At 35.1% G+C, this 144,179-nt stretch overlaps 8 protein-coding genes and 1 long non-coding RNA gene across 20 annotated transcripts; 3 read left to right on the top strand and 6 right to left on the bottom strand.

Annotated features, from left to right (window-relative positions):
* The first annotated feature begins 12,618 nt into the window (after positions 1-12,618).
* On the top strand, positions 12,619-15,127 carry LOC101900901 (integrator complex subunit 9). Its single transcript, XM_005181724.4, has 6 exons — positions 12,619-12,744; positions 12,825-13,668; positions 13,727-14,040; positions 14,157-14,259; positions 14,321-14,520; positions 14,585-15,127. Exons 1-6 carry the CDS (start codon positions 12,736-12,738, stop codon positions 15,083-15,085), a joined length of 1,971 nt encoding a protein of 656 aa, XP_005181781.1. The 5' UTR covers positions 12,619-12,735; the 3' UTR covers positions 15,086-15,127.
* Positions 15,118-19,211, bottom strand: LOC101888525 (isoleucine--tRNA ligase, mitochondrial). Its single transcript, XM_005181739.4, has 13 exons — positions 18,701-19,211; positions 18,514-18,633; positions 18,289-18,448; positions 18,018-18,225; positions 17,644-17,954; positions 17,413-17,582; positions 17,116-17,358; positions 16,733-16,899; positions 16,372-16,674; positions 16,195-16,311; positions 15,915-16,137; positions 15,625-15,859; positions 15,118-15,562 (listed from the first exon to the last, which is right to left on the bottom strand). The coding sequence occupies exons 1-13, from the start codon at positions 18,860-18,862 to the stop codon at positions 15,138-15,140; spliced, it is 2,844 nt and encodes a 947-aa protein (XP_005181796.1). The 5' UTR covers positions 18,863-19,211; the 3' UTR covers positions 15,118-15,137.
* Positions 19,212-21,368: 2,157 nt separating this feature from the next.
* Positions 21,369-23,725, bottom strand: LOC101888701 (ATP synthase subunit beta, mitochondrial). The gene is made up of 7 exons (XM_005181740.4): positions 23,574-23,725; positions 23,407-23,514; positions 23,116-23,348; positions 22,787-23,056; positions 22,186-22,639; positions 21,839-22,125; positions 21,369-21,721 (listed from the first exon to the last, which is right to left on the bottom strand). Exons 1-7 carry the CDS (start codon positions 23,608-23,610, stop codon positions 21,440-21,442), a joined length of 1,671 nt encoding a protein of 556 aa, XP_005181797.2. The 5' UTR covers positions 23,611-23,725; the 3' UTR covers positions 21,369-21,439.
* Positions 23,726-30,295: 6,570 nt separating this feature from the next.
* On the top strand, positions 30,296-50,364 carry LOC101888882 (uncharacterized). 9 transcript variants are annotated; one of them, XM_059131835.1, is made up of 6 exons: positions 30,297-30,691; positions 30,829-31,685; positions 31,752-32,040; positions 48,840-48,955; positions 49,362-49,433; positions 49,511-49,588. In XM_059131835.1, the coding sequence occupies exons 1-5, from the start codon at positions 30,650-30,652 to the stop codon at positions 49,426-49,428; spliced, it is 1,371 nt and encodes a 456-aa protein (XP_058987818.1). In that variant the 5' UTR covers positions 30,297-30,649; the 3' UTR covers positions 49,429-49,433; positions 49,511-49,588. The 9 variants fall into 9 exon arrangements, with proteins under 9 accessions (XP_019891695.1, XP_058987818.1, XP_058987817.1 ...); XM_059131834.1 differs by having other exon boundaries at positions 49,362-49,453; XM_011293464.3 differs by lacking the exon at positions 49,362-49,433 and adding an exon at positions 49,649-50,364 and having other exon boundaries at positions 30,298-30,604.
* On the bottom strand, positions 37,094-44,765 carry LOC131806930 (uncharacterized). The gene is made up of 3 exons (XR_009344231.1): positions 44,440-44,765; positions 40,719-40,990; positions 37,094-39,840 (listed from the first exon to the last, which is right to left on the bottom strand). It is a non-coding gene; the product is annotated as an uncharacterized LOC131806930 (long non-coding RNA).
* On the bottom strand, positions 50,271-59,951 carry LOC101901081 (H(+)/Cl(-) exchange transporter 5). 3 transcript variants are annotated; one of them, XM_059131831.1, is made up of 13 exons: positions 59,873-59,951; positions 59,267-59,379; positions 55,326-55,644; positions 53,485-53,508; positions 53,080-53,423; positions 52,389-53,021; positions 52,098-52,315; positions 51,808-52,022; positions 51,491-51,741; positions 51,329-51,429; positions 51,095-51,258; positions 50,812-51,025; positions 50,271-50,743 (listed from the first exon to the last, which is right to left on the bottom strand). In XM_059131831.1, exons 2-13 carry the CDS (start codon positions 59,351-59,353, stop codon positions 50,653-50,655), a joined length of 2,661 nt encoding a protein of 886 aa, XP_058987814.1. In that variant the 5' UTR covers positions 59,354-59,379; positions 59,873-59,951; the 3' UTR covers positions 50,271-50,652. The 3 variants fall into 3 exon arrangements, with proteins under 3 accessions (XP_058987814.1, XP_005181782.1, XP_058987815.1); XM_005181725.4 differs by having other exon boundaries at positions 59,803-59,949; XM_059131832.1 differs by lacking the exon at positions 53,485-53,508 and having other exon boundaries at positions 59,803-59,949.
* A 1,067-nt stretch (positions 59,952-61,018) lies between these two features.
* LOC101901523 (threonine aspartase 1) lies at positions 61,019-63,511 on the top strand. Its single transcript, XM_005181728.4, has 3 exons — positions 61,019-61,177; positions 61,299-62,275; positions 62,351-63,511. The coding sequence occupies exons 1-3, from the start codon at positions 61,150-61,152 to the stop codon at positions 62,432-62,434; spliced, it is 1,089 nt and encodes a 362-aa protein (XP_005181785.1). The 5' UTR covers positions 61,019-61,149; the 3' UTR covers positions 62,435-63,511.
* Positions 63,512-64,541: 1,030 nt separating this feature from the next.
* On the bottom strand, positions 64,542-74,892 carry LOC101901688 (girdin). Its single transcript, XM_005181729.4, has 12 exons — positions 74,417-74,892; positions 71,188-71,604; positions 70,816-71,126; positions 70,669-70,750; positions 70,421-70,617; positions 70,077-70,362; positions 68,131-69,867; positions 67,808-68,046; positions 66,596-66,671; positions 66,362-66,528; positions 66,174-66,278; positions 64,542-65,084 (listed from the first exon to the last, which is right to left on the bottom strand). Exons 1-12 carry the CDS (start codon positions 74,483-74,485, stop codon positions 64,643-64,645), a joined length of 4,128 nt encoding a protein of 1,375 aa, XP_005181786.1. The 5' UTR covers positions 74,486-74,892; the 3' UTR covers positions 64,542-64,642.
* An 11,664-nt stretch (positions 74,893-86,556) lies between these two features.
* On the bottom strand, positions 86,557-130,589 carry LOC101887451 (ras guanine nucleotide exchange factor P). 2 transcript variants are annotated; one of them, XM_005181732.4, is made up of 9 exons: positions 130,446-130,589; positions 119,649-119,846; positions 119,425-119,579; positions 114,580-114,895; positions 109,675-110,719; positions 93,750-94,055; positions 93,486-93,675; positions 93,176-93,412; positions 86,557-87,109 (listed from the first exon to the last, which is right to left on the bottom strand). In XM_005181732.4, the coding sequence occupies exons 3-9, from the start codon at positions 119,456-119,458 to the stop codon at positions 87,060-87,062; spliced, it is 2,178 nt and encodes a 725-aa protein (XP_005181789.1). In that variant the 5' UTR covers positions 119,459-119,579; positions 119,649-119,846; positions 130,446-130,589; the 3' UTR covers positions 86,557-87,059. The 2 variants fall into 2 exon arrangements, with proteins under 2 accessions (XP_005181789.1, XP_058987891.1); XM_059131908.1 differs by lacking the exon at positions 130,446-130,589 and adding an exon at positions 119,979-120,028.
* Between the last annotated feature and the right edge of the window lie 13,590 nt (positions 130,590-144,179).

Genomic DNA, 144,179 nt, shown 5'->3' with positions numbered 1-144,179 from the left:
CAGAAAAGTAACATAGGGTAAACAAATATGGGTTTGCCATATGTGTTAAACAATTTATTTTTGTTTTTTGGATTTTCATGGCAAACAGGATGGGAGGGCTAACCATGCATCTACAGCTAAGCATGGCATTATCAAATTATGAAGGAAATAGACTCCTCTTTTCGATATTTTGCTTTGGACTATAGATATCCTTCTTCATATATCTCTTTCCTTCTTGTACTTCTTTCTATCATTTATGCACGCATTATAATTAAGTAGACTGGTAGTTGGCATAATTTCTTGATGAATTTAGGCAAGATCCCACCCCAACGACGATCAATAAGGCTGGTGAACTATGCGTGCCAGGCCATATGATTCATCTGAAAATATCTACAGGAAAATTGTAATCGATTTAACCCATGCATGCTACAGTTATTTTGGCGCCCAACGTGGGGCCCGAGTGATGAGTATATTTTAGATTTGTAGACACCAAACGACTTGATATAGTTTATATCATAGTTTTATCACTCAGGTCCTTTCTTCTTTTAATCTTTTCATTTCCCTTCTTCCTTTTTCATACGTCTAGTTAACAAACTTTCTTTGGAATTTATAAATTTGATATGCAGTTGTGCTTAAGTTTATAACCAGAAGTTCTGTTGACTTGTTCTCTTTATATTCTTTGTAGAAGGTTCTTTCTGGTATTAGGTTTGAATGAATGCAGATTTTGGAGGTTGGTCTAATTCTGACTTCAATTCTAAGGCCTTATAAGAAGCTTCTACTTCTATCAAATTTTTGCGACTTGGAATTTAAAAACGTTAAAGATTATGTTTTTAACCATCGAAAATGAAAGTCTATAGTCCTTTCTATTTCTATATCTTTCTTGCCTCTTTCTCTTTTCTGCTATTTCCTCAAATTTTGATTATTTATTTTTTTATTCATTGCCCTATGTAATTTCTGATCTCCTGAACAAATTAAACTTGTAAAAAAATAATTATTTTCCTATTTAGTACTTTTCATTTTGCTTAATAATTTAATTATTAAATTTAGGATATTTCTTCATTTGTTACCATTCACTTGTTGTCCTTTTGATTTTGAGATTTTTTGTTAATAATGCCTCTTGAAAGGAGTTCTGATGATATGGCTTCTGGTGGTCCAGTCGTAGTGGATAATTGTCTAATATGTAAAATATGCAGTTCTGCAATTCAGAGTCCCTCAGTTTTGTCTGAAACCATATGCAGACATTCGTTTCATAAGATATGCATTAACAGTTACATAAAAACTCATTCGGATTGCCCGGTTTGTGGTGTTAAAATTATTAAGGATATTAAATCGTCCAATTCTTCAGCTTCTCAGAAATCAACTTCCACAATTACAACAAGATCATCATCTAAAGCCAGGAATTTTGATGCAAGCAGGACAGAAGAAATTCCTCAACAGGATATAGCTTCTACCTCGAATCCTTCAGCGGGAACATCAACCTCTCAGGCAAATTTAAATTTAGATGCCGTCAGAGAAATGGTAGCTTCACTCATGAGTAGTCAACAGGCAACAATAATTGAAAGTATTTCAAGTCAGATTTCTTCTTTAGTAGAAAAAAGTGTTGAAGCGAGTCTGGCTCGTTTAAATATCAACTCTGTCCCTCAAATTTATAATGCTTCCTCTCCTGTGGAGATTAGGAATAATCAAGGCATACAAAATGTTTGTGAGGTTGAACAGAGAACCTTGGAGCAACTTTTGGGATTGCCTTCCAACAATGTTAACAATGTTATCAATGGTGGATTTGGCCAAGCTAATAACGAGGTAAATTTGAATAGGTCTCGTTTAAGCTTTCCTACCTCTAGTCGTGATTTGTCCTCAAGACCTGATAAAGTTAGCCAGATTATCACTAACTGGAAAATCAAGTTTAATGGCAGTTCTACTAGTTTACCCGTCGATAACTTTATTTATCGTGTTGAAGCCCTTACAAAGCAGACGCTCAACGGCGATTTTGATATTTTATGTCGTAGTGCCAGTTCGTTGTTTGAAGGAAAGGCAAGTGACTGGTATTGGAGGTTTCATCGCACGGTACCAGTTGTCATTTGGAGAGATCTTTGTAAAGCTTTACGCCAGCAATACCGAGATTCTAGAACAGATATCGACTTTAGAGAATTGATTAGAGATAGAAAGCAAAAGCCAAACGAACCATTTGACACCTTTTATGATTCGGTTATTGATTTAGTCGATAGGTTAGATAAACCGTTAGATGATAAAACCCTGGTAGAAATCTTGCGCCGTAATTTGCAACCAGATATACAGCACGAGATTTTGAATATGTCCATAAATTCTGTTGGTCAGCTTCGGGAAATTTGTCGTAGACGGGAATTTTTCATGCAAGATATCAGTCGAAAACAAGGTTTTGGTGGCAATAGACAAAATAAGTTTGCAAGCAGAGTTACTGAATTAGATTACAATGATGGTACAGATCCAGAGTTGCTGGAATTCGAAGAATTATCTGAAGTTTCATTGGTATGTTGGAACTGTAGAAAATCTGGCCACAGATACCAGGAGTGCTTAGCTGATCGAACAATATTTTGTTATGGTTGTGGTACGCCACAAGTATATAAGCCCAACTGTAGAAAATGCAACAATTCAAAAAACTTGCGTATTCCTGCACTGAAAAGTGCACACAAACCGACAACATGTCAGCAGTCCTCGCAGACGATGTGAAAAATATTCTTTATTCCACTTTTTGTCCAGATACCATTAAAAATCAATCATTTCAGGAAGTGATACACAAAGAACCTTTGAGTGTGTCAAACCAAGACCCAAATCATGTTACAATTTTATCTCGGAGTTCTTCTTCTTCTCAGATAGGTCCTAGACCGATTATTCCTTTTCATGTCAGGTTAAGTAATTATAATAAAATCAGAGAACGTATCTTCAATGAAGACCCTAAAATTACTCGGTCCAATGCGAGAATGCGAAATTTTTGGAAAAATGTTAAATTATTCAGGAAGAATTTTAATATCTCTATATTAGAGCGGCCAGGAGATGTTAGACCATATGCCGAGGTTCGTCTATTAGGCCAGAGTATGATGGGGTTGTTAGATACTGGAGCCTCTGTGACCTGTTTGGGTTCTCAAGCTGCTATCGACTTTCTGTCCTCTCAAACACCATACAAAAAATTAAATACCAAGGTTAATACGGCTGATGGTAAGCCTCAAAACATAGTTGGAGTTTTCACAACCGAAATAGTTTTTAGAGAGAAAAGTCTGCCTATGACGATTTATATTGTTCCTAGCTTATCTCAGAATTTAATATTGGGTATAGATTTTTGGAGGTTATACAATCTTCTTCCATTGTCCTTAATAAATAATGTTTCGAGCCTTGGAATGTCCTTTAACATCGATAATCTCTTAGATCAGAAAAATCTGACATTAGAACAAAAATTTCAACTACAAAGCGTCATAGATATATTTCCATCATTTGCGAAAGAGGGCCTGGGAAAAACCAACCTAATATGCCACACAATAAATACAGGTGACGCAACACCAATCAAACAAAGGCATTTCCCTGTCTCTCCGGCAATTGAGAAATTAATCTATGAAGAGCTTGATAGAATGCTAGCTATGGGGGTTATAGAAGAATCATCCAGTGCGTGGTCTTCTCCCATTGTTCTACATAGGAAACCAGGGAAGAATCGCCTATGCTTAGATAGCAGAAAACTTAATTCCGTAACAGAAGGGGACGCTTATCCGCTTCCTCACATCGAAGGAATTTTGAGCCGTCTGCCTAAGGCAGAGTACATATCGAGCATTGACCTTAAAGACGCTTTTTGGCAGATACCTCTTGATGATTCGTCGAAAGGTAAGACTGCCTTCACGGTTCCTGGGAGACCACTCTACCATTTTAAGGTTATGCCATTCGGCTTATGCAACGCCCCTCAAACGATGTGTAGGTTGATGGATAGAGTAGTACCAGCGTCTCTCAGAACTGAAGTGTTGGTCTACCTGGACGATCTTCTGGTGGTATCTCCTAACTTTGAGAGGCATATCGAAGTGCTCAGGGAATTGGCTAAGTGCCTTCGACAGGCAGGGTTAACGATTAACGTGGGAAAAAGTAAATTTTGTATGAGCGAAGTTCGGTATTTGGGTCATGTAATCGGTAATGGCACCATTCGAACGGATCCTGACAAAATTTCGGCTATCATGGAATTTCCTAAGCCCAGATCTGTCAAACAGGTGCGTCGATTTCTGGGAATGTCAGGTTGGTACCGAAAGTTCATTAGGAACTATGCTGCGATTTCGAGTCCCTTAACCGACTTGTTAAAAACTAATAGAAGGTTTATTTGGACCAATGAAGCCCAGTTATCCTTTGAAAAATTAAAGTCCATTCTTTGCACAGCCCCTGTTTTGCACAGTCCTGACTTCTCACAGCCGTTCTTCATACACTGTGATGCAAGCAAATCAGGAATAGGAGGAGTTTTGGTGCAAAAGAATGCGGAGGGTGATGAGTTTCCAATCGCATTTATGTCGAAGAAACTAAACCAAGCCCAACGCAACTATAGTGTCACCGAACAAGAGTGCTTGGCAGCAATGCTATGCATTAAAAAATTTAGGGCTTATGTCGAGGGACATGAGTTTACGGTGATAACAGACCACGCTTCTCTTAAATGGCTCATGTCCCAAACCGACTTAAGTTCACGGCTGGCAAGGTGGGCTTTAAAACTTCAGGGATACAGGTTCAAAATAGAGCATAGAAAGGGGTCTCAAAACATAGTTCCTGATGCGCTCTCGCGTACCAACACTGATGATTTGTCGGGGATCTGCTGTTTATCTGGCATTGATAATGAACGTGGAGTATTCGTGGATTTAGCGTCCAGTCATTTTTCTTCGGACGAATACAAGGATCTTTTGAAGAAGGTTGAGAGAAATTTAGATTCGACTCCAGATTTAAAGATTATAGATGGTTATCTCTATAGAAGAACAGAGCATTCTGTAGGAGAACAGGTTACTGACGATATGTCATGGAAGTTATGGATCCCTAAAGCAATGGTACCAGAACTTCTTCAAAAACATCACGATGATCCATTGTCTTCTCACAGTGGTATTAACAAAACATTAGAACGACTTCGTAGATATTATTACTGGCCAAATCTAGTTTGCGATGTTAAAAATTACATTAACTCGTGTGAAGTATGTAAAAGTACCAAACATCCAAACGTTATCATGAGACCACCTATTGGCGATACAGGTATAACACAGAGATTTTTCCAGCGTCTGTATGTGGACTTTATTGGACCCTACCCGAGGTCCAGGTCAGGAAATATAGGGATTTTTATAGTTTTAGATCATTTTTCTAAATTTTCATTTCTCCGACCAGTAAAAAAATTCACGGCTGATGTTGTAATCAAATACATGGAAGAAGAGTTATTCCACATTTTCGGGGTACCAGAATGTGTCATCTCAGATAATGGGACACAATTTAAAGCAAAAAAGTTTAACGATCTCTTGAATTCCTACAAAATTAGACATATTTATACTGCAGTGCACTCGCCACAGGCGAATGCATCTGAAAGAGTTAACAGATCGGTCATTTCAGCAATCAAGGCTTATGTAAAACCAGACCAAAAAGATTGGGACGAAAAGCTAAGTCACATAGCTTGCGCTTTACGTTCAACTGTCCATAGTGCAATAGGAACTTCTCCTTACTTTATGGCGTTTGGCCAACATATGGTCACAAACGGTTCCACTTACCAAATATTGAGGAACTTGAACCTTTTAGAAGATAGATCAATCAATTTCAATAGATCAGACACATTCGACATCGTTAGGTCAAAAGCGGTAAGGGTAATGCAAAAACAACAACAACGTAATGAAAAACATTATAATCTAAGATCACGACAAGTCTCCTATGAGGTTGGCCAAGAGATATATAGGCGAAACTTCAGTCAAAGTAATTTTGAGAAAGGGTATAATGCGAAACTAGCGCCAACATTTATTAAAAGCAGAGTTCGTCGGAAGCTTGGTAATAGCTATTATGAACTGGAGGACCTTCAAGGTAAATTACTTGGTACATATCATGCGAAAGATTTGAGACAGTAGTGAAAATCTACATGCGGGATCATCCTTGTTGTCCATTTTAATCCCACAAGTCTGATTTTAGCGGGGGGTATTTGTAGTGGCGCATATAGATTTTCAGTTGAAAAATATTAATGTTTTCTTTGGCACCCTCACAACTAGGGATTGGACAGCTCTGGTGAAGCATTGCAGTGTAACGCAATGTTAATTAACATTTAGTTACATATCACTACACATAATTACTAGATCGTACTTTTCGATCCACCTGATCGCCTCTTCAACCGTTTGATCTCGTTGTTGTGAGATTCTAGTCTATAGTTTTTTTTTTGTTTTGTTTGTTTGCTTTGTTACGTTTCTATTGGTTCATTACATTGATGTAATGCCATTTTTCCCTTAATGCATTCCATTAAATCTATAATGCTGTTCGCGATCGCATGTTGATCTTACTTAGCTGAACCGACTTCGAGATGTGTTATAGCTCAGTGGAAGAGCTTCTGCCTATGGACCGGGAGAACCAGGTTCAAATCCCAGCCCCGACATTATTATTATTTTTTTTTGTCTTTTTAATTTTTTTTATTTTCTTAATGGTAATTAAATTCATTTTGAAACATAAAATTTAATTTCAACAAATTATAGCAGATTGAAGTTCACCTTCACTTCTGAATGCTATAATTTGCCATAAGGGGAAATGCTATAATTTTTTTTTGATGATAGTGGTGAAACTTTCTTTAACCTTTTTTTTTTTTGGTATGTTCTTATTTCATACATTTGTACATGCACAACACCTCAACTGAGTGCTTTTACCATGTCTTTGTGCTAGAAAAGTCGCCATAATTGTTTTTGGAAATTTAAGATAGTATTGGTTATTCAGCCGTTTTTGATTGGTTTTAGCCGAGGATACAAAAGGGGGTAACTGAGGAGACATTTTGATCATTTTATCTTAACCTCGAAGCTGTTCACCTGCAAAGTTATTTGAAAGTTTGAAAAGAAAAGTTTATTTTTTTGCATTTTTGCAAGTCATAACCAAAAATTTTTAATCAAAAAAAAAAAAAACTTTGAAGTTTTCCTAATTGTTTGTAAAACAGCCAGCCAGTTTTCAAGCGTGGTTGTAATTGTTGGTGAAATAATTTTCTTTTGCCTGTTTCCACGATTGTTGGAATAACTTCTTGCCGGAGCAAGGAACTCTAAAAAAAACTTGCAATACTGAAACTTAACTGGTGGCCCAGATACATCTTTTTATTGGATTCTTTGGAGTTCCTGTTTTTTTTACTTGGCAGCAGTACCATATATGCTCCATGTCGTTGTTTTCACTTGGTAAGATCTTCTATAGGAGATGTCTCTCTTTTGCCATAGTTTTAATTTTGTCATTCCTCTTTGGTTTAAGGATTCCCCCTCATTTCCCTGCCTTGATACACCGATGCCGTCCACAAGCTGTTATGTCTGCCAAACTTCTTCAACAACTTTCAGTGTTTAGTGGTTTCGTAGGCTTTAAAGCGATCGGTAGTTTTTTTGGAAATCTTATAATTATTAATATTTGAGTGCGGGTATACCAAGTGAAGAAAAAAAAACCAAAAATTTAAATATTACGCCATATTGGTAGTTTATCCCGTCAAAATTATTATTAATACCCATATATTTTTTATTGGTTGCATTAGTTTTCTAAAAAAAAAGAAAGAAAAAATGTAAAAAAATCAGAAACATTCGGCATTGAAACGAAAGTGAGTGTTTGTGTGGTTAACCAAATTGAAGGCCAGAGAACAAAATAAGAAAAGTACAGATCAAAGTGAAGATCATTCACTGTTAAAAGTTCATATGATAAGTGTTTTGTTTGAGAAGAGAGAACAGATCCAACGACTGTTAAATTGGTTAATTTGCGGGAGTTTGCTGTTGTAAATATCAACCAACCCATTCTGGAAGGCCTTTCAACGTGGGAGCTCCGACATATTCAAAGTAAGTTAACTCTCTTTAACTTCCATCAAACCACCATCAACCAACCAATCGATCTATTGTACAGAGAGTAAGCGGGTGAACCGTTATTGCTCTCACGTTCCACAAAATATTTGCATTGATATTTTTAAATTTGCAAATATTTTGCTGATATTATAAAATGATCATAAAACTTTTTAAATGGCTTTAAAATTACTTGTTTTGCAATTAAAATATTTCTAAAGGATACGGATGTTGATGGTTGTTTGAATTTTACTCGCTATGCAAAAAAATGTACAAGTGTTGGATGTGTTAATGTTAAGTATTGGGTTAACAGGCAGCTCGCTGTTGCGAACAATTGGCGCTGTTAACTATGTTGTTGAGAGAACATAGTTTGAAAAGCACTGCTTTAATGTATTCTTTGCTAATGATTTTCTTTCTTATTTTAAATTAATTTTATTTTGTTTTGCTTTCAATAACAAATCCAACATTGTATATTTATTGAAACCCATTTGCTTTAAATATGAATTTATTTTTGGGGAATGATCTTTAAATAATTTAACTTGAAATGAAAATATAAAAAAATCTCCGATTGCAATAATTTGTGCTTGTGTTGATGATGGCTGTAAAAGGTCAATGTACTTAACAGCTGTTCACATGAAGGAAACAGAAACACACAAACATATACAGAACTGAATAAAGATTCTTTTTTTTTCAATTTAACATCTAACGTTCAAGCCCGAATTTTGTTTCTGAATTTTGAAATTCTACTTTTTTTTGAAAAATTTAAAAATTTTAACTTATGTTTTTCAATAATATAATTTTATAGATATACATTTAGTATAATTTGATACGTAATTATTTAGCTATTTTTAGTTTTTTTTTCTGATTTTTTTGTGGAAATTATTAGTAATTGGTCAAGTATTTGATATCGGTGATAAATATGATAGTTTCAAAAATATTGAATTTTAAAATCTTTATAAATTTAGGATTTTCAATATTTATCCGAATTGTTTCTTTTTGAGTAGTTATAATGAGTTTTATTTTCAATAAATTTTTGGTATTGTTAACCATGTGCTAAACGAATGTTCTATGTTTAATTTGAAACAGGGGTCAGAAAAGTAACATAGGGTAAACAAATATGGGTTTGCCATATGTGTTAAACAATTTATTTTTGTTTTTTGGATTTTCATGGCAAACAGGATGGGAGGGCTAACCATGCATCTACAGCTAAGCATGGCATTATCAAATTATGAAGGAAATAGACTCCTCTTTTCGATATTTTGCTTTGGACTATAGATATCCTTCTTCATATATCTCTTTCCTTCTTGTACTTCTTTCTATCATTTATGCACGCATTATAATTAAGTAGACTGGTAGTTGGCATAATTTCTTGATGAATTTAGGCAAGATCCCACCCCAACGACGATCAATAAGGCTGGTGAACTATGCGTGCCAGGCCATATGATTCATCTGAAAATATCTACAGGAAAATTGTAATCGATTTAACCCATGCATGCTACAAACCGTCACACGCTGCCAGAATGTTGCTTTGCGGTATTTTGGCCCATTCCCGGCGAAGCGCTTGCTTGAGGTGATCGACACTTTGGTATTTTTTTTGTGCCAACCTTGTTTTCCAAAAAAACCTCCAGACACAATAGTCCAACGGATTGGTATCCGGAGATTTTGGTGGTCATTGTGCACTGGAAATGAAGAAACCTCATTTTGTATCCATTCTTGGGTGGCGCATACGGAGTGTGATGGTGCTGAGTCCTGTTGAAATGTCCAAGGTCTGCGGCCAAAATGTTTAGGTGCTCAAGGCTTTAATACACCCTTCAGAATAATTACCAAATGGAATATTGCGATATGTTCAGCTCACGAGCCATTTTTCGGCCACTGCGACGCGGGTTTCGATCAAGTCGCTTCTTTACTTTTCCAATCATTCCTGCTGATGTTTTCTTCCGTCCACTTCCTTCACTAGTATCACGGTAACGAGCGATGGTACGAGACACAAAAGATTTATTCACATTAAAATGCTGGAGTGCTTTAACGATAGCCACCTGTGGTTTTCCAGCCAAATATAAAAAATCACACTATCACGCTTGAATTCCATCACGAATAACTTTTTATACCCTCAGCCATATGGCTACAGAGGGTATATACAATTTGATACGTTTAAACGTGCCTAGTCGAAATAACGGTTTTAGACCCTAGGTCACTTTGGGCCAAATCCGTTTACAGAACATTTGGGGTCGATCTTGTGATGTCCATCCGTCTGTCTGTCTGACTGGTGCGCACGATAACTCTCGAAGGGAGTATCCGATTTGGTCCAAACTGGGTACATCGTAATATTTTTGTCAAATTTAGATCGATTTCGGAGATGGGCATTATCGGTCCACTCCTTCTGGTACCTCCCCCACAAAAGGTCGAAATGTTCAAAAAATATAGTTTTTACACAGAAAGAGAAAGGATAATCCGATTTTGCTCCAACTTTACATATCCTAATATTTGCGTCAGTGCTAGGTCTGGTGTGAAAATGGACAATATCGGTCCACTCCATCAAGTACCTCCCCCACAAATGGTCAAAATTTTGAATAATTACAACTCTCATAAAATGTGATATAAGAGTCCGATAGTCTTCAAATTTCACAAAGTCTGGTGTGAAAATGAAATGTATCGGTCCACTCCTTCTGGTACCTCCCCCACAATAGGTCGAAATTTAAAAAAAAAAAAAAATTTGCACAAAAAGAGAAACGATAATCCGATTTTGCTCCAACTTTGCATATCCTAATATTTGCGTCAGTTCTAGGTCAGGTGTGAAAATGGACAATATCGGCCCACTCCATCAAGTACCTCCCCCACAAATGGTCAAAATTTTGAATAATTACAACTCTCATAAAATGTAATGTAAGAATCCGAACGTCTTCAAATTTCACACATTTCAATATTTTTATAAACCCAAGATCTGGTGATAACATGGAATGTATCGGTCCACTCCTTCTGGTACCTCCCCCACAAAGTGTCAAAATTTTGAATACCCACAAAGCACATAAAACGCCAAATTAATATCCGATTCCATTTAAACTCTCGATATTTCTATCAACACAAGATCTGTTATAAAGGTGGTATAGATCGAATCGAAGATCGAAGATTTTGAAAAACAAAACGCTCAAATAAAGCGAAATAAACATCCAACTCTCTTCAAATTTCAAATATTTTTGCTAACACAAGATCTGTTGTGAAGTTGATATATATCTGCCAACCCCTTCTGGGGTCACAATTTTCAATAATTTTATCTGTCATAACTTTCGAAACAATTTAGCAATTCTTTACTACTTGCTATGCTCAAACATTTCTCCCAATAAGAAGCCTGATATGAATATGAAATTTATCGGAATTTACGATTTCGCATAAAATTGTACATAAATATCCTTTCTTGTAATGTTGCCCAATATTTCGCTCAATATTTTTTATTTGTATCAGATGAAGAATAAAAGTGGAATATTTCGGTAGATTCTATCTTGTACATCACGCACATTTTAACATTTTCTAAAAAATATTACATATCTTATGTAGGTGAAGGAGTTAGTCGATATAATCCATACCAGGAACGTCGGAATATTTATATCATATTTTTGGGTCCGATACTAAATAGACAATATTGGTCCATTATTTCGGAACCTGCTCCATAGAGGGTCAAACGTTTGAATAATTGTAACACTAGTCAAATTATATTAAAATAATCGAACACAGGCTGAGGGTATATATCTGTCGGCAATACCGACTGATACTTTTTAACTTGTTTACTTGTTTTTCTGGAAAATTCTCACCAACATGCCTATCGTACGCTTGTAAACAATATAACGAGCTGTCACTGGAATAATTTTAACAGCTGTTGGACGAGTGGTTTGGAAATGACAGCAGTCTGAAGTTGGTTGCAGTTTTTTCATCTCACCCTGTATATCTTTATCCGATTTCAAGTTAATCGTGCAACAAATGGGCTATACAAGCCCGAATTGAAAAGGCACAAATGTCTCGGCAAATTTTGTAGAAAGCGATTCAGAGGAGGATATTCCTCTCATATATTATTTTCTTTGGAGTTTTGCCTTGTTAAGGCGAAGATCATATGTTTTATGATTTATGTGTTTGTTTTCTCTTTCGAGACGAGCTTAATGATCTAAAATTTGCAGTGAAAAGGAAAGCCAGATAGACACTATCACACACTCACCACTATGCGACGCGTTTCGCCGTTGGTTAAGCGGCTCATCAGGCATATTTGCCGCTTAACCTGATGAGCCGCTTAACCAACGGCGAAACGAGTCGCATAGTGGTGAGTGTGTGATAGTGTCTATCTGGCTTTCCTTTTCACTGCAAATTTCAGATCATTAAGCTCGTCTCGAAAGAGAAAACAAACACATAAATCATTTTCTTTGGACTTTATAACTTTAATCACAGTTCGTATGATGTACTTCTCACAAATTCCCCATAGAAACTTTTATTTGTTATGTGAAGCTCTACAAAATATGCAAAGTGGTGATGGGTATCATAAAGTCGGCCCCGCCCGACTTAGACTTTCTTTACTGGTTTTGTGATATGGATGGTATGTACATAGTTACGAGAGCAAACAACATTCTTTAAATGCCGGTTGAAACACGACACAAAAAACAAATTCGACAAGCGATTAAACGAAAGACTTGCATCTAGTTCCGATATTTCCATTCGTAAATACATTCCTTTGAACTAGTTCGTTACCGGCACATAAACAAACAAAATGCGACTGGTAAGACCGAAATCTTCGAGATCTTGTTAATGCTCATAATTTTATAAATTTCAATAAAATCGTGTGGGTATTGATTGTAGTATTGCCTCAGCAATGACCTGGCCAAACCCTGCTATGTCATTACTTTTAAAGGATTGCGGATAATGTTGGATTGTGGACTGACCGAACAAACGGTGTTGAACTTCCTTCCCCTACCGTTTGTTCAAAGTGTGAAACTCTCAAATTTGCCCAACTTCATTCCAAGTCGAGAACACGACCCCCAAATGGATGGCGAGTTAAAGGAATGCTGTGGCCGTGTGTTTGTGGACTCGTCTCCGGAGTTCACTCTGCCCATGGATAAGATGATGGACTTCAGTGAGATTGACGTTATACTGATATCCAACTATTTGAACATGTTAGCCCTGCCATACATCACCGAGAACACAGGATTCAAGGGCAAGGTATATGCCACCGAGCCCACATTACAAATAGGCAGATTCTTCTTAGAGGAGCTAGTAGAATATATAGAGGTTGCTCCAAAAGCTAGCACAGCCCAATTGTGGAAGGATATGTTACACATTTTACCTACACCGCTGTGCGAAGCTTTTCGGCCGAAGAAGTGGCGGACAATTTTCAGCTTGAAAGACGTACACAATAGCCTTTCAAGGGTCACCATTATGGGATACGATGAGAAATTGGACATACTTGGCGCTTTTATTGCAACACCTGTAAGTTCGGGATACTGTTTGGGTTCCAGCAATTGGGTACTTAGTACGGCACATGAGAAAATTTGTTATGTCAGCGGTTCTTCAACGCTGACAACTCATCCACGACCAATAAATCAGTCCGCACTTAAACATGCCGATGTTCTAATAATGACAGGCCTCACTCAGGCGCCCACTGTAAACCCAGATACAAAACTGGGTGAACTTTGTATGAATGTGGGTAAGTACAGTAGCCTATCACAAATCGTTCTCCATGACTAAACTGAAGTTGCTTTAAGCATTAACGATTCGCAACAATGGCTCGGCCCTAATACCCTGCTACCCGTCTGGTGTTGTGTACGATTTATTTGAATGTTTGACGCAGAATTTGGAAAACGCTGGACTTAATAATGTTCCGATGTTCTTTATTTCCCCTGTGGCGGATAGTTCCCTGGCATATTCCAATATCTTAGCCGAATGGCTGAGTTCTGCCAAACAAAATAAAGTGTATCTTCCAGATGATCCATTTCCACATGCCTTTTATTTGCGCAATTCAAAACTCAAACATTACAAACATGTCTTTTCCGACGGATTTAGCAAAGATTTTCGACAGGTAATTACTCCACCAATACCCATTGATTTTCTTACCATCTGGGAAGGGGGGAATTTTTAAAATTACTTCAAGATATATTCCCTTTTGCATGCAATTCTTTATATTTTTCCCTACAGCCCTGTGTCGTGTTTTGTGGACATCCAAGTCTTCGGTTTGGCGATGCTGTCCACTTCATAGAGATGTGGGGTAATAATCCAAATAACTCAATCATATTCACTGGTAAGATTATGCCTCCCATCAAGCAGAAACAAAATGTATTAAAATTATTATTATTTTGCAGAGCCTGATTTCCCCTATTTGCAAGTTTTAGCACCGTTTCAGCCATTGGCTATGAAAGCCTTTTATTGTCCCATAGACACATCGCTTAACTATCAACAGGCAAACAAATTAATCAAGGAATTAAAGCCCAGTGTTTTGGTCATACCCGAAGCCTATACAAAACCACATCCAAGTGCACCTAATTTGTTTATCGAACAACCCGTGAGAAAGCATTTTACTTTGCTAACTATTAGCTGTTATTATTATTGTTGCTTTTTCTTATCAGGACAAGAAAATTATAACTTTTAAATGTGGTGATATTCTTCGATTGCCGCTGAAGAGAAAACTTGATCGAGTGTATCTCACCTCTGAAATGGCTCAGAAAATTGTCCCCAGAGATGTAGGTAACGGTGTTACAATTTCAACGATCACTGGAATACTTCAGGTTAAGGATAAAGTACATAACATAAAGCCATGCGCAGATACTGTCAGTGAAATGCCCAGTGGTAGTAAAAAACAGCCACCTCCCACCAGAGAAGATGTGTTGAAAAATGTTAAATATGAATATGGAAGCCCAGATGTGGACTCGCTTGTAAAGCGTCTCAGCCAAGATGGTATTACCAATATAAAAATGGAACGTCAGGGCAATGTTCTGACGCTACACTTGGTAAATGAGGATACTATTATAAAATTCGAAGACAACGAAACGCATATCGTGTGCGGGGGCAAACAATCTTTACGCTTAAAGCTAAGGGATTCGTTGTTAAAATGTCTTCAGTCGTTTTAGATAGAAAACGGCAAAACATATTAATAAACATGTTTAATTATAGTACAGGACTTTATTTTTGGTTTTTCAAAACTTTACTACATCGTTGGCAAATATCATTTTCCGACGGCACAGCAAAACGTCGACAACGAGGACATAGAAATGATTCATCTATTTCTCGAATTTCAACATCAAAATCCTTTTGTAAATCATCCGACATAAGCAATTTCACGGACTGTACTTGAAGAACTTCGCACAGCTCGTTATCCGAGTCATCCGGATTAATAACATCGGGATATAGGCTTTGCATGCGCTTAAATATACTGTCATTGCCACATTTAACAGTTACCGTTAAAAACCAAGAAGGCTTAGACGGATCAGCATTTTGATTTATTAGTCGTTTGATTTCGAGTGCTGTGTCCACAACCTCTTCCACAGAAGAATTCTTCCATTTATCCTCACACGAAATCGATTGTTCATAAAAATGAGAATTTGCATCTAAAATTAAGAAAAAATTAATTTCTATTCACAGCGAACTTAATTTTTATTATTCTGCTCACCATAATAACTCCAACTCTCTTCAACTAAAAATGAGGCTATGGGCCACAAGGTCTTGTTTAAGATCAAGTAACATTTCTCCAAAGTAAAGGCAACAGCTTCTATATCTTGTTGGGATCCACAATATAAACGGTCTTTAATTAAGTGTACATACACAGCAGATATTTGATTGGACACAAAATTTTGAATATGTGCAACGGCTCTGTTATATTCATGTGAATCGTATAAGTTAATTGCCTGCAAAGTCTCAAAATAAATCCACTTTTATCAGCTGATAATTATTTGTACTCACCTCTTTATCGAAATCTACTATTTTACTCAATAAGTATTGGTTCAAGTACTTAAGTCCTTTAACGTCTCCAATAGTTTTATTTTGATCTCCTCTGGAATTTATCACACCATTCAGGTAACGCAATGTCAAGCGGATTTTAGATAAACTTTCGGCAGCCTGCTGTAACAGTTTATCACTTACTGTTATGGCCATGTGCTGGGTACCATGGGACGCTACCCACCACCTGCGAACAGAAGACATAGGTTAAAGATGTGCTAAAAAAACGCATAAGATGTTATACCTTAATGCGTCAATCCCATACTTTTTTGTTATATCTTTGGGTGAAATAACATTGCCTAAAGACTTGGACATTTTAAGACCTTTTTCATCAACGGTAAAGCCATGTACGAATATAGATCTTACATAAGGAAACTTTAATACAACATATTAATATCACATAATACAAACATCCACATACTTGTACGGAGCACATTCTCGAGCGGCGACGCTAGTCAGCAATGACGATTGGAACCAGCCCGTAAATTGGTCATAGCCTTCTAGATATAAGTCTGCAACTTGCTGATCCTTCAATACCTGGGACCAGGTACTGCCCGAATCGAACCATATATCAAAAATATCTAAGCCTTTAACGACATCCTTGATGCTAACATTGAAACCGTTGAGCAAAGATTTAGGTAATAGTTCTTCAACAGTTTTGGACCACCAAAAATCAATATTGGTTTCATTCGACACCATCTTACAAATGTGTTCCAATATATCTCTAGAAAAATTAGGACAATTATTTGCATTTAAATTTGCTGACATATATATTGTTTTACCTGTTGCATATCACATTTCCGGTATTTTTGTCATAAAAAACTGGTATGGGAACGCCCCACGCTCGTTGTCGTGATATACACCAGTAGGGGCGTTTCATAACTTGTTTTGTTAATGTTGTTTTACTGGACTCAGCATTAACTCGTGGGTATATTTTCACATTTGCTATCTGAACGAAATTGGGGTAGGTTTGCAAAATGTTATTTTCAAAGACATTTTCAAAAATAAATTGAGATATCATAAATAAACGCCAATAACAGTGTACCCTATTTTAATAGAAAAACTGTCCGAGTTCGCCAAACTGAATGTTTAAATTTACAGTTTTTTGTTTTAAATATGTGATCTTTGAAAAATTAAATAAAATTTTGCTATCACTTATATTTACCTCCTGAGCTGCTTTCTCCTTAAGAAGCGATGTGTTTATAAACCATTGTTCGCTGGCCCTTAATATGACCGGTTCTTTGGTTCGCCAATCCAGAGGATAACTATGTGTTATTTTATTCGCATATACAATTTCTTCCTCTAAATGATTCATAACAAGGTCGTTTCCTTCTTTCAGCACACTTTTGCCTTCTAAAAAGCTTGGAGCATTCTTATTATAGCGCCCCTCCTCGTCAACCAAGGATTTCTATAAAAAGCTTGAAGTACTTTATATTGTATTGGTTGTCTTAAATTCACTTACGACAGCAACTTTTTTATCCAAGCATATTAAGAAATCATCCGGACCATGTGCTGGGGCTGTGTGCACCAATCCCGTACCTTTAGAATCCTGGACATGGTTCGCATGGAAAAATGGGAATGCTTTTTCGGGATAGAGTGGATGTCTATAGGAACAATCAGTTAAATCAATGCCTAGTAAAGTTAACGCTTCATTTATTCATGTTTCTACAGCACTTAATCATTCTTGACTTACCGTCAAAACTTCCTTTTATTTCGCATTCAATTTTCGAGGTTCTCACAAAATCCTCCACCAAATTTGACGCTATTATGTAGAGATCCTTTTTCGATTTCGTTTCCACCAAAGAGTATTTCAAATTGGAATTAAAACAAATTGCCTGATTGCTAGGCAAAGTCCATGGTGTTGTCGTCCAAATCAGCGCAAACAACTTTTGAGATGTGTCCAACTGTACAGTTGGCGGTAATTTATCCAATGAGAAGCGCACATATACCGACGGACTGGTAAAGTTATTGTCGTATTCTAACTCTGCCTCAGCTAGTGCTGTTCTAATAATAATCGAAATAATTAAATGCAACACTGACAACACTTCCTCGAAGAACAGAACCTACTTAGAAGACGGTGACCAATACACAGGCTTCAAATCACGATATACTAATCCATTTTCATATAGTTTAAGGAATAATTGCAGCTGGTTGCATATGAAATCTGGATTAAACGTATAATACGAGCCATCACTCTCTTGCCAATTTGACAATACGCCCCAAGAACGAAACTCTTCTTTTTGACGTCTGATCGCATCAGTGGCAAATTCGCGTGCTAACCGAAGATATAGAGTTTGAAAATAAAATGTCGATAACGTTCAAAGTAACACGGCCTTACACTTCTTCCTCACTACAATAGGATCATCTGTTCCCGTCTTTTTGCCGGTCGATGCTAATGCCTTTAGTTCAATCGGCAATCCATGGCAATCCCAACCAGGCTTATAATGTACCTTGCGTCCCTTCATCATTTGGTGTCTTATCGTTATATCCTTCAAGATCTGCAATAATTCAGTCATTACTATAACCAACTAAGATCTATCAATATTTCAATCGCAATCAGAACCTTGTTGACGGCATGTCCCATATGTAAATCACCATTGGCATATGGCGGACCGTCATGTAGTATATATTGCGGTTCCCGGTTATGTTCGTATTGGTAATTATATGCGTTAGCGAATGTAGTCTGCAAAATGAAAAAAACATGCAAATTTAATTCAACAATTCTTAGAATCGTAATCACATATGAATACCTCAACTAGAGTACGTTCTAGCTCGGTCCTTTTGTTTGGCGATAAACGTGACGGAAAGCGGGTTTTCGGCAAATTGATTGTGTTTGTGTACTTGACTGTATCTTTTGTTGCATGTTTAATTGAATAGAGTCGTGTAGTTGGATTACAAAGTATTCTTAACATTATGTTCTGTTATATTTTTTATATTATTAAATTGAGCTTTCTTTATGTAATCGAGCCAGCAAGTTGTTTGTTGCAGACAGTTCGAATGCGAAGAAACCTAGAAAGACGAAACGAATATGAAAGCCAAGAGGAATACCCGATAAAAAAAACAAACAGAAAGCAAAATCCCGCGGTAGTATGTTGTTTACGAATGAGACATGTGGAATACGCAATCAGACTGAACACATTCTTTAAATGAGCTGCGGGACTAGCTTATCATAACGTGATTTGATTTTGTGAGTTGTGTCGTTCCGGAACGAACTAGTTCAATGTTACTGCGAAATCAACAACACGAAATCCAATCAAATGTAAAATGAGTCAATTATAGAGCATGAAATTATTTCCGATGTCATATTAACGAGTGGTCTGTTTCAGAACTACAAGAGAGTAAAAGTGTTTACTACGATAACCGGTTTTTCCTAATATCGAAAAAAATACAAGATTAGTTGTACAATCTCTCTCTGTTCCAGAAACTGCAAGAATATACTAATTTTTCTATTTTTTCGATATCATAAAGGGAAAATTGGCTATTGTAGTAAAAAGTTTTACATTCTTGTAGTTCTGGACAGACCAAAAGTTCTATCGTTTGTGGCCGAAGCATACAACTTGGCTGCTCTCCAAGTTGTACCAACAACTCATGGTAGTCGCATCGACACAGCTGCTGGTACAATGAACTGTCAAATCAATTTTGAAATTAAAAATTTTGAATGAAAAATTAATGTTAGAAGAATACAGGCATTAGCATCGACACAGCTGCTGAAACAATGAGCTGTCAAACCAAATTTGAAATTAAAATTTTTGAATGGAAAATTATTCAAATTTGCAAAAATTTAAAAAAAAAATGCATATCATAACAACCCCTGATTCACGTCGGATAGGAAAAGATATACAAATCTACTTATTTTTAAAGAAACATACATAAAGTATTCTACATTTTGCAATTTTAGGAAACATGAAATATACTACTATACATGGTACAATGAAGAGAAGGTAGGTCAACTTTGAAAAAAATGCAAGTATAGAGGTCTACCTGTTTGGCTTGTAATGTCAGAATTGCTATCAAAAAAATAAAAAAGCAAACAACTTGTTGCATTGATTTTAAATAAATAATTTAAAACCGCGAAAACTGAATAAAAGGTCAACATTTCTTTTCAAAATCATGTTCTATATATCTCTTATGGTTTATTTCGCGACAAAAACTGTAGATTTTGTCGATGCATACGTTGCAATAAGCATTTTAAAAACACCCGAATTTGAATATTTTGTGAACAATTTTTCTATTATTGAAAAGAAGACACACACATAAGCAAATGAAGTTGACATATTAAGCCAGAAAAATATAAAAATTGAAATCATACCTTGAATTCATTGTACCATGCTACTATATTATGTGTCGCTGTTCCTTAACCGAGAAAAAACTTTCCGCACTATTACCGTCGACAGTGAATTTTTCTATTATTAGGCAAAAATATGTTCACATTGCCTTGCATTGAAATGTTGGAACAAAATAATGTATACCTATTCTATATCAAAAACTGAAATTAAATAACAAAACGTCATATCGAATTCGACACTATTATTAAGAGTCAAATTATCTTGGGCTGTAATAATTATACCATGGATTGTATCGTGTGTTGCTTGCATTATGTACTACGGCTTAAGACAGAAAATGGGCCATGCAGCTCCACGTCTTCGTATAGCCCCATATAACGGTACCCCCCGATATTCGGTATTTTGATGATTTTAGCGACGTTATTTACCGGAATTGTTTCAATTTTGGTATTCGAAGTTTGTAATGAATACTACAGCCTATGACAGAAAATTGTCTGTGCAGGTCCACGTCTTCGTATAGCCCCCATATAACGGAACCCCCGATATTCAGTATTTTGATGATTTTAGCGACATTGTTTACCGGAATTGTTTCAAATTTCGCATTTGAAGTTCGTAATGTATACTACAGCCCATCACCGAAAATTGTTTGTGCAGGCCCACGTTTTATAACCCCCATGGTACCTCCCTATATTTGATATTTTGATGTTTTAGCTACATTATAAACATATTTTTTTCAAGTTTCGCATTTGAATATTGTAATAGCTTGTGACAAAAGTTGCCTATGCAGGTCCACGTCGTCGTATAGACCCTAATATACGGCTACATTCGGTATTTTTAAGATTTTAACTGAATTTTTAACGGATTTTATTTTTTTTTTTTGGAAATTGTTAAATTTGTACCAAATGGTGGAGGGTATTCAAAGTTCGGCCCGGCCGAACATATAGCTTTTTTACTTGTTATATTTTTTAAAATATGCGTTAAACACTGAAATGACTGCTTAGCAACATGGACTGGGTCAGCCAGAAAAAAATATGAATCGATTTCCCATCCATTTTTTGTGCCTCAAAAATAGTCAGATACTGGATAATTTCTTTAAATGCAAATGTATTAATGTTATTTATTAACAAAGACGACAGTCTTGTAAAACTATTGTATTGTTGATTGCAAAAAAAATTAAGTAAAACAAAAATTATTATAAATTAAGTTTCATTTCATTTTTAAAACTATGTCTTTAGCTTTGGCGATTGCTTCATCAATATCTCCCACCATGTAGAAAGCCACTTCGGGTATATCGTCCATGTCACCGTTCAAGAGACGCTTAAAGCCTTCAATAGTCTTGGTTAAAGGTACCATTTTGCCCGCGTGCCCCGTGAATACTTCAGCAACTTGAAATGGCTGCGATAGAAAACGCTGTATTTTCCTTGCCCTCGCCACAGTTAGTTTATCATCTTCGGAGAGTTCGTCCATTCCCAATATAGCTATAATATCCTATATGCGAAATATTGATAAGAATAATTCATTTAAAGGTCTCTAACCTTATCATGTGGCCAAACAAGAAGCATTGGCAAAGCAAATTATTTGGCGGACACAACTGTTTTTATTTACCTGCAGCGATTTATAACTCTGCAGTGTTTTTTGAACGGATCGTGCTACAGTATAATGTTCATCTCCCACTATCATGGGATCCATTATGCGCGAGGATGAATCCAACGGATCAACTGCGGGGTAGATACCCAACTCAGCAATTGGTCTTGACAAAACTGTTGTGGCATCTAGATGCGAAAATGTAGTTTGCGGTGCTGGATCGGTCAAATCATCAGCAGGTACATATACGGCCTGCACCGATGTAATGGAGCCATTTTTGGTGCTTGTAATGCGCTCTTGCATAGTTCCTACAGATTATAAGACATATTTGCATTATTTTATAAAGATAATTTGGCTCGTTTACCTACCCATGTCGGTGCCCAATGTCGGTTGATAACCAACTGCAGACGGAATCCGTCCTAGTAAAGCTGACACTTCTGATCCAGCTTGAGTGAATCGAAATATATTATCAATGAAAAGCAGTACGTCTTGACCTTCCATATCACGAAAATATTCTGCTATTGTGAGGCCGGTTAATACAACCCGGGATCGTGCACCTGGTGGTTCATTCATTTGTCCATACACTAATGTTACCTTGGAGGTATCATCGTCCAAAGAAATAACTTTTGACTCAATCATTTCCATATAAAGATCGTTCCCCTCTCGTGTGCGTTCTCCAGCGCCTACAAATACCGAATAGCCTCCATGGGCTTTTGCAATGTTATTAATTAATTCCATGATCAACACTGTTTTTCCCACTCCAGCTCCACCAAATAAGCCAATTTTTCCACCTTTTACATATGGAGCCAATAAATCGATTACCTATAAATGAGCAACTACATCGTGAATGTATGAACGGATAGTCTTTGAAGGAAAAACTCTTAGTTATGGGACATTTGTATGCAACAAAAAATGTTTATGAACAATTATTTAGATATTTTATTTAATAGATGTTTATGGATACATTACCTTTATTCCGGTTTGAAGTAAAACAGGGTTAACTGACAAATCTGTCATTTCCGGGGCTTCAGCATGAATAAAAGAATAAAATTCCGATTTAATAGGGCCTCTTTCGTCAATGGGATCTCCGGTAACGTTCAGAATACGGCCCAATGTAGCTCGGCCGACAGGGACACGAATTGGATGTCCAGTATCAACTACCTTTTGTCCACGTCGTAAACCCTCAGTGCTGTCCATGGCCACAGAACGTACGATATTGTTGCTTAAATGATGAAATACCTTAAGGATTTTAAAAAATTGAATACACTTCATTGCATCATATGAAAGAGATTATTAACCTCCAACACTAAACGATTTCCATCTTTATAATCGGAAACCTCCATTGCATTCAGGATCTCGGGTATTTCATCTTCAAAAAACACATCAACAACAGGACCAATAACCGCATGTATCTGACCTACTCTTGGCTGAGGCGATCCGTCTTTGCACGATGTTGAGACCTTTGATTTAGCTGCATCTTCGTGTTGATCTTCTGTACATGGATCAAAATCGTCTGGAGGACATTCGCAATCTATGAATTCAGAAATGCAAAAAAATAATTAAATATATTATCATATTTGTTTCGTTACCATCATCCTTCTTTCCCTTCATAAGTTTCTCGAAATTGCGATAACTTCTCCCAAGTGTTGGAAACGAATTCGGTTCGCTGGCCTGCATTGGAAAATGTCCCCATGATCCTATTTCAAATTTTAAGTTTTTAAAGTATCCACGCATTTTGTTGTTAATAATATCTTACTAGGGGAAACCATTAACAATCTTTTCATAAAATGCATTTTTTTTTAATTAATGCTTATATGTATTTATAATATTGACTTCTTTTTGTTTAATGTTTAAAATTCATGGCTTTCTAAGTCAGTATTCAATATTATTGAAATTTGCAAACTGAGTATAACAAATTACAGTGATAAATAAATAATAAATTAAAATTTATGGTAAGAAGGTATCCGAAAGAAAGAAGGAATTCTTCCGGCAAAGCTGAAAAGCTTAATTAGTGTTTTTTATTTATTAATTATTGGCATGGAGTTTCCTACCAAATAGTATCTGATGTTCAAAAAAGCTAATGCGGCTAAAATGTCGTCATCAAAATGTCTTATTGTATGGAATCCGTTTCACGACATTCAGAGTCTGGCTAGGGCGCCCAATAACTATCTAAGGGTGGATTTCAAATATTGACTTTTTTTCTTCTGAAAATTTAATTTTCGTGAAATCAGTTTTCTTGAAATTTGGAAATTACATTCAGTTTCGCAGGAAAATTTGAACAGGAAATTAAAAATACATAAAAACAGGGATATCGTTACATGGAGGCTATAGAAAACACTGGACCTATTTAGAAACTTTTTGCAAGGAGAATTGATTCTAATGTGAACCCAAAAAATTGAATTTGGTTAGAAATTATGGCAAAATCTTTTAAATATGGAAAACCCGTTACATGGGTGCTACAGTATCATTAATATCAATCAATTTCAATAGTCATCGAACATCACTAAATCGAAGGTAGTTTAACTTGAAAGAAATTAGGAAAAAACGAACTCTGTAATAGTGTTCCACTGTACATTGTATATTTTACAATTTTTCAAACATTTCTTAAATTAGGGAGAACCATAGTACAATAAGGAGGTAGAACAGCTTCGTCAAACTACAGAAATACAGCCCTGAGGCTATGCCTGATATGCAACAAGTTGGTTTCATTTTTTTTCAATTTTTTTTTCCTCATCTTTAAAATGAGTTATAAAGCGAAAAATGAATGAAATGCCCGAATTTTCGCTCAAAAATATCCAAACTGTTCAATCTTTCAATTTCATGGCTTAATTGGTTAATAGCTTTAATGCGCGAGCCGCAATCTACGTGTCTTCCAATCATTGGTTTTGAAAATATTTCGTTTTCATTTTTCAAAACAATAAATACATACACAAAATTGGCATAAGTCGGGCACACTTAGAAATAATTGTAATCAGCTGGTAGCTCTACCTTACATTTTTATACCCTCCACCTTGGTAAGGAGGGTATATTAACTTTGTCATTCCGTTTGTAACATCCTTAAATATTCGTCGTAGACCCCATAAAGTATATATATTCATAATCAGCATAAAATTCTAAGTCGATTTAACGATGTCCGTCTGTCTGTCTGTCCGTCTGTCTGTCTGTCTATCCGTCTGTCTGTCTGTTGAAATCACGATACAGCCCAGAGTATTTCACGTAGAGCGCCAAAATTTTGCAGAGCAATTCGCATTGTGTCTGTGATGGTTGGTATTTAAAATGAGATATATCGGTTCACGTTCTGGTATAGTCCCCATATAACGGTACCTCCCGATATTCGGTATTTTGATGATTTATGACACATTTTTTCACGGATTTGCTTGAAAATTGGTATTTGTAGGTCATAACGGGTCCCTGTGCGTGTGGCAAAACATTGCATGTATAGGTCCACGTTTGGTATAGCCCCCATATAACGGTATCTCCCGATATTCGGTATTTTGATGGTTTTTGCCAAATTTTTTCACTGATTTGTCTAAAAATTTGTATTTGTGGATTATAATGGGTCCTACTTCGTGTGGCGAAACATTGTAATTATAGGTCTACGTTTTGGTGTAGCCCCCATATAACGGTATCTCCCGATATTAGGTATTTAAATGGTTTTTCTTCTAATGTTTCTTTAGGTGGAGGGTATAAAAAGTTTGGCCCGGCCGAACTTAATGTTTTTTTACTTGTTATTGTACCATTTGGTACAAGGTAGGGCACTACTAGCAATCCATTTTATTTTTTTATACCCTCCACCAAAAAAGGTATGGAGGGTATATTAAGTTCGTCATTCCGTTTGTAACTCATCGAAATAATCATTTTAGACCCAACAAAGTATATATATTCTTGATCAGCGTAAAATTCTAAGACGATTTAGCCCTGTCCGTCCGTCTGTCCGTCTGTTGTAATCACGCTACAGTCTAAACGAATTAAGATAGGAAGCTAAAACTTTGCACAGATCTCTCTTTTGTCCTGCCTGCAGGTCAAGTTCGAAGATGGGCTATATCGGTCCACGATATCGTATAGCCCCCATATAACGGTACCCCCGATATTCGGTATTTTGATGATGTTACCCACATTTTTCAATGGAATTGTCTGAAAATCCACACAAGTAGTTCCTTGTGGGTACTTTATACCTCGGCAGATAATTATCTATATAGGTCCACAATATCGTATAGCCTCCATATAACGGTAACCCCCGGTATTCGGTATTTTGATGATTTTAGCCATATTTTTCAATGGAATTGTATGAAAATCCACACAAGGAGTATCTTGTGGGTACTTTATACCTCGGCAGAGAATTATCTATATAGGTCCACAATATCGTCCAGCCCCCATATAACGGTACCCCCCGATATTCGGTATTTTGATGATTTTACCCACATTATTCAACGGAATTGTCTGAAAATCCACATAAGGAGTTCCTTGTGGGTACTTTATACCTAGGCAGAGAATTATCTATATAGGTCCACAATATCGTATAGCCCCCATGTAACGGTACCCCCGATATTCGGTATTTTGATGATTTTACCCACATTCTTCAACGGAATTGACTGAAAATCCACACAAGGAGTTCCTTGTGGGTACTTTATACCTCGGCAGAGAGCTCCCATGTAACGGTACCCCCACGGTATTCGGTATTTTGATGATTTTTGCCACATTTTTCAATGGAATTGTCTGAAATTCCACAAAAGGAGTCCCTTGTGGGCATTTTACCTCCTCAAACAGAATTGTCTATATAGGTCCACAATATCGTATAGCCCCCATATAACGGTACCCCCCGATATTCGGTATTTTGATGATTTTACCCACATTTTTCAACGGAATTGTCTGAAAATCCACACAAGGAGTTCCTTGTGGGTACTTTATACCTCGGCAGAGAATCATCTATATAGGTCTACAATATCGTATAGCCCCCATATAACGGTACTCCCCTATATTCGGTATTTTGATGATTTTAGCCACTTTTTCCAATGGAATTATCTGAAAATCCATACAAGGAGTTCCTTGTGAGTACTTTACACGCAGACATATATTTGTCTTTATAGGACCACAATATCGTATATTCCCCCATATATCGGCACCTTCCTATATTAGATATTTTAAAGATTTTTAAAGAATTTTTATTGGATTTAATTTTTTTGAAAATTTTCTAATTCGTTCCAAATGAGGGTATTCAAAGTTCGGCCCGGCCGAACTTACTGCTTTTTTACTTGTTTTTTTTTATTTTCTTGACTTAACATGTCAACCCATAGTATACTGGAATTGTCCAGTATACCATGAGAGAGAGTAAGGTAGTTTTATTCCCGTTTGCAAGGAAAATGCGAAAGGTTAACAGATGGTATTGCTGCTGAAGCTTGCAACTAACCAGCTGATTTGTCAAAACAAACCAATTTGTCCCCCATTCATAGAATTAAGAGAAAGGAAACACCACCAATCTTACAAGTTTTATAAATAAAAAGTAAACTAGCACTAAAATAAAAAAATGAGCAATAAAAGAAAGATAGATTTGATGTGCTCCCTGGAATCCTTTGACGTGTTGCTAATGGCGTTTGTCTAAAAATGTTAGAAATAGTCTTTAATTTTTTTATTACATATTAATATTTAAGTTTTTCACATTTTATTAAAGTTTTTCTCCAAAAACAATTAGTCTTGCTTATTCCAAAAAAATCAAATTGAAGGCACAAAAAGAAATAAAAAAACAATAGAAAACATCTTATTGAATGTCGATGAATGAGAAGAGTTGCAAGTGATTGCAAGAAGAAATTTGCCAAGCAAGAATTTGCAAACTCTCACTGAAAGAACTGTCAAAATTCTCTCTCCAACCGCTCTCTTTTGCAGAACTTTCGGGTTAACAGACTACTTTCAGTAACAATTGTTTCAATATTTAGGGTAAACAGACACACCTATTATTATAGGTAACAGCAAGTCCCAGCTGTAGTGTTGATATAAAAAAGAAGTTAAAGTTGACAACATTAGCATTAATCGGTAGGCTTTAGCGACTACTTTGATTTCGTCACTAACTTACTGATAAATTTCGATAATTACCGAAATTATAAGCATTTTCATTTTACCGACTTTTGTCGTTAACACAAAAAATGAGTTAGAGAATTCCACTACTGATTTACTAGAGTCAAACTCGATATGACGTTTTGTGATTTAATTCCATTTCTTGATATACCCTTTTTGATATAAAATTTCACTGCAGGACAATGTGAACATATTTTTGCCTAATAATAGAAAAAATCGCCGTGGTACTTAACAAAATGCCAAAGGCGATGGTTCGGAAGCTTTTTTTGCGGTTAAGGAACAGCGAGACCATGTTAGATAATTCATTCGTACATGTTTCCTAAAATTGCAAAATGTACATGGTATAATTATTACAGGTAACAGCAAGTCCCAGCTGATTGGATTCTATAGTAATACTAGTTCCAAACTCGATATGACATTTTGTGATTTAATTCCATTTCTTGATATACAATAGGTATACCCTTTTTTATATAAAATTTCACTGCAGGGCAATGTGAACATATTTTTGCCTATAATAGAAAAAATCGCCGTTGTACTTAACACAACGCCAGAGGCGATGGTTCGAAAACTTTTTTGCGGTTAAGGAACAGCGACACCTCGTTAGATAATATATTCGTATATTTCATGTTTCCTAAAATTGCAAAATGTAGAATACGTTATGTATGTATGCTGTTTTCAACTTGAAAGGGATATTGCCATTTCTACGATTATCTAGCGATTGCTTGAAGTGTTGAGAGATTAGGACCAACAGCTAACAACTATACATTAAGGGGAATGATGTGAAAGCATTAAAGTTAAATATTTAATAATCCAAAATAATTCAATTTAATAATCCAAATTCCAAAAATTATATTTTTGAAATTTAAATAATTTATTGAAAATTAATTATTTTGTTTACATTTTTGGACATATAACTCTGGCGCTTGTATTACGTACAAAAACAAATTTTTATGTAGTTGTTTTTACGATTGTTGTACAATAACACTGTACCTGTTACCTGTATTATTCTACCATGATGTCAACCTTAGTTGTGTATGTGTGTTTATACTTTAAAATTATATGAAAATTGTTTAGAAAATTCAAATTTTCAAATTCAGTTGTAATCAAAATGCTTATTACAACGTATGTATGGATAAAACATGCACTTTTTGTTGCGATGGGAAGGTGGGAATACATAAAGCGCTTATCTGGCAGGCTTAAGTCATCGGTTGGCTTCTAAAACTGCTTTGTTCAAAGACATAGAAGTATAAAGATAGGACAAGACAGAGTCAAAATATGGCAACTCTGTGAAAATATCTCTGTTGTTATGATACCATAACAACACATGATTTAAACCGCTAAGGCAATAGGCAAATTTTTGGAAAGGTCTATGGAATAGAATTTTGAAACCACATTTTTGGAATTTTCAAACTTTTATTTGTCATTCATTTCTGTAATTGAGGATTTTCAATTAACTTGTCTCTGTCATGAGCTGTTACACTATGTATTGTAGACACAAACCATTTGCTCAAAATGCATTTTGTCTAGTCTTTACCATTTTAGGTATTTGCTTTGTTCTTCTACGAAGAAGCCAGCCAAATATGCGCTTTATGTGGCGTTTCCACTGCACTTGATTCGCTCTCTTTTCGTTGTTTGGCCCTTAACTATGAAAAAACTATCTAATTCTTCACACAAAATTTCCTGAGCGAACACTCATATTTGTACGTTGTTCAAATCAAATCACTCTCAGAACAACGAAAAAATATGTCCCATCCCTAACAAATGAAAGCATTTATCGAAAAAATAAATTATGACATTTAAAAATTAAAAATAGGAAAATTTAATGAAATTTTAAAATTTTTTGGGAAGACTGAAAATTATGTATGAAAACTACAATGTTGAATGGCGTATGTACATTCAAACGAAAGTAAATTTTGTTTTCTCTCTCATTCGAAGTACGCATTTGGTCCACGAGATGAAATTTCCACAGAAAACTGCAAACAAAAGAGGCAATATTTTCAAAATGTTTCTATTGGCAGAAAAAATGTTGGACAAGTGTCTCTCCAGTAGAATTTAAAAATGGAAAAACACAAAAATATGTTCAAAATTTCAAGATTTACACAAAAAGTTGAAAACGTGAATGAAAATTATAAAATTATTGATATAATACATATTTGGGAGAAAAACAATCATTTCTTTTATTCATATTAGTGAGAATTTAATGTATTTTAGTATAAATTCCCATTAAAATCAAGAAACAAAATTTTTGAAAAAAGGAATTATTTTACTATGAATTACGAATCGTGCCGTATGAACGGGTTAATTCGTGTACCTAATTCTGAGAGCGAACAACGTTGTTCGGTTTCCAATGGAAACATGCTATAACTCTTATGTGCAACAACACCTGCTGTTACCTGTATTATTCTACCATCGGTATTACCCAAACACGCCAGGGCCTGGATTCTTGTTCTATGAAAATATGAAATGAAAAATATTTCCTTTATAACATTTTTCATTTCTTTTCTTTTTAAAAGTTTTCATTTCACATTTTCATAGAACAAGAATTGAGGCCCAGGTCCATAATTTCAAATTTACCAAATAATTTAATTGTTAAAAATTGATACTCTATTAAATTCACCCAATTGCTATATTCTCCAATTACGAACATAAAAACATTTCCTCTATTCGAATGGAAAAGTTAGTTATTTCAATGTTGAAAATGTTTAACTTTGAAATTTGGTACGGTCGACATGTTTCGGTGAAATTCATATAAATACTTGTCTGATGAAGAATGTCGAACGAGTACGTCGAATTTTAAGTAAAGCTGTAAATGATGTTTTATGGAGGTGTTTTTATTGTTTTTTTTTTTTTAATTTGTAATACCCTGTCATATACTTGACTGGAATATGAATTACAACCCTTAAAATTTGTATCCTTGGCAACAACATATTTGTTATGGTCAGTTCAAGTCAATACCTCAAGGATATCCAATTCAAATATTAAAACTCTACACAATGGAAGAATTATCGGAATACTCGTCACCAGTAATTGAATTCAGAGCCACACATGGCGAGGAGAAACATATGAAGCAAGTCGACAAGAACACCGGGACAGACACCCTGCCTTCGAAAATTGATACGTCTACCGAAATCAATCCGACATCTAGCAAAGCAACACAAACCTACTCGAACAAAGAATTCCAAAAAAATATAGATGAACGAAAACTGGCAATTTGGTTGCGTCAAATCCTCCCAAGTGTAGAAAAGGAACTACTTAAAGGTTGTACGCCAGACTTCGATTCAAATGCTCCTGCCGCAGTTGCTATTCCCGAAATACAACTATATCAAAAGCTGCAATTGGACACGACAGAAAATTCTCAAGGAATCGGCATTTGGTTGGCTGTACATACCAACAATGCTCCCATTTTAGTTATTAGCTCCGTATCGCCACACGACGACGACTGGTGCGAACATGTGGACAAACACATCTTTGTGTATGCTCCAGTACGCGAACATGGCAGTAACTTTATTACCTGGAGGGAAGCAAAGCGAATTTCTATTAAAGCATGCCTGAGCAGTCTGTGCACCAATCCTTTCAATAAATCTATATTCGCTGGTTCGACAATGGATGGTGGCATTTTCATTTGGAACTGTCACCAAAGCGTCAAATCGCTGGACATAACAGAACTGTCCAATGCAACGGCATTGCATGGCTATGCCAATGCAATGGATTGGTCTAGCGAACAAACTCTGCTGACAGCCCACAGCAGTGGTACCGTTGTGCAGTGGCGTTTGGGCGCCGACTTGACATCGGAGGCCGAGTAAGTATATTCATGGAAATTGTTATAGAGTTTTCAAATAATAACATAATAACGACGATGTTTCAGGTATCTGATCAAAGCTTCGCCCGGAGCCACCAGAGAAATATCCATTTCGTGTTTGTTGGCTCGGAGTGCAAATGATTTTATTGTCGGTTGCAACGATGGATCCGTGTATCACTGCTGGATCTCTAGTTCTGCGGCTGTGAGAAAGTTTTATGTGGATATTGTTCCACTGAAGAAACATCTTTTTAAGGTGTCATCTTTGTTAAAAACGCGATTCAATGGACACGGAATTGTAATAAGCTGTGATCTAAGTGGCGAGGTGTATTTTCATGATTTAGGAAACTCCAGAGATGTAAGTACGATATTGTTTAATTATGAAGTTACTCCACATCCTTTGTTCTTTGTCTAGTTGTAACAAAACAATTGGGACTGCATTGTGGCACGTGTGTATTTTATCCCACTTTATTTGAATAGATGTACGGAAGTTTATGGTGATAGAGAATATAAATCTGCGGCTCAGGCAATAATTGTAGTCAAAATATCTTATTATGTCTAGCTCTTGCCAAATTTTATATAGTTCCCCGCAAAAACTTCCATTAGCAGATAATGGGGTTCCTAATCAATTTTTGGTAATCGTAATTACAAATCAACGTACCAATAAATTATTTTCACAATGGCATGTCGTACGAAGTAATATTAATTTTTTGGCCACCAAAATACGAGAAATAGATGGATACAAGTGAAAAAGCAGTTTCATTTCCCTCCACCATTTGGAAAGAATTCGAATAATTTTTCGTTAAAAAATGCCGCTAAAACTATCAAAATACCGATTATTTGGTAAAAAAAATTTACACTGGGCCATACCGTAGATTGAACCAAGTAATATAGAAAATTGTGGAGATTCTAAAAATACTTTTATATCCTCGAAACAGAAATTTTAGGCCCAACAAAGAGGAAAATGTTTGCATGTTTCATTGTTTGTTAGTAATTTATGGAATCAAAAACCGCTGCAGATTTCCAAGTATAAACAAAGTAACATAGGCTATATAAATTTTTGAAATTCCACTTGAAAATCGAGAATCGAAGGTAACTCCCAAAAATTTAGATTTTATATACACATATCTATTGATAGATTACAGATACAGTCTCCAAATTTGAAATGCGTAACGGAATTTGGAACAAAACTAAATTTGCCAAATTATATTGAAATCGGTTCAGATTTGGATATAGCTCCCATATATATTTTTGGGTCGATTTTACATATTTGATGCACCCAATTAATGTTTTACCACCCACGAACGGGTTTTTCAATTCGATTATAATATCAAACTTGGAAGACATGTAGATTGCGGTTCGCGCATTAAAACTGCTTATCAGTTTAGCCATGAAATTTAAAGATTTAACAGTTGGATCATATTTTTGAGAGAAAATCCAGGCATTTCATTCATTTTTCGTGCTCAGACTATAAAACAATGAGTCTGACAGGAAGCGGGCATAGCCTCAGGGTCGTATTTTTGTAGTTTTACGAAGTTGTTCTACCTCCTTATTGTACCATGGTAAGGACCTTTAAACATTTGTTGTAAAAAATCAGCGGACAAGTTGAAGATTTTTTTCTTTTTTCAATTTGTTTTTCTTTTTTTGTCGATTATTTTTTCCATCTGCTTATCATATTGAATTCAATAGTTTTTTTTTTGTGAACCAAATAAGGGATTATTTTCACCATCTAAAAGTTATGTTAGTTACTAGGCTTATAACTCAAGAACGGCTTGACGGATTTTAACAATTCATAAAATTTCGGAATGGTATTTTGGCAAAACATCGCCTGAAAATATGCCAATAAAAATTTGAATGAAAAAATCTTTTTGGCGTAAATTTTTTTCCAATTCGACATACTATATTGAAGTTTACATTATTTAATATTGAAATTAGTGCGCAATACGATGTTAAATGGATCTTTCATGTCTAAAATTGGCATCTAGCTTTCAATTCCGGGACCTACAAACAAAAAAGTTTAAATCATACGATGGTTATATAAATATGAAATCGGTTTGTATTCTTATCCGTGAGTTATGATCTATATCATGACCTGCAAAAGCGATTTAAGGTATCTTGTTTGGGAAGAATTTCTGAAAGGATAGAATCCTTTCCTTACAAAAAGACCAATTCGCTCTACTATTTTGCACCCTAGATATATTTGGTATTTTACTGATTGTACTCCCAAAGAATTTTGCATTTTGAGCTCTCATTGGACGGATTATTGTCACATGAAAGAAGTAGGTCCACGCTTTGAAATGAGCCCCATTAGGCTTTTTCGGTCATTTTTGTTTATTTAAATGTGTTCGCATCTTCCAGCTGAACTACGATGTAGGCCCTGGAGTTGAAAGGTAGATGTCAGTTAACTTCCTATTTCGCACTTATTTCATTTTTTTGGTGAAAAATGATATATAGTGAAAAATTATTCTTTATTTTGTTCACAAAAAATCCATTGAAATCATGTATTGTTTTGAAAAATAAATAATAAAAAATAATGTTTTGAATAATAAAGTATTTAAAAAATGTTCAAATTCTGATGAAATTCATATTACAGCTTTACAAATGCTTCTGTTATGGAATGAAAGCAATCATATTAGAAACTCGATGTTGTGAAAAATTCACGGCGTTCCTTAAGTGTTTCACGATTTTTTTTTAGATTTTTTTTATACATGGAAGCTACAAGACTAGCTTTTTAAATTTAATCATTCTACCCTACCTAGTAATTACTGTAGCAAGCTTGGTAAGCCGTTTACTTATGCCACAAAAAAAAATCATGCAGTTTTTATAATATACAGGGTGAGATAAAAAAAACTGCAACAAAGTCAAACGCCATAATTTTTATTTATTTTTTTTAATTTTATTGAATGAAAGCAAAAAATGTCGGAAATAGTATCAAATTTTAAAATAAGTATAGATTTGTTTGAATTGGTCACCTTTGGTATGAATTACGGCCAATGAAACCGTCACACGTTGCCCGAATGTTGCTCTGCGGTATTTTGGCACGGCGAAGCGCTTGCTTGAGGTGATCGATAACAACTCTTTAGCTCTTTTGAGTCTATTTTCGTTCTGTTGCGGTGTAAGTTCTTGCACTTTTTGGAATTTCAATGGCTTTACCCCCACCTTATTTTTCAATATTTGTCGAATGGAATATTGCGATATGTTGAGCTCACGAGCCATTTTTCGGCCACTGCGACGTGGGTCTCGATCAAGTCGCTTCTTTACTTTTCGAACCATTTTTGCTGATGTTGCTGTTTTCTTCCGTCCACTTCTTTGACGTCGGGCTACGCTGCCAATATCACAGTAACGAGCGATGTTACGAGACACAAAAGACTTATTCACATCTAGATTCTGGAGTGCTCTAACGATAGCCACTTGTGGTTTTTCAGCCAAATATAAAGAAATCACACTATCATGCTTGAATTCCATCGCGAATAACTTTTTTTTTGTGGAAAATTCTCACTAAAATGCTTTTGTACGCTTGTAAACAATATAATGACACTGGAATAATTTTAACAGCACAATGACAGCAGTCTGAAGTTGGTTGCAGTTTATTCATCTCACCCTGTATATAGCAGCCATGACCGCACTTATAAGCCTTGTGTTTCGAATCATTGTCTTGATAAAAATAATAATCTTTGCCAAGGCCGAGCTTTTCCTTACAGAGTGGCAAACTTTCTTTCAAAATGTTAAGGTACATAGTCTGATCCATAATAATCTCAATAAAATGCAATACACCAGGTCAAGAGACTGAAAATTAACCATACACCATTACTAACCCACCACCGTGCTTCACTGCAGGTTCCATATTTTTTTTTTTTTTTTTGGCAAGGAGCGCTTCATTTGCCTTTCTCTATACATAAGGTCTGACATCAGAACCAAAAAGGTTGAATTTGCTCTCGTCGCATTCTTTTTATATGTGCGCCTTGGCAAATCGCAATCTTGCTTATTGATTTCGCTTGCTGATTACAGGTTTATGCCTAGCTTCTTCTTCCATTGTAATTCGACTATGCAGTATATTTCTTATTGTTCAAGGGCAACATAAATTTCCCAAATCCTTTTCAGCAATTTTTGCGAGCTTCGGTGCACTCAAAAATGGATACTTTTTGATCTGCCGTAACATAGACTGCTCATCACTCAAGGTAAATATTTAATTATTTACCGTTTTTGATTTATTTTCTACACATGCATCTGTTTTGAACCTTTTTATGATATCTCAGATATCTCACCTAGGTTAGGTTAGGTTAAAGGATGTGTGGTTGTGTAAAAACAACCACTCCACTCGGAGACCTATTGGCCCATTGTGATCATCCTAATTTAGAAAAATGAAAGTGAAAAAGTTAGGAGGTTAGAGTAGAATAGATAGGAAATAAAAGAGTTAGTGGATTTGCATCCACGGTGTAGTCAGCGTGTCGTCCTTAGCCATTTTAGTCTTCTGGCTATCTGAAGAATAACTACTGGCTCTGTTTCGGAGAGGCATGACAAATCGGGCAGAATTTGCTTACCTAGAAGCCTATGTCTTACTCCGATCAGGATAGGACAGTGACAGAGTAAGTGTTCCACCGTTTCTGTTTCTTCCTCATCTTGGCAAATCCTGCAGTATTCAGTGTCGTCACCCCTCCATTTTGAAGTCATGGCCTTTATGTTGCAATGACCTGTAATAAGACCCACCACAAGCTTCAGGTCCAACTTCGTCATGGATGTGAGTGACCGTGATCTCTTTTCTGAGTTCACTGGCCAAATCTTTTTGGAGATGTTACATCCCCTTCCAGATATCCAGTTCTGTTGAAATCTCCCAAGATAGTGATTATGAAGTACTTGAAAGAAGTGGCATAAAGGTGGCTTCACTGAGGTCTCAATCTCTAGATCTACTGACTCAGATCCGCATCTGACCAATTCATCGGCAGATTCATTGCCAGATATGTTGCAGTGTCCAGGAACCCAACAGAGCTTGACAAACGACTTTACCTTTTCCAGGGCAATCTTGCACTCCAGAACAGCCATAGATTTGATTATAAAAGAATTTAGAGCTTTTAGGGCCGCTTGACTATCGACATATATAGTCACCGGTCCATCCCGTTCATTGATTCTGTTTTCCAACAGCTCTATGGCCATTCTGACAGCAAAAATCTCTGCCTGAAAAACACTACAATCGCTGTTTAGTCTGAAAGACCGTCGGATACTGTTGCGAGTGGTCCACTTAGAAGAACCTTCTGTCCTCTCTGTAAAATTGTTATTTACAAATGTCAGCTGTCATAGAACAGTTGGTGTTCGTATGGCGTATCTACACCGCCCGTACTAAATATTACTTGCTCCCATGTAAGGTGTCGTCCCTGAATGACGACGGGAGAGAGAGTTTTACGCCATATCTCAAATTTCCCAAATAACGTCAATGATGGCGGAAGAAAGAGAAATTATATTGTATTAATACCAATATTAAATGCATTATTGGAATTATGTTGCAGTTGGAATATGCGCATATAAAAGCAAAGTCAGCACGAAGAAGCTTTCTTTTTATTTTGTGAACGGTTTCAGTGCGAGCGTAATTTTATGCGTGTTTCCAAAACAATTGTAACAGAATAAAAAAAAATAAAACAAGCAAACTATTCATAAAGAGTTAAATAAAGTTTAAAGGCATGATAGCCAGCGAACACTTCCAAATAAAAAGGATTGTGAAAAGTTCAAGAGCAATACGAAAAATTGGACTGACGTTCGTAGCTGCTTAAAGAAAACCTTAGTATCTGAACGCTGATAATTTCTTAAAGATACGCTCGGCAGCTAGCGATTGTCAGCTGCATCCTGTGGTCACCAAACACCCTGTGTATGCCAATTGTGCCAGTGCCTAAGATCAGCTGCTGAAAAGTGGACTCTATCCGAAATATATTTCAACACTGCAAAATTCATCATATGGTCGTGATTTTATGTCAGTTTTCTCGCTGAGAAAGGAAAACTAATATACCAGTGGCCCAGGAAGAGTTCAGTATAACAGCAAGGTAACAAAGTGTTATAAAACGATAAACATCCTTATACTTTGGAAACTATAGCCGGCCGTTAGGCGCAGAAGAAAACAACCCAAGTTTGACTTTATTAATTTTTATTTTTTTTGATACTTTTATTATATTTTTTTTTGATACTTATTCGAGGAAACAATTTACGTAAATCTTAGTCTAAGTTTTTTTATTTACATTTTTGTGTTATTATAGTATTTTTGTTGTGATTGTTTTTTCTTTATTTTTTTATTTATTGTAAGGGACTATATATCAAGGGCAGGGGTCTTATAAACCGTTTTTTTTTGTCGTGAGACGTAGATGGTCTCGGAAATATTATATACTTAATTGAGCTCGATTAGGTAGGCGTCTTAACATAGTCGGTAACTTTCTGGCGAAATTTCAAGCCAGTGAAAAATACCCAATCCCCTTAGTATAGGTCCTGATAGGGAATAAATTTAATTTTTGACAATATAAGAAAGCAAATCTAATAATAAGGTCCTTTCGACTTTGTAATTTCGATATTCAGCTTCCTAATTTTAATGTCCGAATAAAAATGTGAATCGTATTATAAGAATTAAAATGAATATTGTTTGAGAAAAAATTATTGGAAGGATTATGGTCGAGTGGGGTGGTGAATAGAGTAAGGGAGTCAATGGGGTCCACATAATGAAAAATAGGGTTTCGTGGACCATGGTAGGGTGGGCCGAGTGGGGGTTCCGAACAGCAAGGGACCTTAAAATCCTCAAGGAATGTTCTCTGTGTGTTTTGTTTTAGAGTAAATATTTGTATTCGTTCACCCATGAAATAAATGATGTTGGACCCGAAGTTCGTTTGGCGGTTGAGAACCTACCTGAGAGTCTTGAGCAGCCGGAAGGCCAAACCGATACTGTAAGAGCGGTCATAACAGAATGGCGCCCAATTTAGAAATAAATACCTAGATTGCCATATTGGTAATTCAAGGAAAAGTAATGTTTATTGTGTGTAATACCCAAACACAAAGCAATAGATCAGCCTAGATTCAATAGTTTCGAAATCTAGTCCTCAGCTAAAGTATCTAACTGGTATTGCAACCAGACCTATGGATTAGATAGGTTCTGATTAAATGTGCAATATTAGTATTAGAATAATATTGGCTAGATTTATAGGAAAGGGTCTTAGTGCAATCTCTAGTTGTGTTTTTGTAACTATGAATGTTGTAATCGACCTGTGATGTTTTGTACTGTTTTTTTTTTTATAATTTTGAATAGATCCAAGATAAGATTTTGCTGGCTATAAGAAATCGGCATCCCAGGTGAATAATTCCCGTGAGATAAGTGTCGATGGCCACAACCCATATGATCTTTACTTTCAATAAAAAGAGGGAAGCAATGCAATGGCAGCTAGTCTTAGAAGATTTATTTGTTCATATACATATATTATAAGTTTATAAGGACATTCTGAGGATTTTTAAACGCTCATTTTTATTGGCTTTAAGCAGTAAAATAATGTGATTTAATTCGTCTGAGGAAAAGATTGGCGATAATAACAATTAGATTTTTTTTAGCCAATGTGCTCCCATTTCATCTACCTTACAAACACTACCATAAACCTTCCATAAAAAAAAAATATATATATATTAAAAATAATAAGTGAAAGAATATAGAAAATTACAATTTTTGATGATAAACTTGTAATTTTATTGACTGGTAAATACCAAATAATTTAAATTAAACTCGATCAAGAATCAAAAAAAAAAAAAAAAAAAAAAAAAGAGAAATTAAAGACTTTAAGTCTAAGATAAGATAGTAAAAGTATCAAAGTGCATTTTAACAACTAGTTTTATCTATATAGAAAACGTAGTTTAGGGAATGTATACCAGGTCAAAGACAGCGAATAAAAGAAACTGGCCGTTACATTTTGATGCTAATTCCGATCAAGGTCAAATCGAACCTAAAAAGAAAAAGATGAATGAATTAGAAACTGGAAACATGGAAAATACAGGGCAATTTAGGGACTTATCTTCCACCATTATAAATCGTCCTGGTCATGGGAACATAGATAATAACCCTCAAACTGCACCAACTGGGATAGAAAATGAGGGTGACAATTTTCTTACACCGGGGACTAGAAGAGTTCAGTCTAGAGATGTGAACCTGGAAGAAAGAGTCAAAGACATTGTAAGCAATGAGGTGAAAGATTTAAGGAAAACAATAGACATTTTGGTCAAGACAGTTCAAAATATGACGTCAAATACCACTAATGTAACTCCAAGGACAGTAAATTTTGATGGACATGTTGGGAATGGGAACATTCCCCAGAGTGATCTTCCGGCTGTTTCGAATGCCATGGCTAGTAGGGAGCGAATACAATCGGGAACTTCATCTTCAACTGGGTATTACTTCCCACCTGTACCGATGAAAGACCATTTGCGCATCCGAGTCGACAAGTTTGGCATCAACTTTGATGGAAACCCGCTAAAATTAACGGTGGAAGAATTCATATTCCGCCTAGAATGTCTCAAAGAACAGTATGACATTCCATGGGACGAAATTCTACGGGATTTTAGGTTGCTTGTATCTGGACCTGCTCTTGAGTGGTTCTGGCAATTGCAGAAGATGAGGAAATTCACTCAATGGGTTCGTCTAAAGGACGCTTTATTGTCCCAGTATCGGGCTACTAAATCGCCTTTTGAGGCCATGAAAGATTTGGTAGAGAGAAAACAAATGGCGAACGAACCTATTGATACCTACTTTCATGCTATGGGACAGCTCCGATCTCGATTACCGCTTCCGATCACTGATGAAGACATGATCAAAATTATTAAAAGTAATGTTAGGGAAAACATAAAAATGGTTATATACCCGATGAGCATTTCCACAGTGGAATTATTACGAGTGGAATGCAAAGATGCTGAAAAGAATTTTCCCAAAAGAGATACAAATGGCACCGATTCCGCGACAGATTAGGCAAGTCAATGAAGTCACATATGATGATTATGAATATGAGGAACCGAATCCTCAAATAGAGGTACCTGATACTGTCTCTGCTATTCGGATGGCACAACAGCACAACAAGGTGTATGTTTGCTGGAATTGTCAGGAATCAGGGCACACATTCGTGGATTGTCCATCCACAGCAAGGTCGTTGTTTTGCTATCGATGTGGTAAGCAAAACACGATAACTCCCAAATGTCCAAATTGTCAAAAGGGAAACTACCGGAGGGGCGTGGAAACTACGGGGGAGACACGTCCGGCAGGAAACCCCGAGAAGTGAATGAGACTCAGGACGAATCGCTGAAACAATCTGACATAAAAGAAGGGCATACATTTAAGGGAAGTGAATCGTGGGCAAAACAGAGACATTATGTTCCACTAGAAGTGAGACAAACAAATTATGAGTTAGTTAGACGGAGAATATTTGGCCAAGATGTTGGAAAGAAAAATATTCCTAAACGCATACTTAAAATAAGGCAGAAGGCCATAGAGAAAAGAAGAGTTAAAAGAGCTGTGGTTGAAACCATAACCCGTGCCGAAACGAGTTTCAAAGACCCCAGACCTTTTGCTAAAATTTATATAAAGGGGAAAGTCCTCGAAGGATTGTTAGATACCGGAGCGTCCATAAGCCTCCTGGGGAAAGGGTGTAGGGAACTACTGGAGGAACTTTCAATCGAAATGAAACCAGTTTTTACCAATATTAGGACTGCGAGTGGCAGGAGACATCGTATAATTGGTAAAATTGAAATAAATGTTGAATTCGATGGTAGCATTAACAACATGGAGTTATATTTATGCCCCGATCTAGATCTAAATCTATACTTAGGTATTGATTTCTGGCATAAATTTAATCTTGCTCCAGGAATCATACCAGTTGAAGAAATAAATATTGAAAAGGTTTTTGAAGAATATAGAGAAACGAGAACGGAACATCGACTAAAACCACATCAGCTTACAGAACAACAAAAACTTAAATTGAATCAGGCAATTGAAGAATTTGATACGTTTGAGAAAATGGGATTGGGTAGAACCAAGCTTGAAAAGCAAGTTATCAAGCTGGTAGAGGGAGCAGTACCATTTAAAGATAGGCATTACCCAATGTCCCCTGCAGTGCAGCAAATCACATATGAGGAAATAGATAAAATGCTGAAACTAAATGTAATCGAAGAGAGTGAAAGCCCGTGGTGTAACCGAACCACGGTGGTAAGAAAACGCGGGAAAAATAGGTTTTGCCTCGACGCGAGAAAGTTGAACAAATTAACTGAAAAAGACGCGTATCCCCTACAAAATATAGATGGCATACTTAGCCGCATTGATGAGACGTACTATATTAGTAGCGTGGATCTCAAATTTGCATTCTGGCAAATAGAGTTAGAGGAGGAGAGTAAGAAATATACCGCGTTTACTGTTCCCGGGCGACCTTTATACCAATTTCGGGTAATGCCCTTTGGGCTATGCAACGCTGCCCAACGTCTGTGTCGCCTGATGGATAAGGTCGTACCAAACCGATTAAAGGAAAATGTGTTCATTTATTTGGACGATTTGCTACTAATCTCGAGCGATTTTGAGCAACACATGGAATTATTGAAAGAAGTTGCACAGTGTCTCAAAGCAGCAAATTTAACTATTGGTCTTAAAAAGTCTCAATTTTGTTTCAGGGAATTGAAGTATCTGGGTTATATAATTGGGGATGGTATGTTAAAAACAGATCCGGATAAAGTGGAAGCCATTATGAAAATAGCAGTACCGAAAAATATAAGAGAAGTTAGAAGTTTTTTAGGCACTGCAGGGTGGTATCGCCGCTTTATAAAGGATTTCGCCACGATATCTGCCCCTTTAACTGACACCCTTAAGAAATCTAAGAAATTCATCATGACTGAAGAAGCAATAAAGGCATTTGAAAGCCTTAAAAGGTCATTGACACGGGCCCCGGTGTTACGTCATGCTGATTTCCGAAAACGATTCTTCATACAGTGTGATGCTTCGGAATACGGTATCGGAGCGGTACTATTTCAACTTAATGATCAGGAAGACGAACACCCTATTGCTTTTTATTCACAAAAGCTAAATTCCAGCCAAAAAAACTACAGTGTTACGGAGAAAGAATGCCTGGCGGCTGTTATGGCTATAAAGAAGTTCCGTCCATATGTAGAATTAATGGACTTTACTGTCATAACAGATCATGCCAGTCTCCAATGGCTAATGAACTTAAAGGATTTAAGTGGTCGTCTCGCCCGTTGGTCGTTACAGTTGCAGGCATACCGTTTCGACATCGTACACCGAAAAGGAAAAGATAATTTAGTGGCAGATACTTTATCCAGACTTCCCTGGATAGAAGAGATCGACATAGAGCAGATATTTGAAGTTAATACCAATGAATTCGACAGTGAAGAATACAGGGATCTGAAAAATGTTATTGAAAATAATCAGAATAGACTTCCAGACTTAAAAGTCGAAGATAACCTAGTGCTGAAGCGGCTAAGACAGGAGAATTGTGAGTTTTTGGGCGAATACGAGTGGAGGATATGGGTTCCAGAACATTTGACTCATCATCTGATCCAAAAGGCCCATGATTCTCCAACATCCGCTCATGGTGGTACACGCAAGACATTGAGCCGTTTAAGGCAACAATTTTATTGGCCTAATATGACGTCGCAGGTTCGTCAATATGTCGGGAAATGCATAACATGCAAAGAAACCAAAAGTGTCAATTATAATACAAAGACTACGTTAGGAAACGAAGTCAAAACAGAAAGACCCTTTCAGAAAATTTATATTGACTTTTTGGGCAAATACCCACGTTCCAAGTGTGGAAACGCATATATTTTTATCGTTGTGGATCATTTTTCTAAATTTGTGTGTTTGAAGGCTATGAGAGAGGCCACCGCCAGTAACGTAATCCGATTTTTAGTGGAGGAAATTTTTAGAAAATTTGGGGTACCTGAGACTGTCCACAGTGACAACGGGGCCCAATTTAACTCTAAACAATTCAAAGACATGATAAAAGTTTACCAAATTAATCACCTTCAAACTGCCCCATATTCACCACAGTCGAACGCCTCAGAACGGGTTAATCAATCCGTTCTGGCGGCCATTAGAGCTTATCTAGAAAATGATCATAGAGACTGGGATCTCTATCTGTCGGAAATCGAGTGCGCTCTCCGAACCTCGGTACATGCCGCGACGGGCGTATCACCATTTTTTGCCCTATTCGGGTACCATATGTACACTAAAGGTTCGGACTACAAGTTAGCAACAAAGTTAAAATCCCTCACTGAACATGAAATTCTTCATTTGGACAGGAACGACCGACTTATGCTTATAAGAGATAAAATAAAGCAAAATATGCACAAAGCCTATGAAGCCAGTGCCCAAAGGTATAATCCAAGAGCTAGACTAACCAAGTTCGCCCCAGGTCAGGAGGTTTATCGCCGCAATTACTTGCTAAGCGACTTCCAAAAGAATTTTAATGCAAAATTTGCTAGAAAGTTTAGGAAATGTAGGATAGTGAAACCTGTTGGGAATAATATGTATGAGCTCGAAGACCTTCAAGGTAAATCTTTAGGCGTGGCTCATGCTAAGGACATTAAAATGTGATGACATGACTGTGATATGCCTTTTTAAAAATGGGGGGAGGCTGTAATAGCTTTATACTTATGTGCAATATAGGATAAGTAGATGTCTTGTGAACGTCCTATATACGTATAAGAAAGTTAATAAAAACAAAATACTTAAAGCGAATAAAAACATGAAACTTACCCCCTGAACGATTTGAATCGGTTCTATCAAACAAAAAAACAGCCATTGCCATTATCCAAAACCAGGGGATGAACTCGTGGAAATCTGAGGAAAGTAAGCAAAAAGTAAACGTTCTTAGAAATAACTTAAAAGGGGCCAACACTTCCCTAATAATGCCCGGCTTTCAGGGTGTGGGAATTCCCCACGTTGAGTCGATTGGGGAAATATATATAAAAATCTTAACTGGACGCTCCGCACACCGTCTATCCCTTCGCCAGCTCGGCATAACCGGAGTTTTGTTGCGGGTGGTCCACTTAGAAAAACCTTCTGTCCTCTCTGTAAAATTGTTATTTATGTGGCGTTTCCACTGCACTTGATTCGCTCTCTATTCGTTGTTTGACCCTTAACTATGAAAAAACTACCTAATTCTTCACACAAAATTTCCTGAGCGAACACTCATATTTGTACGTTGTTCAATTCAAATCACTCTCAGAACAACGAAAAAATATGTCCCATCCCTAACAAATGAGAGCATTTATCGAAAAAATAAATTATGACATTTAAAATTAAAAATAGAAAAATTTAATGAAAATTTAAAAATTTTTGGGAAGACTGAAAATTATGTATGAAAACTACAATGTTGAATGGCGTATGTACATTCAAACGAAAGTAAATTTTGTTTTCTCTCTCATTCGAAGTACGCATTTGGTCCACGAGATGAAATTTCCACAGAAAACTGCAAACAAAAGAGGCAATATTTTCAAAATGTTTCTATTGGCAGAAAAAATGTTTGACAAGTGTCTCTCCAGTAGAATTTAAAAATGGAAAAACACAAAAATAAGTTCAAAATGTCAAGATTTACACAAAAAGTTGAAAACGTAAATGAAAATTATAAAATTATTGATATAATACATATTTGGGAGAAAAACAATCATTTCTTTTATTCATATTAGTGAGAATTTAATGTATTTTAGTATAAATTCCCATTAAAATCAAGAAACAAAATTTTTGAGAAAAGGAATTATTTTACTATGAATTACGAATCGTGCCGTATGAACGGGTTAATTCGTGTACCTAATTCTGAGAGCGAACAACGTTGTTCGGTTTCCAATGGAAACATGCTATTACAAATGTCAGCTGTCATAGAACAGTTGGTGTTCGTATGGCGTATCTACACCGCCCGTACTAAATATTACTTGCTCCCATGTAAGGTGTCGTCCCTGAATGACGACGGGAGAGAGTGAGTTTTACGCCATATCTCAAATTTCCCAAATAACGTCAATGATGGCGGAAGAAAGAGAAATTATATTGTATTAATACCAATATTAAATGCATTATTGGAATTATGTTGCAGTTGGAATATGCGCATATAAAAGCAAAGTCAGCACGAAGAAGCTTTCTTTTTATTTTGTGAACGGTTTCAGTGCGAGCGTAATTTTATGCGTGTTTCCAAAACAATTGTAACAGAATAAAAAAAAATAAAACAAGCAAACTATTCATAAAGAGTTAAATAAAGTTTAAAGGCATGATAGCCAGCGAACACTTCCAAATAAAAAGGATTGTGAAAAGTTCAAGAGCAATACGAAAAATTGGACTGACGTTCGTAGCTGCTTAAAGAAAACCTTAGTATCTGAACGCTGATAATTTCTTAAAGATACGCTCGGCAGCTAGCGATTGTCAGCTGCATCCTGTGGTCACCAAACACCCTGTGTATGCCAACTGTGCCAGTGCCTAAGATCAGCTGCTGAAAAGTGGACTCTATCCGAAATATATTTCAACACTGCAAAATTCATCATATGGTCGTGATTTTATGTCAGTTTTCTCGCTGAGAAAGGAAAACTAATATACCAGTGGCCCAGGAAGAGTTCAGTATAACAGCAAGGTAACAAAGTGTTATAAAACGATAAACATCCTTATACTTTGGAAACTATAGCCGGCCGTTAGGCGCAGAAGAAAACAACCCAAGTTTGCCTTTATTAATTTTTATTTTTTTTGATACTTTTATTATATTTTTTTTTGATACTTATTCGAGGAAACAATTTACGTAAATCTTAGTCTAAGTTTTTTTATTTACATTTTTGTGTTATTATAGTATTTTTGTTGTGATTGTTTTTTCTTTATTTTTTTATTTATTGTAAGGGACTATATATCAAGGGCAGGGGTCTTATAAACCGTTTTTTTTTTGTCGTGAGACGTAGATGGTCTCGGAAATATTATATACTTAATTGAGCTCGATTAGGTAGGCGTCTTAACATAGTCGGTAACTTTCTGGCGAAATTTCAAGCCAGTGAAAAATACCCAATCCCCTTAGTATAGGTCCTGATAGGGAATAAATTTAATTTTTGACAATATAAGAAAGCAAATCTAATAAGAAGGTCCTTTCGACTTTGTAATTTCGATATTCAGCTTCCTAATTTTAATGTCCGAATAAAAATGTGAATCGTATTATAAGAATTAAAATGAATATTGTTTGAGAAAAAATTATTGGAAGGATTATGGTCGAGTGGGGTGGTGAATAGAGTAAGGGAGTCAATGGGGTCCACATAATGAAAAATAGGGTTTCGTGGACCATGGTAGGGTGGGCCGAGTGGGGGTTCCGAACAGCAAGGGACCTTAAAATCCTCAAGGAATGTTCTCTGTGTGTTTTGTTTTAGAGTAAATATTTGTATTCGTTCACCCATGAAATAAATGATGTTGGACCCGAAGTTCGTTTGGCGGTTGAGAACCTACCTGAGAGTCTTGAGCAGCCGGAAGGCCAAACCGATACTGTAAGAGCGGTCATAACAATACTTAAACTTTCACAGTAGACTCCAGCCCCCGTTCCACTTTCCATCTTTGAACCATCAGTATAGACAGCTATACCGTTAAAAGGTGGAGTGCCACGGGGCCAGATATCCCTGTTTGGTATGCGGATGTCGAGTAATTCAAAGCTGTGCCTAGGGAGTATATAGTCACTAGCTATAGCCTGATTACTTACGTTCTCCACATACTTAAGAATGACAGAGTGTCCGATGGATTGATTCCGCCATTGTCCCAGTTCATTGAGTGGCAGGGCACACCTAGCAGCTAGTTCCTCTACAAATAAGCCTAGCGGTTTTAAATTATGTAGGGTATCTAGATCGGATTGTGGCGTGCTCCTGACCGCACCTGTGATTAGTAGCGATGAAACTCTTTGAAGTTTATCAATATTCTTGCAGAGGGTGGTTTTCCTTAAGGAATGCCACCAAACAAGTCCTCCATATGTTAGGATTGGTCGGACGATTGACTCATATATCCATCGGATAAAATGGGGTTTAAGCCCCCAACTCTTTCCTATGGAGTTTTTGCAGGAGTCAAGTGCATTTAAGCCCTTCTTCGCTCGCTCCTCGATATTCCTCTTCCAGCTTAGTTTCTGGTCTAGTATAGTACCGAGATATTTTGCTTCCGAAGAAAGACGACGCATGCTGTAGCATAGCGGGGAAAATGCCATCTGGACCCGGTGACTTGAAAGGTTTGATATCTCACTTAGCGATTTATGGTTTTTGTAATGTTTAATTACTAAATTTCTCACTTCAACAGTGGTTTGTCCTCGTTGTCTTCCCATTTCACACAACACGTGGAAATTTGTGATAAATTAGCTTTAAGGGATTTCCCCGAATACATTTTCCAGCAATCGTGCTAAGTTGGACGCAGTTCGAAACAGGGCTGCCGTATAAATTTAAACCATACGAGTTTAGTTTTTGCATAGAAACTTGGAGAGTTTCAGTATAAATGTCATTATTTTATTAAATAAAAACAGTAAACTTTGGTTCTACGGCTAGTTCTAGTACCCTTTAAACATATATTGCATGAAAGAAAATTGTTTGCTAAGTGTACGAGTTTGGAGCTTGGAGCTAATGTAGATTCAGTTTTGAATAGAGCTATACATACCAACCCATGGTACAATAAGGAGGTAGAACAGCTTCGTAAACTTCAGGAATACAGCCCTGAGGCTATGCCCGCTTCCTGTCAGACTCATCCAAAATTATATACAATTTCATTTTTTCATATTTTTCCTCATTTTTAGAATGAGTTAAATAGCGCGAAAAATGATTAAAATGTCTGGATTTTTCTCTTTAAAAATATGATCCTAACTGTTCAATCTTTCAATTTCATGTCTATACTTGTTAAGAGCTTTCATGCACGAGCCGCAATTCACGTGTCTTCCAATCATTGGTTTTGAAAATATATATTTTTTTTCATTTTTCAAAACAATTAATATATACACAAAATTGACAGAGGTCGGGCACACTTAGAAAAAAATTGTAATCAGCTGCTAGCTCTACCTTATCTTTTTATTGTACCATGTACCAACCTATTTTAGGTATATATTGAATTCTAAAATTATCTATTTGTCTAAAATAAAAATCTTTCACTTCAAAAATATTCTGTTTTTATTGCAGAATGCAGATACAGTTATAGCTAAAATTCCACTTCCTTTCACAAATCTTCTTGCGTGTATCCATGACTGTGATTTAGTATGTGCTCCTGGCAATGATGGATCTCTCGACTGTTACAGGTAATTTACATTCGTTTACTAATATTTCGATATCCATTACTTTCAACTATTCCTAGTGAAGGTTGTGAGTTCGAGACTTGGTGTTGCCACACAAAGAGAAACATAGTAAAATACGTTACTTGTTGTTGACAAAGTTAAAAAAGATAAATGTGAAAACAAAACTAAAACTGATATCAAAATAAAAACAAATGGCAATAAGTGGAAATACTTACTTTCGCTCTTTAGTCGTCAAAGAATAAGTACTCATTTCAATAGAAAATAAGTGCTTAGTTCAATCGACATATTTTTCGATATCGAATGAGTTACATACTATATTGAATCGATTTGGTGCATAGAAATATGTATTACAAAATTAATTCACACTTTTTATAAAAGCTTTAGACAAATAATAGATATACAATTTCAGCGATCAAATTCAATTAGTTTCCATCAAATACCGGAGTGCTATGAAAGTTTTTACTCGACCGAAATAATTTGGGTATTTTACTTTGAACATGTGTTTGTGTTGAAAATAAAATATAGTACAGCATATAGCATTAACCAATAACTTTTCAGATTGTTTGACGGTGTGCATGTCGCTATTAAAGGGGATTTGCGAGGCAAAGGCAATTTCATCAAATCAAGTGACAATGGGTAAATCGACTTATTTTTTATTTGAAATGGAGTTTTATTCAACTAATATTTACATTTCAGCTGCTGGATTATTACTGGTCTGTACGAGAAAGAATTTCAAATATTTTCGTCAGAAAATTAGAAATTTCATTAGTTTTAATTTTTATATATGTAGCTTTATTTATCGAATAAAATTTGTAAGGTTTGTTTAAATAATTAACTATTTACAAAAACAAATTAAATAATTACGTCTAATAATATATATATATATACTTTTTGCACTTATACACAATTGATTTATATTTTACCAAATGTAAAACGATAATATACATACAAAATTTAAATCAAACATAATGGAAGAGTAAAAATAAATACAAAGTAGGGAAGATACAGAAGGAAATTAAATAAAGGAATAGCTCCCCTATTTAATTAAACGTCAACAATAAACATCATCACATACATAATTGAAGGTTAGCCTTTTACATGTTGAAGTGGGCTTTTAAGAATTGATTTGTTAAAGATAACTATGAGAAAATGGATTTTTTGATTTTGTATACAAATTTCTAATACCGAAGGGAAAGGGTCTGCACACACATGATATATAAAGTTTATGCATACGATGAGTTTTTTTCTTTTAATGTGGAGTGATAAAAGTGAGCATTTTCGAATTTATATGAAATTGTGATTAAAACATATTAGAACAAAAAAGATTTACAATACAACATACAGAGATGATTTTCTATTTCGGTCTATACATACATTATATATTTTTTTTCATAATTGGTATATACTAATTACATCATTATTATTTCCTAACATTTCTGTATCATTCGTGCCGTCTAATGTTACAATAACTATAGTAGTTTTTTTTCTATTTAATCGTAATTGTGTTAAACAAAATATTGTTTAGTACATTTGTTATAACGAATTCAATAGTAGAACGACACGATGAAAACACTTTATTTTATTGGGTTTGTTGTATTAATTAATCAATCAAAAAGGCAAAACAATGTTTGAATGAAGTGCTTTCGCGTGTTATTCTTATAGGTGATTGTTATGATAATAAATTCTGTATGCCTGCCGAATTAATTGAATAAAACAGTGTTTGGATCCTCATTATCCATTTGTTTGACATGTCGTAGTACATCCTTTTTCGTGATAACTCCCAACAATCGACTTAAATTAAAAGGAAAGCGAAACTTGTGGTTATGGAAGAAGCTGGAGAAATGATTTGGTTTACTTACCCATTGTGAGTGACCAGGGTTTGTCTGAGGCCTAATTTTCTAAACATGTCAACAACAGTCTCCATCGGTGTCTGGTCGGTTACGGTAATTGGGGCCATATCGAGAATCTTCTTCAACTTTAATGGTGGTGGTCCCAAGTTTTGTGCAGGCGCTGTCGATGTAAATAGCACAACTGACTGACCGTTGATACCCTCCACGAAACGTTTTGCATTTCCTATAAATGTCAGTTCATGGTCATTAAGATGTCGCTCCTAGTCATACACTCGAAATTAATTGGACTTACCTAAGGCCAAGTTGAGATCTCTGCGCAATACGAAACCGACAAGGTACTGATTCTCTCTTGACACTACTACGGGATAGCCGTTGTGTTCCGTTTCCTTCAACAGTGTTTCAATATCATCAACTGTCATTGAGTCCTGAGTTATAACATTCAATGTTTCATTCCGTCTGAAAACAAAATCAACAGTCATTTTCATAAGCAAGTTTTAGTCGAAGAATAGAATTCCAATATAACTACTTTGGTTGCATTACGTCCGCAGCTAACGTTGTATGAGCAAATTCTTCCTTGCTGTCTAGGAAAGGATAGCCGTTCAGAGCAATATGAGCATCATAAATACCCTAAAATTCAGTATGTGTGTTACATTAAGACGTTTAAATCTCGAATTTATAACTCAATTACCTGTCGACCCAGTGCATCGCCCACCCATTTTGAGGCCATAGCTGCGGCCATTAATGGTACTATGTAACCAACACCCCCTGTCAATTCGAACATTATAACCACCAACGATACCGTCATTCGGGTTACGCCACCTAAGGTAGCTGCAGCTCCCACCATAGCATATAAACCAGGCGTTATCAGATTATTGCCTTGCACACATTCTCCAGTGAAAAACCACACATTTGGGTAACTGTACGCGAATTGCTCAACAGCTGTAGCACAAAAAACGAAATAAAATGTATCAAAAATTATTCATGTTGAAATGACGCCATACATACCAATGCCCACTATTCTACCCATTATTGCCCCAAGCAGAAGAGAAGGTATAAAAAGACCGGCAGGAACTTTCATGCCAAAAGTAAAAACGGTTAAAGCTAATTTCAAGAAAAATGTCAAAATCAAAAGGCCAATCGCCCGATAGACACCAGGACCCAATTGTGTAACCTCTATGGACGAAGATGCGCCATTGGTTATGTTCATGCGTGTATAATCACTGCAAATTTAATAGAATTATACCCCGTATTATGTCATATATATATATAATATTGCATAAACTATTAATTCTTACCATAGAGGATTGGAGACATCTCCCGGCGAACATTGACTAAAGAGAAGATATATAAGTTCATTCATATTCATGCGGGTGAACGGATTCGGATAGCAAATTATGCCAGTGACTAGAGTGACAACCAGAACTTCCATTACTGGATATTGTCCCAATTTACTGAATTTCCTAAAACGACACCACCACAAATTTGCCTTTATGAAAAGTGTGCCAATTATACCCTGAAAGTAATATAAAAATAAACGTATTGTTGTATGGTAGCAGTTGAATTACCAGTGCGTATATAGTACTTACCCCCATAATACCCAAAAATACAAATGGTATCAATTCAAAGAAAATCCATGGTTGATTATATTCGACGAAGAAAAGAACAGAATGTTCATTGCCAAAGGGCGTCAAGGAACGCAGAACAAAGGCTGCAATCAATGCGCAGAAAAAGGAACGCCATAGTGTCTTCAACGGAAAGTAATATGAGACTTCCTCCAAGGAAAACAAAACACCTCCGATGGGCGCCCCAAAAGCAACAGAAACGCCTGCCGCTGCAGCTGCTGACAAAATTTCACGTTTTTTCGCCTCGTTGCGGCCGTATTTGGGAAACAAGTGTGAAAATATGTTTCCAATACAACTGGCAATGTGAACCATTGGACCTTCCTTGCCCAAAGTCAACCCGGCTGAGACGGAAAGCATGAGACCCACCGATTTTATAAGCAAGGTCCACTTTCCCAAATAGCCTCTTATAATAAAACCGGATAAAATTGTTTTTATTTCCGGTATACCAGATCCACAGGCATAGGGAGCAAACATACGCACAAGAGAAGCACTAAGCGCAGCAAACAGCAAGGCCCAGAGAACATACCAAATATAGGACACGATGTACGCTCCAGTCCCCTCTCGACTTAAGCCAAAAACTTGAGGCCATGTTTTCCACTAAAAATAGAGAATTGGGTTTTTGTAATTCTATTTTTTGCGGTTCCATTGGGCTTACCGTTGAACAATTTCCCTCTTCAAATACCGACTGTTTTGAAGGCCAACAACACTGCTCGCGATTAAACCAAAACGCTTGCGGGCAGATTCCATGTTTTAAATCGGACATCCAACTAGCTCCAATATCAACCATGCCAGCTACGCAACCCGCTGCAATACCAACCAGCAGGACGCACAGCCAACCGGACCAAGCATCATGTGCTCCTTTCACTAAATCCCACAACGAATCTTGTCGCTTCTTAACAATATAACGATGACGCATGCGATCCCGTGCTATGTCGCGTTGCCAGTCTATCGTATGAAAATCATCATATTGGCCAATGCCGGGTATATCATCATGTGGTTCTGTAAGTATGTAAATAGTTTAGAAAAAATGACACTACAAACACTAGCATATATAAAATACCTGTAGATCCGTAGAATGACAATCCTATTAAAAAAGACATGAAAAACAAAAGGTTAACAAACATTACAAACACAACATAATATCAACGAGAACACTAGTTCGAATCCACCGAACACTCTAGATATTGTCAAGCTTCTTAATGTTATTCAAATACACAAAAAATGTGAGTCGAGGAAATAAAATTGTAATTGTTTTATATGTACAGGATAAGATTAAAAAACTGCAGACTGCTGTCATTTCTTAGCCACACATCAGACAGCTGTTAAAACTATTTCAGTGATACCTCATTATATTGTTTACAAGCCTACAAAAGCATTTTGGTGTAAATTCTCCAGAAATGAAGTTATTTGTGGTGGAATTCAAGCGTGATTTCTTTATATTTGGCTTGAAAACCACAAGAGGCTATCGTTAGAGCACTCCAGCATTTAAATATGAATAAATCTTTTGTGTCTCGTACCATCGCTCGTGGAAGTGGACGGAAAACCAGCAACATCAGCAGAAATGGTTCGAAAAGTCCATGCGACTTGATCGAAACCCGCGCCGAAGTGGCCGAATTATTGAAAAATGAGCTCGGGGTAAAGCCATTGAAATAAAAAAATGCAAGAACTTACACCGCAACAGAAAGAAAATAGACTCAAAAGAGCTAAAGAGTTGCTACGCTTGGCCGAAAGTAGTGAACTGCCGAGTTTGGTTTTGTCCGATGAAAAAAAATTCGTTGTCCAGCAGTTTGTAAACAAACAAAATGATCGTGTTTGCTTGCCAAAAAGGTCAGCTGAAAATGTATCCCTTCGGTTGGCCACCAGAACTCAAGCGCCGGCCATGGTGATGGTGTGGGCCGCCATAACAGCCCATGGTCGCTCTTCGCTAGTATTCGCTAGTATTATTCGACCGTGTCATCAAAATAAATGCAGAATATTATCGCGAAAATATTCCGGAGAGTGTATTAGAGCCTTCGGCACGCAAACATTTTGGCCGAAGTCCTTTGACGTTTCAACAGGACTCAGCACGCGCCTCCCAAAAATGGTTACAAAATGAGTTTCTTCGCTTCATTCCCAGCGCACAATGGCCAGCAAAATCTCCGGATACCAATCCGTTGGACTATTGTGTCTGGAGTATTTTGGAAAGCAAGGTTGCCACTAAAAAATAACAAAGTGTCGATCACCTCAAGCAAGCGCTTCACCGGGAATGGGCCAAAGGTAACCAATTCGAACAAATCTAAACTTATTCTAAAATTTGATGTTATTTCCGACATTTTTTACTTTCATTCAATAAAATTTAATAAAAAATAAAAATTATGGCGTTGACTTTGTTGCATTTATTTTATCTCACCCTGTATACATTTACTGAAACAGAATTCTATGGTATATGTCTTAATTTAATTTTAAGAGAATTTTGGATATGGATATTTGAATTCATTTTTATTTTGAATTAAAAAAAAAACGAAGACTAATTGGAACAAAATATTTACTTTAATATAGTTAATCTTCATGATATTCGCAATCATTTAAAATAAATCAATCTGTTTAAGACTTAGTTGTCAAGTTATGATCTCTATAAAACTGTTGAATAAATGATGAGACATAATAAATATATTATCAACGTCAGTTTCCACTTAACAAATCTATACTAATTTCTAAATACATAGATGGATTGTATACATAAGGATAGAGAGGGGAGGAGGACTCACAAAAATCTTAAATTTCTTCATCGCCGACGGAAAAAAGTGTTTTCAATAACATAGAGACAAATATTTGCATAAAAATCACGTGCCATTTTTAACCAATTAACAAGGAAAACAAGATAATATATACATTTTTAATTCGTGTTTCACATTATCTTACCATCCAATGAATCTCCAAACGCACTGTGTGTTGGCACATGTTGATGTGTACGTTGATTTTGATGACTATTACTAACAGATTGTTGTTGGTGATGAAGGTAATCTCCGCGCTCTCTTTCCATATCAGAATTGTCTGCTGTACTTGTACGACTATATGTGTTAAAGTGATTAGAAACTTCGCCGGGACTTGATCGCGGAGTAATGTCAATCATTTCATCATCATCTTCTGGCGTAGTAAGCGATGTCGTTGCTGCACTGCTTGATGGGGCTGCTAATGGATGGTCGGAATTACTAGTTTCGCCAGCCGTATGACCGTTAGACTAAAATAGAAATAGGTACTCAAATATAGTAACTCTAAAAGAGAAAATTATTTCTTCGAAGCATATTGTTCGGCAAACTTGGCTGAGTGCAGTGTGAAATATTTTCAATTGCACTCAAAAATAAAATATGTATATAATGAATAAGACTAAATTATTCATAACAGGATTTGAGGTTTCAAGTGACGTCAAAAATGTATATAAACCACAAAAATGTTAAATGTTACATTGGTTTACATTGAAGCCCTATTATGGATATTTGGATATTTGTTTACAGCATACAATACTATTAAACATACATACATACTATTACACTTCGATTAAACCATGGTAGAATAAGAGGTAAAACAACTTCGTAAAACTACTAAAATACAGTGCTATGACTTTGCCGCTTTCTTTAATTATTAATAGTTTTCCTCAAAAATTCGATCCAAACGTTTCAATATTTGAATTTCATCGCAAAACTCGGTTGTAACTTTAGTGCTCTTTTAAAACTTTCCTAGCAATTATTTGGTCAGCGCATCGCTACGGACCATGTTCTTCAAATGTTTTCCTGACATTTTTTTAATTTTATTTGAAAGTTGTTGGATATATTTTGAATTTATTGGGGTTCCGACAATCAGCACAATTTCCAATAAAATTTAATAAATAAAACACGAAATATTGGTTATGGAAGCACTGACGGAATTGAACGAAAGCTTGATATAAAATGTCACTACAGTGTGGTAATATGAATAATTGTTCCTGATAATAGAAAAAAAGGGTTGTTACTCATGGCACAAATACAGAAGGTACAACAAAGCTACCTCTCAAGTACAATTTTTTGGGGCCCTATTCTGTTAGGACGTATACACATTTTGGGAAACTGGGTATTGTTGTACGAATCGATGGGTATTATGAAGGCTTGATATGATCAAATAATTTTAAAAATGATCCCATATCACAATGTGCGCGAATATCTCGTAAAATTAAACAGAAATCAAATGTCTCTCAAACAATTATAGTGAAATTTATGCTAGCAAGTGTCTATTGACATAGTTACACTAATCACATCTTATCAGGTGACCATGGTGGTTTACATAAAGTAAAGATACAGCTATGTAGCAGCATAGGCTGCAGTACCCATTACAAACTTCGAATACGAAATTTGAAACAATTCTGGTAAATAATGTCACTAAGATCATCAACATACCGAATATCTGAAGGTACCGTTATATGGGGGATATACGAAGACATGGACCTGCATACGAAAGTTTTAGGCATAAGCTGTAGCATGGTACAACAAAGAGGTAAGGTAGAGCTACCAGCTGATCACAATTTTTTTCTAAGTCTGCCCGACTTCTGCCAATTTTGTGTATGTATTTATAACAGAATAAAAACAGAATGTTTTCCAAATCAATGTTTGAAAGACGCATAAATTGCGAGACGCGCATTAAAGCTATTCGCCAGTTTTGCTATGGAATTAAAAGAAAATCCAGGCATTTCATTCATTTTTCGCGCTGTTTAAGCAATTTTAAAAAATGAGGAAAAATACTGAGTAAATCAAAGCAATTTGTTCCATACAAATTTGACAGGAAGCGGGCATAGCGTCAGGGCTATATTTCTGTAGTTTTACGAAGCTGTTCTACCTCCTTATGGGCTGTAGTACCCATTACAAACTTTGAATACGAAATTTGAAACAATTCAGATAAATAATATCCCTAAAATTATCGAAATACCGAATATCGGGAGGTACCGTTATATGGGGGCTATATGAAAACGTGGACCGACATGCCCCATTTGCGAACTTGACCTGCCTTCTTAAAAAATACACATGTGTGCAATTTGTTCGGAAGATAGCGAGATTACAACAGACAGACGGACATAAATCGCTAAATCGTCTTAGAATTTTACGCTGATCCAGATAATATACACTTTGTAGGGTCTATCATGCATATTTCGAGGAATGACAAAGCTAATATACACTCCATAAAATGGTGGAGTTTATAAAAAATTTAGACAATCACTCAACATCTCTCATCGACATTTTTAAAATGTAAAGCCACAATTTACATTTTTAAATATAAATAAACATATAAGTCCGAAAGGCCGGATTCAATTCCCGGGCTAAGCCCGGGATCCACTTACCTAATATAGACAATATGAATATGAAAGTACCTATGCAACATATGGTCACAGGGTTTGAGTCACCCCCAAAAAGTTATGGTGGTCAACAAAATTGATGGCAAATTAGGCTTAAGTTGGATTTAGGGGCTATGCTCGGATTGACCCAAAAGTTTTTACCACGTGTAGGTCTTTATAACCTAATTACGGATATACCTATGTAACAAGTGGTCATATGATGTGTTAGTATCAATCAGTTCCAAAAAAATTTATATTTTTGTATCGAAAGTTGAAAACTGACCTATTACGGAGTATTAAAAACTACATACTTCATTGGAGCCTACACTCTGGCCTTTCCAAAATGGTGCCATATGTATTGATTTCTCTTGCAGTTCCAAAGATATTAGTGTTGCAAATCATGAAATTGAGGTCCACTAATATGTATCTTACATTTGTAGCTTTGTTTTGAAGATATTGACTTTAAAGTCGAATTCCGGCTGCTTCCAAAAATCATAAGGTTTAGAGAAACAATAAATCGCGTAGCAGGTGTTGGACATATCCCAGAGGAGAAAACCTCAAGACACGGCCAAAGGCCGGCTACCTACAAAAATTACAATGTTTAGAAATACTATGGATTGCGTAGTCGGTGTTGGACATACCCTAGAGAAAATCTCAAGCCGCGGTCGAAGGACGGCTACGTAAAGGAACTTAGATACATATTAGTGGAGAAAATGTCAATTTCATGATTTGCATCACTAATATCTTTGGAAATATAAGAGATAAAGGCAAGAATATAAGTTATCATGTAGCATGTAGATCTTAATACCCCATAATGGTTCCATTTTCGACTTTTTAGGGTTTATTCAAAAAGTACTGGTATAAAAATACCAATTTTCTTGCATTACTCCGAAACCGGTTCCAATAATTCTATCATATGACAACTTGTTGGAGAGGTATTTCCATAAGCTTTCAAATGATACATTTTGTAGATAACGGTTTTATAGAACCGGATAAAACCCGGATTTTTTTTAATTTTCGGGTCAAGTAACCGGGTAACAGGGCATATCCCCCACGACAAAAATACTTTTCCTTAATCAGGTTAAAAATAAGCACCTGCGGTAAAAATTTCAAAATGATCCGAACCCCTAAACTCAACTTGCTCCCGTGCATAGCTTCTAAACTCACGTTGCTCCATATCACGTACCACCTGTCTTATTTATTTATAAAAGATAAATTCTAGCTTCAAATCTTAATTTTTTTATATGTTTAAATCTATTACAAATTGTATGTTTATATGTTGGAGGGTGCGGAGGATCGGATAAAATGGTCTTAATTTTCTATATTATGTGTACTATTTTCACTGCCTAAAATTATTTATCATTTTTTTAATTTAAAAATAATAAAATCTAAGCTTTTAAATTGCGAAATGGAAAATTCTATACCGAGCTTCATTGAAAGCCCATACGTCATTGTGATCAGTGTAACAGCGACTACCTATGATAAAAAAAAAAGTTGCACTCACCTTTTTCAACACAGACTGGTACGCCGTTATGTAGCTATTTCCCTCTGCAGCAATTTCACGATTACCCTTCAAAGGAAACTTTTCCATAACGATTGGTATCAATCAATTCATATCTGTAAAGTAAAAGTGGGCGGATGTAAAAGCGTACTTGACACACACACTATCTGTGCTTTGGTTTCGTGGAATCACTTTTATACTTTTTTGTGTAAATGTTAATAACAATTATCTATAGGAGGCAAAGGAATGATTGCTTCTTTCGGACTCAATTATTCATCACTCAATCGCTGAATTTAATTTATTTTAATTCAATAAACATATCGAAGGGGACATTACATTACACCCATACACAAAGACTATGCATACACATAGGTACATATGTATGTACGTATGAAACGTCTGCTGCTATTGTTCATTCTATTAATGCAACAGAAATAATGTACTCCTTGCACTGATTTTGTATCGGAAAATGCATCACGAATTTGTAGTCAAATTGTAATTCCTCTTCTATTAGAGATAGGTAACCTATTAAAACGTACACATAATAATAGCGAAAGAAACAATCGTGGATTTATTATTATTTTTTCTTTTTGCAAAATATGTAACTACCGAAAATTGTAAAATTGTATGACGTGCTAAAAGAGTAAAAAGTTAGTAGAACAAAAAAATTGTCAGAAAATGTCAAAATTCGCTCTAATTATTGCCTAACGTGTCGTAACGTTAACAAGAGTTTATTTTCGATTTGTTGTCGAACTTTTTCTAACCATATACCCGTGTTTTACACAGACAAGTATTGAATACTTAAAGTATGTTTACATATAATAAGGCCAGTGAATTGCAGTTGTCAATGTCAATTGCATTGCGTATACATAAAATTGGATATCAATTACATTTTAATTAATGTTCTTAAGTGAAGTGACAGTTAAAATGTCCTATATTTTTAATGTGTAGAAAGTGTTTTTATGTCGTAATTTACGTAAGCATATGGTTTACATGAAAGTGTCATATTTTATTTTAAGAGAAAATCGCGAAATATGACTGGAAAGTCACGAGAAATGTGCAAATAGGTCTTTTGGAAGACTTTGAAAGCCAGGAATAGTTATCTATACATATAAATTATGCAGCAAGGGAGAGGTATAGTTATCGGAAAGTGTCCATCAGTTGTGGAGATCTGGATTCTTATAGTGTCAAATAGACTCTTAAATATGCAACAGTTGGTTTTGTTTACTTTTTATTATTTTTATTTTTTCAACAAAATTCATATATTGGGAGAACAAGCCTATTATCGTCGAAAATATGCAATTATTTTGCAACCAAATTTGAAATAATTTTAAATTATTGTACTTTTTATTGAAAACAAAACAAACACATACACAAAATGTGTATGTTTCCTTATACAACGACAATCGGAGATTCAAATTCAACAATTTTAACGAATTTGACTAATTTTTTATTAAAAAATTTCTGCTTTAAATTTGGTTTAACAGTTCATTGTCCCAGCAGCTGTGTCGATGCGACTACCTGTATTCTTCTACTATGAAATATAAATATCTTCTCATATTTAAAAAAAAAAAAACATTTTTAACATTTGAACACATCAATGTTTCCAAGCGTTGAACCTGAATTATTCTTCCATGGAAATATGCCTCACTGATATATTTATCGAAAGCAAAAATCTAAATCGATTTACTTGCGACTCAAAAGTAGAATTTACATTTCGATTACCGACAGTCGCTAAATTCGACTGAGAGATACATTGCTTCATTTCTGTTTACATTCTGTCTTTGGAAGGTTTGAAAAGTTTTGTCGCTTGTCGGGTACTGTGAGGGATGTTTTAGTTGATTTTAATTTATCCATCATATTATTGGAAAAAAAGATCGGCAAAAATGTCTGGATTTGTTGCAGTTCATACAGGTATTTTACAAAAAAAAAAAAAGAATAAAAATTTGAAATAAAAAATATAACAGAATTGTTTGAAAAATTGTTGCAAAATTTTCTTCTTTGTGTATGTATATGTGTTTGTTTTGATCTTTAGGTGCGGGCAATATACTTGATGAAACCAAGTACCAGCGGGTTATTAAGGAAGCTTGTATAGCGGCGACAGATATTTTAAAAAATGGGGGCTCTGCTATGGATGCTTGCGAGGCGGCCATCATTCGTCTTGAGAATTGCGGGAATACTAATGCTGGTTTCGGATCAAATCTGTGTTGGGACGGATACGTCCAATGCGACGCCTCCATTATGAATGGTTCAAATTTACATTTTGGTGCATGTACAAATGTATCGACTGTCAAAAATCCCATACAGTTGGCAAGGATGTTATGCGAGGGCCAAGAAAGAATGCTTTCAATGGAGCGGATACCGCCAATGATAATGGCTGGAACTGGGGCCGAGAATTTTGCCGAAGAAATGGGATGCGCTATGATAGACGCAAGTGCAATGATATCGTCTAAAGCAAAATTTACATACACCCATTACAAATCGAAAGTGGGCGATGGAGCAAAAGTCACAAGCACCAAAATAGAAAGTAATCCTGAACAGTCGGAAACAGTCGATGCTGCTGAAGTCAGTCCTCTGGACACTGTGGGAGCTGTTTGCGTTGACAGTACAGGCAATTCAGCAGCTGGATGTAGTTCCGGTGGACTGATATTGAAAGTTCCAGGACGTGTGGGACAAGCTGCAACATACGGGGCCGGCTGTTGGGCCACCGACACCGATGATCTATCCGTTGCGACGTGCACTACTGGCAATGGAGAATATCTGATGAAGACTTTTCTTGCTAAAGAAATATGTACTGACTTATTTACCTCCGATTGTGCCGTTACCTCTCTGCACAAAACTTTCAAATCGAAGTTCCTCGAATCGCCATTTCTTCCAGCAGATCAATGTCTTTACGGTGGAGCCCTGTCGCTAATTTATTATCCAAAAAATAACTGTGGAGAGGTCTTATGGAGTCATACAACCAAGTCATTCTGCGTTGGATACATGTCCACACAACAAAAAACGCCAAAAGTTTGTGTCAATTATTATTACTGTCAATATTGGTACATGTTGTTATTGTTTTGTTTGTTTCTTTTCCCCCTTTAGTTTGTCTATTCACCATTGCCAGCATACAGTCAGCCGGGGAAGTCGAGTGTAGTGAACGGCCACAATTTCCATTTGCGTGTATAGTCTGTTTAGATGTTTTTCTATGTGACATACCTACATACATATATGCATGTTATATACTTCTAAAGGCGGTGGACTGCACGACTTTGAAGATGTTGATGTCTACGATGGTCAAGAGTGGCTACATAAAAATAATATTGCCGCACTTATGCTAAGATGACGACGCTGATGACAATGACATCTCTTGTTTCTTGTTGTTTTCACGCACAAAAATAATATTTGAGGTTCTCCCAAACATACATATATCACCACAGTATTTAGTAATCGCATTAATGAAAAGAAACCAATTATAAAACTATTAGTATTAATACCGTTTAGTCGTATATCGCATCGCATCATAGACGTGAGTTATATAGAGAACACATACGAAAATTCTTGAAAATGGAGAAGATATTATTCTGGCGTCTGTTCTCTTTTGCTTACTGGTGTGCTATGTTTGTTTGTATGGATGTTTTTTTTTTGTTGTTTGGTACTCTTTGCTGCATCGTGAATTTAAATTTGATTTACGTATTGTCTATGTATAATTCAATAAAAATATTTCCCCCCCACACACACAGACACACAGAAATATGCAGACATATAGCAGAAATTAATTAAACACCACCGATACTACAAATAAAAATACTAGAGGATAAACAAAAGTTATCGGCAGATTGGATGTTTAATGTAGAGGGTGGTGGGAATAAATTGAGCAGCCAAAACAACAAAACCACCCTCTGTGTATATCTACGCAAAGAACGTGAAAATTTCTATTGACTTTAGGAGTAACAATTTTTTGTTCTTTTTATTTTTAATAGGTATTTTGTATCGAACCAAAGACACAAGTGATACACGAAATGACCCAAATGTTCCTTTCCAATTCGATTGACCAATTTTTGTTTGAGCTAAAACTGGGCGGGCGTCTTTAAAGTGTCAGCCAATCTCACATTATTTCTATGTATGGCACATTCCACTGATTTTATGTTTGGCTGAGGTTAACCGCGAAACGTTGATACATTCTTTTTTATCTAAAAATCAAATGGTATTTTAAGTGAGACATTTATTACTTTGTAGAAATAAAAGAGAAGTCATTAGAAAATATACACTGTGTTTTATTTAAATACAATTATTATAGAAAAATACAAAAGACAAAGTACATAGTAGTAGTTGAATGTTATTGTCGTATATTATACTGTAAGGAAAAATAATGCTAGATCATGAGTAGTACGATTCGGCAATTTGTTTACAATCATTTTTTATAAAGGCAAATTTTTATTTGGTTATCATTTCAGTGGTTAACGAAATCATTGGAAGAATGATGTGAGCATTCAACTGACTTCGGGTAAAGCACAACAATTTTCTGAATGTATTTTATCGGCAGTATTAACATCAATCATGTTTGTGCGTTATTTTTTCTGTTTGTATTTATTTTTATATAGAAAATTGGGTTTCAATAAGTTACATTTTTATTTTACGAATATAGTTAAAGTTAAAATTACATGTATTAATTAATTATATTAAACGTTTTTCGTTGCGTACGATGAAATTAAAATAAAACAATATTGTACAAGATATAGTAAATAAGACACTTTACTTTAGGGGGTCTATCAATTCTAATAAATGCTGATAAAATGTGTAAATTCAATATTCAAAAGGCATTTAAGTAGTATCCATAGATACTGCAGTTATTCGAGTTACAATAATGGATGGATTTGTTAAAAAAATACATTTTGCGACAAAAGACCATGAGGTCTAATCTTCCAGAAATGGTATGTAGTTATATAATTATGTTGATGGACAAATGTTTGACCCAAAAATGTATTTTGTTCGTTTGTTATCCTACGCTATGTTTTGCTTAAATACCCCATTATTTAACCAGTGTAAATTGTTGCATATAATACTGGAGATGTTAAACATAGATTGTGCAAATTTTCAAATCTACTTTGAATAAATTCGTATTTTAAAGTACAAACAATGGAATCATCATCTGGCAATCACGGATGTTACGAATATAAAATGAAAATTGTTTTAAACTCCGGCAAAAACATATGCATTTACTTTTGGAAAATATGTAGTAGTAACGTCTTATCCGTAATTGGCAGATATACTGAAATGTTTTTTTTTTTTTATATTTTAAAGAAAAAAAAGTTATTGCAGAACAACGTTTCATTATTGTTCTCGCGGCAAGTAGTTTCGTCGTTTTGTGCAAAATTTTGTTATTTTTTGTTGTGCCTATACACAACCGTATTCATACCACACACTGTTATTTTTATCTTCGGAACGTTTACGTGCTACTTTATTATCCTGATCGTGTTGCCCATCTATATCACGGTTATTCGCATGAGTTCCGGATGGTGTATCACTGTTATTGCTTACATTTAGAGAATTTCCACCGACAATGTTGTTGATGCGATTGTACATTAGGAAAGTTGTTGGATTTTCCGATTTGCTAGAGCCACTTGGTGTCTGCGGTTCGGCATTGTTGTTTGTTGTAGCACTTAGTGTTGCTGTAGAGCTACTGTTGCTGCTGCAAGCACCGGATCCACGTAGTGTAGGTGACGTCGATTGATTGGACTCGGGAATTTTTTGGTTCTCATCGATCAGATACACTGTCCGCCTTGACCCTGCAGTCCCCAGTGTCAAACTGCTTCCCGTTACATCAGGCGCCTCCAAACTGTTTCGAAGCAGAATAAATGACACAAATTGTTAAATTGTTTATTTGTTCCGAGCACAAAGGCTATTAAGAAGAAAATATACGAAATGAGCGCTCAAGCGTATAAATGCATTCGGCTATCGTTAATTATTTGCAAATATTTTTTGGCAATATTTCGGTGTTTATTTAAAACGAATTACGTACGTTAGACACATTAACCCATTTCACTAGAACACTTTTAATATTATTAATGTGAAATTGGCTGATTAATTAAACATCAGGTTATGGTTTTTGGCAAACATAGACAATGAATGGCACTACTTTTCTATCTGTTGTTTGCTGCATTGGTGTCTCTTATTTGGCACCAAAGGGTTAAGCAACGATTACCACAGAAATTATTGGAAATTATGATAAAGGCCAAACACAAAAACATTTAAAATTTATTAGATAGTATGCAATTTCAGAATGCCACCCACGCGACATCGGTGGTACTGTTCTAATCTAATGACACAAAGCAAATAGTTTTCATGTGCACTTGTACATGTGAAATGTACAACCGAAAGAACGAAATGAATCAAAAAGATCAACTTCATGGTTCCATAGAACGTGGCATGGGCATATTATTCGTTTTTCTTTCTCTTCTAACAAATATTTTCAATTCGATGTTTTGAATCTTTGAACAAAGGACAAAGAGGTAATATGTTGCCATATGAATGTAAAATTCAATTTAGTATTTAAAAGTTGCGAGGAGTTCGGCTTTCAGTTTTGGTTATTAAAGCTTAAGAGCGACAATGAGTAAATGTTATTTTGCAAAACCATTGGCAATCGTTGAAGCAAAGGACTCAAGAACGGTATTTACCTATTCACATTATACATTTCCAGATCTTAAAAATAATTTTACTAAATAAACAATGATCAGAAATTGTAAAATGCATTAATCAATAAATTGAAATTCACGCCAACGGAGGTCTTAAAGCAACCAAAGTCAGGATTCTCGTCACCGTGACTTTGCATTGCATTTTATGATCTCGTTGTTTGAATAGATAATATTAATTCGAGACATTTGAATAGACTTAATCTAATATTAATAGACATCAAAAGACACATTACCCGTGCACGCTATTTCTACGTGAATTATTCAAGTCCGTACGTTTCTGTGTTTGCAAGCTGCTCCTCATTGTGCCACCACGTGAAATTGAATTGTCCAGCATATCACTAGATGGAATAGAAATTATTAGTGGCTATTATGCAATTGAATATGCAGGAAGGATTTGTTTTGATTGAGGCCTTAAACATACCGTTGTAAACTCTGTCTAATTGGTATGTTGCGTTGGAATAGATGGGTGTCTGAGTTGATTGAGATGGGTTCTTCGGCACTATTGTCAGAATCGTTACCACCCGATTCGGATCCAATCATGAACTGGGATTGTGTTAGGCGTGAATCATCAATCCAAGAACGGCGATTCTGTTTCCGAAAATAAGTACATGTTTATAAATATAACAATGAATATCGAGGATTTTCCAATACATACCCTACTCGGAACTTTGTTCATTAAATCTGAACTAGCCTTTTTAACTCTTCTAACCAAATTACTACCGAATGGTTTCCTGCAAATAAACAAAAAAAAAAAAAAAAAAAAAAAAAAACAACATTATTTCGATATGATACAGCAGATACTCGACTCGGCTTTAGTAATAAATTATTGTCGTGGATAGCATCCTATTTAATAGATAGGACACAATTAGTTTTATTTGAGGGTTCTTTATCTAGCTCTTGTAAAATACAATCGGGTGTTCCTCAAAGAAGTCATCTTGGACCGGTCCTTGGATCTACTCTTTTATCAACTGTATATAATATTAACGGGAACATTTTAACGCCCGTGGGATCCTTTGTTGATCTTGGCCTCCTAATGGACCCTAAATTATCTGTTAATTATCATATTATATCGATGGTTAATAAAGCTAATGGTGTTTTAGGATTCATAAAACGGTGGGTTAAAAAATCTCTGAACCCTATGTTACTTACTTGTTCGGCCTACACTAAAATATGATTCTGTCGTATGGAATCCTGATATGCCATCTATTTCGATAAAATCGAATCGGTGCAAAAACAATTTCTGCTTTTTGCGCTGACAGATTTTCATTGGAACAGTGGTTTGCATTACCACCCTATACTAACAGACTAAAATTAATTCGATTACCTACATTAAAAATAGACGTATTATGTTCAATACCATAATGGCGTATCAAATCTTAAATGGTAACGTGCCTTCGGACTCTCTTATTTCTTCTTTCAGAATTAATATCCCATTTACATTAAGCAGGTATTATCAGTTTTTAAATATTGATTTTCACTGAACTAATTTCTCTATGGGCGAACCTATAAGTAGAATGTGTTTAGACTTCAATTCTTTGTATGATATCGTAGATTTTGGTACTTGTATTGACATAATAAAATCTAGAATAATTATGTATTTAAATGAGTAGATATTATAAAAGATTTTTTTCACCGGTTGATAAAATATATTTTCTGTAGCTGGTATTTCAATGCCTACTACTTTTCCAACATGTTACGGATCATGGTGAGTACGCGATCCCTACGTAATAGGGAGGTCGCCCCCCACGGCCGGTTGGGGTGAGAAAGAGTGGCGTTGGGAACGTTCGTAAAAGATGTTTTTTCTTCATTTTCAAGATTCTATCCTAGATTAACAAATTACATAGACAAGACCTCTGGGACGACTTACTTTTTGGGAGCCACCGCCTCCGACTTCTTAAAAAGTTCCATAATTTTTTCTTCTAATTTTTCTTTTTGACGATTCAAATTATGCACACATTCGGTGTAACTTTTTTCTTCTTCGTGGAAATGTTTTTTGTCTTCAAGACTTAGGTTCAATAGTTCATGATATTGTTTAAGTAAATGCGAAACATTTTCCATCAACGTTTTACGTTCAGTATCCAAATCAGCATTTTGAGTCATCAGCATCTGAAAAGTTCAACGTTATGTTATACGACGATGTAATCCATACTACGATTGCTTTTATTATTCCGGTTATTTCACCATTCTTACCTCACAACGCTGGGCAGATTTAGCATATTGTATTTCCAAAATTTTCATTTGATCATTCTTACTCCCCAGTTCTGTAGTCAGATCATTATTTTGCAATTTCAGTTTGCTGTTTTCCATTCGAATCATCTTGTATTGTTCTTGGATGTTTTTGTATTCGTTCTTAAAACGATCGCTAGTTGCAAACAAATTTCGAAAGTCGTCCGTAAGTTTTGAGTGTTCTGTGCGTAGAATGGCAAGGTCTTCGGCGCAAGATTTCAGAGATTGATTTTGTTGCTTCAAATCATCAATTTGTGTCTCCAGACTAACGATGTGTTCACGCAAGTCCCTTGATTCGTTGCGCAAATCACGAACAACCCCTTTAAGCTGTTCTTTACCCTTATTGAGGGATTCATATTCGGCTGACAGTTGATCGTGCAAGCATTGCAATGTCACCTGATCGTGGACGAGATTTTTGTGTTCTTGCTTTAGAGCTTCGTTTTCTTTTAATAGCACATCTTTGTCGGCTGCCAATTGTGAATTGGCCAATTGTAGAGCAACATGTTGAGTATTTAACGAAGTGATCTGCGAACCTAAAGTGGCAACATCAACTTTAAAACGGGCGTTTTCTGCCTGGAGCTGGTCATTTGTTGACTGCAGGGCCACGTTAAGGGCACTTAACTGAGTGTTGGCTTCTGAAAGTTTTGCGACTTCGGCTATTTCTTTGGCGTCTGGTACGGAAGACAATTCTATGTTTCTTTCAACGGTAAATACTTCCTTGCGATGACACAAGACGCAAATGTCCGATTTCGATGATTGCTCTTTTGAAACGTTGAGCATAATTTCACGAACGGTCTTGAATGTTTCCGGATTACGGACAAGTTTCTCCACAACAGTCTCAACATTTAATTCTGTTTTGTCGTCAGTAGGGTTAACATTCAATCCAAGTTTTTCCAAATTATGTCTAACTTTGTTTGTGGCTAGAGTTCCAGTCACAAGGTCACTTCGTAAAGTTTCAATAGTTTGCATGTCGATTTCATGTTGAGAGCTCAATTCCTGATTTTGAACTTCGATTTCGTTGAAACGAGATTTTATAAATTCTGCTTCTTCCAAAGCTTTTGACAACCTTGCCAATTCCTTGGATTGTGTTTCCGCTAATTCAAGCGATTGATCCAGTTTTACAGATTTCTCTTCAAGATTTTCCTTTAGTTTGCAAACTTCCTTTGAGAGGCTCGCATTCTCGCGTTCGAATGTACCAAGTTTAGCTTGGAGTTCATACAGATTTTCCTTCGTTTTCTCCAACGTTTCTAACTTTTCGGAGTACTGTTCGATTTCTTTTGCACGCGAATCAGCCATTCTTTCCAGGTCATCGGCACGACGTTGGACGCTCTCATTCAATGTTTGAATACGTTGTTTTTCCTTATTCAATGTCTCTACGTATTTCTCTAAATCAATTATCTTACTTCGTTCTACATCACGCTCTTGACTCTGCTTCTCGTATGCTTTTTGCCTCTGGTCCAACGTCATTTGCATTTTCTTATTTTCCTCTAAGGCATCTTTGAATACGTTTTCTAGTTCATTATTTTGCTGAGATAGCCTTTGAATGTTTTCCTGCATTTGTTCTACCTTCAAGGCAAGTTTTTTCTTCTCTTTTTCCAGTTCCAATAATTTATTTGTTGACTCATGGAAGGAAGTCTCTTTAAGCTGTTCTAGGGCAGCGACCAAACGTCTATTTTCCAATTCAAGTTTTATAGCACGAGTCTGCAAGTAGTAAATATAAATAATAATTAAATATCTTAATTAGGAGCATAACTGCCAAATCATTTTTCACAAGACAATTTTAAACATCTAATCAAAATGGGCTAAACATTGCATTTTGTTGTTTTTTGATTTTTTTTATATACGCAAAGAGTGGGATTTAAACTCAAAAAATTCAAAATTCTTTATACACATTGTGGCTTGTAACTTACCTGTGCATTATTTGTTAGTTGTTCAGATAAACTATTATCACCCGAGTTGCACTCGTCATCGTTGTCTGAAAATGACTTATCTATGTCCAAGGTAGTGTTCAAATTTTTGGCTACCAACTGCAGTTGTGTGTTTTCTTCAATTAATTCCTCCAATCTGGAACGATCTGAATCTCTTTCAAGAGCCATATCGTTCAGTTTTTGTTTATACTTGATTATTTCGGACTCGAGAGTCATTACGTGTTCAGATCGTTTTCGCCATCTTTGTAGTTGTTCTTCCAGCATTTCCCTACATAAAATATTAATGGATAAACCAAAAGGTTCCTTAATTAAAATTTTGTATTTACTTAGTTTCCAGTAGCATTCGGTTGTCCTCGCGAAGTTCTTCAACACGAGTTTTATAAAATTCTGAATCGGTTAATTTTTCTTTGAACTTTTGAAGTTCTATTTCCAATCGGTCCGCTCTTTCATTTCGCTCCCTTAAAACATCAACCTCGTCCCTGTAGGCAGCTGACCTCTTGGCTTCATTGTACCATTCTTGGCTCTAAAAAGATATTATTTTGACTCTCGAAACGTCGTAATTTAAAACACTTACCTCAAGACGCAACTTTTCATATTGGCTATTTTTATGATCTAACTCTTCCCGCAATTCCAATAAACTTTCCGATTTTTCCTCCCTGTTTGACATTTACAAATTAAATTAAATGAGGAAGCGATGCTACAGAACAATTGTAATACATACAACTCTTGTCGTAATTTCCTCATCTTCGATTTGAGATCAGCCAACTCAACTGCCATGTGATTGTTGTCGGTATTGGACGCGGATGATATGGGCGTTGATGTTTTGCTATTAGATGGTGACATTGTCAAATTTAACGCATTGTCATCACAATCTGATGCATTAACATCACGTTCGGCACAAACTGATGATACCCACTTTAAGTACATATTGTCACGTTCCTTCGTTAGTCGTAAGATATGATTGTACATATCCTGTGGCGTCAACAAACCCAAAGATTCTTCTGTTAACACCAAGCTATGGTTATCGGTCACCTGTAAGGATCAACGAGACAATCGTTTGCTTCAATGAAGTAATGGCTACAAATCCACTCACCTGTTTTATTAATTCAACAATTGCATGTTGAGTTTCCAGGTCCAATTCCTTGATGCGCGCTATAAAGAGCTCTTTGTTTGGACACTGAACGGCTGCTCCCAAAAGTAGAGTTAGTAAAATTTTCATTTGCTCCAAACCTTGCTTTGTTTCTGGATCATGGCCCAGAGCATAACAATCGGGTAGTACCAATATCGTTTGTCCCAATTCTTCCTCAAACAAAGATTTAAGGTTTCGTACAATGCATTCAAAATTTTTAGCTCGGGCATTGCAAAGTGATATCCCTTCCAAATCATTAATGTTTGCAGGGATGTGTTGAGGCTCTGGATCTATTTGTAACCAAACCTTATGGATTATTTGACCATCCAGAAGTGAGGGATAGCCTGTTAGAATTTCGGGACGTGGGAGACATGATTCCAACTAAAATATAAAGAATATACAAATAAATTAAAAAAATATTTGAACTCAATTTCCTTTTCTTTTTAATTTGGCTTGAAGTCATCAAATTTAAAATAGTTAATTTTGTTTCACCATTTTATTTCTAATATTTCGATCGACATCGACGATCATCATTACGAATTAGTATGTACATGTTTATGTACATGTTTAGGAATTGAACTTTAAAGAACAAATAGCATGCATTTTAGTATTTTATAAAGAGTAAGCAAATATCAATTACAAATTACAATTTGTTCATAACAATGTTACTTCCACATCACTTTACAGAGATTTTTAGAATAAACTTTTTGGCATATTTCTACAGTGTTTCTATTAATTTGCGCACAGTGTTCTGTGTCTGATTTATATATATTTTATTATATTTTCGACGGGGACATTAATTATATGAAGAATTTCTAACATTTATCTTCGCTGGTAATTGTTCTCTAGTGTTAATTGTCAACATTTTTGAAGTTATGAATTGCACAGTGTGATTAAGTGGTCATAAATCTGATCAATGATCTGTAATAGAAAAAAAAACACTTGCCGCACACTGTGTAGCAACCGGATATACTCCTTATTTTAAAAAAGCTGACATATTACCATGAGTTATCTCCCGGGATTTCACTTCTTTACGACAAACTTGCCATAGGTGAATAGGGGCATACTTTCTCAGGCCTGTCCAAGGCACTATGATACAATTATTACATTGAAGCAGCGAAACCTAGATGATTCGGCTCTACAGTAATACTAGTGTCAAATTCGATTTGGCACGAAGTTTTTTCTTTTTATTTTGCAGCGGAAAATATACCAGTTTCATCTTTTACACATTTCCCGACATTAATCCTCGTCAAAATTGAAATATTTTTTAAAATTTTAAATTAAAGTTTTATTGTAATATATATTTTTTCAAATTTAATATAATTTGGCACCATCTCAAATGTTTCAAACATTCATATATTCAAAATTAGACGTGCTCACCCAAAACCTAATTTTTAGAGTTCCAACGCTATCCGTTATACAATACTAATGTTACCCAATATAGTATCCATTAATAATTTTTTTGTTCAATTTACGTTAGTTTTTTTGAAAACCAACTACTTATCTCGAATCTACCTTCTTATAAGGATTTCAAACTACCTCCACATTGTTCTCTTACGGAAAGCCGGTGGATAACTCAAGCCAATAATAATAATAATAATTTATTTAATATCAAATTTCAGAACATCAGTAAGATCAAAAGTGGTACTTTAGGAGCAATTTACAAAGGCAACTGCTTATCAAACACATAACTGCAACTAACGTGCATTTTCAGTACCAAAAGCAATTGAAATTCTTTGAAATACACAGTTGTACCAATGTCGAAGTATTACAAGAAAATTAATATTTTTGTACTGGTATTTTTTAATCCGCTAGAAAGTCGGAAATGGACCCATTATGGGCAATAAGAATTCTATATCAAATTATACTCTACTCTTTGCCTTGCTAGAATGATGTCAAATGTCTCAATATCTCTTTCAGTTCCTAAGATATTATTCAAAGAAATCATGAAATTGAAATTTTCTCCTCTTGTATGTATCCAACATAGGGTACGCGATCCATAGTTTTTCGAAGTTTAATAGTATTTATAAGGAGACCGGCTGGGAATTGTGCTTTTTTATTTGTGTTCGTCCAACACCGGCTATGAGATCCATAGTTTTTCTAAACATAATAGCTTTTATAAGTATAGCTTTCGGATAGGGACTTGATATTTTCTCCTCTATTGTGTGTTCGACACTGGCTACGCGATCCATAGCTTTTCTAAATGTAATAGCTTTTATAAGGAGCCGACGTTTGACCTTGGATTTCAAGAAAAGTATGACCAAAATATGTATTAAATTGTCATGTCGACGATGGAAAGAATAATAATTCATATGTAAAGAAGGTGTCGATAACTTGAATTATTATGCTTGTTGTGTATGCATATGTTTGCCAAGTTTGTAGTAAACACAAGGTATTACAACCTCAACATAGACGGTACAAAATTCTTTTATATCGTTTGTTTACATTTTCGTTCAAATTATGCCCTTGTAATAGAAAAAAATTTATTCGCATCATTCTCCTCAAGTAAATGGGACCTTCTTTATGAGTTTTGATGGTATTTCGCTTAGAATTTTCATTTTGGAAATAACACACACGTAAATCTGAATTACAACTACTTGTAATTTAGAGAAAGATCATATACCTATTCTGAAATTAGTAGTTTGTGTTGTTTTTACTTAAACCATATTATTCACTGTAATGTATAGATAATTCAATACTTTGATAGAAATGAGTTTTTGTCGGAATGGAATAAAATTTAATCAAAAACTCCACCACGAAATTTCGTTTGAATAGAATTTCTTATTGGCGTCTGGTCTAACTTTTTTAATGCCCAGACAGACTTCTCAACTTTAATTCGCAAATTATTCAACCTACCATTCAAACCATTCAACCATTCAAATAGAAAACAATAACATTTAATGCCAGCATGATGGATCTAATATTGTTTTGTATGGTTCTAATTTTTAAAACTACACTTGAAAACAACCCTTATGCATATTTACCTAATAAGAACTATTATTTTATATATGGATGTACATAGATTACACACACAACGAACACGTATAGGAAAGAAAATCTTAGTTTTCACAGCGAGTCAGCATATATAACTAGTTTTCGTTCAAAGTTTGCTTTAAAGATGGGCATTAACCTATCAACACTCCTGGCACTCCACCAACTATAGGAGGAACTGTGTACTTCAAAACATACTTACCCAAGAGACAAGTGCACCATTTATAAATTCATCTATTTCATTAGCAGCAGCACCACCGACACCTGCCATTGCTCGCCTTTTCTTATACACAAATCAATGTGAAGGTTTATTCACCAAGCAAACCGAATTGAAGAAACTATCTTTGCACCAAATGACGACAACCACATAAACAATGATGTGAATTTTTTCTCCAATTCAAAGGAGACACATGAAACTAGTTACACATATAAATATGTTTGCCAAATGGAAGACGTTTTGCGTACCTTAAAAGTACTCTAGTTTAGGCACACATTTCCACCACATTTCGCAGGAACTTTTTTTTCGTAATTATCTATACACAAATAACGATAAATGTTATCTATTTCTTTACAATTTCCACCTTATAGTTGTTTATGCTTAGTTTCGTTAGTGTGCGTATAATTTTTCATTATTTTTTATTTTGCAGTTGAGATACAGGGATATGTAGATCGACTTTAAAGCAACTGACATTTAGTTATCGTATGTGTTGAATTTTCGATAGCTGTTACCATGGTGCAACAACAAGGTGTTCCTGCAAATTTAAAAAAAATGATGAAATGTCCTAATTTCACTGTCTTTACACGGTGCAATTTTTAGCTGGCATTTTTATCAATTCTCTTTTAAAATTTCTGCGTAAATCTTCGCGCCTTTACACGGTGGCATTTTACGATAATAGTGCTTGGCATTTTTTCAGACATTTTATTTTATTCAGCATTTCGTATAGAGCTAATTGTATGTAAAGAAGTGATTTAAAATTAAATGTGTGAATCTAAAGAAGAAATGGTGGAAAAAGTTATTGAGGTGTTAAATATTGCATTATTAACTTATTTTAACTTTCTTTTTTTACTTTTTAATACTTCCAATTAATTTTCATATAATTAACTATACAATTCAATCACTAAAAACATCACATCACAATAAAAGAAACGCATCAAAAATTTCAATAAAGAAACGATATGAAATGTCATAATCAAAAAAAAAATCGGAAGAACACTGCCTTTACACGGTGCAATTTTTAGCTGGCATTTTTATCAATTCTCTTTTAAAATTTCTGCGTAAATCTTCGCGCCTTTACACGGTGGCATTTTACGATAATAGTGCTTGGCATTTTTTCTGACATTTTATTTTATTCAGTATTTCGTAGAAGAAGTGATTAAAATTAAATGTGTGAATCTAAAGAAGAAATGATGGAAAAAGTTATTGAGGTGTTAAATATTGCATTATTAACTTTTATTCTAACTTTCTTTTTTTACTTTTTAATACTTCCAATTAATTTTCATATAATTCATTATGCAATTCAATCACTAAAAACATCACATCACAATAAAAGAAACGCATCAAAAATTACAATAAAGAAACGATATGAAATGTCAAAATCATAAAAAATTCGGAAGAAGCAAAAAGAGAAATGCAAAGAAAATGGCATGTAACCCTGTGCGGTGGCTCATCGTGCCATTTTTTCTTCTATCCTTGTCTCTCTACAACTTTTACCAACAAAAAAAAATGGCATGGTTAAAAAATGTCACCGTGTAAAGGCAGTGGAAGCAAAAAGAGAAATGCAAAGAAAATGGCATGTAACCCTGTGCGGTGGCTCATCGTGCCATTTTTTCTTCTATCCTTGTCTCTCTACACCTTTGACCAACAAAAAAAAATGGCATGGTTAAAAAATGTCACCGTGTAAAGGCAGTGTTTGTTTACACTTTTGGTCTCTTCCATGGTAGAAGAATACAGGTAGTCGACACAGCTGCTGGGACAATGAACTGTCAAACCGAAAATTTTGAATTAAAAATTATTAAAATTTGTAAAAATTGTTGAGAAATACATATTGTAACAACCTCCGATTTGCATCGTATAAGAAAATATATAAAAATCTACTTAATTTTGACACAACAATTTTAAAATTTTGACATATCAATGTTCACAAGCGTTGATGCATCTACCTATATTCTTCTACCATGGTCTCTTCCATAACTACAAGCATGTAACATTTTTTACAACGATAATCAATTTCCCTTTATGATAGTAGATTTTTGCAGGTTCTGGAACAGAGCATTTGTTGGCTATTTGTTAATCATTTGTTCTGTGATTTCAATCACAATAATGCATTACAATTGGCAGTCAGCAGGCTTGATAGGTGGACCTAATACTTGGACCATGGTTGTTACCATAGCCCAACTATAGCAACATGGCTGGACTCCATTTACTGCGGCTAATCATCTTGTCATGAAATCATGGTACAATAACAGGCTATATTCTAAGTAATTCCTTTCTATTGATATCAAATAATTTTTTCTATAGTCTGTCAAAATACATATACATATTGTTTTGTTATAACAGTTTAATATTTAAATTCAATGTTTAATATTTAAATTTAATTTTCAATATTTTCTGTTTTTATTTTTCAAAAAAGAAAATAAATACACCCACAAAATTGGCAGAAGCCGGGCACACTCAGAAAAAATTGTAATCAGCTAGCACATTTTCCATACATTTTTATTGTATCCTGGTTGTGATTGTCGAGTTGTATTTGTAGTAGTAGTGCATTGTAAAACGAATGCAAGATGGGGCACAGTATGGCAGAAGAATAGATGTAGTCGCATCGACTTAGCTGCTGGAACAATAAACTGTCAATCTACTTTTAGAATTGAAATTTCTGAATCAATTTTTTTTTGGAAACGCATATTATAATAACCTCAGATTGAAGTCGTATACGAAAAGATATAAAAATCTATTAAATATTCATAAAATATTTAATTTTAACGCTTTCATAGAATTTCCCTGAATGTACAGTTGTTAGTTGTAGGTCCAAATCCCTCAACACTTCAAGCAATCGCTAGAAAATCGTGGAAATTGAAAACAAATGTACATAAAGTATTCTACATTTTACATGAAACATATCACAATATTTCCTAATGTGGTGCTGCTATTCTTTTACTGCGAAAAAAAAGTTTCCGCAATATCGCTGTTGCTCTAAAGTAAAAGTAAAGTATAACAGCGTTTTTTCTATTACTGGGTAAAAATGTTCAAATTGAAACTGGTGTCTGCTGCTACCTGTAATAATTATACCATGTTGCATAGCAATCACCTGAATACAATTTTTTTTTTGTAATTTCATTACAGTTAGTCTGTTCCAGAACTGCCGTTACCGATGCCTTAGTCCTCCATCGGGAAGACGCAATCGACATAGGAGCTGGCAGTAACGCTGCCAGCAACCTTACTACACATGAAGGAATCGATCCGAAAGAGGCAAAAGCAAAGTGGGGTTACAAATGGTCATAAAAAAACCTGTAAAAAGTTTATGGACCGGGACCCCGCACAGATTACGGAGAAAGAGAGAATCCTGATTAAGATGAACCTCAAGGAAGTTAGAAAATTCGAAAAGAAAAGAAAACTACCGAGCTGTTTTCTTGATCAGGTTGCTCTCATTCCCCTACCAACTGTTATCAACGAAAGGGAGGACCCACCCGTGAATTATCACTCCGTTGCGGACTCTGTGACCACCACAGAAGTGACAGTGAAGCAATCAAGGACTACTCCGGAAGTCGGATGCTGACCCCGCGGAGTCTAATCCTCCCACCAAGAAGCGGAACTTGGTTTTTATTCGGTTCCGACTAGCAAAGCATCATGCAGATTAAACTGCAAAGCAGCTGCTGTCCTATCCCTCATGACAGTTGACAGATTGGAGACTAACCCTCCGGGATCCTCATCTCTCTACCTGCCGTATGAGGTGACCCGACCCCCGGCCACGAGGTAGAGAAGCTGCTCACGGAGCTAGGTCGCAAAGGGCATCTTATCATCGGTTGTGATGCCAACGTTCACCACTTTCAATGGGGCAGCAAAGATACTAACGCCATATATAGACTTCACCGCTTCGACAATTTAGTCTTAACGTCAACCCTAGATGTAGACAATTCTGTAAATGCGATAACGAACACCACCCAGACAAGAAATGTCAACCAGTTTGGTGGTGAAAACAGTGGGGTCTAAAATGTATAAGTCGAGGTGTTGCAAACGAAATGATAAAATTAATATACCCTACATACCATGGGAGAGGGTATACAATGGAATTAAATACAAAACATTTGACATTATTAATACTGTAGAGTCAAATCAGCTGGCCTTTGATCCTACCATGTGATAATTATGCCATTATCAATTGACAATTTTTGAAAAACTTGTATGTCAGATGTTTGCATGAAATTTTCTTATATAACTTAAGCATGTTTGAGATATTGTGCGGCTGCATTTTAGTGACAAAATTCGATATTTTGCGGTCCTGGTCTGTCAGAAATTGTGGCTTATATGACATACTTTTTCAACATATAAGTTGTGTTCCAGTACTTTTTTAGTAGTAAAACTAGCAGAAGAGAGAACAGTTCGAAATGTCATTCTCAATTAGGTGTGCTCAAAAAATAAGCGAACGGAAAATTAGCAGAAATGCGATAAAATGTCAAAATTCAAAATTCCAAGAGTAAACAGTCCAAATCGGACTGGTGAAACCTTACTGAAACGGACGCCAAAATTTAAAAAAATTAGTATTGAAGACGATACGTTAAAATTAATAATCTATAATAATAATTAATAATCTGATTCATCATTCAGCCAGACCTTTTCACTACTGGAATCATCCAAAAGTGCTCCATATTTTCCTTTTTTTTTTGCACTACAAATATTAGTTTTTCCTTTAGTTTTTAAGTTGATCATTTCTTTATTATGACGCGGGAACATTGAAATGTATCAATACATTTTTCAACCTTGTTAGCCCTGTCAATTAAATGTCAAATTCACAATTTGCACATTTCTGCTCGGTCAAATTCATGTAGCTAAAACAAGCAGAAATGTGCACCACTCAGCGCCATTTTTTCCTCGAGAGAGCTGCAAGTTTTGCTAGTTTTTAGAGTACGGGAACGCGTTGTAGCAGAATTAGTACTAATTAGTACTAATTTGTAGGTTCTGGAACACAACTATAATAACATACACAAATATTCAACCTCCCCAGAAATTCTTTTGTACGTAATAGTAGATTCTTGCAGTTTCTGGAACAGAGCAATAAATACATGTGTCTAAATTGTATGGTGAAAAACATCGACCGAGTGAGTCGAATTTTAGGTAACGCTGTAGAAGGTTGAATCAAAACTACAACAAATATAATTTAAAAGCAACCACAAAGAATTGCAGGAATGTAATAATTTTAATAATTTCCAGAACCAGGGCCTCAATTCTTGTTTTATGAAAATGTGAAATGAAAACTTTTATAGAGGAAAGAAATGTCAAATGAGAAATATTATAAAGGAAATATTTTTCATTTCATATTTTCATAGAACAAGAATCCAGCCCCAGTACTAGTTTTGTTTTTTTTTTTCGATATAATAATGGAAAAATCGGATATTGTACTAAAAATTATTACATTCTTAAAGTTCTGGAACAGCCGGTGTGCTTACTCCGGAATCTTTTGGTCCGTGCCGGGATTAATGAAAACCCCGGAATATGGTTCTGAACGGTTTGCCAAAACATCATCTAACACAGATCAGTCTTGGTGCGATGTAATGGATGCGGAGGATGGATACATTTTAGGAATTTTTCCGGTTTAACCCGGTTGCGAGACTATAGTGTTAGGGACTATGTTGCATCGTTCTGTACCAACGTAGTTCCCAGTAAGTCCATGACCTCGACAACAACAACTTTTACCACAGCACCTAATGCCATATGTTGCTGTTCAAGTTCCGGGCAGTGCATCATTCTTGCCTTTTAATTGCAACGGACTCCGTGGTAAAATTGATGAGATAGTGGATTTTTTGAATGGGTAATGACCAGAGGGGTTCAGCGTTAGCAGAGCAGATTGACTGCTCCACATTTTGCACGGTAAACGAGGAGAGTGTCACAGTTCGCCGGATTTAACCATTGTGTCACCCGGTCTGATAAATGAGTTGATTTGGTAAACCCTTAATTTCTCTTGGCTCAGACCATCTCCCGATAATCGTCTCCATCAGCAGATCGCTCGATTTTATAACCTCCGAACGCCGCACTTTCCTTAACCATGGGAAAGCCCACTGGCCTGAGTTATGAGAGTTCACCAACCTTCGCTTCAGAGAACTGCCCAACCCTTCTGATGTTCGGGTAGCAAAAAGGATTTTCCGTGACATCATCAAAGCTGCAGCCGCTCGCTATATACCTGCTGGTCGAATACCCGAAGTAAGACCAAATTTCCCAGCAGAGGCAGCGGGACTAGCGAATGAGCTCCGGCGTATTAACACCACTGATCCCAGAGTCACTGAACTGACAGTGGAAGTCAACATGTTGGTACAAGAGCATATGTGAAAAAAGTGGCTAGACCATCTGAAGTGTTGCAACATTGAAACCGATTGAAGTAAACTGTGGGTAACGGTAAAGTCACTCTCGAACCCTGGGAAAAAGGATGATAGGATAGCAGTCATATTTAACGACTTAATGGTGACTGATCCGAAGAGGTGCGCTGGCCATTTTAACCCCCACTTTGTCGAGCACTCCGAGAGTGATAGAGGGAGGCGAAGAGTACTACGTCGTATAAGAGCCCTTCCTGCCGAGGATGTACCTCCACAGTGTACGATGGGTGATGTTGCGAATGTCATCCGATACGCTGTCATCCAAAGAGTTGGGCCCTGACGGTATATCAATGGTAACGTTGAAGCAACTGGACACATCGGGAGTTGAGTATCTAACTAAAGTTCTTAACCTGTCGTTAGCCACCCACATAGTTCCCGAAGCCTGGAAAATGGGCAGGATGGTCCCGCTACTGAAGCCTGGCAAGGATGCCAGCAAAGGCGAATCATACAGGTCAATTTCGTCGCCAGTAGCAAAGACTCTCGAGGCTTTACTCCTCCCCACTATTAGAGAAAGCTATTCATTGCACGCCATATCCACACATATCAGTCGAGGACTCAACCAGAACAGTCCGTGCCATAGAACTGTAGTGGTGGCTCTTAATCTATCAAAGGCCTTTGTTGCGGTCTACCATGCCATGCTGTTCGAGGACATTGAGGATACTACCAAGTTTAAAATGTGTGCGTCGGGTCCCGGTGTTGATGACATATGTGTAAGGTAGAACAGCTGTCTCGCGGAGCCTGCCGGCAGCTCTTGAGGTGCCGCCTCGCTCCGATAAAGCCTTTTCTGGTCGACCTCGATTATTGGTCCTCCAGTTGACGGGCTTCTTGAGAGTCGCTGATTTCTGCCTTGACTTTTGCAGTCACTTTTGGATTCATCGTCTAGGCCGATTCTCATCTTCTTGATCTTGAATCTGACAGAGGCTGTGTGCTTGTAGCAATATCTTAGACCGCAGATGCCAAGGCGTGACTGGATCACAAGCAAGCGCTGCTACTGGGTTATTAGGCCCTGCACCGTAACTTTTTTCTATTTTTCTTCTTTTTCCGTGTTTGTTTTTTTGTTTTAGGGGAACAGCCCCCGTAGTCAGTGTTTTGTTCGCAGGGAATGCGAAGATCCCCAGAGACGGGTGATCAAACTATTTAATGGCTACGGCGATGTTGTATGTCAATTTAATCTGTACCTTAGTGTTTGTTAAGTTGAACGAAGAACTCTTTTATCGCCGATGTCAGAACTTGAATTTTGGCCCTCCGCTCAATTTTTTATGTTTATGCCGACAATTGATCTATCAAGACGATTAACACAATGAACTTTGACAGAGATAAGCCTGAAACGTTACATGCTTTTATTAGTTCTGCACAATGCATGTCCTATAGTATAAAATCAACAATTCTGCGAAATCCGCTGTCTTCTAACCACTTCTGGAGTCGGATAACGACCGATACCATATCAGCGCAACTAAATTTTTATTATGTTACCAGATCATGGCAGAAGAATACAGGTAGATGCATCAACACTTGGGAGCATTGATATGTCAAAAAAAATTATGTTTTCTTCTACTACGTCAGTCGGAGGCTATTACAATTCGCGTTTTTCAACAATTTTAACAAATTTAAATAATTTTTCATTAAAAATTTTCAATTTCAAAATTGGTTTGACAGTTCATTGTCCCAGCAGCTGTGTTAAGGCGTCTACCTATATTATTCTACCATGTACCAGATCAACACTATATCACTATATTAGAACATCAGAGTCGCATTTGGAGTAAGAAGGGTTTAATTAATAAAGCATTGTTCACATTACAACACAAAATCATAATTTAGTGTCACAACTTGTTAAATCGAATCGGTTCAACCACAGTAGAACTAGGAAGGTATAGTCATGACATCATATGTTAACAATTTTTCAAAATTTATACATTTGACAACATCTCATTGTCAAATCAATATTCATAAATTCATTGTATACACGCAAAATCAGAGATGGGAACTGAAGAACAGAAAATGCGGAGCTGGGAATGTTAATTTGAAATGAGGTTACCTATATTTCATTGTACCCATGGTAGAACTAAGAAGGTAAAGTCATGTAATCATATGTTTACAATTTTTTCAAAATAATACCTTTGGCAACATCTTATTGTCAAAATTTTCATTCATAAATCCATTGTATACACACAAAATCAGAAATGGGAACTGTTTTTTATGCATTGAAAATTGACAAGGTAAATTACAGAAAATGCAGAGTTGGGAATGCTAATTTGAAATGAGGTTACCTTTATTTCATTGTACCATGTGTTCAAGAGTTTCTATAGACTACGGTTTGGTTCATAGATCAGTTCTTTTTAAGAAAAAATTGTTTCGTTCAGAACCAGTTAGCAGCCCTGATATACATATCTCTTAAAAATGCTCACATATACCCGTAAGTACCTGCTGCCCAGGTAACAAAAAGTTGTAGGCAAATATTATGATGTATGAATGGCTTAGTCTACATTCAGTGGAGTACTAAATGTATTGGAAGTTTCTCTTTTCCAAACTTAGATAAGTTATGCTACTGAAGAAGAAAGATACTAGTCGGCATGGAAATGACGTATTTGGGTTATATGGACTTACAAAACATTTTACCACAGTGGGGAAGTTGAATATTTGGGTATTCTGTATTACCCATGATATTACCAAAATACGTCAGGTACATATATTTAAATCTACCAACAAATAACGTTGTAAAAATTGATCATTTCCAAAATTCTCCTAGTTATTGTATTTTCCAACTACAAATTTTCACATTTTTTGTATTATTTTTTTTCTATTTTCAAGACACATCTGAAGAAATTTTTCAATTGTCAAAGATGAAATTGTTCAACTTTAAAAGCCGTACCTGAAATTCGACGGAGTGTACACAAATATTCAACTTTCCCACTATGGTAAAATGTTTTGAACGTCCGTATTACCTAAATACGCCATTTTATATCATGGTCAAATAATCATACCCATCTCCGCATTTTCTATAATTTAACTTGTCACATTTTACTATATAAAAACAGGTTCCCATCTCTGATTTGTGTATGCAAAATGGATTTAAAAGTATACACTTTGACAATGAGATGTTGGCAAATGAATAATTTTGAAAAAATTGTAAACATATGATTGCATGACTTAACCTCCTTGATTCTACCATTGTCTTTATCATAAAACCTACCAACAATTAACGTTTTAAAATTTGATAATTATCAAAATTCCCCTAATTGTTATATTTTCTACACACAAAATTGTTCAATTTTCAATGTTGAAATTGTTCAACTTTGAAATTTCGTACGGTTGACTCATTTCAATTCGGAAGTCAGACGGATAAATATTTTCAACGTTGCCAAATGTAAATAATTGTGGAAATAATACTAAAATGATTGGAAAATGATAGGTGAGTTCCAATATAAAAAAGTATTGCTATCCTGAATTGGCAAATGATATTACCTCTTTAATTCTGCTAATTGTACGGTTATTACAATATGGCAGCAAAACCCAGCTGAATTGACGAAGCAAATTATTAACAAAGTGTTGGCACATTATTTTTTCTTGAAAACCAGTCAAAGACCTAAAATGGTTAAGACAGGACAAAATGCAGTTTGAGCAATTGGTTTCTGTCTACAATACACAGAGTAACAGCTCATGACAGAGGAATGTTAATTTAAAAACCACAATTACAGAAAAAAATGACTAATAAAAGTTTGGAAAATCAAAAATGCGGTTTCAATTTTCTATTCACAGATCTTTCCCAAGTTTTTGCACATTGTTGTTATTATTTGTTGTTGTTATTTTCACAAGGTAGTCATATTTCGATTCTGTTTATCCTATCTTAATTCTTTTATGGCCCCTATTTATATATTTTATAGTTTTTTATAGTTCGGTTTTTATCCCTTACTTTACTTATATTTACATAACCGGGTTTTCATTATTACATCTTTCCTTAAAAAAAAAAATAATTTTATCACAGATATGTCATCTTCAATAAACAAAACTAATTTGCAATTAGTTTCGTGAAGTAAATCTTTAATTCAGTTCTTTAATATAAAATATATTATTTGCGTTATCCATTTTTTATTCGAATACTTTTTGCTGTTATTGCCATATTAACAATATCAAATATGGCAACATGAATTCAATACACTTTACGTTAAAAGATAAAGGGGAGATGGTGACCCATGGCACAATTACAGAAGGTAGAACAAAGTTACCCGCCAAATACAATTTTTTCGTTTGGTGCCCTTATTCTGTCAAAACATATAAACATATTGTGTATGTGTGTGTACATGGTAGGATAATACAGGTAACAGCAAGTGTTGTTGTACAACAATCGTAACAACAGCCACATACAAATTTGTTTTTGTAAGTAATGCAAATGCCAGAGTTATGTGTCCAAAAATGTAAACAAAATAATTAATTTTCATAAAATTAGTTTAATTTTAAAAAAAATACATTTTTGGAATATGGATTATTAAATTGAAAATGCAGAAGAATACTTCTTAAAATATTTAATGCTTTCACATCATTCCCCTGAATGTATAGTTGTTAGCTGTTAGTCCTAATCTCTCAACACTACCTTTCAAGTTGAAACCAAACAGCATACATACATAAAGTATTCTACATTTTACAATTTTAGGAAACATGAAATATACGAATATATTATCTAACGTGGAGTCGCTGTTCCTTAACCGCAAAAAAATTCCGAACCATCGCCTTTGTCGTTTTGTTAAGTACAACGGCGGTTTTGTTTTTATTATTAGGCAAAAAATATGTTCACTTTGCCCTGCAGTGAAATTTTATATCAAAAAGGGTATATCAAGAAATGGAATTAAATCACAAAACGTCATATCTAGTTTGACACTAGTATTACTATAGAGTCAAATCAGCTGGGACTTGCTGTTACCTGTAATAATTATACCATGGTGTGTGTATTGCTTTGAATAAAAAATAAATGCAAATTTTCGACGTAAATAGATAACAAATTGTACAATTTTGTGATCAAACTGTATTATCCTATTTTTTAGATTCTATCTTGTGGAATAACCCCGAAATTCCATTCCTGTTTCGCGGGGTTTTCCCAATATAATAATGTTTTTAAAAATAAAAATAAACAAAGCCTACTGTTGCATATTTAAAAAACTATTTGACACAAGAGTTGCATTTTTATAGTTTATTTGAAGTTCAGCAACCTTTCTTATTGAGCCATGGTCTGACCCATGGCTCAATAGGGGGTAGTTTTGTTCTACATTCTGTAATTATGCCTTTTGCATATTAGACAGTTCATATTTAAATGAAACTTCCAATAACGAAAAACGATTTATTTGTCCGACAACATCATTTTGTTATTTATCGGAAATATGTAATAACCACCCATATGGAATTTTCCAAAATGTTCCAAAATGGGGTAGGTCAAGGGGTAAGAATGATCTCTTTTTTTCAGTATAGTGATCATTAGATTGCGCCTCAATTAAAAATTAACAAAATTAATTTTCGTTCGGAATCTGAAAAAGCCAAAACAAAAACAAATTGAATTATGGAATTCAAATCATTCAGATTCGTGACATTTTGTGAAATGTCTGATAAAAGGTTTCGTTTGTTGTACAAATCAGTGGCCTGGTTGATATCTGTGGATAAAACTGCAAAAAAGTGTTTATTTTCGCCCAGTTCTACAATGTATGTATTCAGACTGCGATACGCAATTTAAAAAGTAGCCCAAATAAGCAATTCTTCCAGAAAAACAAAACATGATTTTTATCTTTTTATATAATTTTTATTGTATATGCACTTTTTGGATCATAATATTATTTAAAATGTTCATACAGTTTTCGTTTGTACAATTGTAAGTAAATAAAAAAATTGTAAAATAAATAGAAGACAATAAATGGTTGTTATAATTTTGTATTCCTTTTCACAGTGTGTTTAAACAATGGTTTATGCAATTCTTCCAAAATGAGATTATTTATGAAAAATGTACTGAAACTTAATTCAAATGATCGAATTTACATTTCATTTGCACAATAACTTTAACATACACAATTATATAAACTTAAGCCAAATATCATACATGAATGTATGTAATTATTCACCTAATATATATATATATATATATATATATATATATATATATTACATATGCGCACAGACTTATTCTACTACTTATCAAGAAGACTTTTATTACTAAATGGATGGCAGAATATCATCATGAGCTACCACTATTTTCCATTGCACTATTTTATAGTTGAAGAATGTTTTCAGCTTTCCCAAGCTTCATCTCGTTGTTTGGCAGCAAGTAATTTACGTTCTGAAATGAATAAAAGTTATTTGAGCATAAAAATAATAAAATGTATTCCTCAGAAAATAAATGTTTCTTTTCCTATGACAATTTTTTGTACCTTAAACGTGACATGGTGTATTCATATCTTTTATTTGGAATATGAGAAGATAATAATTTATTGTTATTAAAATCAAGAGTGATATTTTAAAGTATTTGGTTTTGATGTTTCAAATTCATTTATTACTCATATGTAAAGTTTCAATCTCGAGCACCAAAAGGGCCCGCAATGAATAACATCATTAAAACCAGTTGGCTTATAAAATAAGTTAACGATATATTGGAATGCATGTTTATTATGGCAAATATAATTTCGGAAGAAGGGCTAGAGTGTCTTATGTACATTTTTACAAGCAATGCTATGTTCTTTCTCATTAAGTACACCACCTAACCCGTTTTACGCCACGATTTGTAGTTCATAGTAACATAATTGCTTTTTTTTTAAATGTTTCTTTGTTGATTTTAATTGGAATTTGTATGAAACATATGAAATTCGCATTAATATGAATAGAAGAAATTATTGCTTTTCCTCTAAATAGCTATTTTATCATTATTTTACAATATTTATTCATGTTTTGACCCTTTTCTGTATATATTGACGTTTTGAATATATTTTTGTGTGTTGTCTGTTTTTTAAAAGGTTTATTTTGCTCACCCAGTTTGTTTTTATACCCTACAACACTATGTGTTGGGGGTATTATAAGTTTGATTGGGCCAAAAATTATGTAACACCTCGAAATATTGATTTCCCACATAGGAAATTACATATGGATCTTCCTAGCTCGCCGAGCTGAATCAGTCTAGCTATGTATGTCCGTTCGCCCGTCTGTCCATGTTAATTTGTAAATGCTCTACAGGTCGTAATTATGGCCCAATCCTCACGAAATTGAAAATGGAGGTGGGGTTAGGGCCAGAATAGAACCCTATTGTTTTTGGAGATGATCGTATAATATTTAGGGGTTGAAATGGACCAAAAACTGAAAAATTTCCTGATTTTGCAGTTGCTCTACAGGTCGCATTTATAGACCGATCGAGGCGGGAGTTAGCACGGCGCTAAGGCTTAGGGCTGGGCAGAAGCCTTCCAATTTTGATGGTCATCGGGTAATATTTAGTGGGTGAAATAGACCATAACATTTGTGTTAAATAAAAGTAAAATTTTCGATTAAACCGCGAATATTTTTAATCCCGAAGAAATAACAAATAGACGAACTGGTCAATTCTGACCGTTACGTAGATGCCGATAGTAAATATGTCGGATGTATATAGCGAAATATGTACAATGTGTATATACAACGGGAGGGGATGTTAGCTAGAATGCTTATATCTCAAGAATGGCTGGACCGATTTTGACAAATGTCAATTCAGAATGCCCTCTTTGCATAAAAGTATAAAATCTAAAAAAAATGCAAAAAAGACGCCTGTGATGATGTTAATATAGATTTTGTAGTATTTTGTGACATTTTTTTTATTTTTTCATATTTTTTATCGCATGCGATTTTTTCAATTTGACTTATAATATTGAAGTGTATATTTAGTAATATTTTTTCACCTTACAACACAAGTTGGGGATATTATATACAGATTGCAATTATCGTCCGATCCTCACGAAACGGGTAGGGTTAGGCTCAGAAGGGCTAGGCCTATTGTTTTCAAAGATGTCTGCAATATATTTAGGGGCTGAAATGGAACAACAACTAAAAATGTTCCTGATTTTGCAGCCGTTATAAAGGTCATAAATAGAAACCAAAGGACACGAAAACTCGCATGAAGTTAGAGTTTAGGACAGCGGGTAAAATGGACAACTATTTCTCTCTGAAAAATACCAACATTACTTACTTAGGCGATATCCTAAATACACAGAAGGCGAACTTCTGGCTTTCCATGCGGATTTCGTTGACGAATATAACCAAATATCGTAGACAAGAAAATCATATAGATGAGTCTAAATTTGGAAATACAGAGGGACCTCCTGCTTTTAGAGATGATCGCAAAATATTAGGGGTTCAAATGAATCACACAATTAAAGCCATTCGACACGCCTGAGAAGAGCGTTAAGGACAGGGAAGAATTCCAGCATTTTGGATGACCATTGGATTATATTTAGCTGTAAAATGGACCACAATAACTAACAGCCGACGGAGTGCGTAAATATTGGGCAAATGTCCCTGGTCAAAATGCGGAGGGTAATATCTGGGATTTGGACATAAGGGGGCTTCTAACATATTGTAGTGTTGTAGGGTATCACATGGTCGGCCCCGCACGACTATAGCCTTTGCTTACTTGTTTTATTTATTATTTATTCTTGGTTCAGATTTAGTAATTCAAATTTCACCATCTTCCTGACAACCGATTAATCTGAAATTTTGTATACACTTTGGATTTTGATAACACTACAATTATGTTTATTCATTATCATTACAAATCCAAGATGGCGGCCGCTACAAAATGGCGGATAACGTAGGTTTTATCAATCCCATCAATATGGGTATCAAATGAAAGGGCTCAAAAAGCAGAATACAATATAATATAAAAAATTGAAATCCAAGATGGCGGCCGCTACCAAATTGGCGGATAACGTAGGTTTTATCAATCTTATCAATATGGGTATCAAATGAATGGACTTAACAAGCAGAATACAATATACTATAAAAATTGAAATCCAAGATGGCGGCCGCTACCAAATGTCTGATAACAATTTTTTATCAATTCCACCAATATGGGTATCAGCAAAAGGGCATGACAAGAAGAATACATTATACTATACAAGTTCAATATTTAAGATGGCGCAGCCACTAAATGGCGCGTAATAATAAGATTTAAATTTAGAAATTGCATCTGTAATTCTGGTATCTGATTAATCCAGCCTTCAAGTCAAGATTTTGTATCGTGTTAAGGATTGTGTGGCGTTAGGGTGGTTAAAATTGTCAACCGTTTAAATGTCAATTACTCGTGGGAACAAAATGGTACAAAAATATAAAATATGAATTAAACAGAATGCGAAACAAAAACTAGAAAATAAAAAATAGGTAAAAAACTTTTTATGTTAAAAGTTTTTATGTTAAACATACATTGCAATGTTTAAGATAAATGTACTAAAAACCAAAAAATAATAAAAAATAGATACAGTCGTGGGAATTATAAACATATGCATAGACTTGACTAAAATAAAACCGAGGGGCACTTCAATTGCGTATGTTTTATTTTAGTCAAGTCTATGCGTACGTTTATAATTCCCACGACTGTATCTATTTTTTATTATTTTTTGGTTTTTAGTACATTTATCTTAAACATTGCGATGTATTTATACCCTACAACACTATGTGTTGGGGTTATTATAAGTTTGATTGGGCCAGAATTTATGTAACACCTCGAAATATTGGTTTCCCATATAGGAAAGTATATATGGATCTTCCTAGCTCGCCGAGCTGAGTCGATCTAGCTATGTATGTCCGTCCGTCCGTCTGTCCATGTTAATTTGTAATCACTCTACAGGTCGCAATTATGGCCCGATCCTTACGAAATTTTGCACGAAGGTGGGGTTAGGGTCAGAATAGAAGCCTTTTGGAGATGATCGCCAAATGTTTAGGGTTTGAAATGGACCAAATACTGAAAAAATGTCGGATTTTGCAGTAGCTATACAGGTCGCAATTATAGACCAATCGACGCGGAATTTCGCATGTAGCTAGAGTTTAGGGCGGGGAAGAAGCCTACCAATTTTGGTATAAATAAATAAAAAATAATATTGAGCGGGTAAAATAGACCATATATTTTGTGTTGAAAAAATTCAACATTTTTCATTAAACCGTGAATATTTTAAATCCCGTCGAAATCACAAAGCCATGACAAGGTTACTTCTGACCTTTACATTGATGTTAACATCCAACAAATCGGATATATGTGCGATATATATGTCTATCAAAGAAGATATGCTTGAAAGATCTCTTATATGTCGAGAACGGCTGAACTGATTTCGACAGTTCTCATTAATTCAGAATGGCCTCTTGTTAGGAAAGAAAAAGCGTCTAAAAAATCGCATAAAAATATCTCTCTAAAGATGAAAATATTGGATTTGTAACATTTTCTCATATTTTTTTTCAATTTTGTCATATTTTTGGCATATTTTCATTTTGAATTAAACATTTGGTAATATTTCTACAGCTCACAAAACTAAGTAGTTAGGATATCAGGATATCATATATAGATCGCATTTATGGTCCGATTCTTACGAAATTTTGCATGGGGAGAAGATGAGGGTCAGAATAGATGCCTACTCTTTTTGGAGATGATCGTTGTATATTTAGGGGTTGAAATGGACCAAAAAACTGCAAAATTGTCAGCAGGTCGTAATTATCGCCCGATCCTCACGCACATTTGAATAGGGGTTACCGCACATTGCAAAAGCCAAGCAGTTTTGGATGGCCATCCAAAAATATTCAATGTGTGAAATAGTTTGCCAACTTTTGTAGACAAAATACGAAAATGTCGATTCCAGTGACTTTTTGGAAAATTCACAAATACAGGAAAGACGCACTTCTGACTATTTCGTTGTAGAGTGTAGTCAAATGTCTGTATCTCATATAGATGCGTTTCAGTCAAAAACCAATAATAAATGTTAATCTTTTGCCACTTCTGAGAGATTATAGGTCTTTGGGAAATATTGGTTCCAGATCTAGGAAGACCATTTACGTGCAACATCTAACAATAAATTGGAAATGAGCAAATTCGTTTAAGTTGTTATTATTCGAAAATTAGAGAACGAAACATGATGGTTTTCTTTTATTATTTGTCACAATATCTTGTGGAATTATTTCGAGTATCTCGCCTATATAAACTGTATGGTTTATTATAGTGTTGTAGGGTATTCAACGGTCGGCCCCGCTCGACTGTAGCCTTTGCTTACTTGTTTTAACATAAAACCTTTTACTTAAAAAGTTTTTTACCTATTTTTATTATTTTTGCTGGAGAGAAACTTGTCAATCTTTTTTTGTCGATGCAAAATTTTTGAAAAAAGTGCCTCTTTTGTTTTTAGTTTTCTGTCGAAATTCCAACTCGTGAACAAAAAGCGTATCTCGGAGGAGAGAGACAGCAAAATTTACTTTCGTTTGAATGCACATACGCCATTCAACATTATATCTTCATTTATAATTTTCAGTCTTTCTGAACATTTTTAAAATTTTTCTATTTGAATTTTGAAATGCCATAATTTATTTTATCGATAAATGCTCTCATTTGTTGGGGATGGCACGCAATCAATCTAATTTCTGAGAGTGATTTGAATGGAATGAAGAACAAAAATCTTTTGCTTAGTGATTGCACACATTTCATGGTAGTTCTGAGAGTGATTTGAATGGAACAAAGAACAATAATCTTTCTTCGCCCCGACAATTCATGGTAGAGATTTCCTTGAACCGAACTAGCAAAAAATTACGCTACTATTTTGGCCAACATTTTATGTGCATGTTAACATGTTTTTAATGCTATGTTCTCATCGCACTTTCAATCACATACGCCATTCAACATAGTAGTTTTCATTCATAATTTCCAGTTTTCCCGAAAATTTTTAAAATTTCATTAAATTCTTCAATTTTTAAATGTCATAATATATTTTTTCGATAAATGCTCTCATTTGTTGGGGATGGCACGCAATCAATCTCATTTCTGAGAGTGATTTGAATGGAATGAAGAACAAAAATCTTTTGCTCTGTTCCAGAACCTGCAAGACTCTACTAGTTTTGCAATTTTTGCCGATAACATAAAGGGAAAATTAGCTATCGTAGCTAAAACTTTTACATTTTTGCAGTTCTGGTACAGACCATTTGTTCGCTCAGCAAATTTTGTGTGGGGAATTAAGTAGATATTTCTTAATTAATGGTCGATCAGGGAATAGAGAGCAAATCACGAGCCATGTGAACTTAGCATAAGAAATCCCAAAGATAGATAATAAATCAATTTGCCCTTCAAAATGTTTAGATACGCAGACGACGGGATGTAAGCTAGTTTTAGATTTAGATATCGAAATACAAAAGGAAAACGCACCTTTGGCTTCGCGCAAAACGCGTTTTTCATTTTCTCTCTCAGCAGCGGCAGTTTTAAGTCTTACTCCTAAGGCCCCGGTTACTAAACGTCGGGCTAGTGCTGCACATGTTTCGGGGCGGGGGCGATATGGCTGTAATGATGCGGCACATTTCTTAGCCTTTACACGAGATTCAAGTGTTGCCTCAGCCAATGGCTTTAACACCACAAAAGGGTGTCCCATGGTAAGGACTTCGGCAGCTAAAAAATTGATAAAACGTTACTCATACGTTACAAAAAAAAAATAGCTCAATTTTATTTAATTCCAACATACCAATGCGAGAACTACTAAACACAGCCAAGGCATGTGTGTCATCGACCCACTTGATGTCAAACCCAGATTCCTTGTATTGAGAGAAAATCATCAACAAGTCCTGATTTTTAAATTCCACTGGAAAATTGGACACCTCCAAAACGTGTGGGAATTCCTCGTCATTCAATATAGATTGTTTGGTTAAAAAGGCCTAAATAAAAAAGATGCAAAGCCAGTTAACTAACAATGTCGTACAAAGGTGATAAAAGTTCGAAAGTGATTTACGCTGTAATCCATTTTTGGCAATTCAATTTTACACTTGCCCACCGATGCCGTCAGTTCTTGCATGATTTTTGGATCTAGGCATTCGCCATTTTCATCGTACATTTTTTCCCAGTCATCTTCTTCATCGTCTTCTTCGGAATTACTCTCAGCTAACTGCTTCTTTGGCGTTGTTACAGTTTTCTTGGCTGCTGTCGATATAGTTTTTGTTTTCAATTCGTCATCATCTTCGGCAATATGATCGGGAATTTGTAGAACGTCCGAGACAAATGTTTGTTTCATAATACGACGGTTGCTACGATTGATTTCCTGGAAATATAAGAATGGGTACTTAGTTTTCGTTTCATAGTGCAATAAAATATTTATATTTAATGAAATATAAGAATAATATTTAATTTTAAATTTTTTACACAAAATTTAGACTTAAATTGGAACTAACTTCAACTTTCCCACTATGGGAATCATTTTTGAGGTGGACATTTTTTCGTTACGTGGACTCACTGTTTTCGACACTATTATTACTTTTGTATAGACTACATTATACAACACATTAAATAATTACAAGAAAAACTTAAATAATTATGAAAGAAAATTTGTAAATAGAAGGGATGATTATTAAGATTCCTTGGTATCGTTGCATTTTATATATTTTACATATTTTGGTCGAAGATTTGATCTTTTAAAACAAATTTAAACTCCTTTTATAAAAAGTTGTACTGTTTTGTTTCCAATATTGCTTTCTTGTTTCCACTCATCTACCCAAACAGTACTAAATAAAAAAACTAGTCCCCTTATTTTAATATCGGGTTTGTTTGGAGAAACGATTGCAAAACTTTCATATAGTTTACTTTCGTTCGCTGAATTTAAAACGTTCCATTTGAAGTCAAAATATCTATTTTCAGTAAAAGCGCGAAATATCTAGATCACCTTTGCCGAATTGGCTGCAAATATGGATTTGATAGGACTAGGGTTGTGGATGAACGCAGCAATAGAGTTTCGGGCTCGAGGGCAAACTCTTTTATTGATCAAAAAAATTTAAAATGTTATCTCGTTCTTTTGGCAACATTGATCGAAAATTTTTCTTGATTTACAATCGAAATAGAGATTTCTTTTCCTGGGACACTCATAAATGAACTTTGATGAAGAATATTCTTTGACATCATCATAAAATTGTGATTTGTAGAAGAATTTTATGTGGAGTGTAATCGTAGTGAGTTGATGAATGTACTCTGCTGAATGACGCAACATTGAAAACAAGACATTATAGTACTCATTGCAAACATTCAATTTCATATTAGCTCATTGCAAATAATGTTAAAACTAATATTAAGTTAGAATTCACGACTTTTGTCCATATATTATAACCATCATATAATGGAAAAGGATAAAAAAAGTATTTAGACTGACAACTCTAAATGTACCAGTAAACATTTCGTACAGTAAACGTTTGGAAACTTTTCATGGCGATTCGTTCGCAAACGATACAACTCGGCAACTTACAGCCAAAGTACATTAATACAATCGTATTGTTTGTGTACTTCTATCATTGAAATGAGAGAACAAACGATTGAAAAACATTTAATAATAGCGGTAACTGCATCAGTATGAATACTAAAGGCTAACACAAGACATCTTGTATAAATTATGCTTTTTTCGACACACTGACTTGGTCTACTCAATCATGTCAAAGACCTAAAATGGTAAAGACTAGACAAAATGCATTTTGAGCAAATGGTTTGTGTCTACAATGCAAAGAGTAACAGCTCATGGCAGAGACATGTTAACCACAATTACAAAATAAATAATAAAAATTTGAACAAGTAAGCAAAGGCTACAGTCGAGCGGGGCCGACCGTTGAATACCCTACAACACTATAATAAATAATACAGTTTATATAGGCGAGATACTCGAAAGAATTCCACAAGATATTGTGACAAATAATAAAAGAAAACCATCAGGTTTCGTTCTCTAATTTTCGAATAATAGCAACTTAAACTAATTTGCTCATTTCCAATTTATTGGTAGATGTTGCACGTAAATGGTCTTCCTAGATCTGGAACCAATATTTCCCAAAGACCTATAATCTCTCAGAAGTGGCAAAAGATTAATTTTTATTATTGGTTTTTGACTAAAACGCATCTATATGAGATACAGACATTTTACTATATTTTGTCTACAAAAGTTGGCAAACTATTTCACACATTGAATATTTTTGGATGGCCATCCAAAACTATTTGGCTTTTGCAATGTCCGGTAACCTCCATTCAAATGCGCGTGAGGATCGGGCGATAATTACGACTTGCTGACAATTTTTCAGTTTCTTTTGTCCATTTCAACCCCTAACTATATGGCGATTATCTCCAAAAAGAGTAGGCTTCTATTCTGACCCTCATCTTATCCCCATGCAAAATTTCATAAGGATCGGGCCATAAATGCTATCTGTATATGATATCCTGACATCCTAACTACTTAGTTTTGTTAGCTGTAGAAATATTACCAAATGTTTAATTCAAAATGAAAATATGCCAAAATATGACAAAATTGAAAAAATATGAGAAAATATTACAAAATCAATATTTTCATCTTTAGAGAGATATTTTTATGCAATTTTTTTGGACGTTTTTTCTTTCCTGCCAAGAGGCCATTTTGAATTAATGAGAACTGTCGAAATCAGTTCAGCCGTTCTCGACATATAAGAGATCTTTCAAGCATATCTTCTTTGATAGACATATATATTGCTCATATTTTGCTATATATCCGATTTGATGGATGTTAACATCAATGTAAAGATCAGAAGTAACCTTGTCATGGCTTTGTGATTTAGCCGGGATTTAAAATATTCGCGGCTTAATGAAAAATTTTGAATTTTTTCAACACAAAAGATATGGTCTATTTTACCCGCTAAATATTATCCGATGACCACCCAAATTAGTAGGCTTCTTCCCCGCCCTAAACTCTAGCTACATGCGAAATTCCGCGTCGATTGGTCTACAATTGCGACCTGTATAGCTACTGCAAAATCCGACATTTTTTCAGTATTTGGTCCATTTCAACCCTTAAACATTTGGCGATCATCTCCAAAAGAAATAGGCTTCTATTCTGACTCTAACCCCACCTTCGTGAAAAATTTCGTAAGGATCGGGCCATAATTGCGACCTGTAGCGTGATTACAAATTAACATGGACAGACGGACAGACGGACGGACGGACATACATAGCTAGATCGACTCAGCTCGGCGAGCTAGGAAGATCCATATATACTTTCCTATATGGGAAACCAATATTTCGAGGTGTTACATAAATTCTGGCCCAATCAAACTTATAATACCCCCAATATATGAGTCAGTCGTCCGACCAATCCTTACCTATGGCGGACTTGTGTGGTGGCATTCCTTAGGGAAAATCACCTTCAGCAAGAATATTGACAAAGTACAAAGAGTCGCATCGCTACTAATTACAGGAGCGGTCAGGAGCACGCCACAATCCGCTCTAGACACCCTACTCAACTTAAAGCCTCTAGGCTTATTTGTAGAGGAACTAGCTGCTAGGTGTGCCCTGCGACTCAACGAATTGGGACAATGGCGGAGTCAACCCTTCGGGCACTCTGTCATTCTTAAGTATGTGGAAAACGTAAGTAATCAGGCTATAGCTAGTGACTATATACTCCCTAGGCACAGCTTTGATCTACTTGACATCCGCATACCAAACAGGGATATCTGGTCCCGTGGCACGCCACCTTTCGACGGTATAGCTGTCTATACTGATGGTTCAAAGATGGAAAGTGGAACGGGTGCTGGAGTCTACTGTGAAAGCCTAAGTATCCGAAGATCCTTCAGGCTAAACAGCGATTGCAGCGTTTTTCAGGCAGAAATATTTGCTGTCAGAATGGCCATAGAACTGCTGAATAATAGAATTAACGAACTGGATGGACCGGTGACTATATATATCGATAGTCAAGCGGCCCTAAAAGCTCTAAATTCTTTCACAATCAAGTCTATGGCTGTTCTGGAGTGCAAGAATGCTCTGGAAAAGTTTAAGTCAGTTGTCAAGCTCTGTTGGGTCCCTGGACACTGCAACATATCTGGCAATGAATCTGCCGATGAATTGGCCAGACGCGGATCTGAGTCAGTAGATCTAGAGATCGAGAGCTCAGTGAAGCCACCTTTATGCCACTTCTTTCAAGTTCTGCATAAACACTATCTTGGAAGATTTCAACAGAACTGGCTATCTGGAAGGGGATGCATCATCTCCAAAAAGATTTGGCCGGTGAACTCCGAACGGAGATCACGGTCACTCTTGTCCATGACGAAGTTGGACTTGAAGCTTGTGGTGGGCCTAATTACAGGTCATTGCAACATAAAGGCCATGACTTCAAAATGGGGGGGTGACGACACTGAATACTGCAGGCTATGTCAGGACGAGGAAGAAACAGAAACGGTGGAACACTTACTCTGTCATTGTCCTACCCTTATCGGAGTAAGACATAGGCTTCTGGGTAAGCACTTACTGCCTGACCTGTCATGCCTCTCCGAAACAGAACCAGCAGTCATTCTTCAATTAGCCAGAAGACTAAAATGGCTAAGGACGACACGCTGATTACACCGTGGACGCAAACCCACTAGCTCTTCTAATTCTTCTAAATCTTATTTTCTACACTAACTATCTTTCTTACCTCACTTCCACTTTTTTCTAGACTAGGATGATCACAATGGGCCAGTAGGTCTCCGAGTGGAGTGGTTGTTGTTTTTACACAGCCACACATCCTTTAACCTAACCTAACCTAACCTAAGATATCATGACAACAGAGTTATTTTCAAAGGGTTGCCATATTTTACTCTGTCTTGTCCTATCTTTATACTTCTATGTCTTTGATCATGTGCCATGTATTTGATAGCAACGGCAACCAACAACATCCCCCATTTTGATTCATGAGCGCCATTGTCTAAGGATCGATCATGGCTGACAAAGTAAAGTGCAATACAAAGTAATAATAAAAAGTGTCGAATATTCGACAATAAAAAGAGTACCAAAAAATGTAGTTTTTAATATATTTCTATATATATGTATAAAGGATGGAAAATGTATAGTTTTAAAAGATGCAGTGGTTTACAGCAGCTGCAAAATATATACAAATGTAACAGAAATTGTGCATCAATTTTTTGAGAGATCATTGCTCCAAATATATAAAAAGATAAGGAAACTTATAATGTTGAAATTAAACCTGATAACGAGGTAAAGAAGAAATGCTTACAATTAGTGGTCCAGTGGCTTGTGGGCAATTGTAGGCCATTTAATATTGTAAACGATGAAGAATTACATAATGTAACGGAATTCATACTAAAAACCGGTCATTTGTTCAGCCAAAATATTGACATAAAGACCCTGCTCCCACATTCAACTACTATGCCCAGATATATATTGCAACTTTGTGTGATAGTCAACGTGATATTATAAAGGAGAAGTTGATGTCTATTTTAATGTGTATTGAGTCTGCAACATAAGAACGAAAATGAAGAAGATTTTATTTGACTTTGGCTGCGAGTTCACCAATGTTGTAAATGTCATCACCGATAGAGCTTCAAATATGATGGCCGCATTTAAAAACAAGTTTAAAGGCAGTAAGTTCGGCCGGGCCGAACTTTGAATACCCTCCACCATTTGGAACGAATTTGCAAATTTGCTAAAAAAAATAAAATCCTTAAAACATTCTGTTAAAATTTTAAAAATACCAAATATAGCCGTTATATTGGGGTCTATAGGACGTGGGCCTACATAGGCATTGATTGTCATAAGCCAGTACCATATTCAAATACGAAACTTGAAATAAACGGTGAATAATGTAGCTAAAATCATCAAAATATCGTATATAGGGAGGTACCGTTATATCGGAGCTGTGCGAAGACGTGAACTTGCACAGACAATTTTCTGTCTTAAGGTGTAGTATCCATTTCGAGCTTCAAATACCAAATTTGAAACCATTCCGGTGAATAATATTCCCACACCTTTATAAACTGCTGAGCTTGTTCATACTTGCGTCCCCTGCGAGTTCGGCTGCATCAGAAATTATTTTCTCACGAGCACGCCATTTACTATCAGAAAGAAGGTCAAAACTTGGAAAAGATACTGAACGTGTAAATCATGTTATGTTTTTAAACAATAATTTAAATATGAAAAATGCGTCCTGCTACTCTATAAATATAGATTTTTATGCCCTCCACCATACTATGGAGGGTATATTAATTTTGTCATTCCGTTTGTAACTCCTCGAAATACTCATGTCAGACACAACAAAGTATATGTATTCTTGATCAGAGTAAAATTCTAAGACGATTTAGCCATGTCCGCCTGTCTGTCTGTCTGTTGTAATCACGCTATCTTTCGAACAAATTGAGATAGAAGGCTAAAATTTTGCACACATGTATATTTTGCCAGTAGGCAGGTTAAGTTCTTAAATGGGCCATGTAGGTCCAAGTTATCATATAGCCCCCATATAACGGTACCTTCCGATATTCGGTATTTTGATGATTTTAGCGACATTATTCACCGGAATTGTTTCGAATTTGGCATTTGAAGTTCGTAATGGATACTACAGCCTAAGACAGAAAATTATCTGTGCAGGTCCACGTCTTCGTATAGCCCCCATATAACGGTACCCCCGATATTCGGTATTTGGATGATTTTAGCGACATTATTCAACGGAATCGTTCCAAATTTGGTATTTGAAGTTCGTAATAGATACTGCAGCATAAAAAAGAAAATGAGCCATGTAGGTCCACGTCTTCGTATAGCCCCCACATACCGTATTCGGTATATTCGGTATTTTGCTGATTTTAGCTACATTATAAACACACAAGTTTCGCATCTAAATATTGTAATAACTTATGACAAAAGTTGCTGGTCCACGCCGTGGAATAGGCATTCGGTATTTTTAAGATTTTAACAGAATTTTTAACGGATTTTATTTTTTTTTTTGGAAATTGCCAAATTTGTGCCCACTGGTGGATGGTATTAAAGTTCGGCCCGGTCGAACTTACAGCTTTTTTACTTGTTGATATTTATTTTTCATTCCTATTAATTTTCATACTTATTTAATTTCAGTTTTATGCTTTAAAGATGTGGAATTCTAAGTTAGCAATTTTTTGTTTTGTAATATTTACTGCGAGAATTATATTATCTTCACATGAAATTGAATTTCTGTGAAGTAAAAAAATTATTATTTTCATTTGTTTTATTTTATTTAGTAGTGTTGTTTACGTTAATTAAAGTAGCACTCGTTTTCATTTACACCTCAGCATGGCAGGAAAAATATATGAAATTATAATCAAAATTAGAAAAACCGAACCGTCTTTTTATTATGAAAATTTGTCATTTTATGGGGACCAACTAGAAGTACATGAAATATGTTAGTATTCGCCAAGAAATACTTTATTACAAAGATATGTATTTTCTCATATATAGGAAAACAGGTAGCAACTGCGGTTTGGCTTCATGACGTGCGTGTACTTTTTCGTTGGTAATTGTTTCATTATTGTTGTTATTTTTTGATAGAACATTTTTGTATGACACACTTTTCAACACCCCCATTTATTGGTCATTACATGTTATGGGTTTGATGTCTGATGACATCCAGCATTTGGTTGAATGTCACGTACTGTTATGCGTTTGACATAAAACGACGAACGTTTTTTTTCTCCGTTGCATCAATAAAGAAATTAGTCAAATTTGCAGCCCATTAATGAGTAGTACCAAGATCTGCCTGATAAGCTTCTTAATCCGTAGATTATATTTTGTATCGTTGGACCGTGTGTACGATCTTGTATCTAGATTGTGTGTAGGATCTTCCTGAAACATCTGCGTGAGAGATTTCGATTTACGATGATGGTTTGGATAGCTCCCACGGTAACTGATGTACGAGAAGAAACTAGCGGCCCGAACTCTTCTCCACTACATAGCTTACCAACCTATTATGTTATAAGAGGTCAGAAAGGTCTAATTATCTTCTTCCAAGTGCTGCAACTTTTCATTCCTACATTTTCAATCTATCCAAATTGACTGTTGCTTGTCCAGGGGACTGAAATGCTGCCAATGTGACCCGAAAGATATTGTAGTATTTGGTGGTCGTAGTTAAATGTCCCTCGACCTAAAGATTAGCTGCATTCTCTTCTCCGCAGGCAATGAGGTAAATTGGTGGGCGTTAAATGTTTAATAAAAAAACCAAAAAGAATAAGTTAGAAAAATCGGCAGACAATCGTGTTAAAAATCTCGAAACTCAAATGGAATACTTATATGTGGGACATACTTAGACTTATGCCTTTATTAACAACAACTAGTTTTTGAACAGAAGATGATGTGGAAGTAGTGATATTATTGTATAATGAAGATCTCATGTATTTCATACATGTGTACGTTTTTGTCCATTTGTTTTTTTAACACCGTCAAAAAGTGGTTCAAAAGAGTTATCTTGGTTCCTGCCAAGACCTGCGAGTTCTCTACAATTTCGTGGCATTAGACCTTTATTTGAACCCTTGAAGAATTAATCTTGAATCGGACCATAACCCCTTTTAGTGCCGGACGAAATAAATGTGCCTATGCTAAAAAAACAGCCGAATTTCAAAGTTTTATAAAGGTTCAGAGAAAAGATTTTAAAACCAAACGAGGTACAATATTTACATGAGTTCAAGCAAACAAATATTTTCTTCGACTCTGGCATTTTTGCGAGTGTAGTCGATATTTCGGCTCCCGACACTAAAAGGGTTAATGAAATCAGCTGTCGGGAAGCTTCCTTCAGTATTAAAAATATTCACGATTGTATTAAGTTTGTTGCATTTTCACACAATACTCATCATATCCTGTAGGGCTACTATTAAGATCTGCGTGGGGATCGTGTGATAATTAGGACTTGTGAAGTGAATACAAATTAACAGGAACAGGCATTAAAACAGGCTCGAGAAAGCTGAAGAAATGGAAAGAATCGAACACTTGCTCAGTATAAGTCTCAGTAAGACTTCCTATTAAAAAACATATTTCGTTATTTATTGTCAAAAATTGAACAAAAACTAAATTTAAATTAACATTTGTTACGGGAATTGAATTAAAATTTAAACTGTCAACATTTTCAATGGAAACGTTAAAACTAATATGCATCGACACCTATGTTATGCGTTTTAACGAGAAGACCCCTCATTTATTTGACGTATAGACAATGGATACGAGCATCTAAATAACACGTTTTATTCAGAGATTAAGGCATTACATGTTTGCCCCGTTCGTAAATTTGGTCGTAAGTGAATGAATTTTAGAGGTTTTTCGTTGTAGCGTAGTTCCCATCGACGAAGTACGGAACTACAACGTAGACTCCTGAATAGCAAAATATCCTCCTACGCAGCATCGTACGCCTAATGTTTTGTTCCATCTCTTGATTACGCTTTGCATTTCAATTGCAATTCTCAGGTAAGACTAATACGATAGTGGACCTAGACATATCTCAGTTGAGCAAGTCTCTAGAGTGGTACTGTCGACTTAGAGGTGCTTAATGTGTATATCCCGCTAGATAATAGCCGCATTAATTGCCAAACGCCAGGCCTCTGGTTCTAACCTTCAGAGAGTCCAATAACCGCCTTTTCAGAGAACTGATCAACCCTTCTTATTTACGAATAGAAGAAAGATTTTTAGCGACAGTCAACGCCATAGCCGCAGTCGTTCGCTATATCCCAGCTGATTAAATACCTAAAATAAAGATCAAATTTTCCAGCAGAGACAGCGGCACTGGCGAATGGGCGTACTGAGCTCCACAAGAGGAAATGGTGACTAGACCGTCTGACTATGTGACGTTGCAACTTTCATCCGTAACGTTATGTCATGAAAAGCGTTGGGCTCGGATGAAATCTCAATTGTAATGTCGAAACAGCCGGATACGGCGGGAGTTGAGTACATAAAATGCTTTCAAACTGTAGCTAGCCAGCCACATCGTTTCCAAAAATAGGCAGGGTGGGCCCTCTATTGAAGCCAAGCAAGGATAGGCTAGGATCTTATGTTGGAAAAAATATTTGTATGTGTGAAATTTGAAGAGAGTTGGATGCTCATTTCGCTTTTCTTTATTGTTTTTCAAAATCTTGAACCCTATGTGGGGAAGATACCAGAATGAATGGTCCGATCTCTACCATCTTTATAAGAGTTCTGGCGTAGATGGAAATATTGAGATGTACTAAGTCTGAATGGAATCGGATGTTAATTTCGCGATTTAAAAGCTACATTGATATTCAAAATTGTGAGCCTTAGTGGGGAGGTACCTTAAGGAGTGTATCGATATATTCCATCTTCACACCAGACCTTGGGTTAATAAAAAATATTGGGATGTGTAAAATTTGAAGGCAATCAGACTCTTACATCACATTTTTTACTTTATGTTATACTTTGTTATACTTTTTTTTTTTTAATTTTGACCCTTTGATGGGGGAGGTATTTCATGGAGCGCACCGATATTATCCATTTTCGCACGTAATCCAGCACTGGATATGCAAAGTTGGAGCAAATTTGGATTATCCTTTCTCTTTCTGTGCAGAAAATATATTTTTTTTTTTTAAATTTCGACCTTTTGTGGGGGAAGTACCAGAAGTCAGGAATTAAAATAAATCGGATATTAATTCAACATTCTCAAGTTATCTGCATCCGGTAAAATGGGTGCAGCAAATTTTGAAGAAATCAATTCATTTCTCATGAATCTGTGGTGGAAGACAACAACTTCAATTTAATTTATTCCTTCTTAAATTTGGCTTCCAATTCCCTATACTATGCGCAGTATCTAGACTTGGAAACAAGAATTTATAAATAGAATGAATTTAAATTCTCAATAACAACAGTTAGCCGAAATTCAGCATAAAATTTCTAATTGTTAAAAAAATGTGAACACATATGACTCTTTCTCATTACTATATGTTACCAATATACATTGTTTGAGTTTTATATTATATTTATACTATGGCACAATAAGAAAGGTTGCTCAACTTCAAACAAATGAAACTCTGCGCTGGAGTCTTATAGTGTTAAATAGGCTTTCAAATATGTAACAGTAGACTTTGTTTAATTTTTTAATTTCAATTTTTTTTATTCTTATATTGGGGAAAACCCGGGAAACAAGAATGGAATTTCGGGGTTATTCCACAAGATTGAATCTAAAATAGTTGGACAATATAGTTTTATCCCAAAATTTTACAATGTGTTACACATTTCGTCGAAAATTTGCAATTATTTTGCAACCAATTTTGAAATAATTTCAAATTATTGTATTTTTTATTAAAAACAATACACACACATACACCAAATGTGTATTTGTTTTGACAGAAGAAGGGCACCAAAAGAAAAAATATATATTTGGGTGGTAGCTTTTTTCTACCTTCTGTAATTATGCCATGATTTATACTACTATAGTGAATTATATAATCGTAAGAACGTCAAATAAGAAGATAAATATCAGTCGATGATATTCAAATACGCAACAAAGTAAAATGTTATTTTAATAGCTCCTTCGCAAATAAAAAATTGTCTTACTTTTTAACAAAACCTTTTGCTGAGCATCCACTGAGCACATAAATCAATGACTATCAAATATTTGTGTTCGGTTATTAACCTTAGGTTTGACATTTGTCGGGTTTAGTAAAAAAACCTTTTTTATTTGTTTGCATTTTATATTTTTGACTTCATATATATGTACATAAATTAATGAAGTGTGTCTTGCGGTGTTAGTCGGATGCTTTGCAAAGACAGAGTATATTTTCTTCAGAGAACAAAAGCAAACAATAAAAAAAAGAGCATTGACATATATATTGAACCTTGTACGAAATGATTCATTAGAAAAACATGATCAATTAAAGAGGGTTCAAAATTGACATGAGGATCTTCCACGAAGTGAAATTGCTATAATATACGTAGACTCTATTAAAGTCAAGTACCGAAGATGAATATAATTAGCATTTCATTTCATTTTTTCATTTCATTTCATTTATTTACCTTACAAAGAAATATAAATAAGCCCACAGGGCCCATAACTTATATTATCTATCTACAATACCCTAACATAATACAAATTCAATGATTAATTCAAACTTAACAAATAACATATTAAACCTAATAATTTATCTTAATAATTCACGAGAAGCTCGAACCCTACACCTCGATTCACCATCACCAACTAAACAATAGTCTAGTAGAGCAGTGAAAAAGTGTAGCAGAAACGAGCTAAAAATAAGAGATAACTATTTTATTACTCACAAAACAGAGTATAAATAGTAACTCACATTATACCCTACAAATAAAATTAAGAAGATAATATAGTGGCTCCCCAGCCCAAACAAAAAGAAAAGCAAAAAGAAAGACCCATAATAAACCGACGCAACCACTACAAAAACATAGCCTACATATTTAGGCGAAGGTATTCAATTACTTTAACCCTAAACAGATAATTGGTATGGGCAAAAGTACGTAAGGCCAAAGGAAGCTGATTCCACAATCTCACCGCCCTAACCACAAATGATCTCTCACCAATGGAGGACGAAAACCTTGGACACAACAATTGAGGATTTCGAGATGATCTACAAAACACAAAGTTGTCACGAAGAGGCGAGTCAAAATTGCACATAACACTGTAATGAAATTGAAGAATACGAAGATCAACGTAGCTGCTAAATGGCAATCCCAGGAGATCATTAACAAAACAAGAAACATGATCACCACGACGCAAGCCATACACATAACGAACAATCGAATTTACCGCCCTACGGATACGTTGCATTTGAGAAGAAGTAGTACCGGAGACTACCTCTAGACAATAATTTACCTGCGATAGCAGCAAGGGTACAACCACTCTCTTCCTAACATGACAAGGCAAATAAGCATTAAGACAATACAGCCTCCGCAGCTGAAACCTTATACGACAAAGCAAGGAATCAATGTGTCTCTTAAAGTCCAACAAATATATGGATGTAGCTTTTCGTTGGTTTTTCTAGCCATTCATTCGGAGTAGTAAAAAAATGTCCATCACAAAGTAACATTTATTTGTGGCATTGAAAGAACATTTATTTCGATTTACATGCCCTTGCAAAAATGATCGGTTAGTACTCTGTTTGGAAATGAGTTTTGCATATGCAAACCAAATCAGAATATGATTTTGAAAGAGAATTAGAATACCGAAAGTAGGAAATAAAACATATAAAATTGGAGTTGTTCTGAAGTAGTCATCACATTGTTTGTAGCCAATACAGATACAGGAACAATGTATCCCTTTTTCACATTTTGATTGCATCCAATTTACAGTCAAAAGGAATCGGAAATGTTATTTTGGCAATGGCATTTTTTATGAAATAATAATTAGATTGTAATGTGAAAGCATATATCATATTATTGTTTTAAATACTAATTTTGAACGAATTCGAGATTTAATATTTAACAGATCGAATGCAGTGCATTTTGCATCTGGGTAATTTGTTTTGCAGCAGTAATTTGTTTTGAAAAAAAAATAAAAAATTTAAAGAATCAGCATCACATTTTTTAAAAAATATGTTTGTAACTACTTTGTCTAATAGGGGTTTAAAAAGGTGGTCTTAACTTCTTTCTAAGGTTTTGTTAAGAATTTCGTGTTCCATGCAAAATATAGTCTGTTCCAGAACCTGCAAGAATCTACTAGTTTTGCAATTTTCTCCGATATCATAAAGGGAAAATCGGTTATCGTAGTAAAAATTTCTACATTCTTTGCAGTTCTGCAACAGACCAATATTCTACTAACAATTCAAAGTATCATTGGAAAATAGCATAAATGTTGTAATGGACAGGATGCGAATTTCAGCATAAAAAATATTCGCTATTAAATAGAAATTTTGCGTATTTTCACTCAAAAGTTATCATCTATTTTACCGCTTAAATTATCTGATCATCATCCTAAATTGTGGGTTTCTTTTCTGTTCTAACCTATTGCAAAACTCTGTCGTCGATCGACTTACAATTACGAGCTGTGGAACGACTGCAAAATAAAAAAGTATTTTTTTTTTTCATAAATTCTCTTTCGATTTGAGCTATTAATGACCCAAAAAGATGGCATTGAAAATTGGAATGTAGCCAAATGTTTTCCTTAGATGTCCTCCATATAATTTCGTGGCAATTGATCCACAAGAGATATGTCTACTAATATACTAAAAAGTTAATGTAGAACAACTATATCGGAGAATTACAGAAATAACATATAACAACCATTTTTCGACGACGACACAAATCGAGGGCGCTTGTTGCGAATTTGTATTCTAAGTGTCAATATCTATTACCATACAGGCAACACAGGTAGAAAAATAACGTAACAACAACCACATACAAGTTTGTGTTTGCACGTAATACAGATACGTCCAAAAATGTATTAATTTCAATAACATATTTTAAATTCAAAAATGTACTTTTTCGGAATATGGATTATTGAATTTAAAATGCAGAAGAATAGATTTTATAACATTTAATTTTAAGGCTTTCATGTCATACCCCTTTCAAATTGAAACCAAACTGCATATATAAATAAAGTATTTTACATTTTGCAATTTTAGGAAATTTACGACTAATTACCTAATGGTGGTGTCGCTGTTCCTTAAGCACGGAAAAAGTTTCCGAATCATCGCCTTTGGCGTCTTGATAAGTATAACATCGAATTTTTCTATTATTAAGCAAGAAAATGGGACGACTACGTAGGCTCTGATTTTTCCGATAGAATTGTTGATGTCGACTGGTATTTGCCCAGTGTTACTTTTTTACAAAATAAAATAAAAGTGGAAAATCCCAAAATAAAAAATTAAAATCAAATTAATAAATTAAAGAGTTGGAAAAAATAAAATAGTGCCAACGTCGACAACAAGTCATGCCATTCCAAAAGTGACTGCGGTGTCGGCGTCGACAAGTAGAATAAGATGAATACCCATAACAAATAAAAAGACTTTAACTTGGGGCCCAACTTCTAAATCCCGTTCACCATTGGAGGGTGTTCCACTTTCAACAACAAACTCCAGAAAAATCGGTAGGAGAATGGTTGGAGCCGTTATATGGGACAATACTAAAACCGGAGCCTATATAGACAATTTTATACTACAACGATTGTCCTAGATATTCAATGTTCTGCCACCGGAGCTAGAATCTATTACGAACTCAAAATACCAACTTTTAGATAAATCCGTGGAAAAATGTGGACAAACTCCTCAAAATACCGAATATCGGGAGGTACCCTTAAATTAGAGCTATACGAAAACGTGGACCTATATATGCATTGTTCCGCCAAATACCAATTTTTAGACAAATCCATTAGAAAGTGTGGCTAAAACAATCAAAATACCGAATATCGGGATGTACCGTTATATGAGGGCTATACTTTATGTGGACCGAAATATCTCATTTTCAATACCAACCATACTACACACGGTGCAAATATTTGTGGCAAATTTCGAAGCTACGTCAAATAATGTGAGCTGTATCGTGATTTCAACAGACAGACAGTCGGACATCGTTATATCGACTCATGAATATATATACTTTACAAACGGAACGACAAATTAAATATACCTTTCACATAAACCTTTTCGAAAAGTTTTGAAGAATAAATTCATAGAAATGTGCAATTTCCGCATAAAACGTTTCGTTTCGTTGATGCAGTTCTATTGGCGTACATTTGTTTACGACTGGGCGCCAATTATTTTGTTGATATGTCTAAAATAGATTCATATGTTTGTTTTGTAAGTTTTCCAATAGAACACGTTAAATTTCGCAACAACTATTTATTCTATATTTCCTTGTGTTACGACATGTTAGAAAACACGTTTTTTTTTTTTTTGAACAGCAATATATATTCATATATGTAACAACACATCAAAGACACTAAGTCGCATACACATTGATGTAATTTTTCTTACCTTTGATGCACGTTGCAATTCCTGTTCTTCAATATCACATTTGGGTGTTTTTGTTGCTGCAACATCTTCAATACGTAAATTAGGCATCTTGGCATTATCCACAGCATTGGATGTCTTGTTACTGTTGTTTTTATGCTTGTTTGGTTTGGGCATTGTGGTAATATCGTTGGTAATGTTTGTGAGAGAGTTGGATATGTTTGCGAAATTTTTACTAACAGTGTCAGTAGGTACAGACAGTAATTGAGTCTCAACAAACTCGTTTATAACAAAATTATCGTTTTGGTTGTAATTCAAACATTTTTTTAGTACTAGCGATTCCCGATTCGATTCAATACCGTCCGATTTATTTATTATCAAATCGTCTTCTTGTTCTTCTGTATCACAGTCCGACAGCTTGCCAACGGAACTATTCGTTTGTTCACTAGAACTGTTAATAGAATTTACATCTGCGATAGACGATTGTGCTGGTGGTGGAGGTGTTTTTTCTCTTTGGGCAATTACTACGACTGTCTGTGAGGGTAATTCGTCATCACTTGTTTTGCTGTTTATATTTTTCACATTCTCATTCGACTTCACACTATTTTTAGAATCATTATTTGGTTGTATTATTTGCGGCTGAGCAGATAATAATTTCTTCGAAGCGCGATGTTCTCGACGTTCTCGCGTTTCTTTACTTGGTTTTTCTCTTTTCTTTGTTGCTGCGCTATTAAGGCCCGCTGTTTTGCCAACTTCGTCCGTTTTAGACGATGGCTTATCGGTGACTGAAGCAGCTGTTGTGTCGGCTAAAGTAATTGCCAATTGTTGGTTTTGGTTTAGACTTTTGCTTGTATGGTTTGCAGTGGTTATTGTTGTTGCCGCAGCCGTATTCCCATTCGCTTCTCTTGGGACTTGTGCCGATATAGATGGCATTACTACTGGTACTACTGGTGGTGGTGGTGCTTGCTGAGTTGGTGTTGTGGTTGGTGGAGTTGTTTGACTACGTCGTGCCCTTGGAATATAAACAGCTCTATCTGGACGTCGTTCACGTCTGGATTGCTGTTGTTGTCTGTAAAATTGATATGTATAGAGCAGTTGAGCATTGTATTCATAAACAACAAAAGCAAAGAATGATGATGGGAAAGAATAAAACAAACAAATTTAAATGAGCGAATGTATGTGCATCCGCATGTACTACAAAAACAAAGTGAGTATAAAAACGTTGAACAGGTAAAGAGAATGAACAAAACAGAGGGTAGCAAAACAATGTCAGAGCGATAATTTATTATATGTTAAACGAATATAGAATTTTTCCCAACTTTCGTACCTTAATGTTTGGCTTGTCTTATTATGTATAGTTTTATATAATTTTTTTTAATAATAATGTATGATGATACGAAATTGAGTGTGAACGAATAATACCATTTGTACGAATAATACCATTTTGTACTCAGACCATGAGTTTCTAATAAATTAATGAATATTAAATTGAAATCGTTGACGACTTAAAAACAGCTATTATTATTCTTGGCATACTAAATTTAAAATGTTTTGGTGGTAATAATGGCTAAAGCTTATTCTAGAAAAATCCTTTTTTTCCTTAAATGTGGCATCGTAAAAATCTCATAATTTGAAATACTTTAGGTTATACTAAGTCGGCACTTTAAGGATTCACTCTTCTTAAAAATACCACATTTTCAATTGCAAATGTGCTGCTTACATTCAATATAAATTGTTACATTTTCAGATTTTGTCTACCTTTAACAGAAAGACATAAAATTAGTTTTTATTAAATCGTTGAAATTTTCAAACTAAGTAAAATATGTAGTGTCTTTTGCCAGTAATTGTGTAAGTAATTGTGGGAACGACATTTTTCTTCTAGTCGGTCTACTGATGTTTTGTAAGGAATAAATTTTTTTAAGTATACATTTGTTTTGTTTTATAATACTTGCTCGGTATTGCTTTTCTGCATTTTAATCAATCTAACATAAACGAATTAAATATACGAATACGTCGATTTTTTAAAGACCGCTGTTTTAAAAGATTTCAGTTTTCAATCGTGCCTAATAGTGAATAAACACTTGAAGTAATTTTTATTTGTTAATAAACTTTCGGCTAAATACAGCTTCTTGCATTACTTTGTATGAAATAAACTAAACTAATAATATTTTGACGTTTTTGTTTAACATTTTTCAAGTTTTGTTTAGTTATAACATTCAAAATCCACGTTTTTCGTGCATATGCCTACTTTAGAAAAATTCTTATTCATTTATTTTATTTTATTATTATTAGACGGTGCCAGAAAAATTGTCTAACTATAAATATCTCACAATAATATCTAAGAAGATTCTGGTGAAAAATTGTTAATTTTAAATAGTTCTTAGGAATTTCCATTGTTTCGATCCTGCTAAGGTCCCGCGCTGCCAAATATGTAAATTCCAATAGAAATCAACTTTTCTCAATAAATTTGGCAAAAAGAGTTTATTTATTTAATTTTTATTTATTTATTTTCAATTTGTACAGTAAACTAGCCTATAGGGCCATGGACGGTTCCAAAAACTTGTACATGACTACTCTAAAAATAAATAAATTTGCAAGTCTTGGACGCCTCCACTATATTTTATCTAAAAACTCATGTTCCGATGAAATAATTCATGAACTTTTCCCAACTAAATTTTGAACAAAGGTATCAGAGAAGATCAGTGAATCTAATTTAAGTCGACTTTCATACTTTCTTATGAATGATTTTATTTGTTCAAATATAATATAATTTATTTCAAATTGGTAACCAAGCTTAAAGGCCGCCCAACTTAGGGGCAATTACCCCATAGACTTTTCTATACAAGACATTTTGTAGAACCTTTCCTCTAAGATTTTTGTCCATAACAAATAATTCGTGTAATATTTTCGAAAATCTTCTCTTAAAGAGAGTATGAAAAACCCATTTAATTTAGTATTAAAATTTAAATAAATGAATCGGTCAATCGTTATCAGTAATATAATTGTTATCAGTACATGTTGGGGAACAACTCTAGTTTAGTAAAAACTCTTAGATTTTTTCGAAATTTTTTCCAGAGGTAGGTATTTTTACCCTTATCCCGGGAAACTATTTTTTTCTTGGGGGACGGACCCAGGACCCCAGATTTTTGACCCGAAAGTCCGGGATCAAGACCCCACCTGGACCCGGATAAGTTGTCATGGTTCGGAAGTTATAGTCAAATTATCGATTTTTTGGACCCGGATTTTTTATGAAACCCCCAAAAAGTCAAAAAAGGGCCCATTATGGGGGTCAACAAAATCGTTTCCAAATTATAGCTGACACTCTTACCTTTCAAAAATGCTACAATTTGTGCTAATACCTTTTTCGGGTCCAGAGATATGGGTCTTTCCATCCGCATAACCCGATTCTAACCAGTTCATTAAAATGATGTTTTTAATAAAAAAGTGTTTATTTCGCGTAGCAGTCGTCGGAATAACAAAAGTTTTCTAAATTTGGCTCTTTTTGTAAATAGCCGGCCTTCGGCCGGGTCTTGAGATTTTCACCTATGGGTATGTCCGACACCGGCTAACGCGAACAAAAGGTTCATAATTTCGGCACTTTTTTTAAATAGCCGGCCTTCGGCCGGGGCTTGAGATTTTCTCCTCTAGGTATGTCCTACACCGGCTAACGCGAACCAAAGTTTTCTAAATTGGATACCATTTGTAAGTAGCCGGCCTTCGGCCGGGGTTTGAGATTTTCTCCTCTGGGTATGTCCTAAACCGGCTAACGCGAACCAAAGTTTTCTAAATTTGACACTTTTTGTATATAGCCGGCCTTCGGCCGGGGCTTGAGATTTTCTCCTCTGGGTATGTCCCACACCGGCTAACGCGAACCAAAGTTTTCTAAATTTGACACTTTTTGTAAATAGCCGGCCTTCGGCCGGGGCTTGAGATTTTCTCCTCTGGGTATGTCCCACACCGGCTAACGCGAACCAAAGTTTTCTAAATCGGATACTTTTTGTAAGTAGCCGGTCTTCGGCCGGGGCTTGAGATTTTCTCCTCTGGGTATGTCCTACACCGGCTAACGCGGACCAAAGATTTCTTAATTTCATTCTTACGCAAAATATACCATTTTTTATTGAAAACATAGTTTTAATGAACTGGATAGAATCGGGTTATGCGGATGGAAAGACCCATATCTCTGGACTCAGTGAAGGTATTGGCACAAATTGTAGCATTTTGGAAAGGTAAAAGTGTCAGCTATAATTTGGCATCAATTTTGTTGTCCCTCATAATGGACCCTTTTTTGACTTTTTGGGGGTTTTATAAAAAATCCGGGTCCAAAAAATCGATAATTTGACTATAACCGAACCGTAACATCCTACCCCATCATGTGACCACTTGTTGGATAGGTATTTTCATAAGCTTTCCAACGATACCCATATTGTCCATATCGGGTAAGTGGATCCGGGTCTAGTCGGGGTCTTGAACCCGGACTTACGGGTCAAAAATCTGGGGTCCCAGGTCCGTCCCCCAAGAAAAAAATAGTTTCCCGGGATCATGGTTAAAATACCTACCACTGAAAAAATTTTCGAAAAAATTGAAGAGTTTTTACTAAACTAGAGTTAAGCCCATGTTGGTATACAATTAACCAAAAAAAAATATACAAACAAAACACAATGCTTTTTATCATTATATAGAGTTGGTAGAATAACCCATCAAGTGAATTTGAATGGCTACATTTAATTATTCCCGTTTATTATTTTGTGCCCTTAACTGGTTAACATAAAAAACCATGTCAAAGCAAAAACATACACAGTAAGAAGTTGGAACGTTCGGCCTTCGAGGTCGTTGACTGTATGAAAATGACGACACAAACAATAAAAAATAGTTTCTTACAAACACACAAGCTCGTGGATATTCTCATATAAATACAAGAGTTACACTAACCTTTGCGGTGGTTTACATGTTTCGTCGGCTGCCTCTTGTGATTGTTGTTGTTGGTGGTGTTTTTGTGGATTTGAGTCGAAGCCATTTTGTTGTGTCGAGGTCGCAATATCCACAATGCCGTTTGTATTCGTTTTCCTATGTATTGGTGAGTTATTGCACGATATCGAGGTAGCAAGCGATTCCGACGTCACAGAAGAGGAATGAATGTCATGAAATGTCTCGGTTGCATTACATGCTAACATCCTAGACGAGGACTCGCTGACATTGTTTCGCAATGCCGGTGGTCGATACAAGTCTAGGCTGTTAGATTTATTTACTGAAAAGAAAAGAGACAAAAAAAAACAAATGTTATACATTATGGACGTAGACAGTTGCTTCTTTAAGGATATGTGTGCAGATAGTCCTTTTTCGAAAAACACATAACTAATTCCAATAAATACAAATACAACCATATTTATTCCTATTGCCTGGCTTTGTTGTGGTTTGCCATTCATAAAACACTTTATTATCATTCAACCAAAGTATGAATAGCCATAGCTGGCGCGGCTTGACCTACATAAATGTGTTATTTGTTTTTACGCTCTTTTGTTTTTCTCCCATTCGACGCATTGTTTTTATATGTTAAAAGAGACTGTTAATTGAGAACCATTCACACAGACAAATGGCAAATAAATAAATATAAAAACTGGCAATTAAATATGCTTGACATTCGTTTTTATTATGTTTGACTGCCATGATTTGGCTCATACCATGTCCAAATTCCCGAAAGTAGGGTGCCACAGAGTATCGAGTAATCCACAACAAATGAAGATTCTCAAAATTGAAGGTGAGCATGACTACCATTATGATGCACAAAGAGCGGCAGAGAGTTCAAAGAGAAATGGATTTACAAGTTTACGCATCAAAACAAAACAAAAGCAGGTATGTATGTTGGCTATGGCATCATATTAAATGAGGGCGACCTTGAAATTTGGCTGTATTGTATTTAAGGTGAGTGTAGTACGAGTGTGTGTTTGTGCCTGTTTATCCACATATAGATGAGTTTTAATGTTGTAAAATCCCAAAACACGATTTATTATTGTCGGGGTGGGGGAGCCGGCGTTTGAAAGATGTAGGTTACTACATATTCATCAGGTATTCTGACGTGCGCTTTTTATGGGGTAGATCAAATTTAATATTGACATCAACATTTTGACTTGATTCGAACTTGTACATCCTAATTTTTTGTCAAACATAGATTAAGTTCGTAGATGGCAGCATCATTATACTCCACCCGGTACTGGCTCCCAAAAATTGACAAAATTATAATATTGCTTATCGCACTGAAAGCGGATAGAGTATCCGATTTTGTTTAAAATTGTTATCGCAATAGTTTTATCAGGCATAGGTCAGGTGAGAAAATGGCCGAATCCCTCTGGTACCTCTTGCACCAGGGAAACATTTCGAATCTTTTTTTCAATCTTTTTAGTAATTATAACGTTCATAGAAACACAGTTTACAATATTTATACTAACATTATTAGTGTAAGGTTTAGATTTCTTATGGTACGTCTTCCGAAAAGGGTTGTCATAGATATCTGAACAATTACTCCTATCTACTGCTAGCACTCGAAACCTATTCCCACACACTGGAACCACATTTCGCGGCTTAGTCAGAAGTCTACAAATAAAAACATTACACCGATTTTTAATAAAGTCACGTTGCATAGAATATATTTGCAACTTGTGATCGAATGATCGCAGTAGCAAATCGAGTGAAAATAAAATGTCAGTTTCACGTTTCCCAAGAAATCCGCTTTAGCTAAAATTAGTAAATAGACTTAAATCTTTTAAATCAATTGTTGCTGTTCAAATCGGTTCATAACTGCAAGTCGCCAAATTAATCATTTAGAAATCTTGTCCGAAGCGATCTCTAATTTTAATATGGCAATTTAAGATGGTCAACCACTGCATTAATATATTACCGGTTGAAAAACACTGTTAAATATAAGCTCCTTGTTATCAAAGAGAACACAGATTTTATGTTACATTGAGGATACATCAATCTGTTGACGTTGTATGTGTATCAAGTAAATCAATCATCACGTCACAATGTCCTTCCATAAAATGTCTTGGCTGTTGAAATAAATTTTACTTCGGGTTTCTAGCGAAGTAAATAACATCGGTTTAATCGGCTTGTAGACTTTATATTCAACAAGTAAGCAAAGGCTACAGTCGAGCGGGGCCGACCGTTGAATACCCTACAACACTATAATAAACCATACAGTTTATATAGGCGAGATACTCGAAATAATTCCACAAGATATTGTGACAAATAATAAAAGAAAACCATCATGTTTCGTTCTCTAATTTTCGAATAATAACAACTTAAACGAATTTGCTCATTTCCAATTTATTGTTAGATGTTGCACGTAAATGGTCTTCCTAGATCTGGAACCAATATTTCCCAAAGACCTATAATCTCTCAGAAGTGGCAAAAGATTAACATTTATTATTGGTTTTTGACTGAAACGCATCTATATGAGATACAGACATTTGACTACACTCTACAACGAAATAGTCAGAAGTGCGTCTCTCCTGTATTTGTGAATTCTCCAAAAAGTCACTGGAATCGACATTTTCGTATTTTGTCTACAAAAGTTGGCAAACTATTTCACACATTGAATATTTTTGGATGGCCATCCAAAACTGCTTGGCTTTTGCAATGTGCGGTAACCCCTATTCAAATGTGCGTGAGGATCGGGCGATAATTACGACCTGCTGACAATTTTGCAGTTTTTTGGTCCATTTCAACCCCTAAATATACAACGATCATCTCCAAAAAGAGTAGGCATCTATTCTGACCCTCATCTTCTCCCCATGCAAAATTTCGTAAGGATCGGACCATAAATGCGATCTGTATATGATATCCTGATATCCTAACTACTTAGTTTTGTGAGCTGTAGAAATATTACCAAATGTTTAATTCAAAATGAAAATATGCCAAAAATATGACAAAATTGAAAAAAATATGAGAAAATGTTACAAATCCAATATTTTCATCTTTAGAGAGATATTTTTATGCGATTTTTTAGACGCTTTTTCTTTCCTAACAAGAGGCCATTCTGAAGTAATGAGAACTGTCGAAATCAGTTCAGCCGTTCTCGACATATAAGAGATCTTTCAAGCATATCTTCTTTGATAGACATATATATCGCACATATATCCGATTTGTTGGATGTTAACATCAATGTAAAGGTCAGAAGTAACCTTGTCATGGCTTTGTGATTTCGACGGGATTTAAAATATTCACGGTTTAATGAAAAATGTTGAATTTTTTCAACACAAAATATATGGTCTATTTTACCCGCTCAATATTATCCGATGACCACCCAAATTGGTAGGCTTCTTCCCCGCCCTAAACTCTAGCTACATGCGAAATTCCGCGTCGATTGGTCTATAATTGCGACCTGTATAGCTACTGCAAAATCCGACATTTTTTCAGTATTTGGTCCATTTCAAACCCTAAACATTTGGCGATCATCTCCAAAAGAAATAGGCTTCTATTCTGACCCTAACCCCACCTTCGTGCAAAATTTCGTAAGGATCGGGCCATAATTGCGACCTGTAGAGTGATTACAAATTAACATGGACAGACGGACGGACGGACATACATAGCTAGATCGACTCAGCTCGGCGAGCTAGGAAGATCCATATATACTTTCCTATATGGGAAACCAATATTTCGAGGTGTTACATAAATTCTGGCCCAATCAAACTTATAATACCCCCAACACATAGTGTTGTAGGGTATAATAATACTTAGTTCGTAGCGTATGTAAGAACTAAAGTGAAGAATATACTATAAACTTAAGAAAAATACATGAAATTAGCTATTATCGTTATATGAAGGCTATGTTCACATTGTGACCTATACATATTTCTTTTGAATCTTGTAAGAAAATGATGACAATTGATTAGGTATTATTTTTCGCCAGACATTCTCATAATAATGGGAACACAAAAGAAAAAATATTAATTATTAATTATAATTAATCGATTTAATTTAACGTACTTGCTTTATAAGAGTTGCCATAAAAAATGCAATATTTTTGTAAAAGATCCAGAAACCACCATAAAATCCAGAAACATCCCAACATACCAAAATGGCTTGAGAATAATATTACAATAAGTGTGTGGTGCAAGTATAGAAAAATCGAAATTAAACCCTCATTTATAAGCCTCATATAATAATCAGGATTTTTAGCATATTCATGGTTTTTGAGTTCTGTACGAATGAACAATCAAAGAATTTGCCTTGTTGATGACAACCCATTTTTAAAGTTGTTTAATAATAATACAACGGATTTGACCCAATTTGTAAGCAAAGACAAAACAAAAAATAAATAGCAAAGGTGGGAAGATTCCACTTCAGATACCCGATATGAGTTCATACGTTGTTTTGTGATTATGATATTTTTCACATCTTCAAAATAAACCACATGGCAGTATATGGGATTTGTCTTCTGTACGGTATCTAATTACCACAACAGTTGTCATGCAAGCGACTATCGTACCTCTCTGTGTCTCGAAAAGTTATCAAATCTACAAACACACTGTTTGCTATTATTGCTGCAATCCAATATCATTTTGGTTTTAAGACAAAAACACAACACGAAAATGTGGTACAAATTCATATAGAGATTACACGAAGTATTCATTAGCAACAAATTTGGTGAACATACTGCAATGATTGCGATTAACACATATAATAATATATACAGCAGCAAAACAAGTATCCACTTGAACGACGAAAAGTTTGTTACATATTCAATATTTGAATAACAATTATTACGCATTGACTCACATTTAACATCAATTAAATTCCTTTCGACTCCCATTTTTTTCTCTCGCTTAATATTGTTTGATGAATTATTATTGTTGGTGGAGATATTGAGAGGTTCACTTTGTCGTTTGTCCGATCGCCAACTTTTTATTGGGTTACTGTTGTGCTTGTGGCGTCTGTAAATATATAATAATAATAATATACAATTATTTTTGTTAATTCACATTACTAAAAAATGAACTCACGTTTCGATAGAATTTATCGCTGCATTATCCGTAAATTTCTGAGGATCTATTAGTTGATTTTTGAAACAGACTACTGTTCGGCGGAAAGGACCCTGTCCCACAGAAAATGTAAATATGTCATATTTTTGCCGAAAATTCTCACATGCCTGATGTATTAGGAATCGACGGAAATTGTTAACTGGTGGAAATAGTAAAACACTACAAAAATATGAAAAAAAAAGAAGAACAAATATTAAGTAATTTAGTTCAAAAAGCTCTAATTAAAATTTATTTTTTTTAAATTTAGTTTTGAATTTTGTTCATGTAGCAACTAGGAAAATGTTTACTTACTAGGCCGAGACGATAAAAGAACTATGCAATAGCATAACGGGACCAATGACTATAAATGTCAGGTGACCCTTAAAGCTATCAAGTCAATTGCCTTTAAATAGTCTTGACAGCAAGAAAGCCCTGATTGAAATTCGCGATTGCAATAAGCTTTATCGGGTTCCAGGATATAGCAATATAGTGGGAACTGAAGTGGCTGATGAATTAGGTCGAGGAGTTTCCCAGTTAAACCACCAATAAGCCGGAAGAAGATGACACTTAGACCCATCTCGTTAGGCATACTAAGAATCGCGGTAGGCATATTAATTGACCACCGTAGTATCAGATATCTGACTTCAAGATGGAATATGGAAGAAGATATAGAGGCGATTGAACACCTGCTATGCAGATGTCAAATGTTATTCAACAAGAGACGTCGGCTATTTGCAGGTGAGAGATATAAACTCTAACGTTATTTTCAAACATAGATCTCATCATCATCTACAAGTTTGCTAAAACCTTGTCCCGGCTAAGAAGACGGCACTGCTAACTCCACTCTCTCTCTCTCCATTAACCTTTCCTTCTCTTGGTGGGTATATTTGTAATTCATGTCGCACTTAGCATTAAAAATATTTCAGACAAAATATTTGTCCTTTTCGCCCGCTTCTTTAGTATCCTCCTCTTGCCAATATTAGTTTCGATAATTGTGACCTGTATGTCGATTTCACTATCCTATCAAAATTATGTTCTTGTTCCATTTTATCCGCTGTATATATCGTCTCAATAAATATGTATTAATTCCATTTGGGACACAAAGTCCGTGCAAAATGTCTATTAGTATTGATCGTTCCATAACTTTGGCCTTGAGTATGATTATAAAGCTACCTCGACTTAACTCTTTCAAAATTTATATTATTATATTTGGCTTCCAATTGATTTCATTATCAACAAAATGCCCGTAAAAGTGGTTTTATAGTCCCCACACCCTTTTCAGTTACTGCTTCATTTAAGAACGGCTTTCGGAATATAACCAGCGGTCATTGAACGCACGCTATGTTTGATTCCCATTGTTTATTACATCATCAGGTGACACTCAAGAAACGAGAATCGAAAGAATTTTTTATCGAACGCAACGTTTGAATGAGAGCAACAAAAATAATGAAAGACACAACAGAACAGAATACAAATACAGTTACTCCAATCCAGAATTTGTCGGGTTATTGTTGTAGTACATTCTTCGTCGTTGTTTTATTATATTATGCCTACAACAGATTGTTTATTTTTTGATCTCCGAATCAACAGAGCGAATATATCAAGTATTCTTTTAATTTTTTTTCTTGTAGTGGCCACATACTTTAAGATTGTATTTTTTTTTGTAATAAAAGTAAATAAAATAATAAGAATATGTGTTTCCACAAAGAAGTGTTATCAACAAGATACCAATAGGTAAAAATTGACTCGACTACTCCTATTCTACTCTACTGCCTTTTGTTGAGTTTGGTACCACGTAACTGTACTTTGTTTAGGTTTTTAGAAATGACCTTTTAAGAAGTACACTGCAAGGAGGAGAAGGATTTGAGGAAATATTTTTTAACGATTTTTAGGGATAGAAAAGGAAATATAAATGGAAAAATGGAAATATAAATAATAATATTTGAAGTGAAAAAAACTACAAGAATAATTCGGTTTTAGTGGATCATAAGGTCGAAAAGATCAGGAAAGTATGGATTTCATTCAGAGACCCAAAGAAATAAAAATTCACTTTTCTATAACGTCCGTAGACCAAACGTCCAACTTTTACGAAAACTGCTTTCATTTACAAAGTTCTAGAGTAATTAAAAACAAAGATCCCTTCTTGGAAATTAATATTTTAAAATTTGTACTTACGATATTTGCCTGCGTTGCTGACAGCGCAGTAACTATGACACACAAATACTGCAATAAATTGCACTTTTTCTTTCTTTTTGTGGCCAACATTTACCATTGTAGCCGAAATAAGGCTACCTAAGCTTGAGAAGTAACGTTATAAAGAAATGAATACATTGAACATGTAAGACTCTGCCAACGTAATGATGTTAGCAGCACAAGTCTTAACTATATTTTAGTTGCAGCACCAGTCTAACAAACAGGTCTTTCTGGGTATTATTTGGAACTTGTGGCACAAGGTAGTAGCAGTGGAGTTATTTGCAACCAAATGCAGCAATCAGTATTCGTAGGAAAAAATGCAATAACGCGGAAAACAAATGTAATATGTAATGTTTTGGATAAACTGCAAACTACACTCATTTGTGCACCGTACCGTGGTAAGGTATTCGACACAGCGGTGCATGTAAAAATGTTTTAACGTAAAATAGAAAGAAAAACAAATTAATGCAGCAAATGGTTGTGGCAGTAGATATAAAATAGGAGAAATGTGTGTTACTAAATACAAAAGAAGATGAACATTAGTTGCGATAGAATGAGGCATACGGGAATGTAGATTATTTGAATACTTTTAACATATATGGGGCTAAAAGAATTTTGATCAAGATTGTATAGTACTGGAAAGACTGGAAATGTTTGTTTATCGGGATTAAAATACACCATCTGTAGCGTTCAGCTTAACAAAAATCTGATTTATAGACATTTAGATTATCAACACCGCCGTTAAAAATATGATTTTGGCTAAACTTTAGAGACTACTTCGATATTTACATTTGCGCATTTCGCAAGCTATAAGAATTTATTTTTTCTTCGTAATATTTCCAGCTGAGTAAATACAAAAATCTTAAAGATTTTATTCGGTATAGAATAATTAAATTGAAAATAAGTAAGAATAGTTGTGTGATTCCATGTAACACTCAACCTTTTCTAAAGAATAATTCTATTGGACGTTAAATATCATATAGAATTGCTTCACGTTATTATATACAATTTATATTCAGATTTATCATCAGATTTAGTTTTTATTGAAAACAAAATGTTGCGTCATTGCTCGGTATATATTGTTTATATAGTGTCCATAATATATTGTTTTTTTTTATACAATGGGACTCTTCGAAATCACGATTTCGTTTTTACTAGGACTACATTTACTTAAGCTACTTCTTACAAACTAACAGATATGGGCGGCACTATCACACACTCACGAGATCGTATGATGTGGTTCTTTGTTGTGCCCAAAGGGGATCAGTCAAATGATTGTGCTGTACAGATTTTGTGCTATATACAGATTTTGGGGAGACTATACTTTTGCTTTTTGGGATGAAATGAATTGTAATTGTATTAGGAACCCGATATTGTAAACACGATAATGACGTTCTACTATTTTTTTTCGCGATTTTCTTTAAAATTAAAATATGTGAGAAAAGTGGTAAATGTGAATGAGTTATCAAGTTTAAGAAATTCTAAAATTAAGCTTTTTCGTAAATATAAAAAATCAGGCTTAACAATCGACTACACTAATTACTCTGTTGCTAGGTCTAAATATACTTAAGATTCTCGTAGATTATATAATATTTACCTCGACAAGATTAAAAATAATTTTAAATCCAATCCTAAATTTTTTTTTGATTTCGTTAACCTAAAACGAAAGGTTTCCTCAAAGCCCTCAGTATTGAAATATAGCAATAAGGAATTTTTCACAGGCACTATTCCAGTACATCTTGCCAAATTAAAGATTCGTATTCTAATAAATTGTCCCAGTCTGATCAAATTTGTATGCCTTTTCTACAACGTCAAGAGGTATCCAATAGTCTGCGTAGTTTAAAAGCTATTATATGTCCAGGCCCGGATGGCATACCTTATATAATTCTAATGTATTGTTCAGACACATTTGCACTCCCTTTAACTATATTGTTAATTTTGTTCACCTAAATTTGGTCACTTTCCTACTTTATGAAAAAAACTTATATTATACCTTTACATAAGTCTGGTAGCCTTACAAATGTATCAAATTATAGAGGAACTGCAAAATTAAGTGTCATACCAAAATTGTTCGAAAAATTAATTACTGCAGTAATTTCACTGAAAATTCAATCTATAATGAGTCCATATCAGCATGGTTTTCGTAGTGGTCTTTCAACTACAACAAATCTTATACAATTTATGTCAACAGTAATAAAAGGATTTGTTCAGCGTAAACAAACTGATACAATTTATACTGATTTTAGTAAAGCTTTTGATAGGGTTAACCATGAACTCCTAATATATAAATTGAATTATATGGGTTTCAACACAAACTTAGTCAAATGGATATCATCTTATTTACAAGATAGATCACAACAACCAAAACGATTAACGTTCCATCAGGTGTTCCGCAAGGAAGTCACCTTGGACCGGTCCTCTTTCTTTCATTTAACCACGATTTACCCGATTCCATAAATTACTCGAAATTGTTAATGTATGCAGATCATTTCCCATAATTGTAATAAGCAAGCTAGTTTACTTCAAAACGATTTAAGCAAATGTAAGCATATGTGCTTCTCCAGATCTTCTTCTCTGATATTGCAATATAATATTGACGGTCATTCATTATCAACTGAAGATTCATTTGTCGATCTTGGCCTCTTTATGGATCCAAAATTAAATTTTAATAGCCATGTAATAACAATGGTAAATAAAGCAAATGGTGTTTTAGGTTTTGTTAGACGGTGGGCAAATAATTTTCTGATCCATATATAACAAAACAATTATTTACGTCTCTTGTTAGACCTATATTAGAATACGGTTCTGTTGTATGGGATCCGCAATATGCAATATACTCAGATAAAATAGAATCCGTGCAAAAACAATTTCTGCTATTTGCCTTACGAGGTTTACATTGGAATAGTATTTTTTTTGCCTTATTATGCTAGCAGCCTAAAATTGATTAGATAGAATTAGAAAAAATATTAAATGGTAATATACCTTCAGATTTCCTAATCTTATCTATTCGAATCAATGTTCAGTTAAGATCTAGTAAATATTACCAATTATTATATATCGATTTTCCCCGCACGAATTATTCAATGGGTGACTTTAATTCTGTGTGCTGTGATGTAGATTTTGGTATGCGTTTAGAAGTTATTAAATCTAGAATTTTATTTTTAAACAATTAAAATACATGTTTTATATTTTTGGCAAACTAGATGATGAATTAGATTCTGCAGCTGGTTTTGTTCCTTCTAAATTCCCATTATGATGCGGATCCCTACGTAAAGTGAGGTCGCCCCTCGGCAGGGGTGGGAATGTGAGACGTGGAAACGTTCGATAAAAAAAACAGAAAGTCCTTAATAAAAGTCGGGCGGGGCCAACTTTATGATACCCTACACCACTTTGCTAATTTAGTAGAGCTCCACATAACAAATAAAAGTTTTTATGGGAGAATTCAATCAAACATGCTATGATTATAATTATAGTTTAAAGTTCAAAGGGCTAAATATGACGAAGCATTTGTATCTTTTAAATTCGGACTTGTATTGCCCATTTGGTGCAAAATTAATTTGAAATCAGATAAAGATATATATGGGAGCTATATCCAAATCTGAACCGATCTCGATAAAATTTGTGCAAAGATATTTCTGAGCTCTAATTTATATATTTCCCTGTATATCGTTGTTACGGAGTGCATATTACGGTTATGGGTAACAAATACAACAAATCGGATGAACAATGTATAAGGGAGCTATAGCTATATCTGAACCGATCTTCACCAAATTCGACATACTACCTTCTAGACTCAATTCGGTCGTATGTGCCAAATTTTATCCCGTTTGTGCAAATATTAGACGTTTGGTGCACAAAAAAACGTAAATCGGACGAAGTTATGTATGGGAGCTATATTCAAATCTAAACCGATCTCGATAAAATTTAGCAAAGGTATTTCTGAACTGCATTTGATATATTTCCCCAAATATTGTTGTTACAGAGTGCATATTACGGCTGCGGAGGGCAGAAATAACAAATCGGATGAACAATATATATGGGAGCTATAGCTATATCTGAACCGATTTCGATCAAATTTGGCATACTTATTTTCAGGCCTAATTTGGTTGTATTCGGGCGGATATTACATGTTTGGTGCACAATAAAAGGCAAATCGGACGAAGATGTATATGGGAGCTATATCTAAATTTTTACCGATTATCTTCAATTTCAATAGGGTTCGTCCTTGGGTCAAACAAATGTTGTTTGCAAAATTTCATCTCAATCGGATAATAAATGCGACCTGCATTTTGTTCACAAGAATACATGGACAGACGGACGGACTGACATGCCTAAATCAACTCAGAAAGTGATTCTATGGAGATCCTCAAAAGTAACTATGGGTCTATCTCGCTTTCTTCTCCATATTACAAACAAATGCACAAAGACATAATACCCTTACCATTATGTGGTGAAGGGTATAAATACTTGTTAAAATTTACTTGCTTATTGGTAAATTTGAAATTACAATTCTCTAGGTTTAGGGTTGTGTTTAAATTTAATCATTTAATCTCTTGTATCATGAAGATGACTAAATTAATAAATGAAATTTCGGTTATTCTTTACCGCGAAAAATTTTCCACATTGCACTGAAGTTACAATTTATAATAAACCAGTAAGGAAAGCTCAAAAGTCGGACGGGGCCGACTATATGATACCCTACACCACTATGCATATTTAGTAGAGCTCTCGTAAAAAGGTTTATACAGGGCATTTCAGAGCTCTATGAGATATTTGGTACAAAATCAAAATCTATCTAATTCTATCGTGCATTTTACGAACTATAGCTATCTCTGAGCCGGGTTTCTCCAAATTTTACGTATTAGCTTCTAGACTAGTGATTTGGGCTGATATTGACCATTTAGTGCACATTTAACCCGAAATCGGATGAAGATATATATGAGAGCTATATCCAAATCTGAACCGATTTCGATAAAATTTAAAACAGCTTTTCCTGTGCTCCATCTAATACCTGGTACCAAATATCACGGTTGTAGAGTGAATATTACGAATATATGGGACTAAAACATTAAATCGGATGAAACATATATATGGTTGCTATACCTATATCTGAACCGATTTTCACTAAATTATTAATTATTATTTATATACTTGCTTCTAGGCTGAATTTGGTCCGATGTACTAAAATTCAGTCCATTTGGACTTATATTGGCCATTTGGTGCACAATTAACCCGAAATCGGATGAAGATATATATGGGAGCTATATCCAAATCTGAACCGATTTCGATAAAATTACAAACAGCTATTTCTGGGCTGTATCTTATATCTGGTACCAAATATCATTCTTGTGGAGTGCATATTACGAATGTGAGAGGCTTAAACACCAAATCGGATGAAAGATATATATGGGAGCTATAGCTATATCTGAACCGATTTTCTCCAAATTTGATATACTTGCTTCTAGGCTGAATTTGGTCCGATGTACTAAAATTCAGGTAATTTGGACTGATAGTGGACATTTGGTGCACGTTTAACCCGAAATCGGATGAAGATATATATGGGAGCTATAGCTGTTTCTGAACCGATTTTCTCCAAATTTGTTGTATTTTCTTTAAGGCTAATCTCGGTCTCATGTGCCAAAATTCTGGCCATTTGGGCTGATATTGGCCATTTGGTGGTCAATTAACCCGAAATCGGATGAAGATATATATGGGAGCTATATCCAAATCTGAACCGATTTCGATAAAATTTAAAACAGCTATTTCTGTGCTCCATCTAATATCTGGTACCAAATATCACGGTTGTGGAGTGCATAGTAGGAATGTGAGGGACTTAAAGATCAAATCGGATGAAAGATATATATGGGAGCTATAGCTATATCTGAACCGATTTTCTCCAAATTTGATATACTTGCTTCTAGGCCGAACTCGGTTGGGAGTGCCAAAATTCAGGTAATTTGGACTGATAGTGGATTTTTGGTGCACATTTAACCCGAAATCGGATGAAGATATATATGGGAGCTATATCTAAATTTGATCCGATTCTCACCAATTTCAATAGGGTTCGTCCTTGGGCCAAAAAAATATTGTTTGGAAAATTTCATCTCAATCGGGTAATAAATGCGACCTGCATTTTGTTCACAAGAATACATGGACAGACGGACGGACGGACGGACGGACAGACGGACTGACATGCATAAATCGACTCAGAAAGTGATTCTATGAAGGTTCTCAAAAGTAACTATGGGTCTATCTCGTTTCCTGCTCCATGTTACAAACAAATGCACAAAGACATAATACCCTTACCACTATGTGGTGCAGGGTATAAAAAGAATATCTGAACTTAAAGGGAACTTAAACACAAATCGCTAATATTACAATCGAGTCTATTCAGCTGGGGTTTTGTTTCAAGATTTTTGTCTTAAGTAGTGGACCCTGCGTAATTTTACTTGTTCCATGAGTATCTTAAGAGAGATTTTTTTAAATATATGTATGCTCGTTGAGCTCCTGATTGCAGTTTATTATTTTTTTTAACATGTCTGATTGATTTTCATGTCTTTTTTCTTTTTTAGGAATTTAGTAGTTTCTATGCTTGTATTTTCTACATCCGCTATAATATATATAAAATACATATATACATTTTAGACCCCACAAAGTATATATATTCTTGATCAGCATAAAATTCTATGTCGATTTAGCAATGTCCGTCCGTCTATCCGTCTGTGGAAATCACTTAAGCTTCGGAACGAAATGAAGTAGGTTGATAACATTTTACTCAAATGTGTATTATTTCTGCAGGACTTTTGGTATTGAAAATGGGCCATGTATATATATAACGTTACCTCCCGATTTTCGGTATTTTAATGATTTTAGCGACATTATTTAACGGAATTATTTCAAGTTTTGCATTTTAAGTTCGTAATGCATACTACAGCCTATGCCAGAAAATTGTCTCTGCGTGTTCATGTTTTATAACCCCCATGGTACCTCCCTATATTCGATATTTTGATGGTTTATAATATATAAACAGATTTTTTCAAGTTTCGCATTTGAATATTGTAATAGCTTGTGACAAAAGTTTCCTATGCACGCCATGTCGTCTTATAGACCCTAATATACGGGTACATTCGGTATTTTTAAGATTTTAACCGAATTTTGAAGGGATTTTTTTTTTTTTTTTTAAATTGCCAATTTTTTAGCAAATGGTGGAGGGTATTCAAAGTTCGGCCCGGCCGAACACACACCTCTCCACCTTGCTTAACTGTTGTTCAGCTAGGTGTAAGGGTTCGATTTTTTTTTTTGGTTTGTTAAGTTTTGTTATGTATTTATTTATTTAACTTAGTTATAAGAAAATTTTATATAGTTGTATATTAATATAAGATATTTTGTCACTTATAAGATATTGGTATATTTTGTTAAATTGTATGAAATGAAAAGGACATCACAAATTTATGGTTCAAATGGTAGTTTTAAAGAAGTCTGATGTTAATAAGAAAGGTTCCTAAAATCTAGAAGGCATTCTAAGCACAGTTACTTAAAAAAGTATCAATTTTAGAAAAAATTTCGATCGTGTAGCCGGAGTTGGACATATCCAGAGGAGGAAATCTAAATCCCCGGCCACAGGACGACAACTTCGGTCCCGTAGGCGCCGATGATACACTTGTTTGGTCTTGCAAATATTGGAATATATTGGGCTCTAACGGAACATTTAGGGTCTATATTTCGGAAAGTACGGACTTTCCCAAGAAATAGCTAAAACTTGTGGTCGGCGAAGGGACCCTTCTTGATCCGATACATATATTGTCCATAATGAGTCTGACCCGGGACAAATGCTAAGCTATATGGAAACAACTTAAGTTTGTAAAAACTCTTAGGTTTTTTCGATTTTTTTTTCGGGGAATTATTTTTTTCTTGGGGACGGACCCGGGACCCCAAATTTTCGACCTGAAAATCCGGGTTCAAGACTTGGTCTAGACCCGGATACACTTACCCGATATAGACAACATACATAGCTTATGAAAATACCTATCCACCAAGTGGTCACATGATGGGGATATTATAAACGGTTCAGAAGTTATAGTAGATTTTTCGGACCCGGATTTTTTATAAAATCCCCAAAAAGTCGAAAAAGGGCCCACTATAGGGGTCAACAAGACTGTTGCAAAATGATTGCTGCCACTCTTGTCTTTCCAAAATGCCACAATTTGTGCTAATACCTTTTCTGGATCCAGAAATGTGGGTCTTTCGACCCGCATAACCCGATTCTAACCAGTTCATTAAAATTATGTTTTCAATAAAAAAAACTTTGTTTCGTACGATACCTATATTGCCTATATCGGGCAAGTGAATCCGGGTCCAGTGCGGGTCCCGGGTCGGTCCCCCAAGAAAAAAATAGTTTCCCGGAAGTAGGGTAAAAATACCTATCACTAGAAAAAATTTCGAAAAAATTAAAGTTTTTAATAAACTGGAGTTAAGACACTACATGTTATTATAGCTGTGATTGTTCAGGTACAAACTGCTTTCAGGACGTTTAAATCATCTTCTTGGTTTTTTGTTGTTCTATTTATCCTCTGCATCAATACGTACCCGTTGTTGTGCCTTTGCTTTATAAAGTGTTCAATGTCACAGTTGACGTTGTATATAAATTCTTCGTCTGCAATCGATAGGTTGGCGTTTGATAGTTTACGTGAACACTGCTCCAACTCCAGTTTTGCTAATTTGTTTGCGGCTTCTTAATAGCCGCTGACCACTTCTGCCAACACAAAGCAACGTACAGACGAATGTTGTCACAAATTTTTTTAGAATATACGAAAATGTATATATGTATGTATGTAGAAAGGAAGCAAAGGCCAGCCAATAAATTCCAATGTGAATTGTCGCACAATCTTTTAAGCTAACTTCTCGCCGTCACTATACATATAGTATGTATGTACATATAAAACAAAACAAGAAATATGAAATGTGATTCCTCGCAGATATTTAACGGAACGCGCTTAAAACACTTTGCACAAGATTTCATGAAGTCAACAATACTTGAAAGGAACTCTTTTTTTAATAGAAGTTTGCAATTAAGCTCGACTTTAGACGATTAGAACGAATTAAAATGTGACTGACGTTCTCCTATAATTCTATCAACAAGAATCATTCTGACAGTTGTCAAAAAAACAATCGGATTTCGGCTAAGCGATTACTAAGACCAAATAAGTAATCGATTTTCGATTGCATTGATAATTGTAATAGCTCTATTCCAGATCTTAAACATGAGTCAATAGAGCAAGTCATTTATGTTTACATGTACGTTTTTAAATTCACTCGGTTTAACCATGATACAATAAAAAGATTAGCTGGTAGCTCTACCAGCTGATTACAATTTTTTTCTAAGTGTGCCCGACTTCTGGCAATTTTGTGTATGTATTTGTTGTTTTGAAAAATAAAAACAAAATATTTACATAATCAATGATTGGAAGAAACTTAAATTGCGGGGATCGCATTAGTAATATAACCAGATTTGCCATGGAATTGAAAGATTGAACACTTAGGATCATCTTTTTGGGAAAACATACAGGTATTTCATTCATCTTTCGCGCTATTCTACTCATTTTAAAAATAAACAAATAATATCAAATGAATGAAAACAATTTGGTGCATAAAATTTTGAGTAATTCTGACAGGAAGCGGGCATATCCTTAGGGCTGTATTTCTGTAGTTTTACAAAGCTGTTCTACCTCCTTATTGTACCATGGGTTTAACCATGGTAGAAGAATGCAGGTAGTCGCATCCATGGTAGGTGTATCAACGCTTGGGAACATTGATGTCGAAAATGTTTAAATGTTTTTTTTTTTTTTTTTTCAAAAATAAGTAGATTTTTGTATGTTTTCTTATACGACACCAACAGGAGGTTATTATGATATGCATTTTTCAAAGATTTTGACGAATTTGAATAATTTTTCTTCAAAATGTTCAATTTCAAAATTGGTTTGACTGTTCAATTGGTTTTTTGAAAAATTCATATCATGAATACCTCTGATTGGCGTCGTATAAGGAACATGTAAAAATGTACTTATTTTTAAAAAAACATTAAAAAAATTTGATTTAACAAACCCGTCGTCCATGGCACAATTACAGAAGGTAAAACAAAGCTACTCCCTGAATACAATCTTTTGGTGTCCTTATTCTGTCAAAACATATACACATTATGGCCGGTTCTTACATATTGCCGGTAGATAAAAAAGTGATGTTGTCGGACACATAAATAACAGCAAAACTTATTTAAATAAAAAAATGGATAACGCAAATCGTTTATTTTATATTGAAGGACTGAATCATAAATTTATTTCACGAAATTAATTACAAATTCGCATTTTGTTTATTATTTTTAAACAAAAATGAAGATGCCATTGTGAAAAAATGCAGTGAATACCAGTTACTTTTAAAAAAGCTTACCATATCTCTGTAAAAATGCATATATTTTAAAGGAAAGATGCAGTAATGAGAACCCGATAATGTGAAATTTTTACTTCACTTTTCCTAAAGTAAGGCATAACAAAAGTGGACTATAAAGGAAAAATATAAGAACGGGCCTATGTGTATGTGTGTGTATTGTTTTGAATAAAAAAATACAATACTTTAAAATTATTTCAAATTTGGTTGCAAAACAAATGCATATTTTCGACGGTAAGGCAACACATTGTACGATTTGAGGATAAAATTGTATTGCCCTATTATTTTAGATTTAATATTGTGGAAAAACCCCAACATTCCATTTTTCGTTCGCGGATTTTCCCCAATATATGAATTTTGTTAAAAAATAATCAAAACCAACTGTTGCATATTTAAAAGTTTATTTGACACTATAAGACACAGAGTTGCATATTTGTAGTTTCTTTGAAGTTGATCAACCTTTCTAATTGAACCATGCCGTCGTCTACATAATTTAACACGCTTATGTAATACTCTGCCCAAATACGCAAGGTACATATTTCAAGCCAATTGTTCCTTTTATACCCTCCACCATACTAAGGAGGGTATATTAATTTTGTCATTCCGTTTGTAACTCCTCGAAATACTCATGTCAGACCCAACAAAGTATATATATTCTTGATCAGCGTAAAATTCTAAGACGATTTAGCCATGTCCGTCTGTCTGTCCGTCTGTCTGTCTGTCTGTTGTAATCACGCTATCTTTCGAACAAATTGAGATAGAAGGCTAAAATTTTGCACACATGTATATTTTCCCAGTAGGCAGGTTAAGTTCGTAAATGGGCCATGTAGGTCCAAGTTATCATATAGCCCCCATATAACGGTACCTCCCGATATTCGGTATTTTGATGATTTTAGCGACATTATTCACCGGAATTATTTCAAATTTGGCATTTGAAGTTCGTAACGGATACTACAGCCTAAGACAGAAAATTATCTGTGAAGGTCCACGTCTTCGTGTAGCCCCCATATAACGGTACCCCCCGATATTCGGTATTTTGATGATTTTAGCGACATTGTTTACCGGAATCGTTTCAAATTTGGTATTTGAAGTTCGTAGTGGATACTACATCCTAAATCCAAAAATGAGCCATATAGGTCCACGTCTTCATATAGCCCCCATATAACGGTACCCCCGATATTCGGTATTTTGATGATTTTAGCGACATTGTTTACCGGAATCGTTTCAAATTTTGTATTTGAAGTTCGTAATGGATACTACATCCAAAGTCAAAAAATGTGCCATGTAGGTCCACGTCTTCATATAGCCCCCATATAACGGTATCCCCCCGATATTCGGTATTTTGATGATTTTAGCGACAATATTTACAGGGATTGTTTCAAATTTCGCATGTGAAGTTTGTAATGGATACTTCAGCCCATGCCAGAAAATTGTCTGTGCAGGTCCACGTCTTCGTATAGCCCCCATATAACGGTACCCCCCATATTCGGTATTTTGATGATTTTAGCTACATTATAAACAGATTTCTCTTCAAGTTTCGCATTTTCTTCCAAATTCCAAAAATGTGCGAAAATTCTAAAATAAATAAACCAATTATTGTATACTTTAAACGCCACAAAAAACTAGCTTATCTCCTTCTACAGCAACTAAGCTTGCCACTTAGCTATGTATATAAAAATATGGAAAATTCCTATAAAATAAATAAAAATCAGTTTATTTTCTGATTATTATATATAACTTGCTAACATATGCAAGATCTACAACTTTTTTAGATGAAGTTCGAAATATTTTATTTGTAACTCGTTATATTTCATTTGTTATTCGAGAATTCCATTTGTAATACATACAATTTCATTTAAAATTCTATAATCACTTATTTTATTTGTAATTCATTTTTTATATTTTTATTCGAATTATTCCGTTTGAAATTTGAATTATTTTATCTGTAATTTGAAAAAGTATGTATAAAAGAGTTACCTCTAATTAGTAGCGTGCACAAATATTCAAGTTCCCTATGGTAAAATGCATGGTAGAATTAAGAAGGTAATGTTAGGCAATCATATGATTCCAATTTTTCAAAATTATTCATTTGACAACATCTCATTGTCAAAATGTATGTTTATAAATCCATTGTATACCCACAAATCAGAGATGGGAACCTATTTACAATGCATTGAAATTTGACAAGCTAAGTTACCGACAATGCAGAGTTGGCAATGATTATTTGAAATTTGACTTTACCTTCTTAATACGGTCCATATCTTTAAATCTACCAAATAATAAGTTCCCAATTACAAACATTCACATTATTTGTATTAATAGTTTCTATTTTAAACAAAAAAAAATTGCTCAGTTGTCAATGTTGAAATTTTTCAACTGAAGTTTCTTACGGTCAACGTATTTTGATGGCAGTTATATAAATACTGTTGTGTGCAATCGAAATTGTTTTTTTTTTTAAAAAACAGACAAGATTTTTGCTCCCGCTGGTTGCAAACGTCGATGATAGGAAAAAGAACCGGAAAGGATACTGCCAATAATTTAATGATTTAGAAAAAAGTAATGCAAATGTTGTTTGTTGATGGAAGTTAGGGATCACATAACGGTGCCAATAAATGCAACCCTGTGTTAATTGTAGGGTTGTGTAATTAAAGTACTAAAAAGGGGAAGATAAATAAATGCTTCGTTCCAGAAAAAGTTGTACATTCTCACAGTTCTGGAACAGAACAAAATAAAAAGTGGAAAAGAGGGAAAATTCGGCGTCTTTTTGATCTTGTTGTGAAATTGAGGTGCTCGGTGCTCTTGAAAAATATGAACTACGACAGATATTGTCAATTTTGCAATTCAATTTTATCTCGTACCATTTTTAAAAAGAAATTCCAACTACAGATCTGATCTTAGAAAATATACAGGGTGAGATAAAAAAAACTGCAACAAAGTCAAACGCCATAATTTTCAAATTTTTTTTAATTTTATTCAATGACAGCAAAAAATGTCGGAAAAAGCATAAAATTTTAGAATAAGTTTAGATTTGTTCGAATTGGTCACCTTTGGCACGAATTATGACCTTCAAACGGCCAATGAAACCGTCACACGCTGCCCGAATGTTGCTCTGCGGTATTTTGGCCCATTCCCGGTGAAGCGCTTGTTTGATATGATCGACACTTCGGTATTTTTTAGCGCCAACCTTTCTTTCCAAAATACTCCAGACACAATAGGTCAACGGATTGGTATCCGGAGATTTTGGTGGCCATTGTGCCCTGTTTCCAGCGAGGAATCTCAATGTTTGCGTGCCCAAGGCTTTAATACAACCTCCAGAATGTTTTCGCTACAATATTTGGCATTTATTCTGATGCCACGGTCGATTAATACGAGCGTAGTGTTATGGCGGCCCACACCATCACCATGGCCGGCGCATGAGCTCTGGTGGCCAACAAAAGGTGCACATTTTCTTTGGCAAGTAAACACACATCATTTTGTTTGTTTACAAGCTGCTGGATAACGAATGTTTGCTCATCGAGAAAACCAAATTCGGCAGTTCACCACTTTCGGTCACGCGAAGCAACTCTTTAGCTCTTTTTTTAGAATTTCAATGGCTTTACCCCGAGCTCATTTTTCAATATTAGTCGAATAGAATATTGCGATATGTTCAGCTCACGAGCCATTGTTCGGCCACTGCGACGCGGGTTTCGACCAAGTCGCTTCTTTACTTTTCGAACCATTTCTGCCAATGTTGCCATTTTCTTCCGTCCACTTCCTTGACGTCGGGCTACGCTACCAGTATCACGGTAACGAGCGATGGCACGAGACACAAAAGATTTATTCACATTTAAATGTTGGAGTGCTCTAACGATATCCACTTGTGTTTTTCTTGCCAAATATAAAGAAATCACGCTTGAATTTCATCACGAATAAATTTTTTTTTTGTAAAATTCTCACCAAAATACTTCTGTACGCTTGTAAACAATATAATGAGCTGTCTGTGGAATAATTTTAACAGCTGTCGGACGAGTGGCTTAGAAATGACAGTCTGAAGTTGGTTGCATTTTTTAATCTCACCCTTACAATTAGAAAAGTTGTTCAACTTCAAAAAACTGGGAAAAATACAACTCTACCGGAGTCTTATAGTGTCAAATAGAATTTTAAATATGCAACAATTGGTTTTGTTTATTTTATATTTTTTCCTACAAAATTCTTATACTGGGGAAAAATAACAAAACATGAAAGAAACGTTGGGGTTATTCCATAGGGTTATTCCATGATAAAAGATCAATGCCGTTTAATCCGTACAATTGTACAATTGTCGAAAATATGTATTTCTGTTACACATGAATTTGAAATACTTTATTTTTTATTTCTTTTTTATTCAAAACAATACACACACATAAACAAAATGTTTCGAGAGGATAGGGGCACCAAATGAAAAAATGTATTTTGGAGGTAGCTTTATTCTACCTTCTGTAATTATCCCATGGTTGTAACTTGTAAAATTAAACAAGTAAAAAAGCAGTAACTTCGACCTTGAATATCTTCCACCATTTGGAACGAATTAGAAAATTAAAAAAAAACAAAATCCATTAAAAATTCTGTTAAAATCGTTAAAATACCTAATATCAGAAGGTGCCGATATATGGGGGGATATACGATATTGTGGATCAATATAGACGAATCTATGTCTGGGGGTAAAGTACTCACAAAGAACTACTTGTGTAGAATTTCAGACAATTCCATTGAAAAATGTTGCTAAAATCATCAAAATACCGAATATGGGGGGTACCGTTATATGGCGAACTATATAGTTTATTATCTTCCAGGGAATACTCACAAGGAACTTCTTGTGTAGATTTTCAGACAATACCATTGGAAAATGTGGCTAAATCATCAAAATACCGCACATCGGAGTGTACCGTTATATGGGGTACGATATTGTGGACCTATATACACAATTATCTTTCAGGGGGTAAAATACTCACAAAGAACTCGTTGTGTAGAATTTCAGGCAATTCCGTTGAAAAATGTGGCTAAAATCATCAAAATACCGAATATTGGGGGGTACCGTTTTATGGGGGATATGCGATATCGTGGACCTATATAGACAATTCTCTTTCAGGGGGTAAAGTACTCCTTGGGACTCCTTGTGTAGAATTTCAGACGATTCCATTAAAAAATGTGGCTAAAATCATCAAAATACCGAATATCGGGGGGTACTGTTATATGGGGGCTATACATTATCGTGGACCGATCTTCTAACTTTACCTGCCTGCAGACAAAAGACAGATCTGTGCAAAATTTTAGCTTCCTATTTTAATTCGTTTTGACTGTAGCGAGATTACAACAGACGGACGGACATGGCTAAATCGTCTTAGAATTTTACGCTGATCAATAATATATATACTTTGTTGGGTCTAAAATGATTATTTCGATGAGTTACAAACGGAATGACGAACTTAATATACCCTCCATACTATGTATGGTGGAGGGTGTAATAATGTTGGTGTTCGTTGGTGTTGTGTGCAATGTAGAAAACTCCTGCAGACTTTTAAAATTTTGTAAAGGATTTGTAGTCGGAATTGACATCTATGAAAAAAGAATTTTCCTTACTATCACTCCGATTTTAGAATTTCTCTACATTGTTTGAGAAATACCAAGAACTAGATGAGTTTGTGTCGTCACCGTCAGTTTCTGGTTAGAAGCGCAAAAGGGCTGCGGAAAAGGCATCAACTAAGAGAATGCCTAGTCGCAAAGCCATATTTTCTGTGGAGAGCACTGTTCCACAGCCAGTTTCAGTTAATTAATTAACTTAACGGCGATATAAGTAAAGGGGTAAATAATCCTGAGGTTAGGAGTATTGACTGTGAGGTTTCTAAGAAAACTTCACAATCCACTCATGACATTCAGGAATTATTATTTCCCATATCTAATGATCGTCCCGAGACTGTTACTTAGAAAACTATCTTATCTATAACTTATCTATGGCTTCCGTCATGAAAATTATATTTGCAACAAGGTTTACACCAGAAACGGCCGCTGACAAAAGTTATTATAAACTCCATTTGGAACGAATTAGAAAATTTTCAAAAAAATAAAATCCATTGAAAATTCTGTTAAAATCTTTAAAATACCTAATATCGGAAGGTGCCGATATATGGGGGGATATACGATATTGTAGACCTATATAAACAAATCCCTTTCAGGGGTTAAAGTGCTCACAAAGAACTCCTTATGTGGATTTTGTGTAGAATTTCAGACAATTCCGTTGAAAAATGTGGCTGAAATCATCAAAATACCGAATATCGGGGGGTACCGTTATACGCGGGCTATACGATATCGTGGACCTATATAGATAATTCTCTTTCAAGGTATAAAGTACCCACAAGGAATTGGATTATCAGACAATTCCGTTGAAAATGTGGCTAAAATCATCAAAATACCGAATATCGGGGGGAGCGTTATATGGGGGATATACGATAACGATATATAGACAATTCTAGTTCAGGGGGTGAAATACTCATAATGAACTCCTTGTGTGGACTTTCAGACCATTCCATTAGAAAATGTGATAAGATCATAAAAATACCGAATATCGAGGGGTACCGTTATATGGGGGCTATACGATATCGTGGACCTATATAGACAATTATCTTACAGGGGTAAAATACCCACAAGGATCTCCTTGTGTGGATTTTCAGACAACTCTGTTGAAAATTGTGGCTAAAATCATCAAAATACCGAATATCGGGGGAAGCGTTGTATGGAGGCTATACGATATCATGGGCCTAAAGAGACAATTCTCATTCATGGGGTAAAGTGCTTACAAGGAACTCCTTGTGTAGAATTTCAGACAATTCCGTTGAAATATGTGGCTAAAATCATCAAAATACCGAATATCGAGGGGTACCGTTATATGGGAGCTATACGATATCTTGTACCGATATAGTCCATCTTCTAACTTGACCTGTCTGCAGACAAAAGACAGATCTGTGCAAAATTTTAGTTTCATATCTTTATTCTTTTTGACTGTAGCGTGATTACAACAGACGGACGGACGGACAGGGCTAAATCGTCTTAGAATTTTACGCTGATCAAGAATATATACACTTTGTTGGGTCTAAAATGATTATTTCGATGAGTTACAAACGGAATGACGAACTTAATATACCCTCCATACTATGTATGGTGGAGGGTATAAAAATCAAAAATTGAGGGACATTACTTTTTGAGATGTTATAAGCTCCGATCTGCATTTTCTGAAAGTAGATCTTCTTTCAAAATTGCTCCTGAAAATATTTTTGTACAGTTGATTTCAAATGATTTTTGGCTAGACAATTCATTAAAGAATTTCTGGAGAGATCCCATAATTTAGCTCATTTGCCTCTAAGACCAGATTCAGTGTCCAAAAAACTAAATAATTCATTTTCTCTTTGCTATCAGAATGTAAGGGGGACTTAACAAAATATTAATAGCATTGGTTTCTATTAGAATGTATTGGTTTTCTCCGAAACTTGGTGAAAACATGTATATTAAATAGTAAAGTTTTATATTCAAAATATCAAATATTTAGAAAAGATTGTGTTTGTAAAAAAGGCGGTGGCGTCCTTATTGTAGTTGATGCCGAATATACCACCAATTTTATAGATTTAAATGATTTTGTTGGTTTGGTGTTTCCATTGAATTGGGCAAATTTAAAGTGTTTGTAACTTGTTTTTATATTCTACCTCCATCTTCACGTAAAAATAAATAACTCTGATTGTATTCTGATTCTTGGTGATTTCAATGTGCCTTCCATTGGGTGGCTTCCAATGTCAGATTCTGAAGCTTTGAATTATGCATCGTTTTTGTGACATAAATCTTCGTGAAATAAACATTGTGAATTCTTAATTTGGTTTGTGTAAATATAACACAACATTATGAAATATTCCGATATACCGTCATTTCCTCGTAAATTGGGCCTCTGTGTAATAGCCATAAAGATCTGGAATATTTTATTGATGGATTTTATGGTATTTTAAATAGATTTAAACTGGAATGTGTTCCAACTGCTAAAGTTAAAAATTCTAATAAATATCCATCGATAACCTCTGAATTATCAAGTTTAAAAAATTCTAAAAATAAGCTTTTTCGTAAATACAAAAAATCAGGCTTAACAATAGACTATACTAATTACTCTGTTGCTAGATTTAAATATACTTTAGAGTCTCGTAGATTGTATAATCTTTACCTCGACAAAATTAATAATAATTTTAAATCCAATCCTAAATCTTTTTATGATTTCGTTAACCTAAAACAAAAGGTTTCCTCTAAACCCTAAGTATTGAAATATAACAATAAAGAATTTGTCACAGGCACAGATATTGCTGAGAGTTTCGCAGTTTTTTTGCCACAACCTATTCCAGTACATCTTGCCAAATTAAAGATTCGTTGTCCCAGGCTGATCATATTTGTATGCCTTTTCTACAACGTCAAGGCGTATCAAATAGTCTGCGTAGTTTAAAATCGATTAAATGTCCAGACCCGGATGGCATACCTAATATAATTCTTAAATATTGTTCAGAAACTTTAGCACTCCCTTTGACTATATTGTTTAATTATTCACTTAACTTTGGTCACTTAGCTACTTTATGAAAAAAAAAAAACATATATTATACCTTTACATAAGTCTGGTAGTCTTACAAATGTATCAAATTATAGAGGAACTGCAAAATTAAGTGTCATACCAAAATTGTTCGAAAAATAAATTACTCCAGTAATTTCACTGAAAATTCAATCTATATTGAGTCCATATCAGCATGGTTTTCCTAGTGGTCTTTCAACTACAACAAATCTTAAACAATTTACGTAAACAGTAATAAAATGATTTATTCAGCGTTGACAAACTGACACAATTTATGCTGATTTTAGTAAAGCTTTCTATAGAGTTAACCTTGAACTCCTAGTATATAAACTTTCAAACTTAGTCAAATGGATATCATCTTTGCTTACAAGATAGGTCATAACTAGTTTTGTTTGAAAGGTATCTATTCAAATCGATTAACGTTCCATCGGGTGTTCCGCAAGGAAGTCACCTTGGACTGGTCCTCTTTCTTATATTTATCAACGATTTACCCAATTCCATAAATTACACGAAATTGTTATTGTATGCAGGTGAAGTTAAATTTTAAAATTACTCCGAAACGATTTAGATCATGGTACAATAAAATCAAGGTAGGGCTAAGATACCATATGATTTTAACTTTTTTATTTTCTTGGCTTAATATGTCAATTTTATTTGTTTATGTTTGCATTCTATTCAAAAATAAAACCATTTTCAGAAAATATTCAAAAAATAGTTAGCCTACCTTGTACCATGATTTAGATAGCCTTTTCAATGGCACAGGTTAAATTGTATGGGTTCAAATTTAAACAAATGTAAGCATATGTGCTTCTCCAGATTGATTTCTCTTATATTGCAATATAATATTGACGGTCATTCATTATCAACTGAAGATTCGTTTGTCGATCCTGGCCTCTTGATGGATCCAAAATTAAATTTTAATAGCCATTCAATAACAAGGGTAAATAAAACAAATGGTATTTTAGGTTGTGTAAACGGTGATCCATATACAACAAAACAGTTATTTACGTCTCTTGTTAGACCTATATTAGAATACGGATGTGTTGTATGGGATCCCATGGTAGAAGAATATAGGTAGAAGCGTCGACACAGCTGCTGGGACAATGAACTGTCAAACCAACTTTGAAATTGAAAATGTTGAATGAAAATTTATTAAAATTTGTAAAAATTTTTGGAAAAAAAACGCGAATTTTAATAGAATCTGACTGACGTAGTATAAGGAAACATATAAAAATCTACTTATATTTGCAAAAAACATTTAAATTTTTTTGACACATCAATGCCCCCAAGCGTTGATGCATCTACCTGTATTCTTCTGCCATGATGGGATCTTCAATATGCAAAATACTCAGATAAAATAGAATACGTGCAAAAATAATAGAACACAAATTTTGTTTTGCCTTCTCATACTAAAAGTGCCCATTAAAGGCTGGTAAAATGACCGTCGGCAAAAATAACCTAAAATAAATTAAATTAATTAAGAGCCAAGCTTAAAGGAAACATGTAAAAAAGGAGTAAGTTCGGCCGGGCAGAACTTTGAATACCCACCACCATTTGGAACGAACTAGAAAACTTTCAAAAAATAAAATCCATTAAACATTCTGTTAAAATCTTTAAAATATCGAATATCGGGAGGTACCGATATATGGGGGGATATACGATATTGTGGACCTATATAGACAATTACCTTTCAGGGGTTAAAGTGCTCACACTCCTTGTGTGGATTTTCAGACAATTCCTGAAAATCCACACAAGGAGTGGCTATACGATATCGTGGACCTATATAGATAATTCTCTTCCGAGGTATAAAGTACCCACTAGGGACTCCTTGTGTGGAATTTCAGACAATTCCATTGAAAAAATGTGGCTAACATCATCAAAATACCGAATATCGGGGGGTACCGTTATATGGGGGCTATACGATATCGTGGACCTATATAGATAAGTCTCTTTCAAGGGATAAAATACTCATAAGAACCTCTTTTAAGGATTTTCAGACCATTCCGTTAGATAAAGTGACTAACATCGTCAAAATACCGAATATCGTGGACCAATATACCCCATCTTCGAACTTGACCTAAAACAGTAGACAAAAGAGGGATCTGTGTAAAATTCTAGCTTCCTATCTTAATTCGTTTAGACTGTAGCGTGATTACAACAGAAGGACAGACGGGCGGACGGACAGAGCTAAATCGTCTTAGAATTTTACGCTGATCAAGAATATATGTACTTTGTTGGGTCTGACATGAGTATTTCCATCTGTCTGTTGTAGTCACGCTATCTTTCGAACGAATTGAGGTAGAAGGCTAAACATTTGCACACGTGTTTATTTTTCCAGTAATATTTTTTATAATATAATATTTTTCATATAGCCCCCATATAACGGTACCTCCCGATATTCGGTATTTTGATGATTTTAGCGACATTATTCACCGGAATTGTTTCAAATTTGGTATTTGAAGTTCGAAATGGATACTACAGCCTAAGACAGAAAATTGTCTGTGCAGGTCCACGTCTTCGTGTAGGCCCCATATAATGGTAACTCCCTATATTCGGTATTTTGATGATTTTAGCGTCATTATTCACCGGAATTGTTTCAAATTACGTATTTAGAGTTCGTAATGGGAACTACAGTCTGTGACAGAAAATTGTCTGTGACAGAAAATTGTCATAGACATAGGTCTTCGTATAGGCTTCATATACCAGTACCTTCCTATATTCGGTATTTTGAGTTTAGGTATAATACCCACCGAAATTATTTGAGATATCGTATTTGAAGTTCGTAATGGATGCTACAGACTATGACAGAAAATTGTCTATGCTGGTCCAGGTCTTCGCAAAGCTTCGATACAACGATAACTCCCTATATACGATATTTTGATGATTTTAGCTACATTATTCACCGTTTATTTCAAGTTTCGAATTTGGATATGGCAATGACTTATGACAAACAATGCCTATGTAGGTCCACGTCGTATAGACACCAATATAACGGCTATATTCGGTATTTTCAAAATTTTAACAGAATTTTTTAAGGATTTTATTTCCAAATCCGTTCCATGGGTGGAGGGTATGGAGGGTATTTAAAGTTCGGCCCGGCCGAACTTACTGCTTTTTAACTAGTGATGTTTATTTAGCATAACGACAACATAAGAGTTTGAGTTTATTTCGCGTGGACAAATTAAGACGTCCCCATCCATGTGAGAGCTCTGTTAGGTAGGAATTCGTATTTTTTGGTGTTAAACAAGCCGGACTTGACCTAAATTTCCAGC

This window comes from Musca domestica, unplaced genomic scaffold, assembly GCF_030504385.1.
Source record: "Musca domestica strain aabys unplaced genomic scaffold, Musca_domestica.polishedcontigs.V.1.1 9, whole genome shotgun sequence".
NCBI classification, from domain to species: Eukaryota; Metazoa; Arthropoda; class Insecta; order Diptera; family Muscidae; genus Musca; species Musca domestica.
Note: the sequence above shows the minus strand (reverse complement) of the source record. Positions and strands in the feature narration are given on the sequence as shown.

Excerpts from the sequence above, each read along its gene's own strand:
- LOC101900901 (XM_005181724.4), top strand. Across the intron at positions 13,669-13,726 it reads TGAACTTTGTATGAATGTGG|CATTAACGATTCGCAACAAT; the intron begins GTAAGTACAGTA and ends AGTTGCTTTAAG. Across the intron at positions 14,521-14,584 it reads ATTTGTTTATCGAACAACCC|GACAAGAAAATTATAACTTT; the intron begins GTGAGAAAGCAT and ends TTTTCTTATCAG.
- LOC101888525 (XM_005181739.4), bottom strand. The coding sequence starts at position 18,862 with ATGTTAAGAATACTTTGTAATCCAACTACACGACTCTATTCAATTAAA. Across the intron at positions 16,675-16,732 it reads GGAAATGTGATATGCAACAG|AGATATATTGGAACACATTT; the intron begins GTAAAACAATAT and ends TAATTTTTCTAG. Across the intron at positions 15,563-15,624 it reads AGAGAGTTGGAGTTATTATG|ATGCAAATTCTCATTTTTAT; the intron begins GTGAGCAGAATA and ends TCTTAATTTTAG.
- LOC101888701 (XM_005181740.4), bottom strand. The coding sequence starts at position 23,610 with ATGCATTTTATGAAAAGATTGTTAATGGTTTCCCCTA. Across the intron at positions 23,349-23,406 it reads GAAGGGAAAGAAGGATGATG|ATTGCGAATGTCCTCCAGAC; the intron begins GTAACGAAACAA and ends CTGAATTCATAG. Across the intron at positions 22,640-22,786 it reads TACTTCAAACCGGAATAAAG|GTAATCGATTTATTGGCTCC; the intron begins GTAATGTATCCA and ends GCTCATTTATAG.
- LOC101888882 (XM_059131833.1), top strand. The coding sequence starts at position 30,650 with ATGAAGAATGTCGAACGAGTACGTCGAATTTTAAGTAAAGCT. Across the intron at positions 31,686-31,751 it reads GACTTGACATCGGAGGCCGA|GTATCTGATCAAAGCTTCGC; the intron begins GTAAGTATATTC and ends ACGATGTTTCAG. Across the intron at positions 48,956-49,510 it reads GGATCTCTCGACTGTTACAG|ATTGTTTGACGGTGTGCATG; the intron begins GTAATTTACATT and ends ATAACTTTTCAG.
- LOC101901081 (XM_059131831.1), bottom strand. The coding sequence starts at position 59,353 with ATGGAAAAGTTTCCTTTGAAGGGTAATCGTGAAATTGCTGCAGAGGGA. Across the intron at positions 53,424-53,484 it reads GTCATTCTACGGATCTACAG|AACCACATGATGATATACCC; the intron begins GTATTTTATATA and ends ACATACTTACAG. Across the intron at positions 52,023-52,097 it reads GATGTCTCCAATCCTCTATG|TGATTATACACGCATGAACA; the intron begins GTAAGAATTAAT and ends TTAAATTTGCAG.
- LOC101901523 (XM_005181728.4), top strand. The coding sequence starts at position 61,150 with ATGTCTGGATTTGTTGCAGTTCATACAG. Across the intron at positions 61,178-61,298 it reads ATTTGTTGCAGTTCATACAG|GTGCGGGCAATATACTTGAT; the intron begins GTATTTTACAAA and ends TTTGATCTTTAG. Across the intron at positions 62,276-62,350 it reads CACAACAAAAAACGCCAAAA|TTTGTCTATTCACCATTGCC; the intron begins GTTTGTGTCAAT and ends TTCCCCCTTTAG.
- LOC101901688 (XM_005181729.4), bottom strand. The coding sequence starts at position 74,485 with ATGGCAGGTGTCGGTGGTGCTGCTGCTAATGAAATAGATGAATTTATA. Across the intron at positions 70,618-70,668 it reads ATGAAAAGTTGCGTCTTGAG|AGCCAAGAATGGTACAATGA; the intron begins GTAAGTGTTTTA and ends ATATCTTTTTAG. Across the intron at positions 65,085-66,173 it reads CGTAGAAATAGCGTGCACGG|TTTGGAGGCGCCTGATGTAA; the intron begins GTAATGTGTCTT and ends GCTTCGAAACAG.
- LOC101887451 (XM_059131908.1), bottom strand. The coding sequence starts at position 120,013 with ATGCTATTGCATAGTTCTTTTATCGTCTCGGCCTA. Across the intron at positions 119,847-119,978 it reads TCTTTTATCGTCTCGGCCTA|TGTTTTACTATTTCCACCAG; the intron begins GTAAGTAAACAT and ends ATATTTTTGTAG. Across the intron at positions 93,676-93,749 it reads TGCCAAAAATGGATTACAGC|GCCTTTTTAACCAAACAATC; the intron begins GTAAATCACTTT and ends TTTTTTATTTAG.